The sequence below is a fragment of the Cervus canadensis genome, chromosome 2 (genome assembly GCF_019320065.1).
Source record: "Cervus canadensis isolate Bull #8, Minnesota chromosome 2, ASM1932006v1, whole genome shotgun sequence".
Classification (NCBI taxonomy): Eukaryota; Metazoa; Chordata; class Mammalia; order Artiodactyla; family Cervidae; genus Cervus; species Cervus canadensis.
In genome coordinates, this window is record NC_057387.1 from 88,694,886 (window position 1) to 88,809,719 (window position 114,834).

At 38.6% G+C, this 114,834-nt stretch overlaps 2 protein-coding genes and 1 non-coding gene across 5 annotated transcripts in view; 2 read left to right on the plus strand and 1 right to left on the minus strand.

Annotated features, from left to right (window-relative positions):
* Positions 1-11,227: 11,227 nt before the first annotated feature.
* ZYG11B (zyg-11 family member B, cell cycle regulator) lies at positions 11,228-86,115 on the minus strand. Of its 3 annotated transcripts, none has more exons than XM_043461304.1 (14): positions 85,888-86,084; positions 58,412-58,577; positions 52,775-53,529; positions 45,582-45,722; positions 42,909-43,085; positions 41,909-41,973; positions 38,982-39,081; positions 38,717-38,767; positions 36,727-36,888; positions 36,569-36,616; positions 28,042-28,239; positions 27,864-27,916; positions 26,702-26,799; positions 11,228-16,144 (listed from the first exon to the last, which is right to left on the minus strand). In XM_043461304.1, the coding sequence occupies exons 1-14, from the start codon at positions 85,915-85,917 to the stop codon at positions 15,954-15,956; spliced, it is 2,235 nt and encodes a 744-aa protein (XP_043317239.1). In that variant the 5' UTR covers positions 85,918-86,084; the 3' UTR covers positions 11,228-15,953. The 3 variants fall into 3 exon arrangements, with proteins under 3 accessions (XP_043317239.1, XP_043317240.1, XP_043317241.1); XM_043461305.1 differs by lacking the exon at positions 85,888-86,084 and adding an exon at positions 58,844-58,951; XM_043461306.1 differs by lacking the exon at positions 58,412-58,577 and having other exon boundaries at positions 85,888-86,115.
* A 12,298-nt stretch (positions 86,116-98,413) lies between these two features.
* Positions 98,414-98,520, plus strand: LOC122437418. Its single transcript, XR_006268247.1, has one exon. It is a non-coding gene; the product is annotated as a U6 spliceosomal RNA (small nuclear RNA).
* A 15,179-nt stretch (positions 98,521-113,699) lies between these two features.
* The window catches only part of LOC122436967 (cytochrome c oxidase assembly factor 7), a 27,137-nt gene continuing 26,002 nt past the window's right edge, over positions 113,700-114,834 (plus strand). The window contains exon 1 of the mRNA XM_043461307.1: positions 113,700-113,872. Within this exon, the coding sequence (XP_043317242.1) occupies positions 113,767-113,872 (106 nt within the window). The 5' untranslated portion in view covers positions 113,700-113,766. The remainder of the gene's footprint in view (positions 113,873-114,834) is intronic.

Sequence of the window (114,834 nt, forward strand, 5' to 3'; positions counted from 1 at the left end):
TCTTGTTGTGCAGTTGCTCAGTCATGTCTGACACTTTGCAACCCCATAGGCTACAGTATGCCAGGCTCCCCTGTCCTTCACCATCTCCCAGAGTTTGCTCAAACTCATTTCCATTGAGTCGGTGATGCCATCAAACCATCTCATCCTCAGTCATCCACTTCTCCTCCTGCCTTCAGGGAGGAGACCCTCCCAGCCTCAGGGTCTTTACCAAGGAGTCAGCTCCTCACATCAGGTGGCCAAAGTATTGGAGCTTCAGCAGCAGTCCTTCCAATGAGTACTCAGGACTGACTTCCTTAGGATTGACTGGTTTGGTCTCCTTGCAATCCAAGGGCCTCTCGAGTCTTCTCCAACACCACAGTTCAAAAACATCAGTTCTTTGATGCTCAGCTTTCTTTATCATCCAACTCTCACATCCATACATGACTACTAGAAAAACCAGAGCTTTCACTAGATGGACCTTTGCTGGCAAAGTGATGTCTCTTCTTTTTACTATGCTCTGTAGGTTGGTCATAGTTTTTCTTCCAAGGAGCAAGCATCTTTTAATTTCATGGCTGCAGTCACAGTTCACAGTGATTTTGGAGCCCAAGAAAATAAAGTCTATCACCGTTTCCATTGTTTCCCCATCTATTTGTCATGAAGTGATGGAACCAGTTATGCCATGATCTTAGATTTTTGAAGTTGAGTTTTAAGCCAGCTTTTTCACTTTGTTCTTTCACCTTTATCAAGAGTCTAATTCCTCTTTGCTTTCTGCCATAAGGATGGTGTCATCTGCATATCTTGAGATTATTGATATTTCTCCTGGCAATCTTGATTCCAGCTTGTGCTTCATCGAGCCCAGCATTTCGCATGATGTACTCTGCATATAAGTTAAATAAGCAAGGTGACAATATATAGCCTTGATGCACACCTTTCCCAATTTGGAACCAATCTGTTGTTCCATGTCCAGTTCTAACTGTTGCTTCTTGGCCTGCATACAGGTTTCTCAGGAGACAGGTAAGGCGGTCTGGTATTCTGATCTCTTTAAGAATTTTCCCCAGTTTCCCACTGTGTTGTGATCCACACAGTCAAAGGCTTTAACGTAGTCAATGAAGCAGAAGCAGATGTTTTTCTGGAATTCTCATGCTTTTTCTATGATCCAATGGATATTGGCTATTTGGCTAGTTCTGGGCTTCTGCAACAGGTTTCATCTCTTGCTTATTCAAAGATATCATCCAGCAGCATCCTTTCTTTCTCCTGGATTATTTTTTCCCCTTTCTTGGATCATTGCCACCAGCTGATACTTTTCCCATAATTAAAAAAAAAAAAAACCACTTATTTTGACCTAATTTCTAGTACTTAATACCTATTCAGGTCTTGCCCTCATATCTCTTCACCCTTATGTGCAAAACTTATCCAAAATGTGGTCTGTACATGCTGTCTCCAATTTTTTTCTTACCATTTTCTCTCCCCCTGCCACTCCACTGACCATTCTTCTCAACATCCAGGTTGCTGAATTCAGTTGTCACTCTTCTCTTGTTGTATTTATTCCACAGCATTTGACCCAGGTGATCATTTCTTCCCTAAAAATACTTTCTCCATTTGGCTTCCAGGATGCATCTTCTCCTCATCCTCCTCTCCCATGCCTTCCTTTTTCTTCTTTCTCTTCTCCTCCTACCTCATTTTTGCTCCTTCTCATCCTCTTGATTTCTCATCACCCATAGTTCTAAATCTTTGTGTACCCCCAAGACTCTGTATTTGTATACATATTCCTTATCCACTCTCTCTTCCTTGTGGTAATTTTGTCTATTTTCATAACTTTAAAAGAAATTTACATGCTGATATACCCAAGTTTTATGTCTAGACTCTACCTTGCTTTTGAACTTGAGTGATACATTCAGTGTTCTATTCAACATATACACCTGGTTATCAAAATAGCCTAATGTGTCCAAAAGTAAACTCCTATTGTCCTTACCCTAATCTGCTTTTCCTGCCAGTCTTTCCTGTTTTAGTATATGGCAACTCCTTCCTTTCTGTTTCTTGTGGCAAAACCTTCGAAATAATTTTTAACTCCTCTCTTTTTCTTATATCCAATATCCTATCTGTTAGGAGATCCTGTCGACTCTGTCTTCAAAATATATCCAAGGACTATGTCTCATCTCTTCCACCTGCTACCCTGGTCCAAGCCCCTGTCAGAACCAACTTGGATTCTTACAATATCCTCCTGTCTGGTTTCCCAGCTCTCGGGCTTGTTCCATTAAAATCTGTTCTCAACAGCAACTGGAGTGATCACTTTAAACATCATCTACCCCAAATCCTCCAATAGCTTCCCATCTCAGGGAAAATATAAAGATTCATAAGGATGGTGTTCTCCAAGGTTCTACATAATCTGTTCTTTTCCATGCCCTTCTCTTACTTCATCTTCTGCCACTCTCTCCTTTATTTATTCTACTCCAGCACCATTGGACTGCTTGTTATATTCATGGATATCTCTCTTACTTCCTTCAAATTTTTGCTCAAATGTTGCCTTATCAGTAAGGCTTATTTAACTTCTATGCAGAGTACATCATGTGAAACACTGGACTGGATGAAGCACAAGCTGGAATCAAGATTGCTGGGAGAAATATCAATAACCTCAGATATGCAGATGACACCACACTTATGGCAGAAAGTGAAGAAGAACTAAAGAGCCTCTTGATGACAGTGAAAGAGGAGAGTGAAAAAGCTGCCTTAAAACTCAAAATTCAAAAAAATTAGATCATGGCATCGAGTTCCATCACTTCATGGCAAACAAATGGGGAAAAAATGGAAACAGTGATAGACTTTATATTCTTGGGCTCCAAAATCACTGCAGATGGTGACTACAGCCATGAAATTTAAAAATGCTTGCTCCTTCGGAGAAAAGCTGTGATCAATCTAGAGAGCATATTAAAAAGAAGAGACGTCACTTTGCCGACAAAGGTCCGTCTAGTCAAAGCTATGGTTTTTCCAGTTGTCATGTATGAATGTGAGAGCTAGACAATAAAGAAAGCTGAGCACCAAAGAGTTGATGCTTTTGAACTGTGGTGTTGGAGAAGAATCTTGAGAGGCCCTTGGACTACAAGGAGATCAAACCAGACAATCCTGAAGGAAATCAGTCCTGAGTATTCATTGGAAGGACTGATGCTGAATCTGAAGCGCCAGTATTTTGGCCACCTGATGTGAAGAACTGACTCATTGGAAAAGCCCCTGATGCCAGGAAAGATTGAAGGCAGGAGGAGAAGGGGACGACAGAGGATGAGATGGTTTGATGGCATCACCGACTCAATGGACATGAATTTGAGCAAGCTCTGGGAGTTGGTGATGGATAGGGAAGCCTGGCGTGCTGCAGTGCATGGGGTCGCAACGAGTTGCATGTGACTGAGCGACTGAACTGAACTGACATGAGGGAAAAGACTTTGTTATACCCAGGTGTAAAATAGTGCCAAGGGATTTCCCTGGTGGCTCAGTAGTAAAGAATTCGCCTGTGATGCAGGAGATGCAAGTTTGATCCCTGGGTCAGGAAGATCCCCTGGAGAAGAAAATAGCAACCCAGTCTATTTTGGGGGGATCCAAAATCACTGCAGATTTTGACTGCAGCCATGAAGTTAAAGGACGCTTCCTCCTTGGAAGAAAAGCTATGACAAACCTAGACAGTATATTAAAAAGCAGAGACATTACTTTGCCAGCAAAGATCCATCTAGTCAAAGCTATGGTTTTTCCAGTAGTCATGTATGGATGTGAGAGTTGAACTATAAACAAAGCTGAGAGCCAAAGAATTGATGCTTTTGAACTGTGGTGTTGGAGAAGACTCTTGAGAGTGCCTTGGACTGCAAGGAAATCCAACCAGTCCATCCTAAAGGAAATCAGTCCTGAATATTCATTGGAAGGACTGATGCTGAAGTTGAAACTCCAATACTTTGGCCACCTGATGCGAAGAACTGACTCATTGGAAGGAACCCTGATGCTGGGAAAGATTAAGGGCAGGAGGAGAAGGGGATGACAGAGGATAAGATGGTTGGATGGCATCACCTACTCGATGGAACATGAGTTTGAGCAAGCTCCAGGAGTTGGTAATGGACAGGGAAGCCTGCCGTGTCGCAGTCCATCAGGTTGCAAAGAGTCAGACACAGCTGAGCAACTGAACTCAACTGGACTGAACTAGTGTTCTTGCCTGGGAAATCCCTTGGACAGAGGAGCCTGGTAGGTTACAGTCCATGGAATCGCAAAAGGGTCAGACAACTTAGTGACTAAAAACAAGAGTGCCTAACTTACAGAAGGTAGCCAGTAATATTTGTTTGAAAAAAAAAATGTGAAATGGCTACCTGGAAAAAATCAACTGTAGCTGTAAAAGGAAGTTTGTCCCCAAAATCAGAGGCAAGGTTGCAGCTACTTAGTGAGGAACAAATTTTTGTCATAAACTGTGTCTCCTGCCCTTCCTCCCCTAATCTCCTCTATGTCCATCCCCTACCTAGTCTCCAGTTTTCCACTTCAGTTTAATAATTTCTGATGATTTATTTTATGCTCCTAACTGATCCATTACCAGACCCATCCCAACCAATCTTTTACCCACCTAAAATGAGTATTCTACCTAAACACAAATCTGATGATGTTTCTCCCCAGTTTAAAACACTTCCATGTCTCCCCATTGTCCTCAGAATAAAATCCAAACTTCTTAGGATGGCTTAGATCGTCCTTCATGATCTGGCTCCTGGTTGTATCTCTAGTTTAAATTATTAGTATTCTGGTTCAGATAGTAAAGACACTGCCTGCAATGCAGGAAACCTGGGTTTGATTCCTGGGTTGGGAAGATTCCCTGGAGAAGGGAATGGCAATCCACTCCAGTATTCTTGCCTGGAGAATTCCATAGACAGAGGACCCTGGTGGGCTATAGTTCATGGGGTCACAAAGAGTCCGACACAAGTGACTAACACTTTCATTTCATTTCCATTCTCATTTTAACATCATATAGTGAAATTGTTTCAGTTCTAGACTTGTACTTTGGCACACTGATTGTTGTCCATGCTACCTCCCCCTACTAAGTAATTCATATTAATCCCTCAGATTTCACTAAGACTTCACTTCCTTTAGAGAGCCCTTCCCTGACATTCCCCTCCCTTTTCCTAACAACTCTGAAGAATAGGGGAAGGATAGTGCAGGAACAGATAAATTGGAAAGTCTTAAGAAATTAAACTTCTGAAATGAAATGAGAAAACTATAGTCAAGATTCTTTAGATCATGGTTGGATTTCTTTAGGAACTTTGTAAAATTTCTTTAGCTATGTTGGCATAGGAAAGATTGAAGGCAGGAGGAGAAGGGGATGACAGAGGACAGGATGGTTGGATGGCATTACTGACTCAATGGACATGAGTTTGAGCAAGCTCCAGGAGATGGTGAAGGACAGGGAAGCCTGGCGTGCTGCAGTCAATGGGGTCACAAAGATTCGGACACGACTGAGCTACTGAACAAGAACTGGCCTGAAATACAGGAGAAAGATCATGAGCTCTGATGTCAAAAAAGCCGGAATTCATATTCCATCTCCACCTTACCTTTAGGTAGTTACCCTGTGAGCTTCACTTCCTCTTCTGGAATACCAAACTTACCAAATTTCAAAAACTAAGAGATCAACACCACATGTGTCATTTTTTTGTTTTCTAGTAGACAGGATAATTTCTAAGGAAAAGGGTCATTTGAAGCTCTGAGACTTTGAGCAATTGTCTTTTTCTGGGCATCAAAAACACAAAGACTAGCTATTAAGTCTTGTCTTATCTATGCCTGCAGCTTTGGTTTATTTTTCCTATTGTAATGATCAGCAGTAAAACCTCTATTACTATAGAAAGATCCTGCTTAAAAAATGAAGGAACTGGAATCACAGAGCAGTACGAAGTATCAGTGGCCCTAAAGAAAAGGCTTCCTGTATTTAGGGACGGGCAGCCTGGAGTTCCGGAGAAGGCAATGGCACCCCACTCCAGTACTCTTGCCTGGAAAATCCCATGGAGGGAGGAGCCTGGTAGGCTGCAGACCATGAGGTCACTAAGTGTCGGACACGACTGAGCGACTTCACTTTCACTTTTCACTTTCATGCATTGGAGAAGGAAATGGCAACCCACTCCAGTGTTCTTGCCTGGAGAATCTCAGGGACGGGGGAGCCTGGTGGGCTGCCGTCTATGGGGTCGGAGACGACTGAGGTGATTTAGCAGCAGCAGCCTGGAGTTCTGAGATCTCCCTCTTGACTAGTCTCCCTCTTTGTGCTCAGTCGCTCAGTCTTGTCCGACTCTGAGTTCTGGACTGTAGCATGCCAGGTTCCTCTGTCCATGGGATTTTTCAGGCAGAATCCTGGAGTGGGTTGCTATGTCCTCCTCCAGGGGGTCTTCTCCACCCTGGGATCAAACCCACATCTCTTCAGGTATTGGCAGGAAGTCTTTACCACTGAGCCTTCTGGGAAGCCCCAGTCTCTCTTTACTAATTTGATTAGTAAAAGGTAACACACTTAAGTAGTGAACTTGAAGAAAGACAAACCACTCCAGGGAAACGAAATTAACTAAGGAAATTGTTCTCTAAGGCCGATCCAAAAAGACTCTTGTTGTCTCCAAGTTATCACAGGTGGGCAGAAAATGAGTAAAATAAGGACAAGTGATACATATAAAACTACATGCATCCATTTAAAGTACTGTCCTTTATTCCAACATTATCTCTCCCTGTTTATTAGTTTTAACATTTTTTTTTTTAATGAACTTACTGTGAAGGCTTATGGGGGGAGAAACTCCTCTACCAACTTAGGTCCGATTGTTGGAGGTGGAAGGAGACCTATAAATTAACTGACAGTAGGTAAACAGGGAAATTTTATTACACATATGGTAATAACCTACATAGAAACTAACTCCTGGAACAGCTGTGGGGAAAGGTTTACATACTGGCTTCATATGACAGGGGAGTTGGTTTAGAGCTTCCAAGGATGGAAGGTTCCAATGAGAATTGTTTATACAATTATTTGGAAATGTCTCAGTGCTCAGTGCCCCTTTGATTGGAGACCTCCGTACAAATGAGGTCTGTTGTGGCAGGTGACTCTTCTAAAGCTCCATACTAGTTAGATAAGGCATGTTCAGATATTTTTACATTGAAGTAATCTCTATCTGTATCATTGTGGTGGTTTCTTGGTCTCTTTAGCCCTATTATTTTGGGGAGGAAATTTTCTCCCTAAATTTTAAAAGGCTTATGTTTTATTGTAGGAGACACTACAATAATGACACTAAGGGCGAGTGAGGTTGCAAATCATAAACTTGGAAAACTGTCAATGGGTTCCATCCTTTGAGGAAGGCCAAAGTATGAATGGGAATGGCCTTAATGTTTAAATTATATTTGGATTGTCCTGAATGGTTAAATTGGTTTTCCCCTTTATAGCACAGTGTTTAAGAGCATATATTTCAGAGTTTAATAGACTTAAATCTTATGTGTACTCTGAAACTTCATAACATGTGAAGCTGGCAAAGTTATTTCATACCTCACAATTTCCTTACCCACGAATGTCATAATTATCTTCTTTACAAGGTTGTTGCCAGGCTTAGCTGAAAAAGTATACATAAAAAAATGCTTAGCATAGTGCTTGCCTGTATGTATTTTCTGGATATATGGAATTCTAAGTCAATCATCAGAATGTACTGAAAACTAGCGTTATTTGAAATTATACCCTTCTTACAATAGAATTTGGCACAGTGGTAATTGATTGACTTCAAATCACATAGTTGATCTGTTCCCATAGGTCTTTAAAAGAGATTCTTTAAATCCATTGCTAGTATCCACAAACAATAATGTGGTTTATTTCATGAACCAGTTTCAGAGGACTTTTTTGATTATACATGTCTTTAAAAACAATATTTATTTTTATTCATTTGGCTGTGCCAGGTCTTAGTTGCATTACATGGGATCCTTGATCTTCGTTGAGGCTTGAGGCCTGTGGGATCTTAAGTTGCAGCATACGAACTCTTAGTTGTGGCAAGTGAGATCTAGTTTCCTGATCAAGAATCAAACCTGGGCCCCCTGTATTGGGAGCCTGGAGTCTTAGCTACTGGATCACCAGGGAAATCCCACATTTGTCTTTTTACTCAAAGATATCACTACTGAGACTGTACAAAGCAGCAAAGATTCTTCAAAGAGTGGGGAAGCTGGTGTCAAAACAGTATCTAGGTTTAATTTACAAATTACTTTCTATATATGTGTTGTGAGACAAGTAAGTCATATCATTAGGCTTCCCCTCATTTCTAAAATAAGGAGTAATTCTCTTCCCCTTACAACATGTTTGAGGGTTAAATACAGTACTTGTCTCATTATTCATATTATTTCCAGTTTTGAAGGGCTTTATTTAAGACTGAATTGATGAAACCAAGAATTAGGTAGAAAATGTGTTTGATAACTCCTTAATCTCCATATTGAAATATGACAATCACATTCTAGCTTTGTCATTGAAAATGGTTCCGTTTCTGTGTAATGATGTAAAGTGACAGGAGAGCTGAGGTTTTTTGTTGTTGTTCTTCACTCTTACAGTCACATCACAATCTAGGAGAGACATTCCTTTAGTGACAGTTTTTGAGGCACTGCAAGATGATTTTAAACAGCTGTCTTACGAATGCACAGGAACAAGCCACTCATCTGCAAAACCTGGTGTCATTTCCACAAACCCGCTCCAAAGGCTGGCTTCTAGAAGTCAAGAGCTGCATACTCCCACCCTGTGACTTGCTCTTTTATATAGGCTGAATTTTCAGACTGCATTGGAATCTTAAATTATAAAAAGACAAAAGAGTAATGTGAGTACTCATGGTTTCTGACATTCACCCACTCCTCTCAATTTGAAGAGTTATGCAGTTACCCAGAGCTATTCATTGGATTCTTACAATGCAGATTAAGAATAGGGAATAGGAAGTAGAAAGATACTCAGAAGAAAAGAATTTAAATTTAGCCAAGAGACTAGGCCAATCTACATAATAAAAACTGCTAGAAAAGGGTAAGGGAGGGGGGAGAATGGAGAAAGTCTTGCTTTTTTTCTTTTTGAAGATTGGCTATAGACAACACAGCTCAACAACTTGTTTGGTTAAATATTGTCCAAAGGTATTTATCTTCCTCAGTATGTGTGGCCCACAGTGATACCATGTTATTATTGAATGAATTATTGGAGAGACAATGAAAGGTTAAGAAAAGCTAGTAATTATTATAAAAATTATTAAAAAAAAAAAAACAACTACTTTTAAAGGTGACTTTTCTAGTGGTTCAGTGTCTAAGATTCCACACTCCCAGTGCAGGGGGCCCGGGTTCCACCCCTGGTCAGGGAACTAGATCTCACATGCTATAACTGAGAGTCCCCATGCTGCCACTAAATAACTTGCATGCCCCAACAAAGATTGAAGATCCCAAGAGCTGGAACTAAGGCCCAGTGCAGCCAAATAAATAAAAATAAATAAAATACTTTTAAAAACCCTATCACTCTAATACATCTATCTCATGTTTGCATATTAGTGAAGCAGCAGTATTTCTAGTGACCGTTCATCAACAATTCTATGGCATCTAAACATTAATGCTGCCCTACACCATCAGTAAGGATGGGCAACCTCCACTTCAGACCATTTGGTGCATTCTTTTCTGCACCATTCATTTGATGCTTAATCGCAATTGTCTAAGAGCTAAGCAATCTCATGCTATTATTGCAATAATAATTGTAAATTTGGAAGGAAGAATTGAAATGCAGAATTTGTCACTGACCTGCTGTGTGATCTGGGCAAGAGCATTAAGACCCTGATGCTGGGAAAGACTGAGGGTAGGAGGAGAAGGGGTCGACAGAATGAGATGGTTGGATAGCATCAGTGAATGATGATGAGTTCTTGAGCAAACTACAGGAGATAGTGAAGGACAGGAAAGCCTGGTGTACTGCAGTCCATGGGGTCGGAAAAAATCAGACATGAATCAGCAACTGAAAAACAACAATTTTCCCTAAGACTTAGTTTCTTCAATTATAAAATGAGGTTTCTGAAACTAAAGTTACTAAGGACTCTTCCTGGCCATGGACTTCTTATATTGTTACAGGAAGGAGGACCTCTTCCAGGGCCCTAGAGTGGGCTCTTGTCTAACACATGGAAAAGAATTGTCCGAGGAGACACACATGCTGACAAAGCAGATTTTATTGGAAAGGGCACCCGGGTGGAGAGCAGTAGGGTAAGGGAATCTGGGAGAACTGTTCTGCCACATAGCTCAGTCTCGGGTTTTATGGTGATGGAATTAGTTTCCGGGTTGTCTTTGGCCAATCACTCTGAGTCCTCCTTGGTATGCACACATTGCTCAGCCAAGGTGGATACCAGTGAGGATTCTGGGAGGTGGTCCAACACATGGTATCCCCTTTTGACTTTTCCCAAACTCTCCTGGTTGGTGGTGGCTTATTAATGTTCCATGTTCCTTACTAGGACCTCCTGTCATAAAATCACTCATGCAAATGGTTACTATGGTGCCTGGCCAGGGTGGGCAGTTCCTAATAATACTATGTGTTTTGGTAGCCTCCCTCACTAAATGCACTTAAACAATAATGCCAGTTAATTATCTCAATAGTTGTGTGAATGACTATCAACTCAGATATGCTCTTTAGAAGTGTTCTTGGGCTGTCTGATGGGAGCCCAGTCTTGACTAGGTATAGTTTCTGTGGCTCTAAACAAATACTGTGGAGTGGTCTGTGTTATGTGATATTTATCTGTTTACTACTTCCTCTTCTTGATAAAACTATACGTTTTCTGAAGGACTTATATAAGTTCCAACACATGAACAGTACCTGTGTTTGTGTTAGTTGCTCAGTCATGTCCTACTCTTTGTGACCTCGTGGACTGTAGCCTGCCAGGCTCCTCTGTCGATGGAATTCTCTACGCAAGAATAGCGGAGTGGGTAGCCATTCCCTTCTCCAAGGGATCTTCCTGACCCAGGGGTCGAACCCACGTCTCCTGCATTGCAGGCAGACTCTTTATTGTCTGAGCCACCAGGGAAGCCTAAACAGCACCTAGCATGGGAATTTAAGGAAATGAATGAATGGAGTTCCAGGTCCTGGAAAAAAAAAAAAAAAAACCACTGGAAATTTTTGCAGTAAAACCACTGGCCTTTGAGAAAGCCAATTGAGAAAGCAATTGTTATAAGTGGATGACCAAGGAATCTGCATTAGTTTAAAATTTTAAAGCAAATGTCTAGAATAAATGTAGACAAGACACACTTTACATAAAATTTGTAACATTTATTTAAGCAAAAAAAAAAAAAACCAAAAACCCCAAACAAAAATCTGTACACACAACATTAATACCTAACGATGTCCTGATTTAATATCTAGCATGATTCAGGTACAGGACACTCCCATTCATCTGGCCACAGTGAGAACAGTGCCTTCAGTCCAGATAACTGGGAGACTTTGAAATGTATACATATTTTCCAATGAATTTTTCATATCTTTTGAAAAGAGTTGAACTCTTCTACCAGAATGCAAGCAAAAGATACCTTTTTCCACACTCACAAGTCAGTGAGAATTTGACAGTGGGAATTCTACAAAAGTCAGGGATTTAAAATTTTATTCTTACAGGTTATCTGAGAGTATAAATCTTGACATAACGTCCTCCCGTTATTAAATGCTCTCAAGAATTTCCTGCTTTTATGAAGTATGTTACAGGTTTCATTAGCTAAGTAGCTTCTTGCTTCTAAGCTAATTAAAATAAGCTTAAAAGAACCCAATTTGAACAATTTTCCAGAGTAACTTCAAAAATTAAGCACATATTATTAACAAATTATTTATTATTTCTCATAATTTGATATATTTGGATTTTCTGAATATTCTTAACAGCCATTCTGTCTAGCTATGCAATTAGGTTGTGCTCTCCAGCAGAGCTTTGCTTCATCCAGAAAATGAGAAATAGCATTGGTTTTCCCATAATTTATTAAAAATATTGGGGGAGGGTAAAAACAGGCAGAGAAAGCTCTTTCTTGGGTGAACATTGAATGTCTTCAGTTAAGATTTGGAAACCAAAGAATGAATAATTAGGAGTGTACATGTCATGCAAAATCTATGAAACACTAAAAAAGACAAAGCAATTACTCATTTTAAGCACACTCAGCAAAATCTTCTATCATACTGCTATTTTCATCACTGGATGAAGCTTGGATTTGCATTATTACTTAAATAAACAGTTCATGAGTTAACACAAAAAATGAAAAATGTGTCAATACAAAGCAAATGGTAAAGTTTAAATACTCAATATCCAATGCTACAGTGGATTTCAGAGGGAAACCATAAGTTGCAAACCTCTCTCTCTGTAAGTTGTCTCAGAACACTACTTGGAAACCCTAGCCATATAAAGTCCCCAAAAAAGTAACATACAGATAAAACTGCCCACATCAGCTGACAGTGTGACACTGCCTTTAACTTATACCTTCAGTTTAATACTGTTTATCTCAAGATAAAAGTTGCACAATAACCAAATAATGTAAACATACTATTAAAAGGCAGGAGAAGGGTAGGTTTCAACATATACAATACAGAAGTTTATTTTCCTGGCTACTCATGACCTCTTTTTCAACCTTGGGTACTGCTGCACAGTGTTTCATAAGGGGTGGAGAGCAGGGGGAGGGACAATGTCAGACATTCTAAAGCACTAAGCCAAAACCATGGTTTATTAATTGATTCTACCCTAATTCAGCACACAGTGAAACAAAATATGTTTTCATCAAAGTGTGTTCCAAAGATCTAGAAGATGGCCCAATACTATCCTGAGCAATGCATAATTTAAAATACAGCCAAGTGACTTGACTGGGGAGAAAAAGGGCCAACTCAAAAGGTCCCACCAGCAAGATCAACTTCCTAGGCTGGATGTTTAGGACCAGTGTTTTAAAACATGAATCCCTGATTCTTTGGAAGCTTGCAAACCAAAGATATGAAATTAAATTTCCACAGTTGCCGTGTGGGATTCATCTCCACCTGGGTCATTCACTTGAATTGACTAGTGCCACCAAATAGCATTTCTGTCCAGGAGTGAGAAGCAGCAACATTTAAGGTCAATTCCTGGGTCTGTGAGTCTGATATCATTTTTAAAATTCTCAACTAAGATCAGTAGCCACTGAGTATTTGGCCAGAGAGTAAAGTAACTTATTACTACTTGATTTATGTTTCAACTGCAAAAGGACAAAATGATTTTTTTAGAGTATAACGAGAACAGCAAAATTTACTTGATGGGAAGAATGATATACCTTAATTATTTCTGCTTTAATTTCAGACTGCTCTTGTTTTACTCATTGATAACAACATGCATCATTGCAGTCTAAAAAGTCTAATCCCATTTCCTTTAGTAGGTTTAAACCTTGCTGTTTGTGGACTTATGTAGTGATAATTTGCAATATCTGAGCGCACCAATGATTTGAGCAATGAGTGGTTCAACCCTAGTCTAAATTGTGCTTGAAACAGCACCTCTAACCCACTGAAGAGGTAACCCTTGAAGGCACCAAGTTTCATTACATTCTAGTGTACAAATGCAAACAGGAGGCCGAATAGATTCTATCTTAAGAGACAGGCCAGTTATACCTCATAATTTATATATGAATGAGTGAAAGTTGCACAGTCGTGTCCAACTCTTTGCAACCCCATGGACTATAGCCCACCAGGTTGCTCTGTCCATGGAATTCTTCAGGCAAGAATACAGGAATAGGTTGCCATTTCCTTCTCCAGGGGATCTTCCCAACCCAGAGATCAAACCCGGGTCTCCTGCATTGTAGGCAGATTCTTTACCATCTGAGCCACCAGGGAAGCCCTCAATTTATTATATACTGAATTGTAGTCAGATTTAAGATCTTATAGACAATTCCGTGCCATAATTAGATACACAATTTTAAGAGTCATCCCAATCACAAAGGCACTAAAAATTTTATCTATCTGGGATGTGCCTAATTATTTTGCTTTTAAGACTCAGAAATATCTGGCCATTACCAGTGCTCAAAATAGTAAATCTCAATTTAAATATATTTGAGTCTTCATCATTCAACAAGTTATTCTGAGTAATGAAGGGGTTAATTGTTTTCCATACATTTTTAGCCATATTTGAAAACAATTTATAAAGACAAAAATCCTAGGATTAGCCTACAAGGAGCATGTACTTTTGTTTTGAATAGGATACAACAGAAACTTGAAGCCAAACTTCTCAAAAAGGCTTTTCCTTAACTACATAAGCCAGAAGACCTGGAAATGGTCCACCCAGCTAGCAACTTCTAAGCTACTGTAGGACTTCCTATTTTCTACATTTTGCCTTAGATATTTAAATCCAGGAAAAGGGGACATTTAAAAAAGAATTTTCCATTTCCTTTGAAATACTTAATCTGTGAAAATTTATCTTACACCTATAAAAATTCCTTGAGTCAGAATTAACCCACAATTTACAATGGTTTTTAGTAACTCTAAATACCTATTTTCTTTTAGTTTTTATTTCTGTGGAGTACCAAATAATTCAAGTATGATTATTGTGATAGTGGTATGAAACATGTATGTCAAAATGTTAATAGCATACTAATAAGCCAGCTCCTTTCTAAATAAAAATGCTTCTGAATGATCACAATGATTTAAATGTACCATTTAAAATCTCTATTGAAAACATTTTGGCCATCTATGAAAAAAATGCAGTTATCTAAGACTGCAGGTTAACCTTATTCACAACCTAAAATTTAAAATGGAAAATAACTCTTTTGGTGACTTGCTGCCTCCCAACTGCCATTACTGATAACTGATTCTTTACTATAACAACTCTCCTAAAGAAAAGACAACTGTCTAAAAAATAACCTATCACAAAATATTTCCTTTTCTGCATTGCAACTAGAATCATTACATTTAACAATCATCTAATTCTTCTTATTTATTTTTGGCAGTGAGATGTGGATATCTTTCCCCAACATGAAAACAGTAAGATACATGTATTTTGAAACAAAAGAAAATTAACTTCTTGTGGCAAAATTTACTGTTGTTAATTATTATTTTAAGTGACCAGGTAACACCACATATGGTCTCTATTCCACTGAACAAAATGACTTTGAAATAGAGAGAAAAGAATGGTCGGTTTTAGCAAGAGACGAATTTTTCACAATATGACATAAAGAGATTCAGACAGTTAATTAATCTCTAACACAGAATGCTGTAATATTTTACACCATGGTAGCTTGGAGAAATATTTCTAGAGAGTAACCTGCAGTCTGTATAGGAAGCAGCAGTCCACGCCTCCAAAAATTAATACAAAGAACAAGCTACTGCTCAGTGTCTTAGGAGAGGTGGGTTCCAGAAGATCAGCCAGTCCCAGTTTAAAAATACCTCAAGAGCAGGCCTTTTCCCAGTTCCTAACCTCTATTCTCCCTTAGTAGTTTTTAATGTATTTTCTGCCAGCCATCCTGGCACTAGCCAGTAAGTAGCTTTCACAAGGGGAGGACTCAGATTTCCATTCTTTCACACTAAGAAGGACATCTTATAAAAGATACACAGACAGAGAATAAAGGCATTTTATACAGAAGCAGTATAAAATTTACAACTGAAGCAGTGCCAGCAATCAAGTTAACAGCTTATCTGAAGCTGCAAATTGATTGGAAGGGACTTTAAAAATCAGAAAAGTCTGGCCTAAGGGTTCGTGCAAACTTCATCATAAAACTGTAGAATTTTAAGCACAGGTAAGTTCAAACACTGAAAGATGTGGAAATCTTCCTAAAAGGCAATGATGAAGGAAGAGACCCTTCTTGCCTAATAAGTTAAAAATCACAAGACAAATCAGAGACTGTTCACATGGGCAGTACTGTACATTGTCAATCCCATACTCATCTTATGACTCTTATCAGAGAAACCCCCCAAACATCACAGAGGGTAAGCCATTCCAAGTGAATTTATCACAAAAAGAATTTCTGTGACTCCATTATCCAATTACCTATGGCTATCAATTTAGTCTGGCCTGGGACTGCTTTTTACAGGGAGGTGGCCTCCCATGGCGTACAATGTGTTTTTCTAAGCTGTCCAGAATGGCCACAGCAATCTGCTGGACATGGGGATCAGTCTGTTCGTGTTCTTTGATGTTGTATAAATGCTGCAACCCTCCTTCCTCAATCAGCATGCTGCAGTACCTTGAAGCTGAAAGAAAACAGGAGAAAGAGCTTTCCTTAAAACACTTAACTCCCTTTTTTGTGGAATAATTTTTATCTATTCCCTTAAATTTAAGCTGTTTTATTACTGCCCATTAACATAAGTTAGAGCTTGATAAATGTCTGCGATGATGTTACACTGCAGGACTCACATACAGGTCATAGGTAACACTCATAACATTACATATATATTATATAATGTATATATAAATCATAACCATAAGACAGGCAGTCCAGAAAAGAAAATTTCTTTGACCCCAAAACATGGGTAAGATAGGTACTTTAATTCATTTCCAATGTTTAAAAAAAATTTAATGGCAGTCATATTGTATATGCCAATGTTCATTATTTAAAAAAATTTTTCTTTGGACTTCCCTGGTGGTCCAGTGGTTGATAATCTGCCTGCCAATGCAGGGGACACAGGTTCTGATCCTCGGTCTGGGAAGATTCCACATGTCCTGAGGCAACTTAGCCCTAGAGCCCAGGCTCTACAACAACAGAAACGACCGCAATGGAAAGCCTGAGCACAACAGCTAAAGAGTAGCCTTGCTTGCTTTAACCAGAAAATGCTGGCGCGCAACAAAGACCCAAAGCAGCCTAAATAAATAAAACATTTTTAAAACTTAAAAAAATATTTTTTTTTTGCACACATGCTTTTTTTGAGAGGCTGAGGGTAGGGAGAGGGCTGTGCTATTTGGCTTGTGGAATTTTAGTTCCCCGATCAGGGACTGAAACAGGACCCTCGGTCGTTAAAGTACAGAGTCCTAACCACTGGAACACCAGGGAATTTACTGTACGTGTGCCTTTTAAATTTTTTTAGTTTTAGTCATATTTATTAAAGTCTAATTTACATGCAATAAATACATCCAATTTAATCTACAGTTATATGAGGCAGAGGATGAGATGGTTGGATAATGTCATTGACTCAATGGACATGAATTTGAGCAAACTCCAGGAGATACTGAACAAGAACAACAGATACACTGGTGTGACCACCAACACAGTCAGGATATAGAATATTTTCAACAACAAAAAAAGTTTCCTTGTGCACCTTTGCAGTCAATCTCTCCTGCACCTCTTATCCCAAGCAACCACTGTTCTAATTTCTGCGATGTAGATTTTTGCCTAGACCTTCACATAAATGGACTCATCCAGTATGTAATCTTGTGTCTGTCTACTTTTGTTCAACATGATGTTTTTAAGATGTATTCAAGTTATTACCTGTATATAGTAGTTCTTTGCTTTAAGCTGAGAAGTATTCCATTGTATTGAACACACCACGTGTTTTTAATGTTACTGTACTGGACATTTGTTGGATGTTCTCCCCTGACCCCCAGCATTTTGTTACAATGACTAAAAATGCTATGATCATCCTATTAATATAAGTTTTTTGTGAACTTTTCATTTCATTCATCTTGAGGAAACACCTAAAATGCTGGGCAAATGCTAAATGTATGTTTAACTTTATAAGAAATCACTGTTTTCTGAAATGACTGTATAATTTTTCAATCTCATCATCGATGAATGAGACAGTTGTTTCATAAACACATGCCACTGTCTATCTTTTTGATTATAAGCAGCCTTCCTAGCAGTTATAAAGTGGTATCTCATTATGGTTTTAATTTATATTTTTCTAATGATGCTGAATTGTCTTTAATCTGCTTATTGGCCATGTGTATATTTTTCTGAAGACAGGTCTATTCAGATCTCTTGCCAATTTTAAACTGGGTCATTTTTCTTTTTATTATTGTGTTTATACATTTTGAAAACAAGTCCCTCATTAGGTATATAACTTGCAAATATTTTCAACCATTCTGAGTAGGCTTTTCACCTTGTCGATGATGTCCTTTAAAGTACAAACGTGTTAAAAATTTTTATTAAATCAGATTAGTTTTTCTTTTATGACTTATGCTTTTGGTATCCTATATAAGAAAACATTGCTTAATCCAGTGTCATAAAGATTTATATCTATTTCTTTAAAAAGTTTTATGTGTTTATGCATATGTAAATGCAGTTTTTATACTTAGGCCAATAACCCATTTTTGAATTAACTTTCATATAGGCATGAGGTAAGCATGCAAGTTCCTTCTTTAACACATGCCTACTCAGTTTTCTCAGCACTATTGGTTGAAAAACATGTTCTTTTCCCACTGAATTGTCTTGGCACTCTTGTCAAGAATCATCCGGCTATAGATGAATGGGTTTAGTTTTGGACTCTCAATTCTATTGCATTGATCTATACATTATATCCTAATGATGTTGAGCATCTTTTCATGCGTGTATACTTGCCATCTGTAAACTTTAAAAAATATACATTTATTTATTATTCGTTAGGCTGTGTCAGGTCTTAGGTGTAGCGCGTGTGATCTTCACTGTGTCCTGCAGGACCTTCTGCTGCAGTGCACAGATCTCTAGCTGTGCCACGCAGGCTCAGTAGTTGCGGCACACAGCCTGGCTGTTCTCTGGCACGGAGGCTCCTCCTTTCCCAACCAGGCCTCGAACCTGCGTCCTCGTCATCGCAGGGCAGATTCTTGACCACGGGACACCAGGCAGGTCTCCCTGTTATCTGTAAGTCTTTGATGAAGAGACTCTTCAACTCTTTCGTCCACTCTTTTGTTTTTTTTAACTCATTTTGTTTTCTTATCGTAAGTTTTCAGAGTACATGATATATTTTGAACACAAGCACTTTATCAGACATATGACTTGAAAACGTTTTGAGCCAATACAGTGGAGGTGACAAATAAATTCAAGGGATTAGGCTAACAGAGTATTGTCATAGCAAACACCCTCTTCCAATAACACAAGAGACAACTCTACACATGGACATCACCAGACAGTCAATACTGAAATCAGATTTATTATATTCTTTGTAGCCGAAGATGGAGAAGATCTATGCAGTCAGCAAAAACAAGACCTGGAGCTGAGCATGGCTCAGATCATCAGACTCTTATTGTAGATTTCAGGCTTAAATTGAAGAAAGTAGGGAAAACTACTAGGCCATTCAGGTATGACCTAAATCAAATCCCTTATGATTATACAGGAGAGGAGAAGAATAGATTCAAGGCATTAGATCTGGTAGACAGAGTGCCCGAAGAACTGTAGACTGAGATTCATAACATTGTACAGGAGGTAGTAACCAACATCATCCCAAAGAAAGAGAAATGCAAGAAGGCAAAGTGGTTGTCTGAGGAGGCCTCACAGACAGCTGAGAAAAGAAAAAAAGTGAGAGACAAAGGAGTAAGGGAAAGAAACCCAACTGAATGCAGAGTTCCACAGAACAGCAGGGAAAAATAAGAGAAGTCTGTAAATGAATAGTGCAAAGAAGTAAGAGGAAAACAACAGAATGGGAGAGACTAGAGGTCTCTTCAAGAAAATTGGAAATACTAGGGAACATTTCATGCAAAGATGGGCAAAACAAAGGACAAAAACAACAAGATCCTAAGAGAAGCACAAGAGATTAAGAAGAGCTGGCAAGAATACAAGAACTATACATAAAAGGTCTTAATGACCTGAATACACATGATGGGTATGGTCACTCACCTAGAGCCAGACATCCTGGAATGTGAAGTCGAGTGGGAAGTATTACTATGAACAAAGCTAGTGGAGGTGATGGAATTCCAGCTGAGCTATTTCAAATCCTAAAAGATGATGCTGTTAGAAGTGCTGCACTCAATATGTCAGCAAATTTGAAAAATTCAGCAGTGGCCATTGGATTGGAAAAAGTCAGTTTTCATTCCAATCCCAAAGAAAGGCAATGCCAAAGAATGTTCAAACTACTGTACAACTGCACTCATTTCACATGATAGCAAGGTAATGCTCAAAATCCTTCAAGCTAAGCTTCATCAGTACGTGAATCAAGAACTTTCAGATGTACAAGCTGGATTTATTTAGAAAAGGCAGAAGAACCAGAGATCAAATTGCCAACATCCTTTGAATCACAGAAAAAGCAAGGGACTTTCAGAAAAACATCTACTTCTGCTTCCCTGACTACGCTAAAGCCAGACTATGTGGATCACAACCACCTTATCTGCCTCCTGAGAAACCTGTATGCTGGTCAAGAAGCAACAGTTAGAACTGCACATGGAACAACAGACTGGTTCAAAATGGGGCAAGGAGTACATCAAGGCTGAATACTGTTATCCTGTGATTTAACTTATATGCAGAGTACATCATGTGAAATGCTGGGCTAGATGAATGACAAGCTAGAATAAAGACTGTCAAGAGAAATATCAACAACTTCAGATATATAGATGATACCACTCTAATGGCAGAAAGCAAAGAGGAACTAAAGAGTCTCTTGATGAAGGTGAATAAAGAGCCTCCTGATGAAGGTGAAAGAGAAGAGTGAAAAAGCTGGCTTAAAACTCAACATTCAAAAAACAAAGATCATGGCATCTGGTCCTATCACTTCATGGCAAACAGATGGGGAAAAAGTAGAAACAGACAGATTTTCTTTTTGTGGGCTCCAAAATCACTGCAGACTGTGTCTGCAGCCATGAAATTAAAAGACACTTGCTCCTTGTAAGAAAAGCTATGACAAACCTAGACAGCATATTAAAAAGCAGAGATATCACCTTGCCAACAAAGGTCCGTATAGTCAGAACTATGGTTACTAAAGGTTAAAGTTACCAATGGCATTTAGAGATGGATCCAAACCTGACCAGCATTTGTTTTATCTAATCAAGACAAAGACTGACAAAAGGCCAGGATTCCTTGGCTTGACTCCTTACTGGGGACTTAAAGAATTTTTCACAAGAGTGGGTAATTTAGTTAAGAAGTAAAGAAGTTACCAAAACCCACTGGTGAAGCCCTGATGTGGGCTAAAATTAGACTGAGAGAAAATAAAAATGTAAGGATTGACAGGATTATGAAAGTTGGAATGTTTAAACAGACTTTCTATAAAGAAGCTGTGCCTCTTCTACCTGAATATTTTATGGAAATGAGGATTATGTATGGCTGGGAAACACTCTCCTATTTAGTATTATAAGATTAAAATCTGTGGATGAAGTCCGAATGGAGACTGCAGTTAGGAATATAAGGATTAACAGAATTAAGGTAAAAGTTTGTAGGAGAATTGGTGTGTGAAGTGGTTACATTTCCTTTATCCAACTGTATTATGAGGATGAACATTTTACTGACTGGGGGATGTTTTCCCTACGTAACATCATAAAACAGAAAGCATATAAATCCTTCTTTCAAGCAATGTTAATTGGATACGCTAAATGGGAATGAGTAACACTGCCCTAGCCAATGCAGTGTGGAACAGAGGCTGGAGTGCTAGTAGGGACAAATTCTCTGTGAGATAGTCCTATGTGAAGGACAGACTGGGGGTTACGGCAAAAGCCTGTGAGCCTACCAGAGATGACTACTGGGACTTTGGACTAAGAATTTCCATGTAAGGGCATTTTCTACCTTGCTATTTGACATTAACTGAAGCTACCCTTATGACTGAAGGACAAACAATGATCTTCAAACCTGAAAGAGCCACAATGTTTTTGAGTGATGTCAGAGAAACACTCTAATGGGAATGACAATGCCCAGAAGAGTTAAATAATACAATGGAATTGGCTTACATAGGGTCATGCTACCTGGAGAATGTAAGGAGGGGATACTCATGAGAAGGGAGCCTCTTTCTCACTAGTACTGACTTTGGAACTGCACAAGGAGCTGCCAGATTCTGTTGTCACTTGGACAGTGGCACATAAGCCGCTCTCCACTAACCAACAAAGAGCTGCCCGGTTTGTGGACAGCAACTCCAGGGTAAACAGACAACATTCTGTTTGGAAGGTCATCACTCTGACTGAAAAAGGTAAAATCCAAAACACCTCTGTGGAATGAACTGCAAACTGTTTTCCCAGCAAGGATAGAAAAATTGAATAGTAGTAAAAATCCCTGCTTTCATAGGCAGTGGCCAATGGTCTGCTTTTCTGCATCTATAGAGATGATTAGATTGCTTTTCTTTCCTGGTCTGGTAATAGGAAGAAACATACTGATTTTCAAATCTTAAACCAACTTTGCATTCTTGGAGTAACCTCCTTGGTCCCTTTCATACACTGTTAGGTTCTGTTTGTTCACATTTTTTTAAAAGAATATCCTCATCTGTGCTCATGAGATATACTGTTCAGTAATTTTCTTTTCTTATGTCTTTGCCTGGTATTTACATCAGGATACTTCTGGTGTTCCTTTTTTTTTTCAACCAGCGTTCTTTGAGTTTGGATATTCTCTATTGCTATGTGTTCAATTTCACTGACCTTTTTTCTTCTGTGTATCTACTCTTAAGCTCACTCAGATATTTTTCATGTTAAATTTTTATTTATTTTTTATACTTCACTTTTCCTCCTCTTAGTATTCAAATTTTCTTTAAAATCTTGAATCATATCTATAAAAAATGTTTTTAATTTTCCCCTGCTAATTCCATCATCACTATCATTTCTGGGTTTGTTTCAACTGTCTGATTTTTCCCTTGGTTATAGATCATATTTTTCTGCTGCTTCTCTCATCTATCAACCCATCATAAAACTGAACATATTGTTGAGTGTAGACTTTGTTGTCTTTTTTAAAAGAGTGCTTTGTTTTTCTCTGGCAGACAGTTTTTGCAGAGCAGCTTGATCATTTCAAGACTTGTTTTCTAAGCTTTGTAGGGCTGCTTTAGAGAAGCCTTTAATTTAGGGCTAATCTCTTCTGGCTCTTCTGGCATCTGCAGTGAAAGCCCTAGGTATTATCTTCTTTCCACTGTTTAGAATTTAAATATTTTCCAACCCGTGTAAGCTCATGTTGTTCAGTTAGCAGCTCTTCGGTATTTGGCCTCAAGGAGTCTCACCCTAGGCATGTACAGCTTAGTATTCAGCCTAAGACTCAAGAAACTCCTATGAAGATTTCTGGAGTTCTTTCTAGATGTAACTGCATTGTTCTGCCCCCAAACTTCAGGCACCTCAGTCTTGCTGCACTCTGATTTCTGTCTCCTCCATCCAATGACATTGCTGAGCTGTATGTGATTCTCCTATGCTACTCCAGTAAATGCCTCCAGGAAGAAAGGCAGGGATTCTGTAGAGCTTGTTCCATGCTTGACTCTCAGCACACAGTGTGATCTGATGGCAAACAGTGGGGCCACTGGAACTGCAGCCGGGCCTGCCTCCCCACCCAGCTCCCCATGCCTCCCCGACCTCCTTGCACCCCGCAAGGGCCCACAGCAGTCCAGTCACCCTGCCTGTGCCCTGCTGGGGAGACCCTCAGATGCAGGCACACTGGAGGCAGGTCTCTGAGAGGGGAACTCCAGAGTCTGAGGGTGGTGCTGCGTGTGGGCTGGGGCAGGCCACATCAGCATGCAGTTATCTACTCGATCACATACCCTGTATATGTATGCAGGCCCATTCACATGTCCATGTATATGAGCGGTGAGCTGCCCACCAAGGGTGTACTCAGGGTTGCCAAAACAGAGGCTTCTTCCAGTTTGGGGTGGTCCAGCATCTCTTCACCTTGGGAACCCTGATTACAATCCTGAGAGGTCTCTGCCAACACCCCCCCAGGCTGCCCTCTCCTAATCGATGTAACAGGCCTCATCCCTGGACCCACTGAAATCTTCCCTAAGGGTGTCTGTGCCTGGCACGACATTTAGGGCAGCCCTGCCCAGGCCCACAGGGCCAAGCGGGGACTGGCCCTATGGCAGGACCCCTCTGAGGGGTCCTGGCCTCCCAGACTCCCCATACTGGCCACTTTGGCCATCTTCAACACCACCTCCCTGGACACACTCTTATTCATTCGAGAAACAACTACTTTCGTTCTCTCCTGCAGCAGCCCTCCCTGCCTGCCCTGTGTCCATCTCCTCCAAGAGGTAGAAGGCTGTCTGCTCTGCTCTGTGGCCAGGGGAGATGTTTCTTTGGGCAAAGAAATGGGCTTTCTTTGGGCTTTGGGCAAAGCTGTGTTGACTAGAAAAGGCTGGCGTCCTCTCATGGATCTGTGACTCTTAACAGCAAGCCAGCTTCCTTCTTTCCTGGGCCACTTGGAGCACCCCTCAGCCCTGCCAGGCTGTGGCTGTTCTCAGTCCCTTTGTTCCAGTCTCCACCATGTTCCTCAAGCCCCTGGAGGAGGCATGGCCAAGAGGAACCCGGTGACAAAGCCCTCTCATTTGTTCCCTCCTTTCAAGGATCAGGATCCTTGCAATTCTTTGTCTAAAGGTCTAGAACAAACTGTTTCAAATTTCCCCATTTTTCTTTTGTTTATGGTTGGTGAGCTACTCTGGTACCAGTTACTCTGTCCTGACCCAGAATGTAAGTTTCTGCTTATAAACTTTTCTATCATGTCTTCTTCACTTATAATTCCACTGTCTGGATCTTTCAACATTATTTTACATTCCCCTATTGCTGGACCTCTAGGCTACTTAGTTACTTCCTATTATAAATAATGACGCAATGAATATCTCTGTAAAAACAAGCACTTGAGTATAATTTTTAAATTAAAAGGTAGACTACCTAAATGTTCATCAATAGGGATGTAGCTAGGCAAGTTTAATAAATTTATAGCCATATGTTATGTGTTAAATTATATCCCTCTCAAAAGATAGGTTAAAGTCCTAACACCCCCTAAGGCCCGGTACTTCAGAATGAGACTTTATGTGGAAACAGGGGTGTAGGCTGATATAATTAGTGAAGTTACGTGATACCATTGGGATGGGCCCTAATCCACTGTGACTGATGTTCTCATGAAAAGGAGAGATCTGGACACAGAAACAGACACACACACACACAGAAGAGATGATATGAAAGCACACGGAGCAGCAAACACCAGAAGCTGGAAGAGGCAAGGAAGGGTTCTCCCCTGGAGCTGTCAGAGAAAGCATGGCCCTACTCACACCTTAGACTTCTAAGCCTCCAGAACGGAGTGACAAAATGTTCCTGTTATTTTAAGCCACCCATTTTTGGTACTTAGTTACATTTGCCTTAGGAAACTAATACACCATAAAATAAAGATTAAGTGATTATTGTAAACCATGTTGCCAAAAATTTCCCAAAATATGGGAACATGCTCATTATAATATGTGAAACAGGTACTATTATTATTTCCATTTAACAAATGTGGAAACTGAAGTCCTAGATTTAATAATTTGCTCAAGATGACATACATGGTAAGTGGTGGAACATGATTTGAATCCAGGTATTAATAGTCTTGTGTGCTCTTAATCACTATGCTACACTAACTCTTAATTTTTAAAAGTTATAAGCTTTTTAGTGCATTAAAACTTTTTAGTGCAAACTGAGAAGTAAATTCCATTTAAATATAAACAGAGAAGCAAGAAAGTAAGAACCTGAACTACCTGAGTTGGAGATACAATAATCTACAATATCCAAATTACAGTGCATTATAGAATAAATTCTTCAGGGCACTCATTTCACAGAGTAAACCTGAAAAAACACCAACACCTAAGAGTAGTCACAAAAATGGCACCAGTTAAATGAAAATGCACTATTATTTATTCATTATGTTTTACTTTCTCCTATGAGTCTGTGAAGAGTAATGAGCAAAGAAGCCTGGAGATTAGAGGCTGGGTATAAAATCAGATAGACTGTTAAAAAAAATAATAATACTGAGAGTTCTCAGAACCTAAAGGTACAGAGAAAGGAAAAAAAAATTTATAGCAGAGGCAGTTTAGTGTAGCTAATGAGGCAGTCCTATGTTTATGAATGAGCAACTCTGCTCCAGGAATTTAGTGGGAGGAGGCAGAAAAGCTTCCAGGTGGAGGTTTAGGTGGGTACAAGGTGGTTTTCTCTGTCGCTTCCCATTCCCTAAACCATCTTCCTCTATTCATCGGACAAAGAAGAACTTTTGTTGAGTTCTCTTTTTGTGATATGTGTTCATCAAAGAATGCAACAAGAAAGAATATAACAAAACAGTACTGCTACTTGCTAAAAAACTATTGTTAAAAAAATGACTCTCACATTCTTATATAAGGCCATGTATAACATAGCCCCTATTAAAATAGGCTCTATAAAAGAAATTTAACTTGTAGTTAATTGTGCAGAAAAGCTTTATACCCCTTTCAGGATATATAATGTTCTTCCCTCTTATATATAGAAAGAGAATCATGTAGCTGATTACTTGCAGCCCAGTCACAGACAGTATATCAATTAGTATGAATGGCCTACATATCTAAATTTTACTATCTTCCCTCTATCTTTTAATTTTTTTCAAATTATTTTTCCTTGGTTCTGATTTTTAATTTAAGAAAATATAATTTATACTTTTCCATTAAGGTATATTTATGTGCTTCTTTTTAATATTTCAAATCACCTATGGAATGAGTTTATATTAATAAATACTGACAAAAGAGTTATATCACATCACAGCCTTCAAAAAAGAATAATATGAAAAATAAAAAATGACATGAAACCTGATTTAAATACTTTACTTCTCCACACACTATGGGTGCTGGCAGCAATGTCCTAAACACTGAATATACACATCATTTTAATTTTAAGCTTCTTTTTTTCCCAGAACAATACAGTTGAAGGACAAGAATTACATTCAAACACAATTCTCTCTTGGTACATACGATTCTTGCTGCAGACATGCTGCATGGCCCAAACTGCCCAGAGCTGGACTCCAGGTGTTGTGAAACAGCCCAGTAACGGGAAAAATGGATTAAAGGACCTGAAAGTGCAAAGGAAAAGAGTAAAAGTTACATCCTAAACTTTGTGTCATCTTCTGAAGCAAGGCTTCCTGAGCTTTTCACTCCAGAAATTTCATCCTTCTATTTTTAAACTAATATAAATGACCCTCTATAGAACATCATTTCTTTGTCTTAGCCAAAAGTCTTGGTGCAGAAGATAGAAGGTGATCAGAACAATGTACTTTTTCTCAAAAGCACCATTTGGTCTTGAAGATACACATTCTGAAGAACAGTAGACCTTGGTTTGGAAACCTAGATAAGAAGTTAGTTGGTAACTAACCAATAGAACATCATGAAGGAGGTCCAGAATTTAGCCTATTTCTACTAGTCTTCTGCCCAAAAATGTATAAAACATATTGGAATAAAAAGTACTGGCAGCATCAGCATTTATAAAGTAAACAACAAAATAAACTGTAATGATAATATTTATGCAGCAATCTGGTATACTTCAGGAATATTAGTAACTTATCTATCAAATCACTTGTCATAAATAAAGTTAGAATCCAGTATGCACTTTAATAATTACAAACTGCTTCCCTAAACACATCAGGTGCTGCTTCTAGTTCTTTAAATGTGTTCTCTTGTTTTACACCTCCTTGCATTAACACTCTTCCTAAAATCTTATCCCTACTTAAAACTCAGCTCACAATCTACTTCCTCTGGAAGTTTTTCATTATTTTCCACTGCAGATTTAAGTACTGTCATCTTTTTTAAAAAAAGTATCTTCATCTTTGATTTTAGAGCATTCTATGAAATTAGCATAAGAGTGAATTATATCTGATTTACATTTGGTTTCCCTCACTAGGCTGTAAAGTTCTTGTTTGGAGGCACCATATCTTATTCATCTTTGAATTTCAAGAGGATAGAACAAGACTTTGGCACCTGTCTTCAATGAATATGAAAGAAGGACTGATGAATGATAGGTAGCAAAAAAAGTAAAAACATAGAGGCCTAAGGGAAAACAACCATACATCTAATAGGAATGACCTCTAGGCAAGCAACATGACTAGGTTATTGGCTTAATATTAATTATCTTGCTAATTACCTGTATGCTACCATCTCACACTCTGGAGTTGGCCATTTCAAAATAGCTGAATGCTGAAAGACACAAGACACACAAGAAAGGATTACAATATTTATTTCGTATTACATGATGAGGCTTTGATAGTTTAATCATTATTAATGTTGTTTGTATTCTTCCAGGAAACAGCAAGTTACCCTACCAGATCATCCAGAAGAGAATTCCTCTGGCTGCGACTCAATGTCCAAGCTTGTTCACCTCTAGATATTAAGTGGGCAATAATTCCAGCTGCAAAGTAACTGACTTCCACTTCAACACTATGTAGAAGACTACTGATGTGGTCTATAAAATCCTTCCACATTAATTCAGAATGCAATTCTTGTACTTCAGCTATATTGTTCTGGGGAAAAAAATATAAAAATTAAAGTAATATGTATAGTAAATGGCTAAATGACACTGCAATGATTTAATCATGTATGGACAAAAGGTGAAAACTGTTGCTATGTCAGCACTGTGGGATTATAGGTGATTTTATTCCTCTCCACCCCAAACAATAAAATAAATAGTTTCTTTTCAAGTGAAATAGTGAAGTAGATAACCTAAAAATTTCCTGCTGTACAATATCTAGTTGTGCTAGGTGAAAAATAGCAAACAAACTTTAAATATGTAACTTTTTTGTCTGGGACAAAATGTAAACAGGAAATCAAACTAGAGCCTAACAGGCTATCTCTGGCTCACAGCAGTGGGGGGTGCTCAGGGTGCAAGAGAACCGGGTTTAACAGCCATGCAAGGTCAGAAGTAAGGACCAGAGATACTAAGACTCTGCATACAATGCAAGAATTTCCAAAGCATTACACCTCAATAAAAGGGTGGCCTGACACAGGGACACAAGAAAGAGGCCTACTGTGGTCTCGGCTCTGGCCTAAATCTTCCTTTATATACATGGGGAATTTATAAGCAGGGGCCCGCCCTCAAGCAAGAGTGTAGTTCAAATCTACACCATCTGTGTGGTCTGGAGAAACTCCAACCTGGGAGCAACCATAAGAGAGGTAGGCGGAAAACAATAGGAGAGGTAAGGGGAAAGTTTGGTATCTAGAGAGCAGAGATAGGTGAGTACATCAAAAGGATAAAAGGAGTACTTCCCTGGGGGCCCAGGGGTTAAGAATCCACCTGCCAATGCAGGGAACACGGGTTCAATCCCTGGTCCAGGAAGATTCCACGTGCCACGGGGCAACTAAGCCCGTGCCCCACAGCTACTGAGCCCTACACTCTAGAGCCCGTGAGCCACAATTACTGAGCCTGTGTGCTGCAACTACTGAAGCCCACACTCTAGAGCACATGCTCTGCAACAAGAGAAGCCACTGCAATGAGAAGCCAGTGCACTGCAACTAGAGAGTAGCCCCTGCTCACCACAACTAGAGAAAAGCCCACACAAACAGTGAAGACCCAGTAGAGCCAAAAATAAGCAACTTTTTTTTTAAAAAGGGTGAAAGGATTAGTAGTTCTAAGTAATGTGGAGAGCCTAAGTAAGATGAAGACAGGAAAGCATTCATTTACATGAGCAATATAGTGATCCTGTCTTAAAAACTTCATAGCCTAGGACCTCCATTGAATGTCAAAATTTGCCTGCTGGCCTGTGGAAGGTAGGTGTTTTATCTGGAGTTGGGATATGATGGCTTGCCTAGGCAGTATATAAGGAAGACCTCTATTCACATGGGAAACAATTGAGGGGTTTACAATTTAGGCTGTGCTTGATTTTCTCCAAAACAATATAAGACCCAGCTTACCTCACTATTGTGAAGATTAATCCTCTTTCTCAAAACTTCATCTGATCTACTATGAAATCATAATTCTTTTCCTAACACACTGATTCCAATTCTTAGGAACCAAAAACCCTGGCCTTTTCATTGTTAAGAAACTATTCACTCCCTAACTTAAGCCATTCTGTGACAAGTGAAAATGAAAGGTATCACGTCCAAATGCATCCTCTGTAAAGACTAAGTTCTCTTTTCCAACCGCCGAAAAGAGGGAAGACAGAAGAGACAGGTATAACTTTACCTGCTACATGAAATGTATATAATCCTGTATTTTTCCATCACCATAAATGATTAATCAAAGTCTCCTATGCCCCTCTCTAATCTCACATATTGAAACAAGAAAAAGCATCTCACATTTATTTTTTATATTCTTCCATATTCATATTTTTTACATAGCATGTACCATTTTACAGAGACAAAAAAAGGAAAAGAATACATGCCTTTTAAAATAAGCAAATAGGGAGGTGGGGTGAAAAAAAAATAAAATAAAATAAGCAAATAAGGGAATTCCCTGGCAGTCCAGTGGCTAGGACTCTGTGTTTCACTCCAAAGGGCCTGGGTTCAATCCCTGGCTGGGGAACTAAAATCCCACAAGCTGTGTGGTGTGGTCAAAATGAATAAATTAAACAAACAAAGAAAGGTAGTTCTCTATCTCCTCCAAGCTTGGTAGAAAGAAATACAAAGACCCTCTGAGAAGGACACATGTTGAACTCAAAGCCCCACAGAAAATGCTAAATTACAATTCACAATGAAAATAATCCATAATGAGTAAGAATCATCAAATACACAATAGTGAGTTAGACTCCCCCAAGAATCTCATGCAATATAACTACAAGATAGTACCTGATTTAAGAAGTTTAAAACACACAGACACACACGAAAATGCAAAGACAGCATCATTAAAACACAACAAGAAAGATCTGGAACAAAGTATCGAAAGAATTATGGGCCATTCTTTGTTGCAATAAACAAGTTACTGGGAAACCAGCCAAAATATATGAGAGAATGGACAACTAGCTATACAGGGAATGTGATCCCTGTATGGATACGAGAAAAGATATTCAAACAGGGCAGTTTCTAGACTGCTGTGCACATAAGGGGAATCTAAAGAGAATCTGACAGTTTTGCTGAGTTGAAGAGATAAGGATCGGTGTGTAGCGTGGCTAAGGCAAAAAAAATCTATAGAACAGAGTAATGAAAAGGAAAAATTTCCAAAGAAAAAGATATCTGCAGAGGGATCCCCTGAAATCTTTGGCTGACTACTGATATGAAATGAAACCCCATGAAGCTAAGGAAAGAACCATCAGAAAGCAATACATGAACAAATCCCAAAGTCACACAGGTTTAGGAATAGTTTACATTCTTAGCAGCCAGAGTGAAGGGATTTCATCTAAACAAAACATTTGAGTAGTGAGGTAACTAGGGTTAAGCAGTAGGGGAAAGGCTGATCTGAAGCTACTCTAACAAAGCAAATATAGGCATAACTTTGGAGATTGTGGGTTTGGTTTCTGACAATCACAAAAAAATGAATACTGCAATCAAGGGAACCACACAAAACTTCTTAGTTTCCAGTACACACAGAAGTTAGGTTTATACTATATATATTGTAGTCTAATAAGTATGCAACAGCATTATGTAAAAAAAAAAAAAAACAAAAAAAACCACACTGTACATACCTTGATTATTAAATACTTTATTGCTAAAAGACTCTAACTATCATCTGAGCCTTTGAATGAGTTACAGTAGTAACATCAAACATCACTGATCAGAGATCACCATATCAAGTATAACAATAATGAAAAAGTTTGAAATGTTACAAGAATAATCAAAATGTGACACAGAAACACAAAGTGAGCTAATAATGTTAGAAAAATGGTGCCAACAGACTTGCCACAAATCTTCAATTTGGAAAATAACACAGTATTTGTGAAGTGAAAAAAATGAGGTATGCCTATAAGTAAGCTTTGAATGGAACAACCTGATCTGTGAGTAGGTTAACTGAATACCCAGACAAAGTCCAAGACTCTTAAAAGGAAAACAATAAAATCTAGTAATCAACAAAGTGAATTAAATTTCACAATAGCTACAACCAGTGAAAAATTACCAGACATATAAAGAGTCAGGAAAATATGATCCTTAACTGGGAGAAAAGTCAATCAATAAAAATAGATCCAGAAATGACAGGGATAATAGAACCAATAGATAAGGATTTAAAACAGCTATTATAAATGTTATACATATATTACAGAATGAAAGAAAAATATAAGCCTGAGGAGAAAAAAAAAAGACAATATAAAAATGACCTAAATGTAACTTCCAGAAAGAATATATATATTATTATACTATATGTATATAATTATAGTAAATATATCTATATATAAAATGAAAAATGAAAAAACAGTAGTAGAAAAAACATTCAAGTCAAAATATGGAAAGAAAAAAAAAAAAAATCTGCCAAAAAGCCAGCAGAGTATTCTGTCATGTGACCTGTGTGATAATTTCAAGCAATCTAATATACTTGTAATCAGGGTCTCAAAAAGAAAGGATATAAGAAAGGGTACAGAAAAACATATCTGAAGAAATAATGGCAAAAATTATCCCAATTTATGAAAATTATAACCAAAAAACAAAATAGAAAAAATGTCCACTTGGACTTCAATAGTGACCAAAAAATTTATCTTTTGAAAATGAAAAAAAGACATTTTCACACAGACAAAACCTAAATGAAAATTCATTGCCAACATACCTACACTAAGAGAAATTTTTTTCTAAAATAGTATGAGAAATACATTGTTGTTGTTGTTCAGTTGCTAAGTCATGTCCAAATCTTTGCAATTCCACGGACTATAGCACACCAGGCTTTTCTCTCCTCCACTGTCTCTCGGAATTTGCTCAAACACATGTCCATTGAGTTGGTGATGCTATCTAACTATCTCATTCTCTGCCACCCTTTTTTCCTTTTGCCTTCAATCTTTCCTAGTGTCAGGATCTTTGGTTAAGTATAAAAGACAAATTTCTCATTCTTAAATCTGTACAGTGAAAAACTGATGAGGACTCCTACTTCTGACCAAGATGAAATAAAAGGGGCCAGACTTACTTTCCATTCTAAAACAACTGAAAAAACACAACATGAAGCAATACTTTTCAAGATACTAGACATTAGGTAATAAAGAACAGTGACCTTTAGAGGTGGATAACAAACAAGAGGAGATGCTGCCTTGAGAGTTTCCAGGCTTTGGCTTAGCGATATAGAATTGAAGTAGAGCCCAGTGGACTCATGGAGTTGAAGAGATGGAGTTGGGAATCTAGGGAGATCAAGGCAAGTCACAGGACAGAGAACTAGAAAGAAGAGAATTGTACATGAAGAGAATCCAGAGAGCTGCAGGGCATAGCACCCTATTCAGCAGAGTACTGATCAGAGCATGACTGTGAGAAAACTATTTGACGGCGGAAAACGAGCTATTAAAAAGATTAAAGTTCCTGGCACTTACAAAGGGCCAGGAATAGGCATTGAGTACTCAGGAAGGTCTTGTTTCAGTAGTACAGAATAATTAGCTCTAGCCTTGGCACACTCTAGATCCTCCTAATACATCACAAAAGCAAGATCAAATAGAATCAGACTGTTTAAAAGTAAGTCAGTTAATCCTGGAACAAAATTCAAGAATATGTTATAGGAAAATAAAACTATCCAGCACCCAACAAGGTAAAATTCAAAATGTCTGGCATACAATCAAAAACTACCAGGCATGCAAAGTGACAGGAAAACAAAACTCAAAATGAGGGGAATAATCAATCATTTGAAATTTACCCAGAACTAATACAGACGTTAAAATTAGCAGAGAAGGACAGTTATTATGAATAAATTTCATATGTTCAAAAAGTTATGTAAAAATATGGAAGATATAAAAAAGACCCAAATTGAATTTTAGAGAAGAAAATGACGTCTAACGATTAAAAACTATACACTAGCTGGGATTAATAGCAGATTAGACATTGAAGAAGAAACAATTACTAAATTAGAAGGCATAACAATGGAAATAATTCAAACTGAAACATACACAGAAAACAAAAGAAAATTAAAAAGCACCAATGAGTTGTGAATTTCAAGCAGCTTAACATATGAGATAGAAGTCTCCAAAGGACTCCAATGGGTTGGGGGTAAGGGGGTGTAAAACATTTTTTGTTTTAAGAAATAATGGCCTAACACTTTTAAAACTTGAAGACTATAAACCAAGAAGTTCAATGAATCTCAGATACAGGAATCATGGAGTAAATTACATTAAAACACATCATAATCAAATTATACAGAATTGTTGTTGCTAATCCTAAATTTTAAAAGTAGCCAGAGGAAGATCATATACGTACAGAGGAATAAAGATAATGATGACATCAGATTTCGCATCAGAAAGATGGCAAGTCAGAAAAAAGGTAATCAACATCTTTAAAGTACTATCAACCTAGAGTTCCAGAGCTGGCAGAAAAGAAACTTTCAAAAATGAAGATTAAATAAAGATGTTTGCAGACATACAAAAGCTGAAGAATTCATCAGTAGCAGACAGACCCACACTATGAAATATGTTAAAGAATGTTTTTTCAGCAGAAGGAAAATTATACCAGTTAGAAATCTGGATCTACACAAAGGAAAGATGAGCATCACAAATAGTAACTATATGGGAAAACATGTACGTTTTTAAAAAGTATTTAAATCTCCTTAAAAGATAACTGATATAAAAAACAATGTTTATCGGTTTATTGCATATATAAAAGTAAAATACATGACAATGATGACATAAAGGAAAGAGCAGAAATGGAAATCTACTATTTTAAGTTTTTTATAATATATATGAAATAAAAAATAATAATATATATGAAATCATATAAAATCACTTAAAGGTAGAATGATTAAAAATGTATACTATAAACTCACAATAATCATTAACTTAGCAAATCAGAGTAATAGCTAATAAACCAAGAAAGGAGATCAAACAACATTATTAACTCAAACCAAAAAAAAGCAGAAAAAGAAAAAAAAACAAACAGATGGGACAAACAGAAAATAAATACCAAGTTGATGAACTCAAATATAACCATACCAATAATTACATTAAATGTAAACAATCCAAACAGTCCAAATAAAAAGGAGAGCTTCTCACACTGTGTAAAAAACAGGGTGCAAAGTATATGCTGTCTATAAGAAACACACTTTAAATATAAAGACAAATATAGGTTAAAAGTAACAGGAGAGAAAAAGATAAACCATGTCAACATTAGTCAAAAGAAAGCTGGACTGGCTATATTAAGGAGACAAAGAAGATTTCAAAGTAAAGAATATTACCAGGGATAAAGAAGGTCATTTCATAATGATAAAGGGATCAGTTAATTGAGAGGGCATAACAAGTCCATTTTTGAACCTAATAACAGAGCTTCAAAGTACAGGAAGCAAAAACTGATAGAACATGATAAATGCTACCTAACAGAACAAGTAGGCAGAAAATCAGTAAGTCTATGGTAGATGTGAATATCAACCAATAGATACATATAGAACAGTCTTAACAAAAGCAGAATATTCATTCTTCTAAAGAGCACATGGAGCATTGACCAGGAAAGACCATATCCCAGGCCACATATGTCTCAATAAATTCAAAAGGACTCAAAGTACTTTCTCTGATCATGAAAAATTAAACTAGAATCAATATCTCAAAATAAACTATCAAAAAAATTCAATCACAAAATAAAGGAAAAAGATAATGGAAGGAAGCACATCAGGATATATTAACATTAATTCACAAAATTAAAATAAAGGAAGGTGGGGGACAAAACCTTACACTTTTTAAATACATTTTTGCACTGCTTCACTAGGTATAGTAAGCTATATTCTTTAAGAAATTTTTTTTAAAAAGCAATTTTAAAGCCCTATGTGATCTTTCTGAATATTTAAAATAAATTCCCCTTTTCCTCTTATAATGACTTAAGCCAAATTCCATATCTAATAATCCTATGAACCATGAATAAAACAATCAAATACTGTAATTTACTTAACATTTCCCTATTACTGGGCACTTAGATAGTTTTACATTTTCTGCTTTATATAACTAAAACTATAGTAAATAGATACTACAGTTTTTTAGGTTTTGTTTTTGTCTTTTGGCCACAACCCACTGCATGTGGGATCTCAGCTCCCAGACCAGGGATCAAACCTATGTCCCCTGCACTGGCAGCAGGAAGTTCTAACTACTGGACAGCTAGGGAAGTCTCTAGATAGTCCTCTTTAAATGCCAGCCCTCAGCTTTCGCAAAAATCCATCTCTCATGTTTCTGAATCTAGAAAATAAACATTAATCTACTTTTCTTTTACAATTTACTAACCTATGCCTCCTGTGATCTAATTCTTCCAGAGCAGAGGTCTGCTCTAAAATAGCATCTTCTGTACAGGCACTTCTTCTGTTGCAGCAATTAAAAGTGATAAAATATCTGATCCTCCTCTGTGTCTTAAAATCCTAGAGGGCTCACTTTAACATATATTCAGTATACTTATGGAATATCTGATTTGTTAAACAGTTGTTTAAGTAGTAATTATCAATTACCAGACAGAATCTAAGAATACTTGTAGGTTAGTGACATTTTTCATGAGATCTTTTTTTTTCTGATTATACAAGTAAAACATGTTCACAGTGAAGCTTTGTACTATACCACAAAATATAAAGAAAAGTATGTAATTTATATTCTTCCTTTCAGTATGATGAAAATCTAAATATGTATATGTAACTTTGTAGCCTGCTTTTTTTACTTAATTATATTGATATATATTTTTAACATCATTATGTGTTTACAAACAGAGTAGCATTTTTCTATGTAATATCTCAGATGGAAAATAATTACAGCTTGAACTTAGTGGGAAATGCTTGTATCTTACCAAAAGTCCTAGGACTTTCTGTTGAATGGATGACTCGGTTGGGAATGACTATAAAAAGAAAGAGACATCTATAACTAAAGAACCAAATATAACAAACAAATGCTCAAATCAATCAATAAATGAATGTCCAAAGCTATAGGCTAAATTCCCATTCTAACCTCTAGAACCCTCATGAAGAGTTCTAACCCTTGATTTTCAATAAAGTGTCTGCAAGTGGTTGGAGATTCATCTGTGAGGTTCCAAAGTGCACTCAAAGTAAACTTCAAAGTAGTGTCCACTGAATTTTGATTGGTTTTCTGCTTCACTATTTGAAGAAGTTGCTGAAAGAGGAAAATAGAATTTCTAATTACTGAATTGTTATTGTAATTAGTGGTAATAACATGGACTAACAAGTCCATGAGGATTAGTTTCATGGGTTCAAACATTTCCTATAAAGTGCAACAAACAGCCTATTGGATTAGACTTTTCCTTTCACAAGAAAAAAATAGAGGATTTTCATAAATACTTCTATAATATTCTGATCCCTTCCACAAGAAAAAAAGAGAATTTTCACAAATACTTCTATAATATTCTTATCATACCTATAATCTAATCACCTGTAAATAAAATGAAAAGCAAAATGATTAAAACTTAGGATCTACTATGTTACCCAAAAGGTCACAACATATACTCACTTCAGGTCCTGGGATAAAAAAGGTGGAGGGAATGAAGCCAATACTTCCTACATATCAGCAAATTATATCCTATATTGTAATACTGTTGTCCTCATTTTTCAGAAGAGGAAATTGAGTCCAAGTAATATTAAGTAATTTTATCATAGCCAACTTAGTAAGAGAAAGTAAAAATTGGAAGACCTAATTCTAACCCCATGTTTTCCTTAAGAAAAAAAGAATGGATGAACTATATACAATAGTAAGAGAACTAAAGTCTAAATTGGATTTAAATAAGATTATAGCTTTGAAATTCCATTTGTAAATTATTTCTATCATAGCTTTAAACCTAAGAAATGTAAGCTTGAAAAATAAATATTTTAAGACCTACATGGGCCATCCATAATTTCATTTTTAGTTTACACTTTTGGGGGTAAATGGAGCTCTGCTAAAACAGATACAAGTAATATTAATGAGCACTATTACTTAAAGTTATGTACAATGAAGGAAAAAATTTTTAAGAAACACAAACATCTAGTTGCAATTATGTAACTTAATAGCATAGAGGCCAAGAGTGTGGCACTAGAATTGGGCTACCTGAATTTAATTAAGGGCTTAAAAAAAATTAGCTAGCATCACCATTACTACTACTATTGACTCCTGGTAATTGCTACTCAAATTAAACTTAATTTTCTCCCAAAGCATACAAGTGGACTACTTCCTTAAAATCTTTGAATATACCTCTAGCCAAAATTACTGAAACTCATACACAGCAATAAAAAGTCCTATTTAAAACTAAAATGTCATCCCTGAAAAGAGTAAAAATAAATAAAATCAGCAGCATTTTCTACTTGTCCAACATATGTGTTGGATTTTGTGCTAGGAACTTAGTAAATTCCTTCAATTTTTTTTTCCTTTTCAATCTTCATAACAACTATATAAAGCATTTTTTATTATTTCAAAGAAAATTTAGGTGACTTGCCTGAAATCACACAGCTGCTGAGTGACAGAACTGGGAATAAGGCATGATTTCAACTTAGTATCTTTAAAGATTTTAAGTTTTCACTGTTCACTATATTAATTCCTCAACTGAAGCAACCAAAAATCATAAATCAGCTATTTACATAATCTTTTCCCCTAAAGCATCTAGCATAGTCTTATGACTATAATAGAGATTCCACATTTTCTTAATAAATAATAAAATCACAGAATTATGTGAACTAGACAGGATTTAAGGTTTATTTGGGCCCCAATGGTCCAGGTAATTTATCTATATTCACACAGTGAGTGTACAAGTTAGACCCCGGGTCATCTGATTCCTAGTTCAGGAGTCTTTCCATCTCTTGTTAAAGAGTAAAGCTGCCCCAATGAAGAGAAATTAATACACTCACTTAGAAGTAACAAAAACAAACTTTTGAAATATAAAATCTCAGAAGATAGGCAACACCGCCTGAGAATAAAGAAAATGAAAACTGTTTAGGGGTCTGCACAGACTTACCCGGACGATGAAGAGTTCAGCACCAAGCTGGGCTGTCTGTTCCGTAGAAAGCTGCAAGCGAGCAGAAGACACGGTAAACGTCCAAACATCTACCAGTGTGGGTTTAATATCACTCACTGTAGCAGACTCCAAAGGTCAGACCACAATCTCTGATCAACCTGGAATTCTGCAACCCTGAATGCAGCTTGAGTAAGTTAACCTGGTTTACTAAACTGTCCGGGGAAACAGTTTCCTACAGAAAATTATAAAATACGAGTTCAGGTACCTTGGCAGCCAGAATGGAAATGATAGCAACTGCCATCCTCTGCATGTTTTGATCCTCATGGTTGCAGAGCCACTGCATGACAAGCTTGGCTGCTTCAAACCTGAAAACACACACAGAGTTTCATGAATTAACCCTGGAGGCCCCAGGAATAGTTTCAGAGCTCCAGCTGGGAACTGATGCTACAATTTAGGTAGGTGAGAAAGAAAAGGAAAGCTCCTCCTAACTGATAGAGAATAACAAGGACACACAGTGTTCTGGAGATGGTATAATTAATTCTGACAACACTGTAAAGAAACAGAGAGTTTGGAAAATATGGTAAAAAATATTTGACATTCATCTTCTAGAAGTATAACATATTTCTATCCTATAGTGATAATAATAATTTTAAGTATTTTCTGGGTTCCCGCCAGTACTTAGCACAATGGGAATACTTATTCTTTTACTCAAAAACATTTATTCAGCTTCTCCTTTGTGCCAGATATTGTTTTGGGTGCTAGGGACAGATTAGCGAACAAAACAGAAAAATATCTCTACTCTCACAGAGATTACACTCTAGTGGGGAAGACAGGTCATAAATAAATAAGTAAAGTATATGGCATGTTTGGGTACTGACATATGCTAGAGAAAAAATAAATAAAACAGGAAAAGAGAGGATATGATACATGGAAACTTTATTAGTCTCAAAACATGTCCATATATATCAAATAATATAACCTAGTAATAAAAGTTAAAAGCAAATTCTGAAGTTCTTTGAATTTGGGGGTTGGAATTCTACCTCTACCTAATGTTAATGATAACAATAAAATACATTGTTTTATCCTGTGAGGCAATGTAGTCATGTCATTAAGAACATCATACACATTGGAATCAGCCTGGATTCAAATATCACCTTCACCATGTACTAACTTTGGGAACCTGGGTAACTTCCTTCATCTCTCTGAACTTCAATTTCTTTGTCTGTAAAATAATAGTCTATTCCATAGGACTGTTGTGAGGATTATATCATATCACACATAAAGCTTAAGACTTAGTACAGACCTTGGCACTTATCAAACTTTTGATAAAAGTTGATTTTTACTAGTATTGACTTCCTCTGTGCCTTTACTTGCGCAGTTCCCACAGAACAATCAACTCAGTCAATTTTCAGTTTCAAGGCAATATGACATGGATATAAAAAGTAGAAGCTCTGGAGTCAGTCTGGATTTAAATCTAAATTCTGCTACTTACTATCTTATCACCTTGAGCAAGCTACTAAACTTCTCTGTGCCTCTGTTTCCTCATCTGTAAAATGAAGATTAATTACAATAGTAACAATTTCACAGGACTGTTGCAAGGACTGAATAAACATATCTAAAACACCTAGCACTGTGTCTGGCAAGTGCCTCATACATTAGTTATTATTTTTATTATCTTAATGCCATCACTAAAACGAAATCTTTAATGATCACCAAGCCGATGAAATCTTTCTGTCCTTGCTTGGGGGCCCAGTACATTCTGTCATCCTCTTCTATGAAAGACTGTCTTCTGTTACACTCCTAATTCATTCATTCATCCATCCATCAAACAGCCACTGAAATACTAAGCACTAGAGGCAAAGATTAATCAATCTCTGTCTCTTATCACACAGAAGCTCAATTCTAGCAGACTGTACTCACTGGCTACATCAAGGGCAAACAATAGCCCACCTCAAGTGATTTTATAGCTGTGGGCCTAGCTGTCTGTTTTCTGAAGTTTTATTGGAACAGTTATCCTCATTTTTTCTTTTTTTCGTAAAGTCTATGTCTATGGCTGCTTTGGAGGTACAATGGGAGGATTAAGTAGGTCCAACAGAGACCCTATGGCTCATGAACCTGGAACATTTAATATCTAGCCATTTAAGGAAAAGGCTGTCAACCTCTGGGGTGGTTTATAATTTTCTTTAGATTATGTCTTTTCAGCCTATGACTTCATGTGATCAATGAAGATGCTTAATATATTTATAAAATAAAATTCAGTAATCTACATGAGATACATGTGAAAGTATGTTAGTCATTCAGTTGTGTCCAACTCTTTGTGACTCCAGGGACTCTAGTCCACCAGGCTCCTCTGTCCATGGAATTCTCCAGGCAAGAATACTGCAGTGGGTTGCCGTTTCCTTCTCCAGGGGATCCTTGTGACCCAGGGACTACACCCGGGTCTCCTGCACTGCAGGCAGATTCCTTACCGTCTGAACCAATTATTTCAAATAGTAAATGAACACTTCATTACATCAGCATGTCAGATAACAATGTACTATTACCCAAATAAAAGTAAATCACTATAAAACTGCTGCTTGAGAAATACACTTCTCATTAAATCATAAAGTATAAATTTAGTTTCGAAAATACTATCACTAAAAAATTATATTTTAAAATAGTAAAATGAAAAAAAAAATTAGCTCCCAAATCACATCTTACAAAACAAGGAAATTCTTTATACTTACTGGAATCCAGCTATATGGTCTCTCTTAACCTCTGCTTAAAAGGTTTCTCCTATAATTCAATATCAAATAACTATAATAAAAAGAGGCATAATACAGAGAAAAGAATGCTGGAGCTAAAACTAGACTTGATCCTTTCTAGCCTTGCAGTTACTAGTCACAAAACCATGGGCAAGATACTGAATTTCTATATGCTTTAGTTTCTTCAGCCTACAACACTGTGCATACATTCTAAAAACTATAATCAGTACAAATTCTTATGCAAAGAGGTATGAAAATAGAATCTGCTCTCATGAATATGAAAGTATTAAATTACAGAAAGTAGATTCAGCATTCTATAAGGTGAAACACAATTCCACCCACTTAATTAGCTGTACACTAGGAATATCCTAAATGGTAAGACATGACCCAAGACAGATTTCTAAAATTCCATTTTGTCCCATATTTAAGTTCTGGTGCTACCACTTGCCTGTTGAATGGAACATCTTGAAGAATTCGGTCACTGCAAAGTGAAAGGAGGCAATTCTTCTGTAACTAAGAACCAAAGAGAGGAAAAAAAAAAAAAACCCTGAATAAATATTGCTTTGTTATATTCTATTTTTAAAAAAAGACATTTATAAAGCATAACATGTCTTAGAACCTTTATTCTGCTCACCTACGGTTCAAGGACTAACTTCCACTGGACCCACATAAGTTTACTTGCACATTTTAAAAATCTTTTTTATTAGATGAGAAATAGGGTGATAAACTGGATAATTCCAGCTAATCTCCCTCCCCTCTGGTGGCCTTTGGATGGGTCCTGTTTTGTCTTCTGTTCACCTGGCTTCCAGAGTCCATGAAAACCAAAGGCTAAAACTCATCTAGTTTGGCAGCTATTCTCAATGAGGGAAGCTGGCTTTAATGATCCACTCACCAATCTGGGTTGCCGATTTTACTTGATTTTGGGTCTCTTGAGTATTTTCTACTAACTTTGCCAACTCATTGTTAAATCTTAAAGAGTTAAAAATATAATTCCAGCAGGATTTTTAGTTTTCATCCAAAGAACAGGACAGGTTTTATAGACTACCTATACTGCTAGAAACAGAAAATCCATGTCTTATTTATTTCTCTATTCTAGTACTTAAGTACCGAGTACTTGAGTACTGAACCAATGCCTGGCTCAGAGCAGAAGCTCTACACCTAATCCTGTATGCTGAAATTATCACCAACTCAAGGTCTGGGCACAAGACGTTTTACACGGCTTGCATTATTTCCCTCCATGTTTGGACTGAAATGCTTTTAGGCGAGGAACGCATTCTTCAGTATTCTACTTGTCTATCGCCCTGCACTCAGTCACACCACAAAATATATTACTTCACAGCTTCCAAAGGAATTTCCAGCTTTGGTCTACTCAGATGAACTGTATGGAGGTAGGAGATGGGTAGTAGACACTAAAAAGACCATTTGTATGTGAATTCCCATATGCTTGCCTGCTGGTGGTTGGGAAAATGTTCCATGGCTTTGAGCAGCAAATGGGTCACATCAGCCAGGAGTCGGACAGGCATTCCTGCAGCAAGATCCTGCTTGGTTAAATTAAACACACAGGCGCTTGCAGCAAGCTGCACTGGCAAATTCATAGGGTGGTTTCTCATCCCAGTAACCACAAGCTGAAAAAGAAATGAGTTCTCTTAATCCAACTTATAAAAACATATAAGCCCTCTTGACATATCAATGGAGAAGGCAATGGCAACCCACTCCAGTACTCTTGCCTGGAAAATCCCATAGACGGAGGAGCCTGGTAGGCTACAGTCCATGGGGGTCTCGAAGAGTCGGACACAAATGAGCTACTTCACTTTCACTTTCATGCATTGGAGAAGGAAATGGCAACCCACTCCACTATTCTTGCCTGGAGAATCCCAGGGACAGAGGAGCCTGATAGGCTGCCGTCTATTGGGTTGCATAGAGTCAGACATGGCTGAAGTGACCTAGCAGCAGCAGCAGCATATAGCAACATTACTCTGTTGATCTGTAATAATTTCTAAGCTATCTTAAGTATACTTTTTATCCTTATGTGCAGAGCCTAGGACATAATAGTTACTCACCTACCAGGCCAAGGGAGGTGTCAAGTTGTTCATGTCCAGAAATTTTTCTGTAATGTTAATGAATCTTTTCTATTCAGAGAAAACATCTTAGTATTTCCTAGATATAGTTCAGTCTGGCCTGTTTTATACCAAGCACTAAACAAATTCTTACTGACTTGAATAGAGTAAACCAGCAGCAAACTTCACTTTCAAATCCCAACATTCAGTTCCTTAAGAACACTGATAAAACTAAAATATAATAAAATCCATTTACTTCGCTCTGGCCTAGATGGGATAACTACTTCTCTCCTTTTCCTCTCTCCTCAAATCCCCAACAAATCCTCCCCATTCCTTATTAATGGCTGAAGATCTTACTTCCAGTTACCCTGAGAAAATGGAAAGTGAAAGTGAAGTCGCTCAGTCATGTCCGACTCTTTGCGACCCCATGGACTGTGTAGCCTACCAGGCTTCTCCATCCAAGGGATTTTCCAGGCAAGTTTACTGGAGTGGGCTGCCATTTCCTTCTCCAGGGAATCTTCCCGTCCCAGGGATCGAACTCAGGTCTCCTGCATTGTAGGCAGACACTTTACCCTCTAAGCCAGCAGGGAAGCCCTGAGAAAACTGAAGTAATCATAAAAGAACTTCAGAGTCTGGCTTTTACACATATCTCCTTGCCAGCATACACATGAGCAATTGCTGTCTGCCTGCCTGTTACCATAAATGACCTCTAAGGGCTCCTCTCTAAAGATAATCCCTCTACTTAAATGCTTGATTCTTCCCTTCTTGTCTACCCAAGGACACTGCTTCAGCTGATCTCCCCTTCCAACTCCTATACCAGATTTTTATTCTGTAGTCGATCATTCACACAGCATACAAACAAGTTATTTTTTTCTCCCATCTAAAACAAAACAAAACAAAACCCACACACATCCTCAGCCAACTACCACCTTTTTCTTTTGCTTCCTTTTACAGCAAAAACTTCTTAAAAGAATCACATTTCTCTCTGCACCATTCTCTGAATGAATGAGTAAATATTTCAGATCAGGACTACAGGTCTGATCCTTTGTTACTCAAGTGCATAGTAACCAAAACCAAAACATGATAACGCATATACCAAGCACCAATATCCACTGGTAGGTATACAGGAGGTGGCAGATGTTGCAACCAACATCCAAGGGCTTAAATGTTACTGCTTCCTATCCAAACACCCCATTCTCAAAAAATCTAAGAAACCAGGAGGTTAAGTCATTCTGGCTCTGCCACTAATTTACTGTTACTTAACCTCACAGACCCTCAGGTACATAATCTGTAAAACAGAAGATAAAACTTCTTTCTTGGGATTGTTGTGCCCACTAAAAGAGGGACCAAATATAATATACTCCTATACTCACTGGTTTCTAAATTAAATGTGTATAAGGATTATCTTGAGGGATTATTACAATGTAGATTCCTGTATCTTATCCAGCCCTACTGAATCTAAGTTTTCTTGGAATGAGGTTCACAAATATGCTTTTTAAAATAAGCAATATCCCAGACTTCAGGTGGCTAGAGGACCACATTCTGACAAAAAATGCCCCACCCAATTAAGAATCCTCCTATTTTTTCCTTCAAAAACTGTCTTGGGTAAAATATCTTAATTGGGGAATAACACAGATTAGTTACAAAAGCATAAGAGGTTCATAAATAGCATGGAAAAGTGCTTTATAAAATCCCAATGTTGTATTTCTTTAAAAACCATATATGGAAGCAATACATGGCTAATATACCAAGTAGTGTCCTGATTTGAGTCATATACTCTATTTTCTACTACAGCTGGTAAAAAGATGTCACACTGATGACTGGTTTTAGATAGTTAAATATGAACTTGAAGGCATTTATATTGCTTAAATGAGATTACTATAAAACTTCAGTAGCACTATTCAATTATCTCCTCTCATTCTCATTTATGGCTAAAAACTGAATTATATATTATCAGTCATAAAAAAAAAGACTAAATGCAGATTTCACCAATTTTCTTCACAAAACTCTCATCTAACTGGGAAGATAATTTCACACTTCTCATATCCAGTTTCTTGTTCTTACCTTTAAAATTTCCGGCTTTGTTTTTTCCATCACATGAGTCAAGCTAAAAAGGTGAAATAGAGCTTCCCGGACAAAGAAGGCCCGTTCACTGTACCTCTTCAATGCCTCTGCAATCTGAGTTTCATTGGCTTCTCCAGACACCTTTGAACACAGCCAGAAGATGAGCTTTTAGGATTCTTTTCAACCCTCCAACTGTCTCTATCCAAACATCATTTGTGTAGATGGCATCCAGGCTAGTTATGTAAAGCTTGAAACAAATGGCTATGATTATTTTCCAACCCATCCCAAAAAGTCATCCTGTGAAGGTATACATATGCTAAACAGATGTATATTAGATAGACTCAGATCCTAGAATAAGTCTATGGGTAAAATTATCTATACTGTACCTAAAATAAATCTCAAGATATTTAACTCTATTTATAAGGGAATCCCAGGGACGGCAGAGTCCGACACGACTGAAGCGACTTAGCAGCAGCAGCAGCAGCAGCATGATTAGGCTTCTACTGCCTCTTAAGGTAACCCTCTCGCCCTAACTCACAATTTAGTAATGACAGTGGCCTTTTTTTATTTTTATAGCAATGGGTACATGTCAGTCCCAAACTCTCAATCTATCCCTCTCCCCTCCACAACCTACACTGACCTTTCTGATCTTTCAGTAAGTCGAGCTCTTTCCCAGAAAAAAGCTACTAAGTATAATGTCCTCTCTGAAATTTTCCTCTCTTTCTTTACCTAATTTCTATTCATCCTTCTCATTTCAAGTTAAACAACACTTTGTTAGAGAGGCCTTCTCTGGCCCACCAATCTAAGTCAGGTCTTCCTGCAACATCACCTTCATAGCCATTCTCACAATCGCCTTAGTAGACTGATCTATTCACTGTATCCCAACAGGCAGCACTGTGTGTGGCTCAGAATAAGCACTCAAAAAATATTTATCAAACAAATATATTAATTGATTCTCCCAGATTTATCAAGCTCCCATTCAGCACTAAAAAATTCTGTTCAAAAGTAAGTGTATCCTGGAATTTCCCATTTATACAGGTTAATATAGTTATCTTAAACTGTGGTTCATATACCACTGGGTAGCCAAATGTATATACCAAGAAGTGGCTTTTTGGAAAAATAACCCAGTAATAAGTAGAAAAAGAAATTATTACAGTATCACCATGATCCTCAATGAATTAATGGAACTAGGTGTTGAAGGTTAACAACTGCTAATACATCCCAGAAAGAAAAACAATTAGACATTATGTACTTCCTTAATGAAAACGTAAAACCTAAGCATCCCGCCAAAGGGATTAAACTTGAGTTTGACTAAGTCCTCACATCTAGCTACCAATTTGCAGAAAATACAGTCAATATGCACCACAAACATACAATCAAGAAAACCGAGACTGAGGGCAAGTCTACAGACCAAAGGGTCAGATTCTTTAATACACAAAGTATAAGGAAAAGAAAGGGATCAAGAGGGAACTTTATAAAAGATACTGAAAAGACGTATGATTTTGAAAAGTGGACAAGATTAACTAAGTGCCTAGATGTAAATGGTTGGGCTGTAAAATTATTTAAAAGAGCAAGGACATGATTATCCTTAGAGTCAGGACAGAGATTACTTTTGTGGGGAAGGAGGAAGTTGTGATTAGGATGGGGGCATGTGAAAGAGCTTCAGGGTAGCTGACAAGTTCTATTTATTAACCTGAGTGACGATTTCAAAATGGTAAAAAATAAATAAATAAATACAAAAAACACCCAAACCCTACTGTTCAGAGAGGTATAATCTTCTCATTAAGGTAGAAGACTATCTTTTTTTGGCAGCACCATTATAAAAGGTGACACAAAAATAAATATGTTTAAAGTATATTACTTAGTAATAACTATGTTCATATGGGTAAGGAATATGCAGCTTTGAGAAAATGAAGGGCTGTATCACAGCTAACATTTCAACCACTGATAGGATATGCTACAAAGGTCTAATAAGAATTAGACTACAGCACAGATGTGTGTACCAAGTGACAAAAAGGCATATACTGAGCATTTGTAAGACTGCGGGAATAACAATGGAAGTTTCTTAACAAAATATTTTTTATACTATTTATGGTGGCTCAGACGGTAAAAGCGTCTGCCTACAACTCAGGAGACCCAGGTTTGATCCCTGGATCAGGAAGATCCCCTGGAGAAGGAAATGGAACCCACTCCAGTACTCTTGCCTTGAAAATCCCATGGACGGAGGAGCCTGGTAGGCTACAGTCCATGGGGTCGGAAAGAGTCAGACATGACTGAGCAACTTCACTTTCACTTTTCTTTCATGTATAATATAGGCTTCTTTGGAGGCTCAGTGGTAAAGAATCCGCCTGCCAATGCAGGAGACACAAGAGATGTGGGTTTGATCCCTGGGTGGGGAAGATCCCTCGGAGAAGGAAATGGCAACCCACTCAAGTATTCTTGCCTGGGAAATCCCATGGACAGAGGAGTCTGACAGGCTTCAGTTCATGGGGTCTCAAAAGAGTCAGACATGACTTAGTGACTAAACAACAATAAGAATATATAATATACATACATAAACAATGATTTTGACTATGTATTCACATATATAAGCAGTTACTGAACAATAAAAATTTTCCTAATGTTCAACTCTTTTTGAATCACCCTGAATTTTTTCTTAGATTTTCTTAGATTTGGAAAGACACTGAACTATTAGGAGAGCTAAAAAAGACTATAAGAGGGAAAACACATTAACAATAATCTTCATCAGACTTCATTTATCCACGTTTGGTTGACTCAAACAGCTTTACAGTCTTATATAAAATATAACCTCAAGTCACCTTTAAATGTAAAATTACAGAACTTTTGTTACTGGAATGTAAATAATCTGAACCAAATTTCATCGCCTGTATATTTATTCAGGGATTAACCCTTCTTGAGTCCCTACTCAAATCAAGCAATCTGGCTCCTCAAACTACACGCAGCTTCAATTCAATCAATTTCACATGCTGGATCAAAAAGAAAACAACAACAACAAAACCAACACCTGTCTGTCTGTACTAGTTTCTGCAACCTATTTAAAACAGAAAAAACGTCTTTTACCACCAAGTTAAACCTTATTAATATTTAAAATATGGATAAAACTAAATGTATATTCTAAGGAAAGACTTTCTTGTAGCACTCAGCACATAACTCTATTACAGCGTTTCTCACAATCGATTAAAGCTATTTTTAAACTGGTTCTGTCTCTTCTCCACTGGACCAGAATTCCTCAAGAGCAGAAGCACTAGCTCAGACATCTTTAAAAAGTACTTATTAAGTCTTAGTTCAAGGGAGAAGTCTAGGTTAGAGATATAAATTTAGGATGATTCCTAAATTGACATAGGCATATAGATTTGGGGCCTGAGAGATTTAGGAAGAATCAATAAAGGGAACTGAGAGAAAGTCCAAAAAGTACAGAAAAAACAAGGTCAATCTGATATCCTAGAAACTAAGTTTAAAAAAAATAAAAAAGGTATTTCAAGAAGGAAGACAAGATCAACTGTGTCAAAAGGCATTTAGACCAAATGAGATGAAGACTGAGAATACTGGGTTTAACATATAACCAGTGATTCTCAGGAATGAGGCAGCCAGAAAACCTAAGGACCTTAACTGTGGAATAGCGGAAGGTTGAGGAAACTGATGGTTACAGACGAGCAAATAAGGTAGGGAAACAAAGGTGACAGAGTTGGTAATTCTACGTAGGAAAACCCTCTGTGTTGGGACTAGAAACAGAGAGCAAGAGAAAGAACTAAGGTTCTCAAATGTAGGCAGAGATGTAGTGGAAAGAATACATTCCAGGCTCAGCTAGCTGTGATCCTTAAGAAAATCATTCCCTCTCACTGAGGACAATACCTCCCTCACAGGGCAAGAGATCAAAATATATAATACACAGAAAAGTGGAAAAATCAAATCTTCTGTTCTTAGAACCACCCACCAAAAGTCCCAGATAAGGCCTCATAAGGAATACTGGGGAGTCACACTGTCTCTACTTCCTGCATCCTTCAGTGTGGTCTAAAAAACTGAGGCATGTAAAACCAAAAGTGTCAACCTAAACTAATTTAAAGCATCATAATATTAAAACAATCATTTCAGACCCATTTTTCAACTTTGCTAATCTGGAAAACTCTAAAAAAGGAGACAGAGCAATCTCAGCTCTCTTCTCTTAACATGACCTATTATTTTTCAACTCTCAAATTAGTAGTCAAACAAATAATTTAAAACAAACATCAATTTTTATATATAGTTGAATAAAGGGCAAAGTTCCAAAGATCTCTATTTTTTTTAATTATTTTAAAACAGTGATTCTCCATTTTAGCTACATATTAAAATCACCCAAGGAGCTTTTAAAAAGACTGATGCCTCAGTCCCACCTCCCTACAGTTCTGATTTAACTGCTCAAGTTACCTAGATGATTTTTTAAATTAAAAATTTTTTCCAGCTTTATCAAGATATATATTATAGATACATAATGACAAATACATTATGTAAGTGTAATGTGTAAAATGATGATGTTATACATATAAATACTGCAAAATGATTACCATGATACAGTTACTTAACATATCCATCATCTCAAATAACTATACTCCAGGTAATTTTAATTACAGTCAAGGTTGAGAATCACTGTATTTACAGAAGTGGAAACTAGATGACAGCAAAGTAGGTGTTTTCTAGAGTAAAAATTTCAAAGCAATGATGTTCCATTTGTAAAATCAAACTTGTTTCACAGAGGCATTGTATAACATATATTTTCTACTAGCCTCAACTAAAAACCTTGGGCTAATTCACTCTAGGGTCTGTTGGTGGTAAGAACAATTGGCAAAAATCATACTGCTCGGGAATCATAGCTACTGGAGGATCTTTGCCTTGAGAAGATTACTTAGTGCAGTGTGCTAGGGACACATTCCTCTCATCCTTGAGGACACAGATCAAGCTCACCTCCTCTGGGAAATCGTTCCTAAACTCCCAGTACACAGAAATTTCTTCCCCTTTGATTTTCACAGTTCTTTACTGACCCATTTCTTAGGCAGACAAGTAACACTAACATAGCAATTTACATTTTTTATGCTGCCTTTACCCACAAGCCCTGTGCTAGAAACTTACCTTGTTTGTAACAAGCTACTATGTAAGTTCCTCACACTTGCTGCCCTGCACCTGGCTCACAGGAGTTTGCCATTTCTGGCCCTAGCACCTGCTTTTTCCAGCCTCATCTCATCACTCTGCAACTTCCTACTCTAGAACTCTAGACACAGTGGCCTTCTTGAAGTTCCTTGGATGTACCATGCTCCTTCCTACCACACATCTTTTGCTATATTATTCTTGCTGCCTGGAATTTTCTCTACCAAGTTACTCATCCATGAGGTCTTCACTCATTCATCAAGTCCTCAGAGAAACCTTAAACTAAGTCGGGATTCTCTGTTAAACACACTCAAATACAGTATTATGTAGCTTTTAGATTCTTAACACTATGCAATTTAAAGCATATATATGTGTGCATATCATGTATTAATATATAGGTTTATGATATATAAATACATATATTGAAATCATACACCCATGACATATGTATGATACTTTACTGTCTGAATCCCTCACTAAATTACGAGCTCTATGAGGGCAAGATCATGCCATTTCACTCCACCATCAAATCTCCATGTCTAGCACAGTACAAAACATGCAGAGGTACTTAATAAAATATTTGCTGAATGAATGAATAAAAAAGTGACTCAAAATAATTTCCTACATTCTACTTTTTAAAGTCTAAATTTACAAATAATATAAGAACTGACATGTTTTAAAATGTTCTATCGCTAACCTTTCCTTCTCCTTTTTTGAGATCGATACTGATTGCTAAAAAAGAACCCTCCTGCACTGTTGGTAGGAATGTAAGTTGGTACAGTCACTATGGAAAATAGTATGGAGGTTCCTTACAAAACTAAAAATAGAGTTACCATATGATTCAGAATCCCATTCCTGGACATATATCTGGAGAAAATTATCATTGAAACAGATACATGCATCCCCAAATTTACAGCAGCACTATTTACAATAGCCAAGACACGGACACAATCTAAGTGTCCATTGATAGATAACGGATAAAGGAGATGTGGTGTGGTATACACACACACACACGAATACTACTCAGCCATAAGAAAGAACTCAATATTGCCATTTGCACCAGGTAGAATCAAATGATGCTTCGACTTAAGTGGTTTGGTCCAAGTAGTAGAGGAAAAAAAATGGGGCTCTGAAATTAGACAGATGTAGATCCAAACACTGGTTCTAACTAACAGTAAATTATAATTTCTATGTTTCTCATCTATAAAGTGGAGTTAACATCAATCTATAGATATTACCATATACAATATAAGGCATTTATGGAATACAATGTATTTTAGAAAAATACTAGTTGTCCTTAAGCCTGTTACAGTTCTCTCCTTCAAGGTCTGATTCAGATACCATCTTCTATCAAGACCAAAATTCTCCAGTGAGAAAAAGTTTCTCCTACTCTCCTACAGCAACTATACTGATCCTTGGCTTTAGAGTTGTTTGTGATCATAACATTACCACTACTAGCAAGCTCCTTGGAAGCAAATCCTGTATCTTTTTTATCTTTCAATCTCAAGTTGTACCAAGTTCAGTAGATGTTTCCCAAATGGAATTTAAACCATTACGCATGAGAAACCTTAAGGAGAGAAGGATTTTACCATTTTTACAATAGAGATCTTCTTGGAGAACTTACTCTCCCATTAGATACTCTTTTCTACAAAGGAGCATTCCTAGTTTCTTTGAAGTGATCCTTTAGATATGATATGTTTAAGTGGTTCAAAATATCTAAATATTATCACCATGAGAACTATCATTTACCCAGGGCCTACAACATGACTTGCACTTTATATATATAATTATTAATCTTCAGAATAATTTTGCAGGTAAGAGTCATATCTATTTTATAAATAAATGTAAATTGAAAAGTTATATCATAGTTTGCTCTGGGCCATGAAGCAAATAATCTGGAATTTTAATTCAGACTCTAAAGCAAGGCCTTTCCACTATATAATGTCATGTTTCATGAATATGATTTATATATTATTAGACATTCACCTTAATGGAGTCTTATGCAAACTAAATATTGGTCAGCCTGACAAAGGAATATATTTTTAAAATCTAACCTTCAAATGTCCTTCGCCTGTGAGGAATTCAGAGTAGCCAGCATCAGTGGCCAGCAAACCTACAAACTGCATGCTGGGCCGTTGCTGAATAAAAGCTTCAACAGCCTTGTCTGTCACATGCTTCCTCCCAGAAACATCCAAGGAGACGAGGTTGGGCAGGATGTCCTTTTGTTCTAGTAACCGAAGAGCTATGTCTGATGTAAATTGTTTATCATCTGAAATATCAAGATGATTCAGATGTCTTAGTTCTCGAACAACATCCAGTATCTGGGTAGTTGTCATTTTTAAACATTTCAAGTGATGCATGGTTAGAGACTTGAGTCGGTCTTTGCAGGCCAGCAGAGCCGTGATGTCTGTGATCGAGGTATTAGAAATATCCAGGCTCTCTAATCTTGGCAATGAGGCAACTTCAGCCAGGTCTTCATTGTAAAAGAGAACATTGGTGATACTTAATGCTCGAAGGCCAGAAAGTCGGCTAAAGCACCGCTCATAAGGATCTTCGAGGGAGAGAGTTAATGAGTTCAGCACGAGGCACTGGAGATTTTGCTGGATCCATTTGTTACTGCCAAGCCCACTGATGATGTCTGTAATCGTGATGTCAGCATTCACACCTGTGGCATCAAGTTCCACTAACTTGTGGTGGCAGAAGGCTTTCCGGAAAGCAACAGCAGAGATTTTGGCTTTGCGAATGCAAGCTCGTTTTAAGCGCATCTGGTTGCCCCTAAAAATACCTACAGTTGCATCATTCAGGAGACCTAGGAAAAAACAAGCAGTACTTTAACTTCAAAAAATGGTTAAAGGATAGTTAAAATTTCCAGCATACTTTACACTTCCAAAGCATTACCATGTAACAGTATTTCATTTAATAGACATAACAATTCAGTGAGGTAAGAACGTGATTATCTACAATTTATAGATGAGTAAACTGGGGTTCTAAAAAAGTGGTCTTCCAAGAGCACAGAAATAGCACATGGCAGAATCAGGACTGTGTTAGGCATTACTGCTATTCACTAATATCTGGTTCTCCACCCATTACTAGACACATGCACAGTTGTATTTTCCAACCTATCCTTGGATTTAGATGGGGCTACATGCCCAGTTCTAGCCAAAGGTATACCAGACCCAAGTATCACAAAAGCAAAGAAAAGGAAGTAATTTACCATGCCTGGAGATCTGAAAAAGACTCCATGGAAGAGGTGATCCTTGAGACGGTCCTTCAAAGATGAAGGAAAAATTCAAAGATGGAGAAAGAAGCTGAGGGGAATTTATGAAGAATACAGGGGAAAACCTACATACAAGTGGGAACATGGTTGATTTCTGAAGCTTTACGTATGGAAGTGGGAAAAGACAAGGAATAAGGCTAGATCACTGAAAGATCAAGAGAAGAAAGCAGGCCAGCTAAAGATCTCGGGACACAAAGAACAATGCGGTGGAGTTCCTGGTTTTTTTCCCTGTGCCATATATCCCAGACTTAGGCTGGCAATTGGGAAATACCAACAAGCACACACAAAAACAGCTGCTCCCCTGCCGGGGCCACAAAATCTGCTCACTCTAGTCAAAGTACCAGGAAAAGGGCGGCCTAGCAAGAATAAATGTTTTTGTCCCCCCACTTGACTTCTGTTGATGCCAGAGACGTAGTGCTCCTCATTATGGCTATGCAGGGGGTTGGTGTTCTGGTTCATCATTAGGTCTCTAGTGTTTGACTGAAGTAAAGTGATTACTTTATCTCAGCACATTTGCTGATATGGATGAGGGTGTCAGAGACATAAACAAAAACCTCACCCTCATCCACACCAGCAAATGTCAAGAGGGGAACCTAGACTTTCACTCCTGCTATAACTAGTTGCCACAATCTCCCCACAGAGAAGTGTTAGGAGAAGGTCGAGTATGCAGCCAGGACTTCCATGTCCATCTGGCAGTAACGAGGTGCTTCTCCCTTTCCGAGCTGGGGTGGTATTAAAGGAAGTCTAGTGGAGAGTTGAGACTTCATCACTGCCCAACAGTAAGTAAGGAGGTCACCTCCCTACGACATGCTGTCAGTGGAGGCCAAATGAAGAAGAGAAATGAAGTACTCACACGGCTCTCAGCTAGGGAGGTTATCAGTAAAGAACTAGTGGGGAACCAGAACGCCAATACCCTGCAGAGCAGTAATGAGTAATGAGAAGCACTCAGTCTCAGGTGTCAACAGAAGTCAAGTGGGGAACAAGAATATTTATCCCAATCTGGCAATAATAGGGCACCTTCCACTGCTAGAGTGGTGTCAGAGACACAAACAAAAACAGCAGTCTCATAACACTATATCCAAAATGTCCAGATTTCAATAAAAATTCATCATACAAAGGACCAGTAAGATCTCAAAGTGAAAAAAGACGATAGATGTCAACACTGAAAAATCAGCAATGTTAAAATTATTCCATGAAGGTCTTAAAGGAGCCATCATAAAAATGCTTAATTGTGCAATTACAAACAAGCTTGAAACAAACAGAAAACAGAAAGCCTCAGAAAAGAAGTTATAAAGAAGAACCAAAGGAAAATTTTAGAATTGAAAAATACAATAATGGTTGCATTCGACAACAGAATAAAAGGAACAAAGGAAAGAATTAGTGAACTAAAAGATTTAAAAAAAAAAAAAATAGAAACTATCCAAATCTAAAGAACAGGGAAAAAAAACAGACTTAAAAAAAATTTGAACACAGCTATTTGTCACAGGAAGAGTGGAGGAATAGGGCAGGGTTGAAAAAGTATTTGAAGAAATGGCTACACACCTATTAAAATGGCTCAAATAAAAAAATAGTAATAACACCAAATGCTGGCAAGTACACAGAGAAACTGAGTCAGTCTTCTGTTGGTAAGAGTGTAAAATGGCATAGCCCTTCTGCAAACAGTGCAGCAGTTTTTAAAAACCTAAACATGCAACTACAATAGGACCCAACAGTAGCACTCCTGGGCATCTATCCCAAAGAAATGAAAACTTACATTCACATAAAAGACCTGTCCATGGATGACTATAGCACTACAATATTCATATGAGACATTACATTCTTAATAGCTAATAGTTAGATATTATATTAATAACAGCTAAACGGCATTATCTTTTTAGATGGTAAAATTCTTATTCTGATTCCTAGATCTTATACACACATTTCCTGGAAAATTTTTAGCAATGAGACAACAGATACAATGAGCAAAGAGTATGACAAGAGAATCATACAATGAAGTGAGTAAAACCCTTTAGTATCAGGCTTATTTTAATACGGACTGCTACCAATATCATTAATCCTTTGAATTGAGTAAATAAGTAAATTTTTTAAAACAAATTATTTTTTAAAATCATTGCACTATTAGAAGGCTTATATTAGCAATTTTGAATGCATTAATAAGAAACTATCTAGCAGTCCAGAGGTTTTTCTTTTGCAGTATCATTAGCAGTATCCACTCTTGACTATTTGAAGGTGGATATGATTTTTACAAAGAGATTAAAGAATTCGTGCATGTGATGAATAAGACAGGTAATCACATGGGGGAAACACAAATGGGGCAGCACACTATTTCTCTTGACCCTCACTTTCTTCATTTGAAGTCAGTTTGAAGAAAACTGGTAGAAAACACATTTTGATCAAGCATATAGCTTCCCAAAGACATACTCTGGAAGACAATTATTTAGTTATATGCACTTAAAAACTACTTTCATTATTTTATTCATATAAAGCATTCACCAGTGCCTGGTATATAATAAGCATTCAACAAATGTTAGCTGCTATTATTAATCAACAATAGTTATATTTCAAAAGGAATTGGGGAAAGTTAAAAACTTCAGTTAACATTTATTCTTTATTTACAAGACTAGTTATATGCACAAATATTTAAACTGAACTTGCTAAGTGTAATCATTAAATTGAGACCAGAAAGAAATGCTAGCACTAGCGTAACATTTTAAATCTTATTTGTAAGGGATCTTTCACTTAAATGTGGATAATACCTAATGAAATTTACCCTCATTCCTTCAGCAGGTTGGAAGAATCCAAAGAGACTACGGACTTGAGCAACTTTAGTGAAAACCAAGGAATTCAGACATCTTCTTCCTCCCACCCTTCCTTCAGACGCACTATCTGCATTTGTGTGTGCTCTCTCTTGTTTCTCTATATATAGACACACACACACATATATCAAATAATGGGATATACTTTTGCTGTGACTTTAAGTATATATAATACGTGTATGTGTGTTCAGTTGCTCAGTTGTGGCTGACTCTTTGCAACTGGCATGGACTGTAGCCCACCAGGCTTCCCAGTCCATGGAATTTTGCAGGCAAGAATACTGGAGTGGGTGCCATTTCCTCCTCCAGAGGATCTTCCCAACCCAGGGACCGAACCGAGTTTCCTCTGTCTCCTGCATTAGCAGGTGGACTCTTTACCACTGAGCCACCTGGGAAGTCCTTTCTAGTCCCTATATTTAGTAAAATGTAACAATTATAAACATATTTGAATGTATGTGTGGGCATATATATTTAAAGTCACAACAAAAGGGTATATACCATATTCAGCCATCCAGGAGCAAGAATACCTCTAATGTAGGAGTAGGAATGTTGTGCGGCAGTGAAAAGGAAACAGATTTAGAATAAAACAGATCTGCATTGGAACCAGGACTCTATCATTTACTAGCAGTGTGACTCTTAACAGGTTACTTCTCTGAACCTCAGTTTCCTTACCTGTATACGAACAGGATAAAAATAGCTACCTTAGGGACTTCCCTGGTGGTCCAGTGGTTAAGACTCCGTGCTCCCAATGCAGGGGGCACAGGTTCAGTCCCTGGTTGGGGAACTAGACCCCACAGGCTGCAATGAAAGCTCCCACACACAACAACTAAGACCTGGCACAGCTAAATAAATGAATAAATATTAAAAAAAAAAAAAAAAAAAAGAGCTACCTTGTAAGTTTTTGAGAAAATTCAAGAAAAGTATAAAATGCCTGGCACTAATATTATATGGAAGAGGCAGTTAATAAATGATAATTATCACTACTGCCATATTTATTCTACTTTATAGTTGTGGAAAAAATTGTATTTCTTACTTGTAAGAGTTTACACACCCTAAATATATAAAGGGATTGAATCTCTTTCAACTTAGAACTTATACATAAGTAACAAAATTCTCAATATATTGTGCATAATCAGAACTTCACAGATAAATCTTTCACAATTTATTTTCAGAATTTGTTTTTGAAGACAGAAGTAATACATTAGCTATGATTTCCTGTTTCAAAGATCAAAAGCATAAACTAGTTTTTCCATTATAACATTTATTGATTTTCTTGCTGCTGAATAACACTGTAAGGTATTTTAGACCAGCTGACTTCCAAACGGCTATTTTGGGAGAGAAGCTATTTTTGCCATGCGAATAGCTTCTCACAAAAACAAAATAGAAGAAACAAACAAAAAAAAAGGACTTGCCAGGTTAGAAAAGAAAATGCTTATTTAAATTATACTATAAGTGGCAAGGTAGGCAAAAATAAATGAATTCCTTTTCCTCAATTAGGTTTTTGTTATTTCTATGAAAATAATTAAATGGCCACAGCAGCACTTCAAAATCCAATGCTAATTAAAAGGGCATAATTTTTGTTTCCTCTGTTTATTTATTACCATGAAAAGCCATGGTCTGAAGTAGCCGATCAGCCACCTCCTGTGGGAATACGCCAGGTTCCTGCAGACACAATGTTCCATCTTGTCTTGCTGAGCAGAACTTCTCAAGGTGAGTAGTCAGGAAATTCAAGCAGATATCAAGTAAGGAATAAGGAGATGCCTCCTCCTTGGATCCCAGGAAGAAACAAAGGGAAAACCAAAGCCAACAAGTTAGTTTCCAGAAAAGTAGAGAACAAAAGATTCATTTACTTGTTCAACAAGTACTTTTATTCAAGTGTCTACCATGTGCAAGATACCATGTTAGGCAGTGGGAATACAACATATGATCCATGTTCTCAAGAAGCAGGAGAAGAGAAACATTTAAACACATTTTTACTAAAAGTCTATTAAATACTATAGTATAGGATATATTGGGTAGTCATGTAAACATACAGCAAGGATGGTTAGGGAAGATGGCACAGCAGAGAAATCTTCCTAAATTACCATCCCAGGACGCTCTACTGCTCAAAACATCAGTGGGATGCATGGGCCTGAACACAAAAGAAAAAAATCTTATCGATCGTTAAACTGATGATGCCCGAGTCCTTCCAAAATCTAGCCCCAATTTACTTTCCAACTTGATCTCCCACAAAACTCCCATCCCAACCTAACAATTCAAATATGATCAGTTTATTTGGAGGAAAGAATGTGCTACAGGTGTTACCCTCAAAAAAGAAAAAGGTTAACCCAGTTATTCCAATCTGAGGAATACAGAACTAATCAAATAAGCACAAAGATTTAAGTATAAGGGTTTTGATTACAGAAATAAACACTCTTTAAGGTCCCTAATAACAGTAATATAACTAAAATATAATTATAGCAGCTACCATCCATTAGGTGCTTTCTGTATGACTCTGCTGAGTGTTTAACATAAACTATCCATGATTTCAGTCATTCCTCACCCCTACTTTACTAAGTAGTGAAGCACTATTTTCATTTTTGTATAACTGAAAACTGGCTCAGAAAAGTAACATCTAAGTATTCTACACACAGTAACTGACAAAGTGTAACTTCAAATTAAAAACTGACTTAGGGGGACTTCTCTGGTGGTCCAGTGGATAAGACTCCGAGCTCCCAATGCAGGCGACCCAGGTTCGATCCCTGCCACAACGAAGACCTGATGCAGCCAAATAAATAAATAAAAATACCTTAAAAAAAAAATATGACTCAGGAACACAACTCTTAACCATATTAAACTGATACTACACATGTGACATTTTAATGGCTGAATAATATGCTGCCATTAAAAATTATAGTTCAAAGATATATTACGCAAATACAAAAATATTCATAATACAAGGTAAGTTTTTAAAAATACATAGTTTATAGAACTTCCTCAACCTGATAAAAGTCATCCATTCATTCTGATCCATTCATATCATGGATCAGAAGACAATATTTTTAAATTGATCTACATTCAGTACAATCCCTAAAAAATTCCAGCTTCTTTTTTTGCAGAAATTAACAAAACTGACCTAAAATTCATATGGAAATACAATGGACCTAGAATAACTGAAACAATCTCTGAAAAGAGCAACAAAGTTGGAAGACTCACACTTGTCAGTTTTAAAGCTTACTATAAAGCTACAGTAAAGAAAGCAGGATGGTACTCGCATAAAAACAGACACACAAACCAATGAGATAGAACTGGAAGATCAGAAATAAACTCCAATATTTACGGTCAGTTGACTTAAACAAGGCTGTCAAGACAATTCAATGGGGAAAAAAATAGGCTTTTCAACAAACAGTGCTGGGATAACTGGACATCTACATGCAAAAGGATGAACATGGGATCCTTCCTCATAGCACATATAAAAATTAACTCAAAATGGATCAAAGGCCCAAAGGTAAAAGTTAAAACTATTAGGTTCTTAGAAGAAAACATTGGTATAATCCTTCCTGGATTTGAACTGGTGAATGACTTCTTAAGACATGATATCAAAAGCACAAACAACCAAGGAAAAAAGCAGATAAACTGGACTTCATAAAAACAAAAAAACTTTTGCATCAAAAGTCATCATCAAGAAAGTGAAAAGAAAACCCAAAAAATGGGAGAAAATATTTGAAAATCATGTATCTATTAAGGGATTTATACCTAGATTATACAAATAATTCTTACAACTCAATTATAAAAAGACAACCCAAAAAATGTAAGTTTTAAAAAAAAAAAAAAGACAACCCAGAGTAAGGCAAAGGTCTAAATGGACATTTCTCCAAAGAAATACAAATCACCAAGAGTCATATGAAAGACATTCAACATCATTAGTTATCAGAAAACTGCAAATCAAAATCACAATGAAGTAATATCTCACACTTACTATTAAGGCTATAACCAAAAGACAGATAAAAACAAGTGTTGGTGAAGATGTGAAGAAACTGGAACTCTCATACCCTGCAAGTGGAAATGTAAAACGGTATAGCCACTTTGGAAAACAATCTAGCAGGGGCTTCCCTGGTGGCTCAGTGGTGAAGACTCCTGCCAATGCAGGAGACATGGGTTCAATCCCTGATCGGGGAAGATCCCACATGCAACTAAGCCCATGCACCACAACTATTCAGCCTGCCCACTAGAGCCCAGGAGACGCAACTACTGAACCCACATACCATAACTACTGAAGCCCGTGCATCATAGAGCCTGCAACAAGAGAAGCCACCATAATGAGAACCCCAGGCACTGCAACTAGAGAGTAGCCCCTGCTCTCCACAACTAGAGAAAAGCCCACACAGCAATAAAGACCCAGCACAGCCAAGAACAAATAAATTAAAATGTTTAAAAAATCTAGCAATTGCCATATAACCTTGCAATTCCACTAAGTATATACTTAAGAGAAATGAAAATGTAAATTACACAAAACTTGAACATAAATGTTTACAAAGGCTTTATTCATAATAGATGAAAAGTGGAAATGGCCTAATATCATCAACTTATGAATGGATAAACAAAACATGGTATACTTACACAATGAAACACTACTGCATTGCATTACGGAATCACAGATGGATCTCAGAAACATTATACTAAGTGAAAGAAGCCAGTCACAAAAGACCATATAATGCAGAATTCCATTTATATGGAATGTCCAGAATAGGCAAATCTATACAGACAGAAAGATTAGTGGATGCCTAGAGCTAATGGAGAGGAACGGTTGTAGGAAAATGAGAAGTAAATGCTAATGGGTACATAGTTCTTTTTGAAATTGAAATATTGAAATATTTGAAAATATTCTGAAATTGACTGTGTAGTTGCACAACTATGAGTATATCAAAAACCGAATTGGGTACACTTCAAATGGGTGAACTGAATGGTATGTGAATTATATATCAATAAAGTTGTCACAAAAATTATTTACAAAACTATAAATATGAAACTGAAATAAATACATCAAAATATTAACAGTAGTTAACTCTGGGTAAATTGCTAGCAGTTATTATATATGATATGACCTGCCTCTTGAGAAATCTGTATGCAGGTCAGAAAGCAACAGTTAGAACTGGACATGGAACAAAGATTGGTTCCAAATAGGAAAAGGGGTATGTCAAGGCTGTATAATGTCACCCTGCCTATTTAACTTATATGCAGAGTACATCACGAGAAACGCTGGGCTGGAGGAAGCACAAGCTGGAATCAAGATTGCTGGGAGAAATATCAATAACGTCAGATATGCAGTGACACCCCCCTTATGGCAGAAAGTGAAGAACTAAAGAGCCTCCTGATGGAAGTGAAAGAGGAGACTAAAAAAGTTGGCTTAAAATTCAACATTCAGAAAACTAAGATCATGGCATCTGGTCCCATCACTTCCTGGCAAATAGATGGGGAAACACTGGAAACAGTGACAGACTTTATTTTCTTGGGCTCCAAAATCACTGCAGATGGTGACTGCAGCCATGAAATTAAAAGATGCTTGCTCATTGGAAGGAAAGTTATGACCAACCTAGACAGTATATTAAAAAGCAGAGACATTACTTTGCCAACAAAGGTCCGTCTAGTCAAAGCTACGGTTTTTCCAATAGTCACGTATAGATGTTAGAGTTGGACTATAAAGAAAGCTGAACACAGAAGAATTGATGCTTTTGAACTGTGGTGTTAGAGAAGACTCTTGAGAGTCCCTTGGACTGCAAGGAGATCCAACCAGTCAATACTAAAGGAAATCAGTCCTGAATATCCATTGGAAGGACTGATGTTGAAGATGAAATTCCAATACTTTTGTTAGGGGAAGCACACTGATTGAAACCGCCCACCCTGGCCAGGCACCATAGTAACCATTTGCATGAGTTGTTTTATGGCAGGAGATCCTGATAAGGAATACAGAACTAATAGGCCACCACCAGCTGGAAGAGTTCGGGAAAGATCGGAAGAGTTCGGGAAAGATCGAGAGGAGACACTACCTGTCCGTCCACTTCCCAGAATCCCTCTTGCTAGCATCCATCTTGGCTGAGCGATGCGTGCGCCACCAGGAAAGACTGTGAATTAGAATGATTGGCCAAAGACCACCCGGAAACTAATCCCATCACCATAAAACCCAAGACTGTGAGCCACGCGGCAGAGCAGTTCTCCTGGGTTCCCTTACCTACTGCTCTCCACCCGGGTGCCCTTTCCCAATAAAATCTCTTGCTTTGTCAGCATGTGTCTCCTCGGACAATTCATTTCCGAGTGTTAGACAAGAGCCCAGTTTCGGACCCTGGTAGGGGTCCCCCTTCCTGCAACACTTTGGCCACCTGATGAGAAGAACTGACTCATTGGAAAAGACCCTGATGCTGGGAAAGATTGAAGCCGTGGGGGAGAGGGGGATGACAGAGGATGAGATGGTTGGATGGCATCACCGACTCAACGGACAAGAGTTTGAGTAAACTCCGGGAGTTGGTGATGGACAGGGAGGCCTGGCGTGCTGCAGTCCATGGGGTGGCAAAGAGTCGGACACAACTGAGCAACTGAACTGAACTGAACTGATCTTATATGAATAAATCAAATTTTCTATATACCATGTGATTTCTAGAATTAAAAGTTATTAAAAGTTACATATTTTACAGTTTACAAAGTGCTTTCACACTGACACATTTGATATTGTAATAACTGAGTAAAGTGGACAACAAAGATATTATTTATAAGATGAGAAAACAGACTTCACAAAAGTTAAATGGTTGGCCCAATGTAACAGAGGCTGTGAGCTACCAACCATGAAATTTGGTCTTCTTTTCTTCCATGTTAATAAACCTTTTATTTTTACTTGGGCATAGGACCATCTGTAACAAAGGTCATATACCCCTGTCTTCTCTGCAGCCAGATATAGCTAGAACACATAAGAAAAAGTTCAGAGGAAGTAATTCTTCAAATTCAACTTCTGCATCATAGAATTTTGCATTTTCTGTCTTACTTCCTGTGTTGTAAGTATGAATTCTTCCTGCTTTTTCTACTCTTCACTGTACCATCTTTCTAAATGTTTACAATTCATCACCCAGATGAAACAAACTACCCTCTGACCTCAGTTGGTACGTTTCAAAATAATCATTTATTTTACAAAAGAAAATGAATGAAAGTTGGGTAACTGTCAGAGATGAGACATGAACTCTCTGGGTACATAATTTTTAGAAGTCATTTTAACAGAACAAACCCAGGGAAGTAATATATGAACACTCAGAATACTGAAATAATCATTCTAAAAAATTTTTTCCAATTGATAAAATATGTCCACAAACAAAAACAATTTTTTCACCCCCACGAATTTTTCCTTTTCAGAGAAAACTTCACCTTATCTCTATGTTAATTCCTATTAGTAAGCATAATAATACTGTTCTAGTCAGCTGCTCTTCTATTGGGCAGTACATGTGCCTAATAGTTAACCACCCGGGCTTTGGAACTAGAGTGCAAATCCCAACTTTTCATTTGCTAACTGTGTGACATTACACAAGTTATCTAAACTTCCTGCTCCTCAGTTTTCTCATCTTATAATGCAGATAATAATAATGCCTTCTTCATAAAGTTGTTGTGAGGATTCAATGAGATAAATAGAAACAAAAGAACTCAGAATAATGCCAGTATGTCTGGAAACACCGCTTGCAAGGGTCACAGTCAGGATTCAGACCCAGGAAATGTAGCTCCAAGAGCCTATGCCCTTATCCAGCATAATATACTATCTTTCAGCTTTATATACAAATTCTAAATATGTTATCTCACCTGATACTGAAAGCAGTTATGTGATGTGAACAAGGAAAATCATCTTCATTTAAAGAAAAACAAGAGAGAGGTTATATATATCAAGCCAGTGACAAAACTAGAACTGTACTCAGGTTATCTGAGATCTCCTCCAAAAACTATACTGCCATCTGTGATTCCTCAAATTCCGTATTTTAAGCAAACACAGAAGTATTGAGAGATCAGTAATTTTAATTTTATTATTATTATTATTATTGGCCACATCAAGGCGTGAGTTCCCCACCCTGGGACTGAAGCTGGGCTATGGTGAAAAGTGAAAGTACCTTCTAACCACTAGAATTTCCAGGGAATTCCCTTTATTTTAAATAGACAACCGCAGCAAAGGACTAACAAAGAAAGGATAAAGCAGAAGCCGAAATTCGGTGTCTAAACAATTCATCTCTTGAAAATTCCTGCTCAGGGAGATTTTTCCCTTCATCAATTAGGCATAATACTCCAGGCAAGGCAAAAACAAAGCTCCTACCAGAAAAAAAGCAGGAGGGAGAGGAGGCCAAGTCTGATTTCGTTTGGATCATAAGGTAATCCACACAGTTCAAAGACTACATTTCTAGGAAGAACAAACGAGAAAAGTCTTTTTAATTAACTGAAATGGCTTCTACTCAATCTGGACCAATCCAACTCTTCACTGCATAGCTTTTATCCTATCACTCTTCTAAAAAAATTTCAAAGGTTCCGTATCATCCATAACCACAGTTCTCATGTTTGGAACACATTTCAAGAGGCTCCCCAGCAGGAGTGTGCCATGGGATTAAATCTACAGTATTAACTTGACACTTTTTTTTAATTAAAGAAAACAATTTTATAGAATAGATAAATGAACTTCATAAATAAATAAATGGAGTGGGCTATATGGTTTAGCTGTATTTCCAAATGTTACCTTCTGTTTTTTTGTAAAGCTTAAAGATTTGCTGGAGCTCCCTGGGGACTAGGTTCTGGACGGAGGGGCACTGCATTTTGCATAGCACTGGAAACACAGGTGGAGGGGAAAGAAACCTGGGTGAGTGTGTTTAGAACATCAAACACACTCAAAGATTATTTGAGGGGATAAGAGTATGGGAGGTTGGGGGAAAGGGAACCAAGTTATGTAACTAATAAATAAAAATATTTTTGTACTGAAACAAATGTATTAAGTAAAAGGCAAAAAAACTGCATGAATTTTAAGATAAAACACAAAATTATCAAGAAATTACTATCTGTAACACTGGTTTCAAGTAAACCCGTTTTCTATCTCCCAGGAAATCAAGTTTCCTCTGATGTAGGAAGTTGGCAAAGAGACCTAGAGAATAAAATATAAACATTACAGCAAGGTATCCAAAACCTTTACTAACTGGTTCCAGCCTTCCTTCCCAGCCTCATTTTCTACTGTTCCCTTCTTCCTCTAAACATGTTACTAAATAGATACACAAAACTGAATGTTCCCTAATGCAACCTACTATTTACCATCTCTTCCTAAGCACTGTATCAAGCATTTTCACATCTCTAAAACTTTAGATGAGTCCTTCTCTGTGGCAAAATCTGACACATCCTTCAGCAATCAGTCAAACCTCACTAGTTCTATGATGCCCTTCCTAATTTCCAGGGCAGAATTAATTTTACTCAGCACCTGGGAGATTAATCTGCACCATTATCTATTAGCTGCTGCTGCTAAGTCGCTCCAGCCCTGCTAGCTACTATGTATTGAATGACAGCAGTGTGGGGACAGGTGCAATCCAGCAACTTTACATATACATTTGCAATCTTCAGAACAACCTGCTTTGAACAAAACAGGTAAACTAAGGCTCAGAAAGATTAATTTACTGTGAAAGAGAAAAGAGCCAGCAGAAGGCAGAGCAAGAATAAAAATTACAAGGGCTATCATTGTAGTGACACGCGCACACACACACATTTTTCATGAAACACTGTCTCAGATCCTGCTTCACAGCTCTTTAGATACATGAGCTCTTTGAATTTCTAGGTTCTATGAATCAAGCACCATTACAATATACATTTTAATGAAGAAACTGAGGTTTAGGCTAAAGAAAAAAAACACATATAGATATACACACACATGGCCAGCATGTTGATAAACTGGAACTCCAACTAAAAAATGAGGCCAAACCTATATTTTCAAGCTCTTAAACCACTATACTATAATAATATCATAATCATAGGGCTTTGTTTGTTCATATATGCTATGTACTATATGCAATAAACTATGCTAAGTACATTACATATATAATTCCATTTCCTTCTCATTAAAATTGTACCAGTATCCCCTATTCTATGAAGACACTGAAACTTAAGGAGTTATTAATTTGCCAGGATGATACAGCTAATAGGTGCCAAAGCCAGGATTAGACCCCAGGCAATCTGATTCCAGAGTTAAGGCTGTGCTTCTACCACTACATAAGCTGCTCTTTATTTCTGACTCCAAAGGCAGTTTCTTTTATAATTTCTGTTACACTATAGTTATTTATGACTGTACCTGTCTCCCCTACTAGATCATGATGCTCTTCAAGTTCAAGGAACATATTAACCCTTTTTGTATATCCTTAGCACCCAGCACACTCCTTGATATTTACATGTTAAAAGAGAAAGAGTTCAAATTGGAATAGTGGTAAAGAGATTTGCCCAGAGTCACACTATTTGTAAGAAGAGGGACAAAGATGTAACCCTGCTGCTACTGCTGCTGCTAAGTCGCTTCAGTCGTGTCCGACTCTGCGTGACCCCATAGATGGCAGCCCACCAGGCTTCCCCGACCCTGGGATTCTCCACGCAAGAACACTGGAGAGGGTTGCCAATTCCTTCTCCAATGCATGAAAGTGAAAAGTGAAAGTGAAGTCACTCAGTCGTGTCCGACTCTTCAAGACCCCATGGATTGCAGCCCACCAGGCTCCTCCATCCATGGGATTTTCCAGGCAAGAGTACTGGAGTGGGTTGCCATTGCCTTCTCTGGATGTAACCTTAAATCTTCTTATTATGAAGTCTGTATCTTTTCCACTATAATATGTGAGAGACATAGGTTCGATCTCTGGGTCGGGAAGATTCTCTGGAGAAGGAAATGGCAATCTTCTCTAGTATTCTTGCCTGGAGAATCCAATACACAGAGGAGCCTGGTGGGCTACAGTCCACAGGGTCACAAAGAGTCTGACACCACTGAAGGGACAGCACGCACGCACCCCCGCTTACCATGTGCTCAGCTGCTATAGTCTGTCCAACTCTTTGAGACCCCATGGATGGTAGCCCTTTTGTTCCCAGGATTACCCCGCAAGAATACTGGAGTAGGTTGCCATTTCCTCCTCCAGGGCCTCTTCCCCACTCAGTGATCAAACCTGAGTTTCCTGCAGCTCCAGCATTGGCAGGTGGGATTCTTTACCACTGAGCCACCTGGGAAGCCCCATACTTTACCATACTCAGAACACTTATCAGTTTGGCACTGGCATAAATGCCAAAAAACAACTTGGGGACCAGCTGGTTGTTACAGTGACTCACACTAGTGGTGATAATGCTGTGGATTAGGGTAGAAGCAAGGAAAATGGGGGGAAAAAAAAACAAAAACAAAGTGAAAAACAATTTGAAGGAAGAATTGACAAGATGCAGTAAGTGACCAAACAGGAAACAGGTGCTGATTTCTGAATTCCCAGTGCCTAGCATAATGCCTCAGAGAAGGCAATGGCACCCCACTCCAGTACTCTTGCCTGGGAAATCCCATGGACGGAGGAGCCTGGTGGGCTGCAGTCCGTGGGGTCGTGAAGAGTCGGACTCGACTGAGCAACTTCCCTTTCACTTTTCACTTTCATGCCTTGGAGAAGGAAATGTCAACCCACTCCAGTGTTCTCGCCTAGAGAATCCCAGGGATGGCGGAGCCTGGTGGGCTGCCGTCTATGGGGTCACAAAGAGTCAGACACAACTGAAGTGACTTCGCAGCAGCAGCAGCAGCATAATGCCTGGAGAAGGAAATGGCAGCCCACTCCAGTTTTCTTGCCTGGAGAATCCCAGGGATTGGGGAGCCTGGTGGGTTGCCATCTCTGGGGCCGCACAGGGTCGGACGTGACTGAAGCGACTTAGCAGCAGCAGCAGCATAATGCCGGAGAAGGCAATGGCACCCCACTCCAGTACTCTTGCCTGGAAAATCCCATGGATGGAGGAGCCTGGTGGGCTGCAATCCATGGGGTCTCGAAGAGTTGGACATGACTGAGCGACTTCACTTTCACTTTTCACTTTCATGCATTGGAGAAGGAAATGGCAACCCACTCCATTGTTCTTGCCTGGAGAACCCCAGGGACGGCGGAGCCTGGTGGGCTGCTGTCTATGGGGTCACACAGAGTCAGACACAAGTGAAGTGACTTAGCAGCAGCAGCAGCAGCATAATGCCTGGCACTCTCCTAGATACTCGAGTGTTCTCTGGACTGACCAGCATTCCTACAGAATCCTTTTGACATGTATTTGGCTCTCATAGCAGACTTGTGGAGCTGGTATAATAGACACTATTTTGTATATGAGGATACTGGAGGTCAGAAAGAACAATGTACCCAAGTTCATCGAATTAAAAACGTAGCAGAATTAGGCCTTGAACCAACATATTTAATTCTAATTTTTCCTATTCCATAGAGTGCTCTCAGATGAAGGAGGGAAATGGGTAGAAAACAGAGAAATTGAGGTTTAAAAAAAAATAAAACACGCCATGATTTAAAGTAGTCGTTAACCAAGTGTGTGTGTATAGAAACAGCACAGATAAGCACACAAGATAAAATGCTAACATTTGGAGAATCTGGGTGAATGTCTATATGAGAATTCATGTTATTTCTACAACTTTTTAAAGTCTGAAATTGTCAAAAAAAAGTTAGAAAATAAAAAATGAAATAGGAATTAACACTCCCATGATCTCACTGACAAGACTGAAAAGAAGACAAGGCAAAACTTATTTCCTCAAGGGAATTTGTTATGGCTGTGAAGAGTCTGTCTGCTTAGGTAAGGTAAGGACAGAAAAGGAACTAAAAATGCTTCTGTGAAAGAAGTGAGCTGAATATACAGATTTAAATATCACCCCCTACTGGTGACAGCTGAGTCACAGAAGAGATAAATTCTCAGAGGAGTGATCAGACAGGATAACTAAGCCCTGTAATTAACTATCACATGTAGAGCAGGCAGAATGACGTGGTCCCTCAACAGTGGCTGAAAAAATATCCTATGGAAAACAGGAAAAATAACAACAATCTGAAAGAACAGCACAGCTCTTTAATTTTTTTTAACATGGTGTTTTCTAGAACTGGATAAAATCCTGACATTGTGAATCATTCAAATTAAGTATACCCTCAAATTGGTCCTCTCAAATACTGCTGCTTAAAGTATAAATTGTCACAATTTCTCTGGATATAAAAGACTTAACTACAATCTTAAAAACACCCAGTCCCTGGATCCAGGGCCTCATCTAAGAATTTACCAGAAACAAAAAAGAAAAAAATCTTAAAAAAAGGGGGTGGGGGGTGGGGATAACCAGAGATGTTAACAAAGGAATTTGCACAAAGAGACTTATTCACAGTTTTTCTAAACTCCCCCCTAAAATACATATACAAATTCTAAAATAGGGGGGAAACGGCAAGCAAATTATGGTATATCAACTATACAGATAATTACATAATAATAAGTTTATGAGTAACTCTTTTTTAGAACCCAGTCTTTAAAGTATCTTTTTCACATTTTATTCTGAAATGATGAAACAACAAAAAGTTGTTCAATTTCAATTATGTGTATGTGTGAGAAGGATACAATGTCAAAGCTATTTTTATTTTTTGTCTCTAAACTTCATTTCTGGAAAAAAATTTTACTTCTTAGATATGTGTTATGTGAATTCTTAAATGAATTTTTCCAGCAGTAGAGTAATAATTTTTGTTCAGAATTCAAGTTTTCTTGAGTTAAAATCAAACACCTTTGAGTTTGCTTGGGCTAAGTTTTTCTGTTGTTTTTTTTTTCCCCAAACTTTAAACTTTTTACTTTGTATTTGGATATAGCCAATTAACAATATTGTGGCAGTTTCAGGTGAAGAGCTAAGGGACTCAGCCATGCACATACATGTATCCATTCTCCCCCCAACCCCCTTCCCATCCAGGCTGGCCCATAATACAGAGTAGAGCACTGTATATGTGCTATACAGTAGATCTTTGTTGGTTAAAGACAGTAAAATGCTAAGAATAAAGTTAATCTAAGCTAAATAAAAACTGTATATGCAGCAAGATTTCAAGGAAACATCTATACAGCCATAGGATTCCCTTGTGGCTCAGCTGGTAAAGAATCAGCCTGCAATGCAGGAGACTGGGTTCGATCCCTGGGTTAGGAAGATCCCCTGAAGAAGGGAACGGCTACCCACTCCAGTATTCTGGCCTGGAGAATTCCATGGACTGTATAGTCCATGGGGTCGCAAAGAGTCGGACACGACTGAGCAAATTTCAGAAGATTATATAGCTACTTCTAAACTAAACAATGTTATAGCAAACCTATAAAGAAGAGCAAGGGAAAGATTTAAAATTAAAAAGGATAGTGGATACTTTGGGGGTGGGTGGAAGTAGCATAAAAGAATGGGGCACACAGGAAAAAATGACAGTGGTTATCCTCTATTTCTTAAGTTGGATGCTGGTTTTTAGACGTTTGTTTACTATGTTTCATGGCTTACATAAATGTTTTCTATGGTCTTCTAAATGTATCAAATTATTATTTTTTTAAAAATAATATTTATTTTTATTATTTATTTGACTGGACTGGGTTAAAATTGCAGCATGTGGGATCTAGTTCCCTGACCAGGGATCAAACCTGGTCCCCTGCTTTGGGAGCACAGAGTGTTAGTCACTGGACCATGAGGGAAGTCCCTGAAAGTATCAGTTATTAAAAATGAGAAGAAAAAAAAAAAAAAGCAAAAACTTGTGAAAATGTTGAAAAAAAGAGCTGTGTTCACACTTGTGCTTTTCAAATATTTCAAAATAACCAAAAATCAGTGTCTATTTTATCAATGACAGTTATACTTTTCAGTATATGTATTCAAACTAGTAAGAAGAGACCTTTCATATTAGACTTTATAATAGACCTTTTATATTTAATTATACATATAATTAAAATTATATTACTTATGAATGAAAATATACATGCTGTTCTGTGCTTAGTCGCTCAGTCATGTCCAACTCTGCAGTCCCACCAGGCTCCTATGTCCATAGGGATTCTCCAGGCAAGAATACTAGAGAGGGTTGCCATGTCCTCCTCCAGGGATCTTCCTAACCCAGGGATCAAACCCAGGTCTCCCAAATTGCAGGTGGTTTCTTTACCAACTGAGCCACAAGGGAAGCCCAAGAATACTGGAGTGGGTAGCCTATCCCTTCTCCAGGGGATCATCTAGACCCTGGAATCAAACCAGGGCCTCCTGCGTTGCAGGCGGATTCTTTACCAGCTGAGCTACCAGGGAAGCCCACACACATGTACACACACATTTTTATTTTTCCTAAATTGGTCATAATATAACTTCTCACCAGTGCTCCTACACCCTTTCCCTATGCAGTCACACATTTCCCAGGTTTTACCATCTAACAATGATGGACTGGGATGGAAAGGGCATCTTGAGAAGGGCTTCAGGGGAAAGGCAGGGGGACGGTTATGATGTATACAAAGGAAAGGAAATAGGAAATAAAAAGGGAATTTTAAGAAGTATATCTGTGAACTCTGTTCTATTTCAGGTGTCCAAAAATATTGCAAATAAAGACTCTGAGTTATTACTAAATGACTTTTTGGCTGAAGGATTGTGTTCCATAGATTATGACACTGCTCTGAGGCTAAACAACAAGGATCAGAGCTTAAATAGTTATACATAAACAATTAAAGAATTTTTCCTGCTATTAAAGCTAGGTATATAAACATGTATCTTCTCTTCTGCTCCTGTCTTTAGACGCCACAAACCAGAATCTTGAAGGAACAACAAAAGAAAAAAAACAACAAAAATAAAGAACAACTGGACTGAACGGAAGTTAGGAGAGGTATTGAGATGACACTACCTAGGGGAGACACAGAAGGCTTTCAAATGAGGAAAAGGGAAAAAAAGTAATAAAGAGACTAACAGTTCGCACTACAAAAGCCAAGATGTAGGTCCACACCTTCATCATTTAACAGCCGTCTAACTCTTCAATTTATGGTGTCTTTTCAGTAGTCCAGCGGTAGTCCAGTGGTTAAGGATCTACCTTGCAATGCACAGGACACCAGATTAATCCCTGGTCTGGGACGATCCCACATGCTGCAGAGCAACTAAATCCATGTGTCGCAACTACCAAGCTTGCGCTCTAGAGCCCACGAGCCACAGTACTGAGCCCCTGAGCACCTAGAGCCCGTGCTCTGCAACAAGAGAAGCCACTGCAATGAAAAGCCCGCATGCTGCAACTAGAGAGTAACCCCTGCTCACCACAACTAGAGAACGCCTGTGTGCAACAATGAAGACCCAGTGCAATTAAAAACAATTTTAAATAAATAAATAAATATGAAGTCTTTTGAAAACAATCATTATGATTCTATGAAGTAAGGAGAAAAGAGATTATCTTTGTTGAAGAAGCTGAGGTTCAGAGAAGGAATGTTACCAGAGGTAGTCGGTCATGCCTCCCTTTCTTAATACATGATGTCCTCTCTCCTTAGAGTGCCCTTCTCCACCTCTCAGCTATCAAATTCCTTCCGACACTACAACAGCCAGGACACATGTCCACTGCTCCATGAAGCTGTTCCTCATATCCCAAAATACAAGTGATATAATCACATGACATTCTCTATACAGTTCTATTACAATTACCCACTGTATAACTTTTACTTGTTTAGATGGCCGTCTCCCTCTCAAGACTACAAATTCAAGGAAAGTTAATAGTTCTCAAATGCTTTTTGTCTAAGATCCACATAAGTGGGGCAAAAAGACCTCATAGCCTATCCATCCCTCCTGGTTCCCAAGTTCCAATGCAAAACCATATTAAAATTATCACTACAAGGGAATCTTACAGACATTTGCTTCACCGAGAAAAATGGATGTTTCCTACTCAAGTTACAAAACACTGTCAAAGTCTAAATCTGGGAATTTTTATGTCAAAAGTTCTATTAGTACAAATACATATATATATAACCACACACTAGATTAAATCAATGATAATTTTTAATTAAGACACAAAACTAGTAACAATAAAAAAAAAATACCACCACCTCAATACAACAATGCTGAAGCACTGATTACAAATCTCTCTTCCAAATTATGGGAAATACAATAAGCTATATTTGTACGTATGTAGTAGGAGATTTGCAACACTTCCAAGTATAAGACAAAAGAACAGACTTCTTCCTAAAGAGTCTTTGAGGAATCACACACTGATACTCATCAGTTCTTCCTAACCTTCTCATGGCTTTCTTTTAATCTTCCTAATTTTTTAATTTTCTTTCTTATATTCTCCTTTCTTGATGTATTTAGTCATCTATGCAATATTCAGCTAGAGGCATACTCAGTCACTTCCCCATGAGTTAGTTATATAATTTGTTGGTTGGTTTGTTTTCTATATGTAAAAGCTTCACTCTGTTACTATGTCACCAGGGTCAAAGAAGCATTTCAGCATTCTGAGCAGTGGTCTATCCATTTCTAGCAAGTGGGGACATGGGGAACATTGGGAATTGACTACATACTCCAACTGTAATCTACTGCTGGAGGAGACTGGGGCTTCCACTGCTGCTAGAGTGATAAAAAATGAAGTCCTCATCCATCAGGCATCTTTTACACTTAGGACCTAAAGTCCAAAAAATGCATCAGATAACTTACTTGTTGAATGAATTAGTAAGCTACTAGATGACAACTTATCTCAGAATTAATTTTATTTCTCCTCAAGAAACTACTTCAGGAAACATCTGATACAAAAAATAATAAGACTGCCTTAACTCCTCAAGACAGACCTTGTGGACTTCAAAACTATTAAATAATGAGGTCTCCCTTTTGATTAATTAATTAAAAGGAAAAATACACTTTATGGATGATACCAGGAATAGTATCTAACAGCAAAAAAATCAAGTTCACATTCTTTATATTATTTGATACTTATAATAACCTTATGAAGTAAAAGGAAAAATATTACAAATTTCATTTCACAGTTAAGGAAGCTGAGGCACAAAAATGAAATGATGTTTCCAGAGACCCTGTGCTTAGTAGGAAGAATACGTGACCTGGATTTGAATTCAGTGGTGTTACACTGCAAATTATTTAGCTTTTCTGATCCTCTGTCCTATCCTTTGTAAAATGGGGATAATATTAGTACTTATCTCATGGTGCTATTGTCAGGATGAAGTGAGAAACTGTTTTTAAAGCCCCCAGCACAATGCCTGGCAGAGTAATTACTCAGTAAATGTTCCCTTCCTACTTAATAGCCATGATCTTGCACAAGTTATATAAGTTCAAGTTTCAGACACATAAGGCAGAAAGTTCATGACTGTAAATTCTCGAGAGAGAGAGACTATTCCCATCCAGAGACCATGTCAAGACAAGTAAGCTCCTTTGTTTCCCTACACCATGAGGCAGATATTTTTTACTCTATGTTTTCACCAATGGCGTGATGTTAGGTGTTAGGGTCCTGGCTTCATGTAGTTGTCTCGGTTCTGATTCATGAATCAGGTTCAAGATCTTATCTCCTACCTGAAATGTTCCTAGGACTGACAGATCATCCAATAGAAAACAAAGGCTCTGATAGTGGTTTGGTTTTTCTATATCCCCAGATGACTTTTTCCTAAAGATTGGGCCAATAACCAGGTGACTACAAAGATCACAAACTTGACAATTTCAGTATTAGAAATAAATTTTTTACTGACGTCTCTCTGAGGGACTATGCAATAAATACTGCGGTGAAAAGTGTGGGTTTGGAAGTAAGACTGCCTGGATTAAAATGCCAGCTCTACCACTTACAAAACGATGTAACTTTAGGCATGAGGACTTAATCTCCCTGTACCTCAGTTTCCTGATCTATAAAAACACACAATAACAGCACCTACATCACAGGATTGTTGTCATAAATAAATTTTAGGTGTACGGCACTTAGAACAGTGACTGGCATATATTAAATGCTCAGAGTGTGTGTGTGTGTGTGTGTGTGTTAGTCAATCAGTTGTGTCCAACACTTTGTGATCCCATGGACTGTAGCCCGCCAGGCTCCTCTGTCCATGAAATGCTCCAGGCAAGAATACTGGAGTGGGCTGCCATTTCCTTCTCCAGGGGATCTTCTCGACCCAGGGATCAAACCTGGGTCTCCCACACTGCAGGCAGATTCTTTACCATCTGAGCCACCAAGGAAGCCATAAATGCTCAATAATTGTTAGCTATTACTATACAATGCAAACTCCATAAAACAAACACTATGTTTTGTTCACTGCTATATTCCCAGTGCCAACAAGAATGTCTAACAGATAGGCACTAAATGTTTATTGAATGAGTAAATGAACAGTCAACGCAAACTTATTGTTAGGTGTGTTTAAAGTATTTATTTGCCCCTAGAGAAAGAGACCATATGTTCAGAGAGAAATATTAAGTCCCAAGTCTAGCAATAAAATTAAACAATGGGATTGAAAAGCAGACAGTGTCATTTGACTTCATGGATATAAGACACTTCAAGATATTGAAACAATCTTTGACTCCTCGTTTTAGTAGTACTCTATGGGATATCTCTTTTTAATTTATGGAGTTTTCCCCCCTTGTGCTAGTAATAAAGGCACAGGTATATTGTTCTCAAGGGTACAGATACTTTCAATTATTTGGCATGGACTGAGGGGAGTTATTTTCTTTTTTAAAAAATACCAACTAGGGAATTCCCTGGCAGTCCAATGGTTAGGATTCCATGCTTTCACTGCAGGGAACATGGGTTCGATCCCTGGTCACATGATGTGCAGTATGGCAAGAAAAAAAACAAAACAAGCAAAAACCACCAACTACTCTTCAGAGATCCCTAGACACCAAATAAAGTTGCAGGTATGACCAACCTAGACAGCATATTAAAAAGCAGAGACATTACTTTGTCAACAAAGGTCTGTCTAGTCAAGGCTATGGTTTTTCCAGTAGTCATGTATGGATGTGAGAGTTGGACTATAAAGAAAGCTGAGCACCAAAGAATTGATGCTTTTGAACTGTGGTGTTGGAGAAGACTCTTGAGAGTCCCTTGGACTGCAAGGAGATCCAACCAGTCCATCCTAAAGGAGATCAGTCCTGGGTGTTCACTGGAAGGACTGATGTTGAAGCTGAAACTCCAGTACTTTGGCCACCTGATGTGAAGAGCTGACTCATCTGAAAAGACCCTGATGCTCGGAAAGATTGAAGGCAGGAGGAGAAGGGGACAACAGGGGATGGGATGGTTGGATGGCATCACCAACTCAATGGACATGAGTTTGGGTAAACTCCAGGAGTTGGCAATGGACAGGGAGGCCTGGAGTGCTGTGGTTCATGGGGTCACAAAGCATTGGACACGACTGAGCGACTGAACTGAACTGAAGGCAAGCTTCTTGCATGTATCACTTCAAGGCTTGGCCAGTGTGGCAAAGGGTTCTGTGTTAAAGGGCAAGAAGCTAGATTTGAATCTACAAAAGGTCAAGACTTGCAAAGGTAAATAAATCCCCTTCCCTTCCATCTTAGCTCATGTAATAAAGCTATTCCATGAAACAGAACAAAAATTCAGGTCAGCAGTCACTTAGCAGATGAGCAGTTCATAGCAATCACTAACTCAAAGAGATCCTTTAGCATTATTTCCTCTTAACTACTAGCATTAGTTTTGAAATATAATATGGTAAACAGAGAAGCTGGGTTAATAATGGAAAGAGCGCTGGGCTTGCCATTAGTCCCAGCTCTGCTATTTAGTAGCTGTGTGACCTTAGGTAAAGAAATTAGCTTCTCAGTTTTCTTATCTGCTAAACCTCTATCTTGACTACCTCACAAAATGGCACTGAGGAATAAATGGGATGTGTATGAAAATGCCTTTAAAATACTAACATACTATGGAAATATTAACATAATTGAAAGAAGGGTTTCTGCTGTGAAAAGTTGGATAGTATATTAATGGAGGTAAGAGCTCAGGTTCACCCGAAATTAAAACCTATTAAAGCAGTCTGCCACTACAGGTAATATAATGTACCTACTTAACTAAAATATTTACCTTTAACATGTTAGAATCTTACTACATTTTTTAACAGGGGTTAAGAGGTCACAGAGAGAGGATTTAATATAACCTTTTCACTTTAGAGATTTAAAATTGGAGGCACAGAGAAGTGAAATGACTTGCCAAAGGTCACAAGGCCTATGGAAAGAAAATAACTGATATTACATAACCAAGAGCACTGAAACTTTTTTAAAAATGCCCTTAGAAAAGGAGACTATGACATTGAACATGCATGAAGATGCTTTTGAGAGCTAAGCAAAGTGTTCATACAAGGGAGAACTGGCGATACGAAAAAAGAAAAAAGATCTTTATACAGTTAACAAAATGTTTAAATAATTTAACTACTCCTCTACATTTACCAGTAACTGATTCTTTACTATCTGTATTCAAATATTCTATTCTTTGGAAGGATACCTCTACAAACTATAGACAAATAATTTGCAAATGTATACAAGGGATAGTGCTTTGCAATTCATCTCAAAATCATCTGGCTTCTTTCCCAGCTCTTCCTGATGAACACTCTCGACAGAAACATTTATCCCGGGTCAAAACTACTACTTATGCTAGTAAGAGAAACTACCTGACCCAAAATTTCTTACCCATCAAAACTCTTTTTCCCTCCTCAGAGGACCTGTACAAAGTGTTCATCTATTTCCCCCTTTTTCATGACTCACATCTTACCTTATGCAATTCTCTACAAAGAACACACACTCTTTCAGTCTCAGGAATTATACCAACTGTTTAAGACATAAAGCTGAAAAAACACAATACTGTACTTACCCTCAGAGAGTTCATAATCTGGGGAGACAGCCAGCCTCATTAAAAATACTAGCACCATAAAGTAATTCCCGTATCCAAAGCACATGTAATGTACAACGAGGCATAAGAAAAGGAGGAGCCCAAGGCTACCTGCGGGTAAATGAAGGCTTCACAAAGGAGGCAGGGCTCAAAGGGAACTTGAAAGTTAAATAGTCAAGCAGACAGCATTCCAGGCTAAAGGAAGAGTCTAAGCAAAACTAGAGGCATGATAAACAGTATGTGTGCTCAGTATGACTGAACATAAAATGCAAGGACTTTTTCTCATAAAATGATTAGCTCATTAAAGAATTAGATCTTAAGAATGCTCGTATACTGCACAGAACTATTTGCTGGACTCCCACTATGTGATTTACACTGCCAAGCACACAGGATACAGATAACTGTAGACCCACTGCTGGCCACAGGTACAGTTGCTATCTGTGTTGTGCAGTACCATCTGTGTGGCTGCAGCAGCCCTGTAAGACCACTGTAAACTAGTGGGCCCTAAACTATAGGTTTCTTATGTGGAATGAAGAATCCACAAATTTACATGCATTCCAAGTACACTCTGTACACAATATCTTGAAATGTACACTTTCAATGCCCAACAGATGCTGTTAGAATAATGATTTCCACCCGCCTTTGGGGCTTTTCCCCCTAATTACTGTGTTCTCAAAGTATATTCCTGTCATGTGTCTCAAGCTTTTCAACATGAAAAAGGTATCTAAATGCTAAAGACAGAAAGCCACCAACATCTGACACTCTACAAATGCTCTGCAAAAAGCGACTTGGCAAGACAGATCAAGAACCATAAAATTATACACACTCGTTGACCAATTTTCTCTCAATATTAAATTACTTTTAAAATGGAAACAACAGTACAAATATTTTAAATGCTTGAATTTAGTTTAGACTCTGAAAATCTCAGAGTCCAGGGAAGGTGTTTGAAATAGCACAGACTGAGGGGTCAGACAAACCTGTGCTTGAATCCTGTTCAGTCACTTATTCGGTATATGACCATAATCGCCTGATTTCTCTAAGTCTCAGTTTTCTTAACTGTGCCATGAGAAAACATCATCAACCTCATGGAATTGTGAAGATTAATTAGTACATCATCTGATACTGTGTGCTCACTAAATGTGTGAGATCATGCTCTGTAAATAAATGTCCCAGCATTCAAGAACTTTGTCTTAACATTTTCCTCTATTAATTACTAGCATTAAAAATATCTTTTATTCCACTGCAAATAATGACTATTTCTGCTACTTATTGGTTGTGTGTTTTTAAGGGTTAGCTTTAGAACCTATGAAAAAAGTAGGGTTCCAGTCAAAATTTCCTAATTCAAGGATGACTCAATCATTAAATTCAACGTTGATATTTTGCTTGGTACTTTTTTAAGTTTTTTTTTTAATTGAAGTATAGTTGATTTACCGGGTTGTACCAATCTCTGCTGTATAGCAAAGTGACTCAGTTATACACAAATAGACACTGATTTGTGTATTTTTTTTCTACCATGTAATGAAAAAATTACTTAAAATATTCTCCTTTGAAAACAGAATAGTTTGAGAGTATCCAAAAATTGATCTACTGAACATGTGTGAATTAGCGGAAATTAGGAAACTAGCTCATCATATTACAGACACTCAATTGTTACACACTGAACAACACAGTAATTTTAAATTATTTTTATTCTTATAATGAACTGTTGGTGAAAGAAAGACAGGAAACATAATTGCAATGACAAAATAGGAGTAAATGAGTGCATTTATCTTATCAGGACTCTTAAATGGTACATCAAGACATCTCAGTATTCTTAAGTATTAAAAAAAGAAATGTGATGATAATTCTATCCAATTTGGATTTTCATTATTAGAAGTAAAGTAACCACACTTCCTGGTGGCTCAGATGGTAAAGAATCCATCTACAATGCAGAAGACCTGGGCTCGATCCCTGGGTCAGGAAGATCCCCTGGAGAAGGAAATGGCAACCTATTCTAGTATTCTTGCCTGGAGAATCTCATGGATAGAGGAGCCTTGAGGGCTACAGTCCACACAGTTGCAAGAGAGTCGGACACAACTAAGTGACTAAGCACTACTGCAATATCCACACTTCCAATGTTTTATTTGTGGAGGCAAGCTTGTAAGCAGCAGCCTGGAAGCATTCTTTTTATTTTGTCATTTAGAAAAAAAATTGAAAAATTAGAAAAACCTACTAATTTTTACTTATCCACCACCCAGAGTAATGAAAATCAAAACAAAAACAAGCAAATAGGACCTAATTAAACTTAAAAGCTTTTGCACAACCAAAGAAACCAAAAGCAAAATAAAATAACTGACAAAGGATTAACCTCCAAAATATACAAAGAGCTCAGGCAGCTCAATATTAAAAAAAAAAATCAAACAATCTAATCAAAAAACGGATGGACGATCTAAACATACATTTCTCCAAACAAGACACACAGATGGCCAAAAAGCACATGAAAAGATGTACATCACTAATTATTAGAGAAATGCAAATCAAAACCACAATGAGGTATCATCTCACACCAATCAGACTAGCCACCATCAAAAAATCTACAAACAATAAATGTTGGAAAGGGTGTAAAGAAAAGGAAACCCTCCTACACTGTTGGTGGGAATGTAAATTTGTGCAGCCATTATAGAAAACAGACTGGAGGTTCCTTAAAAAACTAAAAATAGTGTTGCCATATAATCCAACAATCTCACTCTTGGGCATATAGTTGGAGAAAACTATAATTCAAAAGGGTACATGCCCCCCAGTGTTCACTGCAGCACTATTTACAATAGCTAGAACATGGAAGCAACCTAAATGTCCAAGAACAGATGAATAAAGAAGATATTTTTATATCTTTCTATGTACAATACACATACAATATGTATTATATATATATGCAAAGCAATATTACTCAACCATAAAAAAATAACTAAATAATGCCATTTGCAGCAACATGGCTGGACCTAGAGATTGTCATACTGAGGGAAATAAGTCAGACAGAGAAAGACAAATTTCATATGATAGTGCTCAAGTAATCTTAAAAAATGGTATATATTAACTTATTTATAAAACAGAAATAGAGTCACAGATACTGAAAACAATGATGGTTACCATCAGGGAAAGGGGGAGGGGTAAATTGGGAGATTAGGACTGACATACACACTACTATATATATATAAAAAATAGTTAACTAATAAAAAAAAAAATAGTTAACTAATAAGGACTTACTGGATAGCACAGGGAACTATATGGGAAAGGAATCTAAAAAAGAGTGGATATATGTGTATGTATAACTGATAACTCTGCTGTACAGCGGAAACTAACACAATATTGTAAATCAACTATAGTCAAATAAAAATTAATTTTTAAGAAAAGACCTACTGATTTTTAAAATACAAAAAAGCAAGAATTCCTAATTTAAGGTTAAATGTCAGTTCTTAAGTATTTTTTTAAATTAATTTATTTTTATTTTTGAATATGTGGGTCTTTGTTGCTGCAAGGGCTTTTATTTTTCTCTAGTTGCAGCAAGCAGGGGCTACTCTCTAGTTGCCAGCGCGTAGGCTTCTCATTGTCGTGGCTTCTCTTGTGTGGAGCACAGGCTCTAGGGCTTGTGGGCTTCAGCGTTTCAGCTTCCGGGCTTTAGAGCACAGGCTTAACAGTTAGGGTGTACGGGCTTAGTTGCTCTGCGGCATGTGGGATCTTCCAGGACCAGGGATCAAACCCATTGGCAGACATTTCCCCACATACATCACACCTCCTTCGCTTTCAGCTTCTATGCTCAAGTCAGTCCCTTTGCCAAGAATGGCTTTCCATCTCAAACTCTTATCCAATAAACCCTCAAAAGGTAAAACTCCGACTAGAACGGTCTTTCTCAACAAAGTCTACCTGACTTTCTGATCCTTCCCAAAGTCAGCCACCCATTCAACAAATATTTATTAAGCACATATTATGCATCAGACGCTATGTAGGTGTTAAAGAATGAGACACAAAACAGGTCTTATACACAGTCATTTTCAGTAAATAGCAGCTATTAATGCTGCTGCCTAACGATATCATTTGAAATAATTCCACACACAAATATATTTAATTTTATACCTTACCCTGATTTATTTCTTCTTAGCATTTACGACTATTCTCATAATATATTTGTTTATTGTCTTTTTTTTTTTTTAAACCACTTTAACCACAATGCCTAGACCACCACCTGGCCCTTAGAAGCTAGTCAAGTCACTTCTGTATCAATGATTTTTATAGTCTGAAGGTAGAGACAGATATTAACTGAAAAATCATAGCAAGAAATATAAAATTACAATTGATGTGTATTCTATCAAAGAGACTAACACAATGGAAGTGTGTGACTTAGCAGTGTTTTTGTTTTGTTTTGATGCGTAGGCTGGGGGGTTGGGGTTTCCCTGACTTCCTTGAGCTGAGAACTCCAGGATATGCAGTTAAGCAGACAACAGACAGCACGAGGTCATTCACATATGCTATTCCTTCTAAACAGGTTTTCCACAACACAACTCAACTCCTGTCATTTAGTCCCTTAGGTTTCTCCTAAAAGTAAGACCCTCTGGGAAGCCATCCCTAACTTTCCCATATCATGATCCTGCCACTTTTCCTTTTTTAGCACTCTTCACATTTATAATTACTCTTTTTGCTTGATGCTATACTGTCTACAGACAAAACATACAAAAAAGCAGAGACCACATCTGTTTTATTACTTGCAATATCCTCAATGTCAACAGTCAATGGCAGTCCAAAAACTGTTAGATGAATAAAAAGGACTACATCTTAAACCAGTGGTTCTCAAAAATGTGGCTTATAGATCAGGAACACCAGCATGACATGGTACTTGTTAGAAATGCAAACTCTCAAGTCCTACTCCAGACTTAATAAGTCAAACTCTAGAAGTGGCAGACCACAAGCCCTCCAGGAAATTCTGATTCATGATAAAACTTGAGAACCCCTGTCTTAGACACATCAACTATTCAAAACACAACCTAACAATAAAAATTTTGAAAAATATAAAACACAAAGCATTTTAATATTTGGTTCTATCTGGTTTATTGAGTGCCTATTACACCTACGACACAAGGAAATTTTTAAGTAGCCTCTACAAATAATTTTTAGCTAATAATAAGCTAAAATTTTGCCTTCTCTTCAACTCTCCCATACATATACTTTTACACAGTGTGTATGTATTTTAACAAGGAAAAATCCAGTTAGTTGGAGACAAAGTCTAAACCATAACCATGTCTCATATATCTAATTCTAGTCTCATTTCCTACTACACATCCTCATTCCTGCATTCTTCATGCCGCATAAAAGTAATTCTACTACCTACAATACATCCTCATTACTTTCTACTCACATTCACAACATTCTTCCCCTACCCAAAATGATCTATATAAAGCCTATTCACTTTTCAAGCCCAGCTCAAATGGCACACCTGGATCCTAAACACCCAAAAAGGAGTTTATAACTTCTCCCTCTCTACTCATACATTCACTCTCTGTGGGAAGGCTAACACTTTCAAAAATCTAGCCACTTGGTGTATTTGTTGGGACAGCTCTTTAGTCTGAAAAGGTCACATCTTAATAAATTTCCTTTCTGCACCAAAAATAAGAATCTCAGACTCACTCTTTCTGAGTAGTCCACTAGTTTTCTCAAATTTCAGTTCAAGAACACATGTGTCAGACAGGAAAAATGGGACCATAAAGTGAAATCATTCAAGCACCTACTTGGCCTGGGCACTGGGAATAACAGGAGTAAGGCACAGTAACTGTGTAGAACTCACATTTCAGGGGAAGAAACAGATTAACATACAATAGCAGTGTGATGGGTTGTGAATGTGAAGGATTGTTGTGCAGGCAGACACTGGAGAATGACCACCTAAAAATGCAGAGTCAGTGAGTTAGAGAAAGTTTACAGATTAAGTAACTTTGAACCACTCCTCAAAAATCAGGGGAGAAAACAGAAATTGACTGTCCTCCTAGGAGAACATAATTACCAGGACTTAGTTTTGACTAGAATGTCTTATTCCTCCCAGAGACCAAAATTTAGATTGCTACATATGCTGGAGCAACGGATTAACCAAATGAACTGCAAACCATGTGTAACCCAATTCAATGAAAGACCCACTGAAGCTTCAAACAGGAAGGAGAGAGAAAATCTGAAAATGTAAGGCTCTCCCAACTAAAAGCAGAGAGGGTTAAACAAATCAAGATAATAGAGGTACTAAGGAGACTGTCACAAACTGACTGCCAAGCTGATTTTCCATCTCCAGATGCCCTAGTCTCAGTCTCCAAACAAAAACAAACCATTTGTTCTGAGTGACAAAAAAACCTGTAAATAAATATTTTTAAATTTCCCAAACTATACTTCCCACATTAAAAGATGCTCAAAATAAATATTCAATTTAAAACATTTTAAGTTACTTCTATCAAAAAGCTAGATATCTTATAAGGCCATAGTATGCACGCCGGCCCGCACCCCACGTCTCACTCCGCCGCTCCAAAACACACTATCACTCAGTTTTTGCAATGACATTAGATAATCAGGCTTGCAGGCTCTCTCTAATCTACCCCCTTCCCTCGACAAAAAAGAAAAGAAAGAAGAAAGCCTCCGACTCCCTATCTGCCCGCCCAACAGCTCCTGGGAAGCAACCGCCCTCAAATTGTTCCTGCTTAGACCCTTGAATCCCGTAGAAGGAAATGGGGACAGCTGTAAGAGCGCGGAAGAGAGGACATCCAATAAGGGGGAGAGGAAATGTGGATGGTGGAGGACGAAGGGGAGAAAGGATACGGAGAGGAGATAAAATGGTGAAAGGGGGCAAGCAGCAAGAGCAAAGAGCAGGAGCAAAAAGGAGGGAGGAAACAGAAGGAAGGTGTAGAGATCCCAAAAGATAGAACAAGGCAAAACCATAGAGGAGAAAAGAAGGTCGGATTAAAGGACGAGAAGGGGGAGGCAAAGGGGAACGCGAAAGAGGCTGTCACTGGGGGGTGATTAAAAAAAGGGGGGGTGTCACCGAGTGGAGAGAGACGCGGGGGGGGGGGCTTGACGGTGGGCGGGGGGGAGGGGTGTTACCCCAGCAGGTGGCCGGGAAACAAGGGGAAGAAGGAGCGGATCAGTTAGGCGTAGGTAACAAGGAAGGGAGGTAGAGGCAGGAGCAGACGGGGCATCAGAGTTGGGGAGGGCAGGCCCGCGGGGGCCAGGGTGGCGGGCGGCCGCGGCTCAGGCAGGCCTCGCTCTCTTACCATGGCTGCGCCGGCCTGGTCCTCGGGCATGCAGCCTCTGTCCTGGGTTCCGCGGCGGGCCGGGCCTGAGCCCGCCCCCAGGCTGAGCCTGCGCGGGGGCTCCAGGAGGCTCCGACGAGCGGCGGCTCCGGGCTTGGCCCAGGCCTCGGCCTCCTGGCCTCAAAAGCTGGAAGTGCAGCAGCCGCAGCCGCAGCCCAACCCGGAGCTCAGACTCCGCCCCCAAGGCCCCGCCCTCGCCCGCGAGCCCACGATTGGCCCCGCCTCCGCGCTCACTGCGCAGTCTCGGCGGAGGAGTCCCGACAAAAGCTACCGCACAGCTCCGGTTCTGTGGCTTTTCGCTCTCCCAGGCCTTTTAAGGAGCTGCACTTCCTCAAATAACCAGAGCTTTAAAACTAAAAACCTTAAATATACGTCCTAACAGGAGACTAGAGCAGTCACTCGTTTCGGTAACCTACAGACCGCTGTGCTTCTGGTTCATTGCCATTAATTACCATTATCATAATTCTTGATCACTTCATTTATTTTAGATGATACCTCCAATGGCATAACTTCTCATGGTCTTCTCCACTAGGGACCACCCTTGCCTCAGCTTTTCATTTCCCTGCTCATACTTTTGTTCTTATTTCCAATAACTGTAGTTCAGTTCAGTTCAGTCGTTCAGTCGTGTCCTACTTTGGCGACCCCATGGACTGCAGCACGCCAGGCTTCCCTGTCCATCACCAACTCCCGGAGTTTACTCAGACTCATGCCCTTTGAGTTGAAGATCCCATCCAGCCATCTCATCCTCCCGCCTTTTCCTCCCGCCTTCTCCTCCCGCCTTCAATCTTTCCCAGCATCAGGGTTCCTTCCAATGAGTCAGTGCTTCTCATCAGGTGGCCATTGTATTGGCGTTTCAGCTTTAACATCAGTCCTTCCAATGACTATTCAGGACTGATTTCCTTTAGGATGGACTGGTTGGATCTCCTTGAAGTCCAAGGGACTCTGAAGAGTCTTCTCCAACACCACAGTTCAAAAGCATCAATTCTTCAGTGCTCAGCTTTCTTTAGTCCAGCTCTCATATCCATACATGACTACTGGAAAAACTATAGCTTTGACTAGATGGACCTTTGTTAGCAAAGTAATGTCTCTACTTTTTTTTTTTTTTTTTCCTACTTTTTAATATGCTGTCTAGGTTGGTCATAACTTTTCTTCCAAGGAGCAAGTGTCTTATAATTTCATGGCTACAGTCACCATCTGCAGTGATTTTGGAGCCCAAGAAAAGAAAGCCTGTCACTGTTTCCATTGCTTTCCATCTATTTGCCATGAAGTGATGGGACTAGATGCCATGATCTTAGTTTTCTGAATGTTGAGTTTTAAGCCAACTTTTTCACTCTCCACTTTCACTTTCATCAAGAGGCTCTTTAGTTCTTTGCTTTCTGCAATAAGGCTGGTGTCATCTGCATATCTGAGGTTATTGATATTTCTCCCTGAAATCTTGATTCCAGCTTGTGCTGAAATCTATTAATATAATCTCAATTTTAATCATCAACTCTCCCACATCAACCACCTTCCTTTCTAGCTCACTTCTAATACCCAGCTCCAAAATTGATCAAGTCTACCAAGACTCAGAATCCGCTGTCCTAATACATTTTTCACTGTTCTTCACACTATCCTGTATCCTCATTTCTTTTCATGAACAGCTTAGCTTCTACGTCCGTTATGAAAATCTTTCCTAGGTATTCACCTTCATTTCTCTAATTCTTTCTGTTCCCTATACTCACCTGAGGAAACTTTAATCCTAAACCTGCAGCAAAATGGGATAGAGTGGAGAAAAATCTGAAATCCTACTGACTGACCTCCACCTACAATTCGATATCATTGTCAAATAAGCCCTTAATTCTTGACTCTCCTACTACATTTCTCCAGTTCCATCACTCCCCCTCCCCACTGGGTGACTATGTCAAAAATCTCTCTTCAAACTTCCAAAGCTTCTCACTTACCTGATGATTTCATTTCCAATTTACTGTGAAGATGAAGCAAGCAAAAAACAATTCTCTAGGTTCCCACCACCGCCATGACCTCCAACCTACCTATACCTCTGCTATGCTCCTGACTGTGCTGTTATACTCTGCCTTCCTTTGCTTACTAAAAGGAACTATTTACCTTTTAGCTAAGGTCAAACCCTCCTCAATTCTTCTCACACTATCTGTGCAAAAAGACTTGTTTTCTCCCCCCAATTAGCCATAAACCTATATTTTTATAAAATATGATAAAAATTAATTAATATAAAAATTAAAATTTAAAAACAGACATATAAAAATGCAAGCCCAGATATAGTTTTTTTAACCCTCCCAACCACTCTTAAGTATAGAGTTCAGTGGCATTAAATCCCTTCACATTACTGTTCTACCATAACCATCATCCAGCTCCAGAGTTCTTGTCATCCTGTAAAACCAAAACTCTGTACTCTTTAAACAATAACTCTTCATTTCCTCCTCACCTCAGATCATAACAACCACCATGTTACTTTCTGTCTACGAATTTGACCACTCCAGGTCAGATTTTTTTTGTTGCTGTTATTAGATCCAATAGACATGAAATGTTTCTGTCAAATTGTTATAAAAGTTTCTAAATATGTACTCTCAATTTCTGTCACAAACTGGTGACAAACTTTTGTGGGCCATCACTAGTACACAGATCACACTTTGAGTGGGACAGTGCTACTGTGCTACTGTTTCACTTTCTTTAAGTCATCTATCCAGCAGTTCTCCTCATCTACATCATGGTTTTTCTTTCCCATTGACATACCAAAATAAATTTATTTCTTCCATCTTGAAACAAAACAAAAACCCTCTTGACTGGGCTTGACCCCCCAACTATTACCCCATTTCTCTGCTCTTTTTCACAGCAAAATGTCTCATAAAGGTGGCCAGTACTATACTGTCTTCACTTCCTTTCTCCCATCTCCTACGGGACTCTGTCCAGTTGAGCTTTCACCTCCACCACTCCACTGAAATGCTCTTGTCAAGAGACACCCGTGACATCCATTTACTCACAAAAATCAATGGTCATTGTTACTTGACATACCAAGAGCAGTAGACTTAGCTAATCAATTCCTCCTCCTTGCCCACATGACACTCCATTCCCTTGGTTCTTCTTCTGCCTTACTGGCTGCTCTTCATCTCTCCACGTTTCTCTGACCTCTAAATACTGCAGTGCCCCAGGGCTCAATACTTTGACCTCTTGCCTTTTCCATTTATAAACACTCCTTGATAATCTTATCCTATCACATTTTTTAAAAATACAATCTAAGTAGTGATAATCCCCCAAAGGACACCTCCATTTCCAGACCTCTTTTCTGAATTTCAGACTTATATGTCCAATTGCCAACTTGTAAACATCCCCCTTTGTATGTCTAATAGATTTTTATTATTCCTAGTAGCCATTCAGTATGGTTCTTCTGAAGTCTACTGGCCATGCATAAACCAACAAACAGAAAAGGGAGGGACTTCCGAGGTGGTGTAGTGGATAAGACTCCAAGCTCCCAGTGTAGGGGACCTGGATTCGATACCTGGTCAAGGAACTAGATCCCACATGCTGAAACTAAGACCCAAAGCAGCCAAGTAAATAAATAAATATTTTAAAAAAGAAATAAGGCCACTAGTATTAGCTTAGACCAATAATGATTTATTGTCTGTATTTGATCTGAGGATCACCTTCCCTGAGGACCGAATTTTAAATATATTTAAAATATATCAATGATTTTAAAAAGGAAAGAAAAGAAACCAATGGTAGTGGTGGAAAATCACCATAAAAAAATCAGGACTCTGCCATCAACGAAGAGTGGAGCCACAATTGACCTCTATTCAATGAAATAGAACAGAAAGTCCAAAAGTACATCCAAATATACTTGATAATTTTGTATGATAAAGGTAAAATTTCAAGTCAGTAAAAAAAAAAAAAAAGTGGCACTATTTTTGGTGTTAGAATAAATGGACAGCCATTTAGAAAAATTTAACTTGGATCTACACCTCACTATTCAGGAGAAATTTAAAATATATCAACGATTTTAAAAAGGAAAGAAAAGAAACCAAAATGTTTTTGAAGGGACTGTGGCAGTTTTTATAATCTCAAAGTAAGGAATATCTTTTAAAGTATAAAACAAAATGTAGATGCTATAAAAGATGGATAAATACAACTATGTGGAAATAAAAATTATCTGTACTGCAAAACCACCATAAGAAGAGTGAGATGAAAATGGCTATATATATACATATGTATGTATTTGCAGTTTGTATCATAAGAAAATGGGTGATTGTCATATTTATATAAAAAGATTAAATCTATAAGAACCAAAATGCAAGAGGAAAAAGTGCAAAGAAGTGAACTAATAGTCACAGAAAAAGAAATATTAATAGCAACGGCTCTTAAATGCTCACTGTTGCCCAGAACAAGAGAAATGCAAATTAGAATTTTTTTTGGAATATTATTTTTTACCTATCAGATTGACAAGGATCTATAAGACTCATAAGACTGTGTGGTGGTGGTAGTGGTGGTTTTAACAGGTACTCTCATATTTTGTTGGTGGGAATGTAAATTCAAACAACTTTCACGGAGGACAGTTCAGTAGTGGTATTTTTAAAAAGTATTTATTTATTTGTTTGGTGACTCCAGGTCTCACTTGCAGATGCAGAATCTTTAGTTGCAGCGTGTGAAACCCAGTTCCCTCAACCAGGGGTCGAACCAGTGCCCCCTGAATTGGGAGCATGCTAGCCACTGGTCCACCAGGAAAGTCCCTTGGTGACGGTATTTATCAAATTTTTAAATTACTATTCCCTTGGACCCAGCAATTCTACCTCTAAAAAAATTGTTCAGAATGTTTAAGTCACAAGGACTTTTTTATTATTAATTTTTTAAAATTTTTAGTTATTTATTTCTGGTGACATGGCATACAGGGTCTTACTTCCCCCACCAGGGATCCAACCCGTGACCCCTGCAGTGGAAATGCAGAGTCCTAATCACTGGTGCGTGCGTGTGTGCTCAGTCGATACGGTAGTGTCTGCCTCTTTGCGACCCAGTGGACCATAGCCCTTCAGGCTCCTCTGTCCATGGGATTCTCCAGGCAAAAATATGGAGTGCCATGCCTTCCTCCAGGGGATCTTCCCCACCCAGGGATCAAACCCATGTCTCCTGCATTGCAGGCAGATTCTTTACTGTTGAGCCACTGGGAAAGTCCCCTAATTAGTGGACTGCCAGGGAATTTCTTCTACTTTTAAAAATTTAATCTATGCATACACTCAAGCATGTGTACAAATTTTGTTTGTAATAGCAGAAGTGTGGAAACAAATGTTTATTCATAAACATTAATACACAGTTTATTAATACACCGGTTAAACACAGTAGTAGTATATTCCTACCAAGTTTACCAGGCAGCCATAAAAAAGAATAAGAGAGTTCTTCAAATAATCTTCAAGATCTACTGTTAAGTGAAAAAGCAAGGTGCTAAAAATGTATATTGCATACTAGTGTTGCTGTAAGAAGTGAGGGTAGTAATATGTATTCATGAGTGCTTATATTTGCAGAAAATATCCCTGGAAGAATTTAACAGAAATAGACATCATCGATTGTCTGATTGCTGCTAGGGAAAACAACTAGATGGCAGGAGACAGGTAGCCTTCACAGACTAGCCTTTTGACTTTTTAATCATAAAGATGTGTTACCTTTTCTAAAAGTAAGTAAATAAAACTGATTTAGAGCTGTTTATTCATTTTACAATTAAAACTATTTTTTCCACAAGTAATGACTTTATAATGTCCCTGTTATAAGAGATTCTGTATACTCTTATTATTGTTGACTTAATCAGAACTAGATTAATAGTTACTCATCATGTTTGGTGAATATAATCAACCTCCTTTGGCAAACAGAGTTTATGACTTAAAGTGAACAAATATAATACTTTACAACAAACATAGTTTCCTATGGCAACTCATAATCTCAGGATGATAAAGAGTAATTTATAGAGTTTTTGGAACTATGAAAATAAACCTTTTGATGTTATTGGGAAAGTGGGCTCCTTTTATAAACACAGAAATTCAACTTCATGAGAAAAGATTCAGACTAACTGAATTCAACTTAAATTTAACTTAAATTCAATGATAAATGGCATATAAGTATACACTATTCTAAAAAAAAAAAGTATACACTATTCTTTCCTCTTATCTATGTAAACAGAAGTTAATGGTTAATTCAGTGAGTGCATCATCCTCTCAAAAACACTTGTATCCTTTAAAAATTCCTGCTATTGAAGCTTGTGGCCTTTGGTCTGTAGCTATAATCAAGGTTGAATCGAAGGTTTTCAAGGTTTATGATATTTTATTTCTCTAGAAAATCAATTGTTTACAGAATTTGGAAGATTCTCTTATTCTTAAATAGCTGTTATTATTATTATTATTATGAGGAGAATATCGATTTGTTCCATTTTGCTCTAGAAGGATAAGCTGGAGGCAAAGAGAGAATAGGAAACTTTTGCAAGGTAGAGTTTTAGCTCAAAAAAGAAGAGAACATTCTAAGAGCAAAAACTATCTCACATGGAATGGGCCATGTATTTGTGACATAGTAAACTCTTGGTCACCAAAGAAAGGGGCTGATAGACAAAATGTTGGGATATAATAGATGGGAGTTCTAATAATGAGTTTTAAAACAAATTTTAATGATTGTTCAATTTTCTCCTAATTTTGAAAGTCAGCAGTTCAAGAAAGTTAAATGGGAAAAGACAAAAGCAAAGGAATAAGAATGTCAATACAACTCACTTATTTTTCTAAGGCAAGATTTCGTGTTATTTTTTACTAGTCAGTGCCCTGAAGCCTTAAGGGAGGGGACCATTCTAAAGGTCTATTGTCTTCTGTACTACTCTGTCGGATAATGAAAAAGACTCCCAGTTAGAAATAAGCACAAAGTCCTCCTTACCAATTTAATATGAGAGAAAACAAACTTAGTATGATGTAATTTCAGCTGGTTTCTCTTGAGCATGAGGTGCCGAGCTCCATTCCAACTACTCATCAGAACCCAAGACTTAGAGCAGAAGTTTCCGATAAGCATTCTCTATTAAGAGAAGTCCACCCTAGTCACTGGGTTGGCTGCTCTGCGTAGAGCCAGGCAGTATCAAAGGGACTTTTTTTTTTTCAGGCTGAAAGTAGCAATCCAAATATTAACTCTAGCAATCTCTTACAAAGTCACAGCAGTGTTTTAGAAAGCAGTTTATCAGCAAGCTTCACATTCAAGCCTCCCAACAATCCCCTGTGGCTGACAAAAAAGGTGACTATTCCATTTAATAGATGAGAAAACACAGCCTCAGAGATAGGAAACCCCTCAAGTCAGTCGTGTAAGAACTAATGCTGACCCCACAATCAATTCCACTACCTCATTGCCTTGGAGAGAATTGGAATTTCTCTCTAGGATAGGAAGGACCTGGTGAACAGGAGGTCTTTCTAATGTGAAATTGTTTTTTCACTATAACCCATTGTAAACATTAGTGTCTATCAGAATCAACTGGAGCATCTTTTAAAGCAGATTGCTAGGTGTCTCCCCCAGAATTTCTGATCCATTAGGTCTGGGTGAGGGCTCAAGATTTTGTGCCATTAGCATGTTCCCAGGAGATGCTGATGATACTAGTCTAGGAAGGCACTGGGAAAATTACTTTCTCACTCTATCCTTGCTTCATAGTGTGTGTGTACGTATGAAGTCGCTTCAGTAGTGTCCAACTTTTTGGGACCCTATGGACTGTAGCCCACCAGGCTCCTCTGTCCATGGGATTCTCCAGGCAAGAATACTAGAGTAGGTTGCCATTTCCTCCTCCAGGGGATCTTCTCCACCCAGGGATCAAAACTGCATCACCTGTGTTTCCTGCATTGCAGGTGGATTCTTTACTGCTGAGCCACCAGGGAAGTCTCTCCTTCCTAGTATCTTCTGTAAGATGCTAGAAGGCAAATAAGAGTGATTTGAGTAGAAAAACAGCAGGATTTTATAGCTCTCTGCACTGCTGAAACACAAGTATACCTCAGGATGAGACTGAGGAGCACTGCGCCAGGAGTCAGAAGGGCTGCTTTCCAGACACTGGGGAGGTGGGATTTGATACTTTTAAGGAACCTTGGAACCCTGAGATACTGAGGCCTTGGGCAAATCTCTCTCTCTGGGGTTAGGGATCTAGATGGTTAGGGATCTAGGTTAGATGATCTGTGATCATCTATAAAATGTCCTAAGGGTTAAATGGCCTGGAAGGGTGGCCCCCAAGTCCCCTCTACCAGTTCTAACATTGTAGCTCAGAACTTACCTAGCAAGGTGATATTTAATGGGCCAGGACACTCTGAAAAATTAGAGTGTATTAATATATGAGAAATCCTCTTTACATGGTGGCTCTGAGCACTTGTGGGGAAATTGGTGAGAACTTCTGACTGTGGAATCAGAAATACATCTCCAGAGAAGAGAAATGTGGATTAAAAACCAGTTAAGTATCCTCTTGTCTTGTCTTAATTAAAAAGGAACAATGCACAGAGAGTTTCGTTCAACTGTTTAGGATTGGTATCGCCCCCTCTTCGTTACTCTCACCAACTAAACACATTCATAGAAAGCCTTGACACCTGACTCAGTCCTCAGTCCTCAGTCCTCATTCTATTGCAGTAATTGTCCAAATGTGGTCCCCAGACCACCAGTATCAGCCTCATCTGGGAACTTATTATAAATGCAAATTCTTGGGCCATCAAGACAAACTAAATCAGAAATTCTGGATATGGGGCCCAGAAATCTATGTTTTATCAAGGCTGCCAACTTATTCTGATCCACACTAAAGTTAAAGAGCCACTGCTGATGCCGCTAAGTCGCTTCAGTCATGTCCGACTCTGTGCGACCCCAGAGAAGGCAGCCCACCAGGTGGGATTCTCCAGGCAAGAACACCGGAGTGGGTTGCCATTTCTTTTTCCAATACATGAAAGTGAAAAGTGAAAGTGAAGTCACTCAGTCGTGTCTGACTCGTAGCGACCCCATGGACTGCAGCCTACCAGGCTCCTCCGTCCATGGGATTTTCCAGGCAAGAGGACTGGAGTGGGTTGCCATTGCCTTCTCCAAAAGAGCCACTAGGCTGGTGCAATCCTACAGTAACTTGGATGACTTCAACATTCACCTTAGTGACCCATCCTGCCCTCTGGCCTCTCTATTCCTTGACTTCCTCAGTTCTAATGACTCCCCTTTCCACATCAGTCATTAGACTGACTGCACCCTGCACTCTATGGCTGCACCCTGAACCTTGTCAAACTCAAAATTCCTTCATATGTGAAGTCTAAAAACACCCTGTCCATGCATCACAATCTCTTTATCTTTGTATTCTCTATGCTTTTCTTGAATGGTGACAAACTCTCCAATGGCTTCATGCAGGCAAGGAGAGAGGCCAGCCCTCTATTCTGATGAGTCCAAAATTTTTATTCTAAATCTTCCTCCCAAGCTCCAGGCCTCTACATCTAATGGCAAATACAGACTCCACTTGGATATCCCACTAATATCTCATAACCTCAGGCTCAAAAAGTAACTCCCTATCTTTCCTAAAAACTTATTTCCCTTTTTGTGTTCTCTATCTCAGGAGCAGATGCCCAAAAATGAGTTTATTTTTAAAGATCTGGACAAATATATAATTAGATGTATGAAGTTTCACTGCCCTAAAAATCCTCTGTGCTCTATTTATCCCTCTCTCTCTCTAACCCTGACAACCACTTATCTTTCTACTGTCTCCACAGTTTTGCCTTTTCCAGAATGTTGTATAGTTAGAATCATATGGCATATGTAGGCTTTTTAGGTTGGTTTCTTTTACTTGATGAAAGTGCTAAGTATTACATTTCCTCCATGTCTTTTTGTGACTTACTGACTCATTTCTTTTAGTGCTAAATAATGTTCCATTATCTGAAGGTACCACAAGACTAGAGTTTTGAATGTTAAGCAACCTGGTGATCCTAAGGTAAAGCTAATTCTAGACTTTATCCTTTGGAACCCATTAGAAGAATTTTGATACACTATGGCCCTCCTTATACATTTTTAATTTGACATCTACATTTTTATTATCAGTTTAATCATTGCTTACTGAACACTCTTGCTTTGCTGTCATCAGAAGTCCAGAACATTCAAATTATCCTTTCAGTGATGGTCCAGATATTTTTAGCCCAGGGCAGTACTTTCATTGGGATTTCCCTGTTAGCTCAGTTGGTAAAAAAATCCACCTGCAATGCAGAAGACCCCAGTTCAATTCCTGGGTCAGGAAGATCCACTGGAGAAGGGATAGGCTATCCACTCCAGTATTCTTAGGCTTCCCTTGTGGCTCAGCTGGTAAAGAATCTGCTTGCAATGCGGGAGACCTGAGTTGGAAAGATCTCTTGGAGAAGGGAAAGGCTACCCACTCCAGTATTCTGGCCTGGAAAATTTCATGGACCATATAGCCCTTGGGGTCACAAAGAGTCGAACATGACTGAGTGACTTTCACTTCACTTCAATACTTTCATAGTGATAGTCAAGATTCATCAGTGGCATATCTTTCCTTTGAAGATGAGAGAAAAGTTACTGTGAAAGAGGAGAAATAAAAAGCACATTATCAGGCAGATTAGTTTTAGAAAAGAATGGACACATAAAAGTTAGAGATATGGAAATTATTTATGCCTGTGTGGCCCCCGGAAATTCTTCATGAACTTCCAAGGGTGTGGATTCCCCTGTTTGAAGTCTGCTGCTTAGGCCATTTCAGTAACCTCACTTGTCACTCTGCCACCAGGCTCTATACATATATATAATTCACATGTCATAAAGCTTACACTTTTTTAATACAAGTCAGTGGTTTTTAGTATACTCAAAATCTTGTACCACCATCACCACTAATTCCAGAGACCTGTACTCAATAGGAGGGCTTCCAGGATGGCACTACTGATAAAGAATCCTCCTGCCAATTCAGGAGATGTAAGAGACGCAGGTTAGATCCCTGGGTTGGGAAGATCCCCTGGAGGAGGGCATGGCACCCCACTCCAGCATGGCTGTCTGGAGAACCCCGTGGACAGAGGAACCTGGCAGGCTATATAGTCCATAGGGTCGCAAAGAGTCGGACACAACTGAAGCGACACATAAAGGTGTACTCAATAGCAGTCACTCCTCATTCCTTCCTACCCCCAGCCCCTGGCAACCACTAATCTATATCTCTATGAACTTGGCTATTCTGGACATTTCACATAAATGGAATTATATGCTATGTGGCCCTTTGTGTTTGGCTTTTCCCTCTTAGCATTATGTTTTCAAGGCTTATCTATGTTGTAGCATGTATCAGGACTTTATACCCTTTTATGGCTGAACAATATTCCATTATGTATTCCATATGGATGTACCATATCCTGTTTATTCATCAGCTGATGAATATTTGGATTGTTTCCATTTTTTGGCTATTATGAATAATGCTGCTATAAAACTGCATGTAAATGTTTTTATGTGAATGTATGTCTTCATTTCTCTTGAGTATATAACTAGAAGTAGAATTACTGGGTCATATGGAACTCTACATTTAACTTTTGATGACATGCCAAACTGTTTTCCAAAGCAGCTGCACCATTTTAAAATCCTACCAGCAATGTACAAGGGTTCCAAATTCTCCACATCCTTGTCAACACTTGTTGTTGTTCATCTTTTTTTTATTATGGGCACCCCAGTGGGTGTGAGATGATATCCATTATGGCTTTAATTTGCATTTCTCTAATGACTAATGATACTGAGTATCTTTTCATGTGCTTAAAAGCTATCTCTAGTCTTAAACCTCTAATTTAACCCACCTTTGCTACCAAGATTATCTTTTAAACCATATTATATTTTTGTTTGGGACTTGAGTCAATGGCTCTACATCACCTGTAAGATTAGGGCCAAACCCTTTAATTTGACAACTGAGGCATTTCCCCGTCTAGCCTCTGCCTCTGGCATTACCATTCCATGACTCCAGCTCTGCTCTAGCCATAGTGAACTACAGTTCTGTGGTTCTTGGAATATACAGGGCTATTTCAAGCCCCCATTCATTTGTTCATAGCATCCCCTTTACCAAGAAACCCCTTCTTGATGTCTTCAAATGTCTCACTTGCCCTTTGATACTAGACTTCATGTGTCTCCTTCTCTTGAAAGGTCTTCCCTGATCACTCTGTCCGTAATTAAGTTAGATGTCCTTTATGAGCTTCCCTCCAATATAACAGTGTTATGTTGAGATGATCTCTTTTGTTTGTCTCCCCAATTTAGTTGTGAGTTCCTTGAGAGCATTGACTGGATTCAATTTGTCTCTGTCTTCAGGGCCTGACTGGAGGAATTAATTTCATGAGATCTTCAAGCCCCTCAAAAGTTCTCTGGCTGAAGTGCTAAGAACTTGTTTCAGTTCCTCAGGAGAAGGTAAAGCCAGCCTACCTTTAGGGCATCTTAAAATAGCCCAGATTGTTCAAGCAGAAAACAGTCTTCCAATCACAGGAGTATGTAATAGTTTAAAGATAAGACATTTTTAGTGCTCGCTTCGGCAGCACATATACTAAAATTGGAATGATACAGAGAAGATTAGCATGGCCCCTGCGCAAGGATGACACGCAAATTCGTGAAGCGTTCCATATTTTTAGCAATCCCACTTCTGGGCATACACACTGAGGAAACCAGATCTGAAAGAGACACGTGCACCCCAATGTTCATCGCAGCACTGTTTATAATAGCCAGGACATGGAAGCAACCTAGATGCCCATCAGCAGATGAATGGATAAGGAAGCTGTGGTACTTATACACCATGGAATATTACTCAGCCATTAAAAAGAATTCATTTGAATCAGTTCTAATGAGATGGATGAAACTGGAGCCATTATACAGAGTGAAGTAAGCCAGAAAGATAAAGAACATTACAGCATACTAACACATATATATGGAATTAGAAAGATGGTAATGATAACCCTATATGCAAAACAGAAAAAGAGACACAGAAGTACAGAACAGACTTTTGAACTCTGTGGGAGAGAAGGTGAGGGTGGGATGTTTCAAAGAAAGCATGTATACTATCTATGGTGAAACAGATCACCAGCCCAGGTGGGATGCATGAGACAAGTGCTCGGGCCTGGTGCACTGGGAAGACCCAGAGCAATCGGGTGGAGAGGGAGGTGGGAGGGGGGATCGGGATGGGGAATAAGTGTAAATCTATGGCTGATTCATATCAATGTATGACAAAACCCACTGAAATGTTGTGAAGTAATTAGCCTCCAACTAATAAAAAAATTTTTTAAAAAAAGACATTTTTAAAGAGTAATAAGGTAATATTGCACCTCTTAATATTAATCCATTTTATGCCATCTCAGGTCGTGGGTTACTTTACTTACTGTCATTGTTTCTTATGTACTATTATGAGCCAGACATCTTCACTCTCACATAATTATCTTAAGAGGCAGAATATAGTACTTGTTAGGATCTTGCTAAGATTAAAGGCTCTGGAGCAAACCAATATGCTTGGGTTTCACTCCCTGCTCCACACTTTCCAGCTATATGATCTTGGAAAAGCTATGTGACATTTCTTTCTTTTTTAGAAAAATATTTATTTGCACAGCATACGGGATCTTCAGTCTTCATTGTGGTATGTGAGATCTGATTCCCTGACCAGAGGTCGAATCTGGGCCTCCAACATTGGGAACACGAAGTCTTGGCCACTGGATCATCAGGGAAGTGAGTAACATATCAAAGTTATTTGTGTCTCAGTTTCTTTATTTATAAAATTGACATGAAAATTGTGCTTACCTTATAGAGTTCTAGTGAGGATTAATTTAGTTACTATTCACATATGTATACATACATATATAATATGCAATAATATATATGTATTATAATAGGACTTGCAATGATATATGTTATATATGTATTAACTATTATTATAAAATCTTCCTGCCAATTCTGTAAGCTAGATATTACTATTTCTTCTTACAATGAGGAAACTGAAGCTTAGAGGAGTGGATTTCCCTAGGTTGTAAAACTAACTTGATTCTCAGGTCTGGTAACTGATCCAAATGACATTTTCTTCTCATTAACTCTTCTGTAACTCTCTGTCAGGGTTGGGTAGGAGAAAGGAAAAAGCAGCTAGTTTGGAATAGTCATTCCAGTCAGACTTGTCACCAAGTCACTTGTTGGGATCTTGTCACCAGTGTGCCCTTCCGTAGAGGGTCATCTGTCAATGTCCTCCTACTCATTCATCTACTATGGACTTGCGGGGGGTGGTAGTGATGGTGCTGGTGGTAAAATTCTGCTTCCCCAGGCATCCTTGCCTGTCATTTACTATTCACTGTCCCAGCTCTTTTCATATGCGTGTAAATAATTTATTCATCAACAAATATTAAATGAGGCTTTTCAAAGCTCTTCTTTCTTTTTTCAAAACATACTCATTTTTTTTAATTTAATTTATTTTTAATTGAAAAATAGTTGCTTTATAGTGTTTTGTTGGTTTCTGCCAAATGTTAACATTAAAACAAGTACTCTTAACTTACAAACTTGGAGTTAAGGTTGAGGTCTCTTCGGGTCTTTTGTTTGCGTTTGTTTTTTTTTTAATATTGGTTTATTTGGTGAAGTTGGGTGTAGTTGCCACATGCAGGATCTTCGTTGTGTCATGCTGGATCTTTCATTGTGGTGTGTGGACTCTAGTTGTGGAACATGGGTTCTGCATCACGCTGGCTTCAGTAGTTACAGCATGCTGGTGTAGTTGCCCCATGGCATATGGGATCTAAGTTCCCCAACCAGGGATCAAACCTGTGTCCCTGCATTACAAGGCAGATTCTTAACCACTGGACCACGAGGGAAGTCCCTGCAAAAGGAAGTCCCTGCAAAGCTCTTCTTAAGCCTGGAATTCTATGGGCGACAAAGGTCCTGACTAATGATAACTCTTGTGCCCAATAAATGTCTCTCCTTTCTGTCATGTCATATACTGGACACTGAGGACACAGTAATAAACAAGACCTAGTCTCTGTCCTCAAGGTGCTCAGATCTTTGAGGGGGGTGGGGAAGGTAGACAACAGCAAAAGAATATGATCAGTACTCATGAAAAGGATCTAGGCACCTACCAGAGCAAGGAAGAGGCATCTAGCCCAGTTGTGCAGTCAGAGCAGGCTTCTCAGGAGAGGTACCACTTAACCAGGTCTTTGAAAGACAAATAAGAGTTCCCTAAATTAAGAGGGGAAGAGAAAGGACTCTAGGTATAGGAAAACATGTGTGTGAAGGCACTGGAACATGAAAGCAGATGACATGTTTAGGGGCTACAGATCTTTGGGGACGAGGCAAAAACTGTATGTATGGGAGGGGAAGGGACAAAGCTGGCAAGGCAGGCTGAGTCAGATCGCACAGGGCATGCGGAGAGCTGACTCGCTGGAAAAGACCCTGATGCTGGGAGGGATTGGGGGCAGGAGGAGAAGGGGACGACAGAGGGTGAGCTGGCTGGATGGCATCACCGACTCGATGGACATGGGTTTGGGTGGACTCCAGGAGTTGGTGATGGACAGGGAGGCCTGGCGTGCTGCGGTTCATGGGGTCGCAAAGAGTCGGACACGACTGAGCGACTGAACTGAACTGAACTGTGGGCAAAGGTAAAGTACTTAAACAGTCCATCATTAATGCTATGTGACATCTGCTTATAACTCTCCCCTGCACAACTGCCTCTTTCTCTTTTTTTTTTTTTTTGGTGGAACCATGTGGCTTGTGGTATCTTAGTTCCCCCACCAGAGATTGAACACAAGACCTCAGAAGTGAAAGTGCAGACTCCTAACCACTGGACCACCAGGGAATTCCCACAACTGCTTTTTTTGAAAGCATTTGGTTGCATTTAGAAATCCACAACAATTTACCCAGTCAATCATTTATTCATTCATCAACATGTACTGAGCACCTACTTGTATCAGTTCTTGTATAGAGATGGGAAGCCTCAGGAATTGACTTTTGGGACACAGCTTGGAATCTTGTGAACACTTTTAAAATATTTTGCAAAGTACATAATTTTATCCTGTACATTAAAATTTTTATTTTAGTTTTTAAATTGAAGTATAGTTTATTTATAATGTTGTGTTAGTTTCTAGTATACAGAAAAGTGATTTAGTTATATATACATGTACATATTCTTTTTTGTATCTTTTTCCATTATTGTTTATTAGAAGATATTGAATATAGTTCCCTGTGCCAAACAGTAGGACCTTGTTGTTTATCTATTTTATATATAATAGTTTGTATCTGCTAATCCCAAACTCCCAATTTATCCTTTTATCATCCCCTGTCCCTTTTAGTAACTATAAGTTTTTCTATGTCTGTCAGTCTGTTTCTATTTCAAAAATATGTTCATTTATGTAGTATTTTAGATTCCATATATAAGTTATATTATATGGTATTTGTCTTTCTGACTTACTTCATTTAGTCTGATAATCTCCAGGTACACCCATGTTGCTGCAAATGGCAAGATTTCATTCTTTTTTATGACCGAGTAATATTCCATTGTGTAAATATACTACATCTTCTTAATCCATTTATCTGTAGATGGACATTTAGGTTGCTTCCCTGTCTTGGATATTGTACATAGCAGTACTATGAAGTTTTGGGTGCATGTATATTTTTAAATTATAGTTTTCACCAGATACATGCCTAGGAGTGGGATTGCTGGATCATATGGTAACTTTATTTTTAGTCTTCTAAGGAAACTCTATTCTGTTTTCCATAGTGGCTGCACCAACTTACATTCCCACCACAGTAGGAGGATTCCCTTTTCTTGTGAGCATTTTTAGAAGGCACTAGATCTCAGCCTAGAGTTGAAATGATTTATTCTGGAGGCTAATCCCTTCCCTACCCTTGGTGTTGCACCCTGCTGCGTCACTTGGACTCCTCTGAACACGCTGCAATGAACCACTCTGAGGGGCACATCATGGGAATGTCTACTGTCACCAACAGCTGAACAAGTCAGCCTGGGTGGCGGTCAGTGCCTACTGCGCACTGACTCTCATGAGTGAGACAGAAAGAGAAGGAATATCAAGTCCCTGCTCTCTGGGGTTTCACAGTTGAAAAATGTAGAAAGTTGGACCTGGAAGACATGCTAGAGAACACTAGTCACATTGGGATAAACTGAGCTCTTACAAGGTGTCTGACTCTGTGTTGCGACCTGAACCCTGGTTTCAATCCTTAAGGAGCTCACAGTCTGGTAAAATAAGTACTGTAAGGACAGATAATGACCACAGTGCTTCAGGAGGCAGAGGAGACCTCAGCTGGCTAACCATGTCCGCTGTCAACAGTAAAGGTTAGATAAGTGTCCTAAATGAGAGCTGTGGGCTATCATAGTCTGAGCTGGTGCCAAGAGCCTGGAGTGAAGTAGAAAGAGTAGCCCACATAGAGAAAATAGCCCAAAGACTTTAGAGCAGAGGAATAGGGGTCAGAGTGATTGGTTTGTCTAGTCTGTATGGGGAGTAGTCAGCAGCAGCCAGATGATGCTGAGCTAAGGATGTGGGCAATGTGAAACCACTGGTTTGCAATGTGAGGTGTGGGTGACACAGTTTTAGAAAGACAAGTCCCTTTCATTGCAGGGCTCCAGTGTACTCATCTGTAAAATGAGAGAGTTGAAGATGATCTTCAAATCTTTTCAATGCTTATGTCCTATAAGTCTGATTGACAGCACGTGTGCGTACTCAGTCATGTCTGACTCTTTGCAACCCCATGAACTATAGCCCTACAAACCCTACAGTCCCTGTTCATTCTTTCCAGGCAAGAATACTGAATTAGGCTGCCATTTCCTCCTCCAGGGGATCTTCCCAATCAGGGATCTAACCTGCATCTCTTGAGCTTCTTGCATTGGCAGGCAGATTCTTTACCACTGAGCCACTTGGGAAGCCCCTGAGTTACAGCAGTGCTTCTCAAACTTCACTGTGCATTTGAATCACTAGATGGTGGTGGTTTGGTCGATAAACTGTGTCTGACTCTTGAAATCTGCCAGGCTGCTCTGTCCACGGGACTATCCCAGCAAGAATACTAGAGTGGGTTGCCATTTCCTCCTCCAAGGGATCCTCCCGACCCAGCGATCAAACCCCAGTCTCCTGCATTGCAGGCAGATTCTTCAGGTGTTGCTAAAATGAAGATGCTGGTTTAGTTGGTTTGGGTGGGGCTCAAGAGTCTGCATTCCTACGAAGATCTCAAGTGGTGCCAAGGCTCCAGATCACCCTTTCAGTTGCAAGGATAAGGAGATGTTTCCAAACTATAAATTCTATAGGTTGTGGATTATTTGATTTGAAATAGTATCTAATTTTTACAGTGTTTTAAGGTTTGCAAAAGGTATACATTATCTCCTTTACTGCTTTTAGCAATTCTGCTTGAGGAGTAAGATAAGGAGACCACACATTCACGGTTGTGTGAGACATTCTTAAAACTTAGGTATCAAAGTTAGTCTATCTCCTTTCAGCATTGTGGTGGAATTGGGATTGTAAATTCCATGTTACAGATTAAGAGACTGGAGATCTGAAAAAAAAACAGACTTAAATTAAGACCAAACACTATAGAAGAGGCAGAACAGGAATTAGAATAGAAGCCTTCTAAAAAAAAAAAAAAAGAATAGAAGCCTTCTGATTCCTATTTCAGTGCTATTTCCAGTATATTTCTATGCTTCTCTGGCATCCATTCATTCACTCTATATAGATTTATCATACAACAACCACATTTCAGACCCATAACACATGTTAATGTGGAGAAAATTACCTTTCAATAACTGGACCAAGTGAAATAAGCAAATGCAGGAAGAGAGGAAGGTTTATGGAGGGTGTGACTTATTGGTGAGCTGTCAACTCTAAAGGATTATAAAGGAAAGCCATTCAGACAAGAGAGAGATCATTAATCCCTGACTTTTGTATATATAGTCATCAAATATTTACCAAGCCCTACTCAGCACTAAGTCCTGTGTAAGAGTTTGATGACCTGGGCATGAATCATACATTTCTTAGTTCACAACTTAGTCTAAAAGAACATTTCCAAGTCTAGTAGAATATCCCTTCCAAGTGCTTTTCCCATCATTTATAATAGCTTCCACTTGCTGAATGCTTAATATGTCCCCATGTTATACTAAGCCTTATACATGATGATAATTATATTAATTAATCCTCAAAAGTCTCATTAGAATGTACATTACATGAGGTAAGAGATTTTTGTCTGTTTTGTTCACTGTTGTATATGTAGAACCTAGAAGAGTGACTGTCATATAATAGTCACTCAAAGAAAAATGTGTTGAACAAATGAATAAACAACACTGTTATGTAGATAGAACCATTACCTCCATTTCACAGGTAAGTGAACTAAAGAGCATGTAGATGACATGCTTTGCTTGAGGACTCCCAAATAGTACTGGGCAGAATGAAGACACTTTGAGAAGAACTGATAATTGACTCCAAACCCAGTAGTCTTACCCTTTGTATTCTAGTGGTTCTCAAACTTTAGCATGCATCAGAATCACTTGGAGAATTTGTTGAGACATAGATTGCTGGGCCCTGAAGTTTCTGATTCAGGAGATCTGTTGTAGGGTTGAAAAGTATTCACTTCTATCAAATTCCTGGGTGATTCCAGTGGTAATGGTCCAGGGATCATACTTTGAAAACTACTACTCTATAACAAACTGCCTCCCAATTTCTCATTTATTCTCATAAGGTAGAGAACAATATCCCAGAGCAGAGAAAAAAATAAGGGCAGATAAGTTCAAGGTCTTACAGGAAGTGTGGGATTCTAAAGTCTTTATCATTCTTGATAAACCTTGCTGCTTCAAATGTTTTATGGGCTTGAGACACAGAGGAAGTCAGAGACAGAGAAGAATGAGGCTGTTTGTTGGGAGGAGGTGAAGATAAAGTTGGAAAAGTTACCATTGAATTTGCTGTCCTGAAGGAAGGGCCCATGGTTCTGTCGTTAACTCACTGTGTGCTCTGGGCCAAACCTCTTCCTCTCTCTGGACCTCCCTCCCTCCTTTTCTCTATAAAGCAGGGGTCTTTCCAGCTCAGCAGCATAGCCGCGGGAGGTTCAAGGATAAGCAGGGAAGCAGAGGTTGCCTGAAGCCTGTGTCTAATCGCTTGTGCTGGCTCCAGATCAGGCAGGTCACACGGAGACTGTGATGTGTAATCACCGCTGCTGAAAAGGAGTCTGAGCAGGGCTGAGACCTGCCTTTCCCCGCGGTCGGTGGGAGAGATGCAGGGAGAACGCCTGCAGACCATGCGGGCACGGGCGTGGGGGCCTGACTGGCCACAGCCAGAGGGGCAGGGTGGCTCCACGGCTAGCCCATCCGAGTCTGAGGCACGGACTACTAGTGCCCCCAGACCAACCCCCAGGCCTCCCGCCACCCTCAGGAGCTTTCTGCCACGCGCAGCTGCCCCGGTTGCTGACCGCTGGCTCCGGTTAGCCACTAGCACCAATCCCAGGCCTTCAAAGTGACCTCACAGCAAACGTGATTGGTCCCGTCTCTCTGCTCGGGCGGGTCCTGTCAGCTCACTGTCAAGTGACCTCTGAGGGAGAATTGGCGGGCTCTGTGACCTTGAAATCACTTTATTTCTCAGAACCTCGTTTATAAAACGGGTATGAAACCTCTGAAATGACCCATAAAAGGGAACATGTCTAGTAAAGACATCATCCCCTTAAAATTTTCTTGTATTGTTGTCTGCTTGCAAAAATAATATAGGACTATTACAAAAATAAAAATGTAATATAAATACTGGACATTCCTCATGCACTACTTATGCATTCTCTTCTTCCCAGCGCATAGTTAACTATTAACAATTCAGTGTATTTTCTCTCAGGTTTTTTTTTTTTTTTCTATGAATATACAGGTTATTTTTTAAACAAAAATTAAGTCATTTACACAACTTTCTTTTTCACTTAACAATATATTTGAACATTTTCAAAGTTGGTGTGAAAAGACCTATTTCATTTTTTTTAAATGTCTGCCTTGTAGTTAAAGCTCTTATTCTTGGATATGTGTTGCTTCTATTACAAAAACAGCAGCAGCAACAACAAAAACTGCAGTAAATATTTATTTGTTTACATAAGAATTGCTATAGGATACATTTTTGGAAGGTAAATTTCCAGGTTAAAAATGTAACAAATTTTTTTTTTTCCGGCCACATGGCTTGGGGACTCTTAGTTCCTGGGACAGGCGGAGAAAGCGCTGAGTCCTAAGTACGGGACCACCAGGGAATTCCCTGCAAGCACATTTTAATAACACCAAAAGTACAGGCAACAAAAACAGAAATAAACATGTAGAACTACATCAAAATAAAAAGCATATGCACAGCAAAGAAAACAGTCAGCTTAATGAAAAAGCAATCTATGGAATGGGAGGGAATGTTTGCAGACCAAATATCTGATAAAAGGCTAATCTTCCAGATAGGTGGGGAACTCCTATATCTCAATAGCAGAAAACTAATAGCATGATCTAAAAATGAGCTAGGGACTTGAATGGACATTTCTCCAAATAAGATGTGCAAATGGTTGACAGGCATATGAAAAGATGTTTCAAAGGTCTAATCATTAGGAAAATACAAATAAGAATCACAATGAGCTATTACCTTACATTTGTCAGGAGAGCTCTCTCTATATATAAAAGGACAATAAGCAATATCAAAGATGTGGAGAAATGGGAATCCTTGCACACTTTTTTTTCCTTGCACACTGTTGATGGGAATGCAAAATGGTGCAGCTACCATGGAAAACAGTATAGAGATTCCTCAAAAATTTAAACATTAAATTACCATTTAATCCAGTGTCCCCACTCCTGGGCATTTATCCAAAAGAGCTGAAATCAGACTCTTGAATAAATATTAGTATCCCAGTGTTCATTGCTTTACTATTCACAGAATTTTGTTTTTGACAAATTCAAACCCCACATACTGAAAACAAAACAGCAGAAAGATGAGTTTATTGCAAGGCTTTCAATATGCAAGCCAGGAAACTCAAGGCTACAAGGAGCAATGAGTTCTGAGTTGCTCACAGACTGTGGAATAAACGTGGAACTTATTTGGTTTTTTCAGCTAATTGGTTGGCTCGTGGTCTTCCTTATTTGGATCAAGGTAGCTGAGTTGGGGGGAAAAAAGTCTAGAAACAGTGTGAACAGACTTGGCATTTGAAGATTGGGTGGTGTATTCTGCTGAATTCTGAGAGCTGTAAATTTCTGTAAGTTTAAGTTTTCCTTATGTGCTTGCATTGACCATCTCCATTTTTTCCCTGACATAAGTGATTTTAGGTTGGTTCCACAACAGTAAGTAACTAAGATGTGGAAACAACTAAATGTCATTGACAGGTGAGTGGATATATATAAAAGTATATATATAATATATAAGATCCCCTGGAGAAGGAAATGGCAACCCACTCCAATATCGTTGCCTGGGAAACCCCATGGACAGAGGAGCCTGGTGGGCTACAGTCCATGGGGTTGCAAAGAGTCGGACACAGCTTAGTGACCAAACAACAACAACAACAAATAAATATACATGGGATACTACTCAGCCTTAATGAAGAAGGAAATTCTGCAATATGCTACGACATGGATGACACTTCAGGACATTATGCTAAGTGAAATGAATTAGTTATAGAAAGACAAATACTGCATATTTCCACTTACATGACGTATCTAAAATTGTCAAATTCATAGACTCAAACAGAAGAATGATGGTTGCAAGGGGCTAGAAAGAAGGGGAAACTGGGAGCTACTAACCAAGGGGACAAAGTTTGACTTAAGCAAGATTAACAAGCTCTTGGAAATCTTCTGTACAACACTGTACATTGTACCTATAGTCAATGATAATGTATTTGCATTCAAAAATTTGCTAAGAGGGTAGATCTCATTTTAAGTGTCCTTGCTGCTGCTGCTAAGTCGCTTCAGTCGTGTCCGACTCTGTGCGACCCCATAGACGGCAGCCCACCAGGCTCCACCATCCCTGGGATTCTCCAGGCAAGAACCCTACAGTGGGTTGCCATTTCCTTCTCCAATGCATGAAAGTGAAAAGTGAAAGTGAAGTCACTCAGTCGTGTCCGACTCCTAGCGACCCCATGGACTGCAGCCTACCAGGCTCCTCCATCCATGGGATTTTCCAGGCAAGAGTACTGGAGTGGGGTGCCACTTACTACAAGATAAAATTCAAATAAAAAAAAGACAAAGTCACTGTAGCATTTACATTCTGACCAGAAATGTATAAGAGTTCTAGCCTTTTTTCATATCCTCGTAAACACTTGATATATTTGTCTTGTTGATTATAGCCATTCTAGTAATTTTATAGCGTTATGTCATTGTAGATTTTTATTTGCATTTCCCTGTGCTGGGTGTTTTTCTGTGTGCTCATTACCCATCCATGTCTTTGGTGAAATGTGTACTCAAATATATTGCCTATTTTCTTTCTTTAAAAAAATGTATTTATTTACTTGTCTGCCCTGGGTCTTAGTTGCCACATGTGATATCTTCCAGATTTGGCATGGGAATGCTTAGTTTCAGCATGTGGGATCTATTAATAGTTCCCCGAACAGGGATTGAAACTGGGCCCCCTGCACTGGGAAACTGGACTCTAAGCCACTGGACTACCACAGAAGTTTCTATTCCCATTTCTTAATAATTATCTTTTTATTGTTGAGCTGTGAGTGCTGTCTATATATTCTGGATACAAGTCTATTGTGGGATGTGCTGTGTGCTTAGTTACTCAGCTGTTAGATGGTTTGCAAATATTTTCTCCCACCGTCCAAAAATATTGAAGCACATTTTAAATGTTAATAGATATTACCAAATTAATCTCTAAGGAGGAGGTATCAATCTATTATTTCCAACAGCAGTGTATGGGAATGCTGGTTTCTCAGCACCCTCACAAATATAAGATGCCAATTTCTGTTGATCTAAAGATTAAAAAATACCACTGTTTTAACTTTGCCTTCCTTTAATCATTAGGAGGAGCATTTCACCATATAATTATTAACAAGTGCTTTTTATCTTCTAAAAATTGTATGCTCTTGTTGAAATCTTGCTTTCTTCAATTCTGCACCCCTTGGGCCCTAGTTATTATTAAACATCCAGGGAATGTTTGTTGAACAAATGAAGTGTAATTTTGTAAAGAATAAATTAGATACTCAGCTATAAAAAGGAAGGAAATTGGATTATTCGCAGAGACGCGGATGGACCTAGAGACTGTCATACAAAATGAAATAAGTCAGAAAGAGAAAAACAAATACCATATATTAACAAATATGTGGATTCTAGAAAAATGGTATAGGTGATCTTATTTGTAAAGCAAAAGTAGAGACACTGATGTAGAGAACAAATGTATGGATATCAAGGGGAAAAGGAGGGTGGTGGGAAATTTGGGAGGTTGGGATTGATATACATACGCTATTGATACTATGTATAAAATAGATGACTAATGAGAACCTATCCTATAGCACAGGGAACTCTACTCAGTGCTCTGAGGTGACCTAAAAGGGAAGGAAAAAAGAGGGGATATATGTATATGTAGAGCTCATTCACTTTGCTGTACAGTAGAAATTAACACAACATTATAAAGCAACTATATTCCAATAAAAATTAACTTTAAAAAAAGGAATCTGTGAACATTAAAAAAATATGATAGGATGTGTGACGTGCCTAACATGTTGTGTTAGTTGCTCAGTCATGTCCGACTCTTTGCAACCCCATGGACTGTAGCCTGCCAGCCTTCTCTGTCCATGGGATTCTCCAGGCAAGAATACTGGAGTGGGTTGCCATTTCCTTCTCCAGGGGATCTTCCTGACCCAGGAATTGAACCTGGGTCTCTCACACTGCAGGCAGATTCTTTACTGTCTGAGCCACCAGGGATATTATAAGCATATTAATTATAATAAAAATAATATAATAAAAGTAAATGATAATTAGTACTTTAGAGATAACATCTCTAAAGAACTTAAACTCAAAATTAATGTTAGTAGTTGAATTTAAATTTATAGTCAGGAAGTGAGTACTATAATGCTCTTAAATTCTTTCCTACAGGGTCTGAGATGGTTTCTAGGATTCCAAGAGGCCTGGTTTCTCCTGATCCTCTGACTGTGTGTTTTAAGATAAATCACTTAACTTCTCAGGCCTTCAATTTCTTTTTCTTTGCAACAGTCTACAAGCTATATCATGCTTACCAAAAAGGGTTTTTAGGTGGAAAACATGAGATTAACTTGCAGTTAGCACATATTCATGAATCACTTGAATAATTAAAATAAATAATTTTTCAAAGTAAATGCAAACATTTATAAGAACAGAGGAGAATAAAACTACATACCTAAGGACAGGACTGAAAAAAGGAAGCAGGTTGCTCTTTTGATGACCTTAAAAGTCTTTTAAAAATATGACTTCATACTTGGCCTAGCCTCTCTTTCATCTTTTACCCAAATGTCTATCGCCCTCTGCTGCTCAGGTTGTCTCATTTCAATGCAGTTCAACTCTGCAAATAAGATTAAGGGAAAAGTATTACATGTTTGGGCTTCCCTGGTGGCTCAGACATTAAAAAATCCACCTGCAATGTGGGAGAACCTGGGTTCAGTCCTTGGGTTGGGAAGATCCCCTGGAGGAGGGCATGGCAAACCACTCCAGTATTCTTGCCTGAAGAATCCCATGGACAGAGAGCCTGGAGGCTGTGGTCATTGAGTCGCAAAGAGGCGGACACGACTGAGCGACTAAGCACAGCACAGCACATTATATATTTGTGACCCAGTCCCTGACTTTGGTTATCTACATCACCCTCACCAAGCCCTGCTCTATTTTTGGTTCTGTGACCAGCCCAAGGGACACAGAGCTCACATTACGTGGGGGGACACAGACTTTCATGTCTTTTTGGACTTAACAAACATTTCTAGAACAGGAACAATTCTGAGGTAAGCACTGTGCCAAGCATACTGCATATATGAAATTTTACTTCTATTGACAGCCATACAGGGGATCTGCATTTACAGATGAGGAATGAGGCTCACAAATGTAACTAGCTCAAGGACACAGTTTTGTATACATAGGACATAGATTCTGACTGAGATCTGTCTGCCCCTCAATACCAGTCGTTTCCTATTACATTATATCAGAATAAACCAAGCAGGATGAAAAACTGAAGTGGGAGCATCTAAATCTACTTTGGGAATGTATGGTTGTTGCATCAGAGACTTTACAGAGAAGTTCTCTGATTTGAGAAGGGTAGTCAAAGCATCATGAGCAATAGTAAACAGGGATACAGACCTGGGACGGATTCAGAGAACAGAAAGCTGGGTGTGGTATAAGGGAAGGGAGGCAGGAGATGAGGCTCTAGTCAAGATTATGCAGGACCTTGGAGGACAGGTGAAGGAAGGTGAACTCATAGTCAAAGGTCAGTACATGTCTATACTGAGAGATCTTTGAAGGTGATCAGGGGTTTGAGAAACCACTAGTAAACGTGGCATAGCAACTGGAATATGATATGCTATGAATGATGTATTATGGAATTGAATGTAAAATCATATTGGGATCTCCTTGGTAGTCCAATGGTTAAGACTTTGCACTCCCAGTGCATGCGGCACAAGTTCGATCTCTGGTTGGGGAACTAAGAGTCCACACTCTGCCTGGTGTGGCCAAATTTAAAAAAAAAAATCCTATGAATTTTTAAAACAACACTGGGATTTCAAAGACATTTCCCATGTGCAGTAAGCTGCTCTTCAATAAGGAAGCGGTCGGAAGTAGTCCACTCTCAGATGGCTTTAGGGATAGATTAATAGCTATAGGTGATGGGAAACCTCGGATCGAGCTCCACTGAAGGCTCTAGACAGGGACTGGCTGAGACTCAAAGATGAATAGGAACTATGTTTGGACAGCTTTCAGTCTAGGCTTTATGAAACCAATGATTCTGAGCAGGAGAAAAATAAAAAAAACAGCTGAAGTTCCTCTCCTCTTTTCCATATCTTTGACATGTCCCTCTTGTATCGCATTCTTTTATTTTAAAAAAAATTTACGGCACAGCAACACTCACTTCCTGTGTGACCTTGGACAAATTGCTTAACCTCTCTATGCCTCCACTTCTTAATTGGTGAAATGAGGATAATAATGTGACCACAAGGTCACAGTGAGTGCCATGAGAATTAAAAGAGAATTATTATCAAGCTCTTAGAATAGAATCTAGAACAAAGTTCAGCACTAAGTATTAACAGTCTTATTATAACTACTGCAACAGCCTTATTGTAACGGCCTTATTACTACAACCAGTACAGCTACAGTGTTCTAGTTATCATCTTCCACAGCCATTCATTCCTTAGGTCATTCAGCCATTCATGTTGGAGGCAGTGGGTAGGTCTGGGAGGAAAATAGAGATGTATCAGTCCTTTCATTGTGCTTGTACAGACTCATGAATACTAGTTTGTCCAGCTACACCTGGGACATAGTAGGTGCTCAAAATTCAAAGCTCTTCCTACTAAGCCGCAAGTTCTTTAAAGGCAGTAACCATACTCCTTTAGCTATAGTAATACTAAAACCAAGCACGTGGTGACGCACGCTTAGGGAATACAGAATTAACGAATGTGATAAATGACCGCAGGCAGAGAAACATTAACACCACACGGCTGGCACAAATATAAAGTGCTGCAGAAAGACTGCTACCGGCTTTACCTGTGGGCTGACCAGAGGAAAACTTGGGACCGCCAAAGACTAACACCGTAAGAACAAATGACCGCCCAAAGCTCAGGACGCTCCGCCTCCCCAGCTCAGGGCTGAACGCGGACCTTGGCGGCACGCCCCTCCAAGGCCCCGCCCCTTCGCCGCTCACGTGACCGCGGGGGCGGGAGGACGTGCGGCGCGGGCAGGGTCAGAGCGGCGGCGTGGTTTTGACTGGGCCAGCGAGAGCCATGGCCGGCTTGGTGGACTTTCAGGACGAGGAACAGGTGAAGTCCTTTCTGGAGAACATGGAAGTGGAGTGCAACTACCAGTGCTACCGCGAGAAGGACCCGGACGGTGAGCGCCGCCTGCAGGGCTTTAAGGACACGTGGGGGCTCCGGCCTCAGGGACGGGGACTGACGGGTCACGCCAGCGACCTCTGAGGGGATCTGGAAGGGGACGCGGGTGTCTGTGGGTCTCTGACTGCCGTGTGTGTGTCTGTGTGTGTGTAAGGAGTGGGTTGGGTTCCACGAGGACTTGCGGGGCACGCAGGAGCATGCTCTGGCCGCACCGAGCCCGGAGGCCTGGCGAGAAGGAAGAGAAGCGCTAGGGCATTTGGAGCAGAGAGACTACGGCTACATCAGTGAACTGATAAAACGCTCTGTCCTCGTGAGGCTTACATTCTCGTGGGGGTTATTGGAAAATAAACCTAATAAATGAAGTAGTGTGTTAGAAGATAGTTAAGTGCAGTGGGAAAAAGAATTGACTGAAAGGTCTCAGCAGTTCAGGAGGGCAGCTTTAAATTGAGTGGTCAGGGTGAATCATTAAGAAGGCAGCATTTGAACAAAGTGTTGAAAAAAGTAAGGGAGGTGCATGCCAGGCAGAGGTAAGGGCTAGTGAAAAGGCCCTGAGGCATGAATGTGCCCCATGTGTTCTGCGAACATTGAGTTGACTTCAGTTGTGGGTGGATGGTGATGTCCAGAAGGGGCCATCCAGAGCAGCCAGTACCTTTGGGTGGTTTTCTTCTTTTTTTTTTTAATTTATTTATTTTTTTCCAGTGGGTTTTGTCATACATTGATATGAATCAGCCATAGATTTACACTTATTCCCCATCCCGATCCCCCCTCCCATCTCCCTCTCCACCCGATTCCTCTGGGTCTTCCCAGTGCACCAGGCCGGAGCACTTGTCTCATGCATCCCACCTGGGCTGGTGATCTGTTTCACCATAGATAGTATACATGCTGTTCTTTTGAAACATCCCACCCTCACCTTCTCCCACAGAGTTCAAAAGTCTGTTCTGTATTTCTGTGTCTCTTTTT

Coding starts and splice junctions, on each gene's coding strand:
- ZYG11B (XM_043461304.1), bottom strand. CDS start 85,917: ATGCCCGAGGACCAGGCCGGCGCAGCCATG. Junction 39,082..41,908: donor CAAGATGTTCCATTCAACAG/GCAAGTGGTAGC, acceptor GTGTGTTTTCAG/GTTTGAAGCAGCCAAGCTTG. Junction 26,800..27,863: donor TGTGAGATGGTAGCATACAG/GTAATTAGCAAG, acceptor TTGCACTTTCAG/GTCCTTTAATCCATTTTTCC.